General features: G+C 38.7%; 5 protein-coding genes across 16 annotated transcripts in view; 3 read left to right on the top strand and 2 right to left on the bottom strand.

Moving 5' to 3' along the window:
* LOC127442571 (nuclear factor of activated T-cells, cytoplasmic 4-like) overlaps nt 1-31397 on the top strand; it is a 38999-nt gene extending 7602 nt beyond the window's left edge. The window contains exons 4-13 of one of the 2 annotated variants that reach the window (XM_051700705.1): nt 1579-1754; nt 8409-8571; nt 9156-9256; nt 10814-10915; nt 11002-11189; nt 15363-15503; nt 26973-27028; nt 27125-27251; nt 29002-29706; nt 30535-31397. In XM_051700705.1, the coding sequence (XP_051556665.1) occupies nt 1579-1754; nt 8409-8571; nt 9156-9256; nt 10814-10915; nt 11002-11189; nt 15363-15503; nt 26973-27028; nt 27125-27251; nt 29002-29706; nt 30535-30605 (1830 nt within the window). In that variant the 3' untranslated portion in view covers nt 30606-31397. The remainder of the gene's footprint in view (nt 1-1578; nt 1755-8408; nt 8572-9155; nt 9257-10813; nt 10916-11001; nt 11190-15362; nt 15504-26972; nt 27029-27124; nt 27252-29001; nt 29707-30534) is intronic. The other variant, XM_051700706.1, reaches the window with a different exon arrangement.
* Nucleotides 31398-31494: 97 nt separating this feature from the next.
* Nucleotides 31495-43557, bottom strand: LOC127442572 (E3 ubiquitin/ISG15 ligase TRIM25-like). Of its 2 annotated transcripts, XM_051700707.1 has the most exons (6): nt 42579-43557; nt 41474-41569; nt 40731-40952; nt 40157-40310; nt 39965-40024; nt 31495-35834 (listed from the first exon to the last, which is right to left on the bottom strand). In XM_051700707.1, the coding sequence occupies exons 1-6, from the start codon at nt 43182-43184 to the stop codon at nt 35305-35307; spliced, it is 1668 nt and encodes a 555-aa protein (XP_051556667.1). In that variant the 5' UTR covers nt 43185-43557; the 3' UTR covers nt 31495-35304. The 2 variants fall into 2 exon arrangements, with proteins under 2 accessions (XP_051556667.1, XP_051556668.1); XM_051700708.1 differs by lacking the exon at nt 40731-40952 and having other exon boundaries at nt 42579-43556.
* A 3511-nt stretch (nt 43558-47068) lies between these two features.
* LOC127441989 (myeloid-associated differentiation marker homolog) lies at nt 47069-59320 on the bottom strand. Of its 3 annotated transcripts, none has more exons than XM_051699608.1 (2): nt 59200-59320; nt 47069-49154 (listed from the first exon to the last, which is right to left on the bottom strand). In XM_051699608.1, the coding sequence occupies exon 2, from the start codon at nt 49033-49035 to the stop codon at nt 48154-48156; it is 882 nt and encodes a 293-aa protein (XP_051555568.1). In that variant the 5' UTR covers nt 49036-49154; nt 59200-59320; the 3' UTR covers nt 47069-48153. The 3 variants fall into 3 exon arrangements, with proteins under 3 accessions (XP_051555568.1, XP_051555570.1, XP_051555569.1); XM_051699610.1 differs by lacking the exon at nt 59200-59320 and adding an exon at nt 57931-57948; XM_051699609.1 differs by lacking the exon at nt 59200-59320 and adding an exon at nt 52135-52290.
* Nucleotides 59321-63397: 4077 nt separating this feature from the next.
* On the top strand, nt 63398-115160 carry LOC127441987 (unconventional myosin-IXb-like). Of its 6 annotated transcripts, XM_051699600.1 has the most exons (43): nt 63398-63679; nt 64096-64482; nt 64692-65529; nt 74325-74419; nt 74891-74953; nt 75263-75362; nt 75729-75829; nt 78100-78223; nt 79165-79254; nt 79478-79594; nt 79964-80098; nt 80188-80309; nt 80491-80632; nt 80764-80959; nt 84683-84758; nt 84898-84990; nt 85450-85557; nt 85745-85784; nt 87899-88021; nt 88247-88327; nt 88426-88536; nt 90334-90456; nt 90541-90690; nt 93039-93163; nt 93635-94096; nt 94925-95009; nt 95437-95607; nt 100478-100569; nt 102819-102910; nt 103078-103262; nt 103422-103529; nt 103678-103848; nt 106578-106619; nt 106722-106833; nt 106929-107002; nt 107535-107730; nt 108668-108796; nt 108887-108992; nt 109090-109221; nt 111130-111253; nt 111823-111905; nt 112641-112768; nt 113797-115160. In XM_051699600.1, the coding sequence occupies exons 3-43, from the start codon at nt 64693-64695 to the stop codon at nt 114051-114053; spliced, it is 5901 nt and encodes a 1966-aa protein (XP_051555560.1). In that variant the 5' UTR covers nt 63398-63679; nt 64096-64482; nt 64692; the 3' UTR covers nt 114054-115160. The 6 variants fall into 6 exon arrangements, with proteins under 6 accessions (XP_051555560.1, XP_051555561.1, XP_051555559.1 ...); XM_051699601.1 differs by lacking the exon at nt 64096-64482; XM_051699599.1 differs by having other exon boundaries at nt 64096-65529.
* Nucleotides 115161-115515: 355 nt separating this feature from the next.
* LOC127441988 (hippocampus abundant transcript 1 protein-like) lies at nt 115516-143594 on the top strand. 3 transcript variants are annotated; one of them, XM_051699606.1, is made up of 12 exons: nt 115516-115691; nt 117805-117894; nt 129384-129446; nt 131498-131625; nt 132189-132303; nt 133228-133446; nt 134667-134780; nt 136620-136691; nt 136867-136979; nt 137963-138060; nt 138649-138815; nt 141245-143594. In XM_051699606.1, exons 1-12 carry the CDS (start codon nt 115539-115541, stop codon nt 141455-141457), a joined length of 1545 nt encoding a protein of 514 aa, XP_051555566.1. In that variant the 5' UTR covers nt 115516-115538; the 3' UTR covers nt 141458-143594. The 3 variants fall into 3 exon arrangements, with proteins under 3 accessions (XP_051555566.1, XP_051555565.1, XP_051555567.1); XM_051699605.1 differs by having other exon boundaries at nt 117799-117894; XM_051699607.1 differs by having other exon boundaries at nt 117799-117894; nt 141119-141249.
* The last annotated feature ends 585 nt before the right edge of the window (nt 143595-144179 follow it).

Raw genomic sequence — 144179 nt, 5'->3', positions numbered from 1 at the left:
TGGTTGTTCTTCTGGAAGGTTCTCTTCTCTCCACAGAGAAACGCTGGAGCTCTGTCAGAGTGACCATCAGGTTCTTGGTCACCTCCCTGACTAAGGCCCTTCTCCCCCGATCGCTCAGTTTGGCCAGGCAGCCAGCCCTAGTAAGAGTCCTGGTGGTTCCAAACTTCTTCCATTTACAGATGATGGAGGCCACTGTGCTCATTGGGACCTTCAATGCTGCAGAAATTTTTCTGTACCCTTCCCTAGATCTGTGCCTCGATACAATCCTGTCTCGGAGGTCTACAGACAATTCCTTGGACTTCATGGCTTGGTTTGTGCTCTGACATGCACTGTTAACTGTGGGACCTTATATAGACAGGTGTGTGCCTTTCCAAATCATATCCAATCAACTGAATTTACCACAGGTGGACTCCAATCAAATTGTAGAAACATCTCAAGGATGATCAGTGGAAACAGGATGCACCTGAGCTCAATTTTGAGTGTCATGGCAAAGGCTGTGAATACTTATGTACATGTGATTTTTTTTGTTTTTTATTTTTAATAAATTTGCAAAGATTTCAAACAAACTTCTTTCACATTGTCATTATGGGGTATTGTTTGTAGAATTGAGGAAAATAATGAATTTAATCCATTCTGGAATAAGGCTGTAACATAACAAAATGTGGAAAAAGTGAAGCGCTGTGAATACTTTCTGTATGCACTGTATAGTTTGTACAGTATAAAATACATTATGGCTATTGAGAGTCCTCAGAAACCACAAATACCAACATGTGTGTGTGTGTGTGTGTGTGTGTGTGTGTGTGCTGCCTCATATTAAAAATTTTGCACATTGCAAATTTTTAATGTTCAGTTGGGTCAAGTTGCAACAAACCCTTACAGTTAAGAAATCCCTTAGTTGTAATCGTAAGGGGATTGTCACTAATGGTTTTCTTAACTTAAAGGGATAGTTCAACCAAAAATAAAAATTCTCTCATCATTTACTAACCCTCATGCCATCCCAGATGTGTATGATTTTCTTTCTTCAGCAGAACACAAACCAAGATTTTTAGAAGAATATCTCAGCTCTGTAGGTCCATACAATGCAAGTGAACGGTGGCCAGAACTTTGAAGCTCCAAAAATCACATAAAGACAGCACAAAAGTAATCCGTATGACTCCAGTGGTTAAATCTATGTATTCCAAAGCAATACGATAGGTGTGGGTGATTTTTGGAGCTATAAAGGTCTGGCCACCATTCACTTGCAATGTATGGACCTACAGAGCTGAAATGTTTTTTTTCTAAAAATCTTTGTTGTGTTCAGAAGAAGAAAGAAAGTCATACACATCTGGGATGGCATGAGGGTGGGTAAATGATGAGAATATGAAAATATTTGGGTGAACTATCCCTTAAAGGATTTTCTTGCAACCGTCCAAATAAATTTGAATTCTAACACTCATCTGATGCTGTATTAGTTGAATACTACTACATGTATATTTGTGTCTGGAATCAAATAAACAAATCATTATGTGATGTGAGGTTGTAATTGTCTATATTCTGTCTTATGCCTATTTTGGTGTGTTTCTTCTTGTGCCACTGCAGGTTTCATCCCGAGATATAGAGCCAGAGCCGACCCTTGTTCAAAACTCTCCCTGCCCCCTCCCAGAGGCTCCTCAGCTGAGAAGAGAGCCCTCCACAATAGGCATGGACTACCTATCCGTGCCTCCTGCTCTGGGATGGGGCAGAACCAGGGCCAGCGCTCACAGTCCTCTCTTTAGGTTAGCCCACATTCCTTCTCCCCTACTTTATTTTCATAGAATGTGTCTGATGGGCTATGATATTTATGGCACGCACACACTGCAACTAAATAAATACAGTTGTTAGTTACTCCTCTGACAACATTGCATTCTATGGGGCACAATGGGCCTCATTCATGAAACACAAGCAGAACTAATTTTTGTGTAAATCATTCGTAAAGCTGTTCTGACGTAAATTCTCAGATTCATGAAAGTATTTTCATAATGTTAGTTGGTACAAATAAAATTTACACCTGCTTCTGACCATATGTAAATCGTGCATAAGACATCCAAACATTTTGTGTTCTTTTTTTGATAGAAGTGATATTAACTAAATAATGAAAAAATTAACTAATAATTGAATGAATGAAATTAACTTAGTGCTGTCTGTCGATTAAAATTTCTAATTGCGATTAATCACTTAAATTGTTTTGTAGTTTATCGCAATTAATCGCAGATTTTGAAAGTGCTGAAATTTGACACTATATATACTTCTTTTCCTGTCAAAATGCATTTATTTCCATTTTAGGAAAGAAAACAAAACAATATGTAACAATGTAATGCTTTATTAACATTTATTAAATAAAGCCCCAGTATAAAGATAGTACTGCGCTAAAATAGCATCAATTCAATTAACATTGAACATTTTCCAAAGTCTAAGTGGGAGTTTGACTAATTGAAACAACTAGTCTCATAGGTTGCATGCAATGGGCATTAAATCGCTTAAACTCTCATCCTCCACAATATTAATCTGCCGGTAGACTGTGGCTCTCTGCTTTGTTGGAGCAGTCTTGAAACCGCGTTCATGATTCGCATCAGGGCGTCAGCGGCACTTTGAACTTCTCTTACAAAAAATCGAAACTAGCCGCAAACTTGCTGCAAATTTGCAGTTTTTTACCAGAAGTTTGCAGCTCTTCGCTGGTTGTGGTGAACCTCCGGCAAACCTTTGGCAACAATGGACAATTTGCCACAAGTTTGCCATGAACTCTCAATTTTCGTAAGGGTTCACATGAAGAGTGCTTGCAAACAAAAATGTCTCATTCTGCGTTTTGGTGATAGTTAGGACTTGACGTGCTTCTGTGGTAATTAAAATGCACCTTACATAGGCTGGTGGACTATGTAACTCCCAAGTCCCATCTGGGCTTGTTTTGTACATCAAATAGTGTTAAGAGGTCCTTTCTTCATAATTTTATCACAGAAGTGCTGTTGTGTGTGTGTGCAGAGATTATTTTATGTACTGAGATAACAACGTCCGTGGCTCTATCATTGGAGAGAGCGTAACGGTCAACTAGTGTGTTACGTCCATAGAATGTCTATGGGACCGCCGCATTATGCTGTTTTTTTTTACTAAGATTGTAGGCTTCCCTTGATAAAAGGGCTCTGGTGTGTGTCTGTCTGTGGCGTGTGCATCAGTGTAATTACTCCAGGCGGACACATTACAAAGGTTCCGCCCTTCCCAACATGTGTTTATGTTGTATTAACAGTAAATGCATTAATCGCGAATAAGAAAATTTAACGCGTTAAACTATTTTATCACATACGTTAACGCGTTAATTCTGACAGCTCTAACACACACACATATATATATATATATGTGTGTGTGTGTGTGTGTGTGTATGTATATATATATATATATATATATATACATACACTTAATTGAAAAAGTTTCTTCTAAGTACAGTTTATTCCCAACTCTGCTTCATAAATTTTATATAGTTTTTCCAGCAGAAGTGCTTGGCATGGGGCAAAACGATCATGGGAAGACGCAGTTTGTGTTTGATTTTCTCAAAAAAACAAATGCCCTCTAACATGACTGGTTGGACAGTTTCTTCATTTGATATGAGCTCTATAATTTAGGTTTCATAATTCAGTATAGGCATTGATAAATTGTGTTTATTTAATAATGTATGGTCAATACTAATGCTGTTAAACCCATAAATAAACACATCACAGGCAGGTGCGTACACAATACAATGGGAAAAAAATAGACAAAGCTGGCTGTCGTAGCTTGCAGATCTTTATTAGTTTCAGTCAAAGAACAGAACCAGAGAAGGTTAATGATGGTGGGCATCCTCCTGCAGGCATGAACTGAAATTGTTTTAAACCAAAGCTTCATGTCAAACCATTTTATTTGACCATTTTAGTGGCCTGCCACTTACCCCTCTCCCCCCATTTCTGGAGAGGAAGCTGCAACAACCATCTGCGACCCTGGCCTGTGGACCACCTTGAATTTAAAAGGCTGGAGAGCTATATACCAACGGGTGATCCATGTGTTGGTATCCTTCATGCGATGGAGCCACTAGAGTGGGGTGTGGTCCGAACAGAGGTTGAAAGCACAGCCCAACAGAGGGTGAAAGCACAACAGATAGTACTGGAGGGTGAGGACCGCTCACAGGCTGCAATTGCTGCGGTCTTATCTATTTGGGGCCGCACCTGCTCATGACCCAAGTGTAAGCCCAGATACCATACTTCCACCCATCCAATTGTGCACTTCTTTGAGTTTGCAGTGAGTCCCACCCATCTCAGCAACTTCAGGACAGTTCAGAATTGGTGTAATCCGAACGGTGTGGAAAATGCTGTCTTTTCACGGGACATTGGAGTTAAGGGGATCTGCCAATATCCCTTCGTTAAATCCAGTCTAATAAAAGCGAGCCACGCCTAACCGATCAAGTAGCTCATCAATCCGAGGCATCGGGTATGCATATAATTTAGACACCGCATTGACTTTTCTGTAATCCACACAGAACCGGACCGAGCCGTCGCTCTTAGGAACCAGAACTACTAGGCTGGCCCAGTCACTGTGGGATTCTTCTATTACCCCCACATCCAGCATGGCCTTTAATTCTTCCTGAACCACAACTTTTTTGTGCTTGGGTAATCGGTTGGGAGGAATGCGTACCACTACCCCTGGGGTCGTTTCGATGTGGTGCTCTATGAGATTCGTACAACCAGGAAAACCAAGAACATGTCAGAGAATTCTCCGTGCAACCTGGCAACCTATGTGACTTGGGATGGTGAGAGGTGGTCTCCACAAGTGACCGGGGTGACTTGAAGTTCACCTCCAGTCTGAACTCCTCCCTCTCCGGAATCGCCATCGCCAAAGTCACGGGGACTACCTCTCTCCAAGGTTTTAAGAGGTTGAGGTGGCAAATATGACATGCTCCGCCTCTACCTGTTCATTTCACCTCATAATCAATTTCCCCAACTTGTCTTGTGACCTCAAAGGGTCCTTGCCACTTCCCAAGTAATTTAGAGCTTGATGTGGAGAGCAATACAAGAACTTTATCTCCCGGTGTAAATTCCTGTAGTCGAGTACCCCTATTATACATCCGGCTTTGGCGTTCTTTAGCCTGGAGCAAATTCTCCTGTGTTAATTTCCCCAGTGTGTGGTGTTTTGCTCTCAGGTCAAGAACATATTGAATTTCGTTTTTGTTGTTTGAAGGTCCCTCCTCCCAATTTTCCCATAGGACGTTGAGCACACCGCGTGGTTGACGCCCTACAATAATTCAAATGAGGAGAACCCCGTGGAGGCTTGCGGGACCTCACGTAATACAATAATAGGGGCTTGAGCCACTTGTCTCAATTCGAGCATCTTCGTGCATTAAATTACTAATCATATTCTTTAGGGTCTGATTAAATCGTTCGACCAAGCCATCCATTTGGGGGTGGAAAACGGTTTAAATCGGTTTAATCGGTTTGTTCGAATCGGTTTAATCCCCAATAATTCGTACAGTTCGCGTAGTGAATGTGAAATAAAGGTAGTGCCCTAATCAGTGAGGATTTCTTTTGGAAACCCCACGCGGGAGATAATTCTGAAGAGTGCCTCCGCAACACTTCATGCTGAAATGTTGCGCAGAGGCACTGCTTCCGGATATCGAGTTGCATAGTCCACCAGAACCAACACAAAGCGATGCCTGCGTGCCGTCCATTCTAATGGCCTGACGAGGTCCATACTAATTCTTTCTAAGGGGACCTTGATCAACGGAGGATGGGGCAATGGAGCTCTTGGGGTGGCCGGTGGATTCACCAGCGATAGAAACGGGCCATTAGACAGTTCAGTGTTTTTTCCTGCCCTAAGTGACCCGCCATCGGATTATAATGAGCCGATAATAACAATAGGAATAACATTTCCCGATAGCACCACGGTATTAACAATTGGGTTGTATCCTCTTTTGTCTGAGTGTCCTGCTTCACTCGATACAGTCGATTCTTGATAATTGAAAAATACGTGCAACTGCAATATCTGGCTGGAGGCACTGACCATCAATCACTCTCACTTGGTCGAAGAGTCTCGTTTCGCATCTGCTCCAGAGGGAAATCCCCTGCAGGGAATCTTCTAAGGGTTGGGGAAGCAGAGACTTCCCTCTCCCTTACGTCCTCCTGACGTGGAGCTGACGCAGATGGCCCTGGCACCGCCTCCCCAGCAAGCGAATCACACAACACACACCGATACACTTTGTTGCAGGACCCATCCACACATATTCCCCTTAATAAAGTAGTAAATGCTGGCCAATTCGTACCCAAGATTAGTTGATGGGAGAGGCGGGGACTAATGGCTGCTTCAGCACTATGCTTTTGTCCCCAAAATTGAATAATGACCATCACTAAAGGGTAATTTTGAATATCCCAATGCACACACCTTACCTTCACCCGCCGACCTGTATCCAAAGCCTCGGATTGAACCAAGCTTTGGTGAATGGAGGTTTGATTACAACCTGAATCCACCAAGGCTTGGTATGTACCCCCCTTAATAATCACATGTATCCGGTATGCTCCAGCTCAATCGGGGGCGACCTGTGGCACGTCAGGGATCCAGAGCAATGTCTACACCTCCATCGCAGGGTATCGGTCCTGGAAGTGCCCAGGTTCCCCGCAGCTCCAGCAGACCGGCCCAGACTTCATGCCTACACCCACGGCAGCGGATTCACCAGCCTGTGGGGGAGAGCGGAGAGGGTTAGGGAAAACCAACAGGTTGAATGGTCCACAGGACCGGGGATTCGGTTTTGGGGACATGATTCCCCATTTCCAGGGAACCGGAACAGGATGGGGGGAAGGAGAGGGGGTTGTAGGAGAGAGAGAGAGGGAGAGAGAGAGAAAGAAGAGGAGGGCTCGCCGGCCCCTGAATATGCTGCCATATGGTCCTCAGCCAGCTGGACCTTTCTTTAGATCATCATACACCAGGAGGTTGGACGCAGGTAGTTGTTGGGCCATGAGTTGAGCTTCCCCGGACAACAGCGGCACGAGGCAGGCCGTCCATTGAGTGCTGAGCCAGTTGCATGCTTCCGCCATCCGATCGAAGAGCTCAAGGAACGCCTCCGGGTCGTCTTGAGGTCCCACCTTTGTCAGCGTGATGTGCGGTATGGCCATAAGTGGGTCTGGGGTCGCGGCTGAAGACCCCTCTTGGTGTACCAAGCTCCATAGCACCTGCCAGTCCTCCGCCTGGAAGAGCGCCTGGAACCGCTGCTCCTATTCCATACGCAGCTCAAGCAGAGACTGATGTTGGGCTCGGTGGATGCTGGCGAGGGTCTTGAATACTTCGGCCAGTGGTGAGGTCTCCATGACGATGTTTTCTTCCTCCTAAGTCCTGGGCTTCGGCACCACTGTGATAAGTCTCTTGCTATCTTTGTGAAGGAGGAAGCGGGATCCGGATAAACAATCCACGTGAGTCTTTATTGATCACACTTTTCAGTTTAACACACAAATGTTTTGCTTTTCAGCATAACAAAACACACACATAAATCCCGCTGCATGCGTCTCTCTCTCCCTCCTCCGGTGGTCTGGATTGCCCTTTTGACCCTCTCTACCTCTCACTGCAACACAAAACATTTCCCACAGGTGTCAATCCTTACCGCTCTTCCTCTCCCGGCCTCGCTCTCCACAGACGTCGCTCGGCTACACCCCCATCACCACACTATTCTATTCTTTCTACGAGGTAAATGCACTACATACATAAAAACTATTTCATTAGTGTTCCATAGATGTTAAAAGCCATTACAAGCGAGACTGGTGCCTTCCTTATGGCATTTTCATGGGAGTGGATTATGATAATTGTAAATGAACGTGCACACACCCCTATCTACGAATGTTTGTAATTCATTAACAAACACACATTTAAAGAACAAATCTGGGCAGTACACAGCGTTTTTGAATCCGGAGGAAAGTTTTCATTCTACGCATAAATTGCGATTTTTTGGAATTTGTGGAAGTTACATTAATGAGGCCCAAAGTTTGATTATTTAGGGGAGTGACAACCACATTCTAAAACCAAATTAACTTCTTAAAACATTTAGGCAGTGACAATCGAATTTTCATTAAATCAATTAATGATTAATTCATGAACAACTTGTTGTTAATGCAGTGATATTATTAAAAGTACAAGATATTATTAAAAGTGCAAGACAGAGAGTGCATGCTGTTAAAACCAGCAGACTAACAAGCATAATCAAGTTTAAATGGTTTATTAACATTTGGATAATACTTCTCCACTCTCCAATCACTAATGTTAGTTTGGTCAAAATTTGCTAATACTAAATGGGCTAAATTTTCATAAGTTTAGGGTTTTAGGAGTCTGATGGGATGAATAAGAAAGGTTGATCTGTAATCTTTGAACTCAGATCTTATCTGGTATTTTCTCAGGTCTAATGCACTACCGCCACTTGACTGGCCCCTACCTTCCCAATTTGACCAGTATGAATTGCACATTGAGGTGCAGCCGCGGCCACACCATCGTGCTCATTATGAAACGGAAGGGAGTCGAGGAGCAGTGAAGGCATCACCTAGAGGCCATCCAGTGGTGAAGGTAACACTCATTTAGTTATAGGTGGGCTCATATGCTGTAACCTCCTCTGTGAGGGTGCCAGGTGGGGGCAGTGGCCAGAGCCAACATTTTTTGTGTGTAAATAAAACATATAAAACTTGATTTATTATTTAAAATTATTTATTATTATTATTATAATTATGCGTATCTTGTTTTCTGTTGGCTGTGCATGGTAATCAACAATCAATTTCGTTCATGTGCAGTACTGGGTGTAGCTGATTACAAAGTAATTAGTTACTGTCATCTAATTACTTTTTAGTCAAACAAGTAATGTAATGCATTACATTTTAAATTCTTGTAATCAGGTTACAGTTATTGACTTTCAATTAAAGTAATTACGTCTTTACGCCTGTTAGCATTTCCATGACAGGTAAAGGGTGTGCGACAATGAATGAGGAATTATAGTCTTTTTAGATTTAAATATATTGATGCTGCCACTGTGCGTAAAATGTCTGTTAAATTATGATATGTAAATGTATGCACAAAACCACAAAAACTTTCTATGGAGCTCACTGAAAATATTATACATAATTATTTTCTATTTTCTCTCTTACACTGTCCCTCAGCTCGCAGGTTATGTTGAGAGACAGCCGCTCTCCTTACAGGTGTTTGTTGGAACGGCTGATGACAGATCAATACGGCCTCATCCTTTTTATCAAATACACAGGTAAAACTCTCAGATCAAGCAGTCCTGAACATAGACATTTGTGATAGATCCATGCCTTATAGGAAGTTCACCCAAAATTACAACTATGTTATTATTTACTCATACTGATGTTGTTCCAAACTTGTATGACTTTCCTTCTTCTGTGGAACACAAACGGTGAATTTGTGAACAATACGTGTTTCTCACGTAAAGCTATTGTATGGCTTCAGAAGACTTATAGCTAGGCTTGGGATTTATGCCATTTTCACACATCAGTAATCTGAAGATTTTCACAATGATTTTCAATAAATATCGGGCTTTTTTCAGATATAAATAGGGTTGCTCGTTGCACAATAGTCTTTGTCTTTCAAATATATTTCTTAACACAATTTTGGTAAAGCATGAGCAGCAGGGTAAATTAAAGTGGGTCGTGCACCAGACGCGTCTGGCAAACAACATGGCGCATTGTAAAATTCGAAACAATTATTTTTTATGAAGGTACATACACACACACATCTCAGGAGGTTGTTAAAAATTCTGCAGCACCACAGAGCTCAATCACACAAATCATTATCAGAGGACATAGATTATTTACTCTAGTTATTACTGTATGATATATTGTGTATAAGTATCTTTCATAGAGCCTACAAAATATATTTTCAGTTACAAGTATGTCCTTTTGTGGTTTGACAGCTTGAATGAAAAACCTATTCAAAGCTACATACAGGGAAATTGCATAATAAATCGTTCAGTTTGCATTATTACACCAGTTTCATGCACTAACCTGCAAACTCATCAACGTCACTTTGTTGGTGTTTCTCAATACTTAGAACGCATTTTTGTTCTTGCTTTCTTGAAAAAAAAAAAACAGTCATGCCGAACACCCTTGAAAGAGTGAATTCGGACGACATGAGGACATACAATGTGAGTTTTGAGATGTGCTGCGATATGTAGATTCAACAACCTCTTAACTATTTTCTTTTTTTGGAGGTGGGTGATGACTTCAAACAAGTCCACAAGAATGTAAGAACGCAAAAAGAACGAACATTTAGAAACGGCCTGTTAATTCTTTAAGAAAAACAAAAACCTTCGTAACTTTCGACTGCCATCAGCTCGTAATGTGTGTGTGATATGCGCGACATGCTTTAGTAAATGTTATGTCACCCCCTTGTGGTCTCCCAAAGCTATTACGTCAGACTACATTGAATGTATTGCAACTAGCAGTGAATTGAAAGCACACAAATTAGGCTTCTAATTTAAATAACAGCTGATGTTAATATATTAATGCCTCAAAAATGTATTGATAAAATAACGTGCTGATCATTAATCGATATATCAATATTTTATGACATCCCTACTTATAGCACGTGATGTTTTTGTAATTTTGGAGGTTGACAGCCCCAGTCATCATTCACTTTCATAATATGGAAAAGAATAGCTAGGATATTCTTCAGTCATTCACCTTTTATTTTCCATGGAGGAAAGAAAGTCAAACAGGTTTGGAACAACAAGAATGAGTAAATAATAATACAATGCCAGAATTATTCCTTAAAGTGAGATGTGCTTCTTTCCTCTCAGAGTGACAGGGAAGATGGTGGGCACAGCTAGTCAGGAGAGCATCCAGGCTGGCACCAAACTCCTGGACATCCCACTCAACCCAGAGAACAACATGACTGCCCTGTAAGATGCAAAGAGACATATAGCAGTCTGATTTTGTGTAATAGATCTCAAGTGATGGTATCTGAATCCCTGTATTTCTCTCACAGCATTGACTGTGCAGGTATTTTAAAGCTGAGAAACTCTGACATTGAGCTCAGGAAAGGAGAGACGGATGTGGGGAGAAAGAACACTCGAGTACGTTTGGTGTTTCGCACACACCTCCCTCTGTCCCCTCCCATCGTCCCGCTGGGGCGGGTCTTAGCCCTGCAGGTGGCCTCTTTACCTATTGAGTGCTGTGAGTGTGCAAATCAAATTTCTAGATGTAACTAACTGCCACTCTCTAGGGTTCCCATGGCCATAGAAAACCTGGAAATATCGGGGAAGAGTCATTTCCAGGCCTGGAAAAATAATGGAAATTACAGAAATAAAATATTTTTTCCATGAAAAAGTAATGGTAATTCATTGGTCAAAATACATGGATACATGGGAACCCTGGCTCTTACATTTTATTTAATTTCTACTATTTTATTTCATTTATTTCTATTATGCCTATTATTTCATTTAAATATTACTTCATTTCATTCTATTATTTAATTTACTATTTAAATGTTTTAATTGTAATAAGTGCTCATACATACAGGTATTGTTTTTTTCATCAACTCATACTAACTCACATACTAACAACTTCTCTCAATTATCAGCACCGTTTAGTCACTTTTCCTACTGCACATTCATTTGCAGCACTATTTTCACCTAATGTTATTGATATCACTGTTCATTCTATGTTAAGTACACAGGCACACTTATGGGTGCATTCAAAACACTGCTTCACGAAGTTTCAAAACCTTAAAAATTTTTTTGTTTCAACCAGTGCTTCGGAGCACGTATCAAACTGGCCAAGTCACGTGACTTCAGCAAACAAGGCTTTGTTACGTTAGTGTTTCTGTGATAGCTGAATGGTGTGCGACAAAGAATGAGGAAATGTAGACATTTTGAATTTGAAAAACTTTTCTAGGAAAAGTGATTTAGAAAGTAACTTAAAAGTATAATAATTAGTAATATGATTACTTTTTAGATTAAGTAATCAGTAAAGTATTCTGATTACATTTTTAGAGAAGTTGTCATACCAACCACTCAAGATGGCGCAGAGTATGGCTGCTGTGTTGCGAGCTCCGACAAAACATTGCAGCTTTTTGTTTGTTTTGTTTACAGTTCTTATGTTTTTTGTCTTGGATGTTGTCTGTCTTATTGTATACGATAGACAAACACTTTTGGACATTGGTTCTGCAATTGCACACCGAAAACCGGACTTCCAATTCCTGAATGCCGACCCGCTGTTTACAAATACGCCAGCGGAGCCCTTTGTCTGGGCTGCCCGGCCACGGAAACGCAGAAGGAAAAGGGGAAATAGAGCCGGTGTTCTCATCAGAGTAAAACATCCCGTAAATCGACCCCCGCTACCCAGTATTCTACTGGCAAATGTTCATTCTCTGGACAACAAGCTCTGCGAGCTGAAAGCGCGGATCTCTTTCCAATGAGAGACGAGGGCCTGCTGCATTATCTGCCTTACGGAAACTTGGATGTCTACTGAGATTCCAGATTCAGCCATCGAACCCACAGGGTTCTCCGTGCACCGAGTGGACAGAGCAAAAGACCTCTTAGGTAAAAGCAGAGGTGGTGGTGTATGTTTTATGGTCAACAAATCCTGGTGTGATCAGAGGAACGTACATTCTATCAAGTCTTTCTGCTTTCCTGATCTGGAATTTCTCATGCTTCTGTGTCGACCATTCTGGCTACCGAGGGAATTCACAGCGGTCATTATCACTGCTGTGTACATCCCACCACAAGCTGACACAGACCGGGTACTCAAGGAACTGTATGGGAGTATAAGTGAGCAGGAAACCACGCACCCTGAGGCCGCATTTATTGTGACCGGGGACTTTAACAAAGCCAATCTCAAATCAGTTGCACCAAAATACCACCGACATATCAGTTTCAACACACGATGGGATCGGGTTTTGCACCATTGCTACTGTCCCTTCCGGGATGGCTACAAATCCCTCCCCCGCCCACCATTTGGCAAATCAGACCACTCTTCCGTTCTCCTTCTGCCCGCTTACAGGCAGAAACTGAAACAGGAAGCACCCACCCTCAGAATGACCCATTGCTGGTCGGACCAGTCAGATTCTACGCTACAAGACTGTTTTGATCACACGGATTGGAAGATGTTCCGGTCCGCCTCTGTTGACGACATCGAGGTTTACCGGCTGTCTGGGCTGCCAGTCAGGCTGACTGGCATCCTGTTGCTCTGACCCCCATCATCAGCAAATGCTTTGAGAGGCTAATTTGCAGTTTGCTTACCACAACAACCGCTCCACTGATGATGCCATTGCATCTACACTACACACTGCTCTCTCCCACCTGGAAAAAGGAACACTTATGTGAGAATGCTGTTTGTAGACTACAGCTCAGCATTCAACACCATAGTGCCCTCCAAGCTTTATGTGAAACTCCGGGCTCTGCGCTTAAACAGCTCACTGTGCAGGTGGATCCTGGACTTCCTGTCAAGCAGACGCCAGGTGGTTAGAATGGGCTCATCACTAACCCTCAACACTGGAGCCCTACAGGGCTGTGTTCTCAGCCCACTCTTGTATTCCTTGTACATACATTACTGTGTGGCAACACACAGCTCCAATGCCATTATTAAGTTTGCTGATGATACGACGGTGGTAGGTCTGATCACTGACAATGATGAAACAGCCTACAGAGAGGAGGTGCATACTCTGACACGCTGGTGTCAGGAGCACAACCTCTCCCTCAACGTCAGCAAGACCAAGGAGCTTGTGGTGGACTTAAGGAGAAAAGACAGAGAACACAGCCCCATCACCATCAATGGAGTATCGGTGGAGAGAGTCAGCAGCTTCAAGTTCCTCGGTGTCCACATCACAGAGGAACTCACATGGTCCATCCACACTGAGGCTGTTGTGAAGAAGGCTCATCAGTGCCTCTTCTTCCTGAGATGGCTGAGGAAATTTGGAATGAACCACCACATCCTCACACGGTTCTACACCAGCACTGTAGAGAGCATGGCTGCATCACTGCCTGTTACGGCAACAGCACCGCCCACATCCGCAAAGCCCTGCAAAGGGTGGAGCGAACTGCCAGACACATCATCGGAGATGAGCTTCCCTCCCTCCAGGACATATATACAAGGCGGTGTGTGAAAAAAGCTCGGAGGATCATCAGAGACTCCAGCCACCCGAGCCATGGGCTGCTCTCACTGCTACCATCAGGCAGGCGGTATCGCAGCATCAGGACCCGCAACAGCCAACTCCATGACAGCTTCTTCCCCCAAGCAATCAGACTTTTGAAGTCTTGATCTCTCATGATCAATATACATCAGCACTGCACTTTATTAATCTTATATTTAACACCGGACTGTCATAAATTATATTCTCTCTTAACAACACACTGGCAACTGACTATCAACCGACAGCCTGAATGTCAATACAGTACAATACAACCTACTGTATGTTTTATATTTACTTTATATACTATTTTTTTATTGTATGTGTATTCTATATTATGTGTATGTGTATTCTATATTGTGTGTATTGTATACGGTACATTGTATATTATTAATGTGTTGTGTAATTATGTGTATATTAGATATGTAAATTGTGTTGTGTAAATCTGATGTTTATTGTAAATTGGTATATGTCTCATCACTGTCATGACTGCTATGTTGCTCGGAACTGTACCCAAGGCTTTCACCCACTGTTGCACTTGTGTATATGGTTGTGTGACAATAAAAGTGATTTGATCTGTAGTCATTTGTAGTGGATTACTTATTTGGGTAATTTACCCAATACTGCTAAGCTAAAAAAGGTTGAGAAAGAGACCAATGAGAGAGACATATGTACTGTATTTTGTGAGATTTATTAAGATTAATATATTACTTGGAACAAACTTTCCTAAATAAAAACAAAAAATAAATGTAAGCACTCTCAGATTGTGCGTTTACAGGAAAGCAGGGTAGTCTAGTGGTTAATGAACCGGGCACATGCTTAATTATGTACTTGAGTACTTCAATTAAATCAATTTAAAAAAGTAATCATCCTACAAAAGCCAATTTATATATGGTCTACATATTCTGAAAAGATTGTCCTTTAATGAAAAATGTATGTCAGTTAATCATTTTCAAAGCATTGTGTCATTGTAGCTGCTTTTGACTTGAGTCTTACCATTGCATTTACACGCATGTGACCAGCAGATGTCCTCTGCTTGAATTCAAAATAGTGAATCATTTTGTGAAGCAATTGGTACAAATGATTCGAAGTTTCGAAAAGCTTCGTTTTTCCCATCACGACACAGGCATACAATACATTATTGAACTGCTGTGTGTCAGCCCTTACTGCCATTTCTCAAGTTTATTTCTTGCATTTATTTACCCTACTTTTTCCTGCAGCACAGCGCTCTGCACAGGAGCTTCCTATAGTTGAGTCTGTCAGTCTCACTTCCTGTTCAGCTGAGGGAGGGGAGGAGCTTCTGTTGGGAGGGACCAACTTTCTGCCCACCTCCAGAGTTTTCTTTATGGAGAGAGGATCAGGTGAGTATTGCAGTACATTACTGCATATATTTAAGCAATATTATGAGACTGTCACAAGCATGAAGAAATAAGCATACTGTCTCCTTCATAACTTGCATAACATCACAGAATATCTCAGTAGAGTTTTGGTCTATTGGCATAAATTCGGGTCCACTTTACAACTTCTGACCAAGAACTGTCCCCTTTGACAGAAAAAAAAAAAGATTTGACCTACATTTAAAGCAACCATACGCAGTTCGTTTTGTTTTTATGATGTTTAAGGGTGGGTAACTCCTTCAACCTTGGCAAATCGAGTGATTATTTCTTCTCCAAAAGTCCTCATTGTAGCAGTCTGATACCGTGTGAGCACGACTTTAAAATGACTTTAAACACAACTTGTTAAACTGATAAAAACCTATGCACCCTGTCTCCCGAAAATTGTGTATAAGCCACCCAGTAAGATTTCAGCATGCTATTTATTGCAATTTTTGTGTCTGATATGCATTAGACAGTCAGTTAAGCCCTGTTCCCACTGCCACAATCCCATTCATTTTCAATGAGAGCACAACGACTTCCGGCGACACAAGCTGCCGTGGCCATTGACGACAGAGATCGCCGTGGAGAGCGACAAGACAAGTTGAAAAAATTTAATCATTATGCAAATGACTAGCAACAATCGTGAGCAACTACCAATGAGAGTGAAGACAGCGGAGCTCACATCATCTGTCTCTTGGCAGACTGGTGGAGATGAGTGCAGGTAAGATGGAGAAGTTTCAGTGTAGTGAGGGATTTTTTGTAACCATATGCATGGATATAAAAAAACAATGATGCGTGGAAAAGCGTGTCAGAAATGGTCTACATTCCGAGTGAGTTTGATTCATTCATTCATGATAGATTGATTGATCGTCTTGTTAATGATTTATGTTGACAGATTGATCCTCTTGTTAATGATTTAATGCAATAAACACTGCTGCACATTTTATAAAACACTCTACACTGCAGAATGTACATTTTTAGAGACAAAGAGAACGTCTCCGGTTACACATGTAACCTCCGATCCCTGAGATGAAGGGAATGAGACAATGCTGTAAGCGCTATGGGGAGAGTCCTTCTACACGACCTTGCTGAAACCCTTTTACAATCACGGCAATCCTCTGATTGGTGATGGTGTCTGAGCCCCGCTCCTTCAGGTGCACAGTAGGCCTATATAAATGGGCACTCAATCACCATTTCTTCAGAATTTTCTGACTGAGGGACAAGATTGAGTCACTCGTATTATGAAACTCTGAAGTAGAAGTGTGGCCAGCTTTCGCAATGTCTCATTCCCTTCATCTCAAGGATCCGAGATTACATGTGTAACCGGAGACGTTCCCTTTCGATTCAGTTCACTCGACATTGCTGTAAACACTATGGCATGGTTTCCACTAGTCCTTAAAAAGTCTTAAATTTACTTTTTAAAATTTAAGGCCATTAAAAGTCTTAAATATCTTAAATAAATTACAAGAAGTCTCAAATTTGTTTGCTGAGTTCTTAAATTTTAGGGCGTGAATAGAAGAGACACTTAAAACAGCAGAATCTGCATGTGTCAAAATCATCTCTCTCTCTCGCTTTCTCTCTCTCTCTCTCTCTCTCTCTGTCTCTCTCTCTCGTGCATCCATCATTTAGCAGCTGACGCTTGAGTTTAGTGTGAGCGTGCACAGGGAAGCGCATTTTTACTGAACTTACGATGTTACACATGTATAAACCTTCATAAACCCGTTAATCAGAAATGCAAATGCCGTTATTCAGCATCACTGTAAGCGAGCGATGCGCTAACACTGACGCTCCTGCTTATAATCAACAAAGCTGTCAACAGTATAGTTTGCAAGCACGCGAGGTCGGAGCGGTCTTTTGACGCCTTTCAAATCATTGCGCTTCCTTATTTTACATTACCTTTGACAATAATTGTAAAGCTAACTGAACTAATCAGAGTTACACCTGTTATATCTCTCATCTCCACCTCTCTTGAGCTCCATCTGACATATACAGGTATTTTCTCTGCCATCTGAATCAGTCAATTTAAAAACATTTGTAATAATTTACAAAACAATAATAATATAATTATATACAATTTTAATATTAATAATATACATAATATGAAAATATATTATCTATATTTAATATTTAGTGTACAGTCTGTTTTCAATATACATCATAACTAATTATGCAGCACAGTTCTCTTTCATAATTTAATCTGTTAACATTTTCAATACATATTGTCAACTTTAAATGGCCATTTTTAAGGTAACTGACGAGTTTTGACTTTTGCTTGAGATATTTCACACAAAAATTTAAATTGTCATCACTTACCTTCATGCTGTTGAAAACCTGTATGATTTTCTTATTTCAGTGGATATTAAAAGGAAATATTAGGGAGTTTCAGTCATCATTCACTTACATTGAATGAAAAACAAGATGCAGTGACAGTGAATGGTGACTGAGACTAAACATTTTGCTTAACATCTCCTTTTTTGTTCCATGGCAGAGAAAAATTCATACAGACTCAAGGGTGACCAGTGATGATAGAAAATTCATTTTTAAATGAACTGCCCTTTAACTACCTGTTAAAATATTTGGTAAAGGTATCTGCCAAGAAAAAATATATAAATGTTATTCAGCACATGCTAGACCTTATTCACAGCAGCGCCATATTAAATTTTTTACGAGAATGACAACGAGGCTGTGAGGGATAGATGTACAGTCTCTTCAATGGGCTGTACTGCAGTTTAAAGAGCACCTATTATGGTTTTTAAATGTGCCTAATTTTGTTTTAAAGGTCTCATACAATAGATTTACATGCATCCAAGGTCAAAAATACACTTTAATTTGCTCATAATTTAAATTGCAGCATTACCTACGAGTGTCAAAAATGACTCGTTCAATGATCCGTTCTAAAGGATTCATTCTAAACTCCTCCTTTCAGAGAGCCTACTCTGCTCTGATTGGTCAGATGTCCCAGTCTGTTGTGATTGGTCTACCGCTGTGTAGTGTAGTGTTTTAGGGCAGGTCAAAGCGGTTCGCGAGCAGCCAATGAAGACCAGAGGCGGGTTTTTTGTTACCAAATTACGTAGGTTAGTACAGGTATTCAGTAGTCCAGTATGTCTGGAATTACTAACGACTCATTTCAGGTGTTCAGAATCGGTTCTTTCTTTTGGAAGTCAATAACTCCATTTGTCGTGCACTTTGATTTTTGAAACTCTGCAGACTTTTTTACATTCACAAACAGCTATATAACACACTACATGAAAAACCATATTAGGTGCTCTTTAAAATGTTTTTGGATTGTTCCACAGACAAAACATTGGAAAAATCTCTTTTCAAGGACACTCAGTAGACAAAAAACTCCAGACAACATGAGTTGTGGAAAATCAGATGGGATCTAGGAGCTTTTTACAGATTTATACCATGCATGCCATTGAAGAGGTGGTAAGTCTATACCTCACAGCATCATTTCCATTCCCATTAAAAATCAAACATGGCGCTACTGTGAATAAGGTCTATAGACCAATCCTCTTGTTTACAAAAATGTCAGCGCATGCGCAGTAAGTGGTGGCAGAAAGCCCGCTGACTGTTGTTTTAGATTTGATAGATTAGATGATTAAATGAAAGTATGACACAAAACCATCATAAATACGAACATATTCTTAGCGATACAATTACTATAATAAATGAGTTAATAACAAACGTAATCATGTTCGTTATAAATTTTTGCTGCAAAGTTGTGAGTTTAAATGATCTCAGTCCAGCCAGCTCTGTTGATGGCTTGAAGCCACAGCAGTCAACTAGAGCCCTCGGAATAATTTTACAACAAACGTAATCTGATAAAAATTTACTTTTTACAGAAGGTTTTTGCCACCACTTCCATGTTTGACATAAGCGGTGACATTGCCAAAGCATTGGTCTATTGTGTCACATCTTGCTGGAAAGCAAGTGACTAAAGAGAAGGGTCACAATATAGGCTACATACTTTAGGCTATGTGCATTCTTAATGAATTAATTTAGATTTTTAATGTTGTATTAACTTATTTAAAAAAAGAAAACACATAAATGCACAATAAAATATAAAAAACATGTCCAGAGACATCCAGGTAGTCTCAGTGGTTTTGTATTTACCAGCTAATGAATTATTTAATGTTTTTTTTTTTTATTATTTTTGCAAAAGTGGGCTTACATTTTTCTTATATTTGGCCTTAAAAAGTCTTAAATTTCATTCCTTCGAACCTGCAGAAACCCTGTATGGGGAACGATATCCCATCACGCTGCACTACGTGACATCACACACCCAAAGTTATAACACTAAATAGAGATATTCATAAGGAGTCACAGGCCGATGACTTATAAGTCATATTTAAGTGTATATGAATAGTCCCAAGTAGTACTCTATACAGAGAGGACTTGTGAGGAGATGGACGCCACATCCAGGTTATAAAATCTTGCAAACGTGTTTTGTGAGGACCATCCTGCTGCCAAACATATGTCCTGTAAGGACACACCACTTGTCCACGCCCATGACAAGGCCATGCCTCTGGTTGAATGCGCTTTGACACTGTGGCGAGGGCGTGGTTGAGTGTCTGTCCAGAGAGAGGGGAAGCAGTAAGGATTCATCCCTGGGTGACAATTAGGTCTAACAGCTGTTTCTTGTTGCAGTAATCCAGGAAGAGCTATAAGAGGATCCCACGCCAGAGCCCAGGAAGAGAGAGAGAGTGATGCATAGCAGTGTGTAGTTAGTGTGTTTGAAGAAAGCTACCTATGAGTCATTATTGTGTGTGAATAAAGAGTTGAATTTACTTGAACCACGCTTCCTCCTTCCCATACTGACCAGTCCTACTACAGTGGTGCCGAAACCTGTCATGGAGTCCTCGCCGTTGGCCAAAGTAATCCAATCCCTCGCCAGCATGCATCAGGCACAACACCAGGCCCTGCTTGAGCTACATCAAGAGCAAGATCAACGTTTCCAGGCGATTCTCCGAGCTCAAGCGGAGGACCAGCAGGTGTTCCGGAGCTTGCTACACCAGGGAGAAGGCCCAACCATGACCCAGACCCAGCAATCTCCATGTCTCCGGCCACCATTATGAAAATGGGCCTGCAGGATGAATCACAGGCATTCCTCAAACTGTTTGAGCAGAGGACGGAGGTGTGGAAATGGCAGAAGTTTCAGTGGGCAGCATGTCTCCTTCCGCTGTTGTCCGGGGAAACACAGCTCATGGCCCAGCGCCTGCCGCGAACCTCCTGGTGTATGAGGACATAAAGAAAGCCATCATGCAACAGGTTGGCCACAGCCCCGAGCAACAATGACAACACTTCTGCTCACTAACACCAAGCGAGCGCAGCCGCTCATTTGCTTTCGTTGAACAGCTCCATGATGCCTGCCGGAAGTGGCTGCTGGTGGAGGAGCACGATGCCAAGGGAGTCGTTGATCTGGTGGTGCTGGAGCAGTTCATCCTTCGTCTGCCGACCGGAACAGCAGAGTGGGTCCAGTGCCACCGCCAGGCATCGCTGGAAGAGGACCATATGGAGATGTACCCAGGGGGTGGAGCAGCCCTCGGTTTCTCCCTCTCTTCTCTACCCCGCCCCCACGTCTCTGGCCCCCACCCCACTCCGTTTCCCCAGAAACGGGGGACGTTTACTCCCAAACCGGCTCCCCATTCATGTGGGTTTGTCTAGCCGGTGGTTCCCCCGTCTCTTCTTGCTCTTCCCCCCAGGTTGGTGAGTCCACTGCTCCGGGTCCCCGTTACCCCACGGGCCACCACCGATCGAGCTAGAATGTACCACATACCTGTGAGTATCAGGGGAAGTACATATCAAGCCTTGGTGGATACTGGGTGTAATCAAACCACTATCCATCAATGTTTGGTTCAAGATGAGGCTTTGGGCACGGGGCAGAAGGTGAAGGTGAGGTGTGTGCACAGGGATATTCAATGTTACCCTATAGTGACAGTCACTATTCAATTTCTGGGACAAAAACATAGTGTCGAGGCTGTGCTTAATTCCCACCTCACTTATCCACTAATTTTGGGAAAGAATTGGCTGGCATTTACTTCTTTATTGAGGGGAATGTGTGTGGATGTGTCCTGCGACAAAGCATGTCATGTGTGGTGTGTGACTCGCTGGCTGGGGAGGTGAAGCCAGGGCCATCTACATCAGCTCCATGTCAGGATGACATAAGGGAGGGGGAAGTCTTGGCTTTCCCAGCCTTAGAGGATTCCCTGCTGGGGATTTCCCTCTGGAGCAGTCACGAGACGAGACCCTTAGGCATGCCTTTGACCAAGTGAAAGTTATTGTTGGTCAGTGTCTCCGGCCAGACGTTGCACTCACACATCTGTATTTTCCAATTATTAAAGGTAGGTTGTATCGCGTGACGCAGGATGCTCAGACAAAAGAAGATACAACCCAGCCGTCGGGAAATGTAATTCCAGACAGCTCATCATAATCCAATGGCGGGTCACTTAGGGTGAGAAAAAAACACTAAACCATCTAATGGCCCATTTCTATTGGTCGGGCATTCACAGAAATGTTTGAAGGTGGTGTGCAGCATGCCGTGAATGTCAGTTGGTGAATCTACCTGCCACCCCAAAAGCATCATTGCACCCTCTGCTGTTAATTGAGGTCCCCTTCGAGAGAATTGGCATGGACCTCATCAGGCCATTAGAATGGACGGCATGCGGATATCGCTTTGTGTTAGTTGTGGTGGATTACGCAACACGATATCCGGAAGCAGTGCCTCTGCGCAACATCTCAGCACGCAGTGTTGTGGAGGCACTATTCAGAATGATCTCCCGAGTGGGGATTCCGAAAGGAATCCTCACTGATCAAGGCACTATTTTTATGTCACGTACACTACGCAAGCTGTACGAATTATTGGGTATTAAATCGATTTGCGCCAGTGTTTATCACCCACAAACAGGCGGGTTGGTGGAACGATTTAATAAAACCCTGAAAAATAGGATTTGTAAATTTGTGCACGAGGACACTAGAAATTGGGATAAGTGGCTCGAACCCCTGCTATTTGCAGTCTGAGAGGTCCCCCAATCCTTCACAGGGTTTCCCCCATTCGAGCTGCTGTATGGGCGTCGGCCGCGCAGCGTGTTCGACATCATATGGGAAGCTTGGGAGGAGGGACCTTCAAACAGTAAAAAGGAAATTCAGTATGTTCTTGATCTTAGAGCAAAACTTCACACTTTGGTTCGACTAAAACAGGAGAATTTGCTCCAAGCTCAAGAATGCCAAAGCCGGCTGTATGAAAGAGGAGCTTGGCTATGGGAATTTGCACTGGGAGACAAAGTGCTTGTATTACTCCCAACCTTCGAGCTCCAAATTACTCGCCAAGTGGCAAGGGCCCTTTGAGGTCACACGACGAGTAGGAGATCTCGATTATGAGGTAAAACGAACAGATAGAGGTGACGCGTGTCAAATATACCATCTCAACCTCCTGAAATTATGGAGGGAGGTGGTCCCGGTGACGTTGGTGATGGTGTTTCTGGAGAGGGCGGAGCTCAGGCCGGAGGTGAACTTAAAAGCCAATCATCTCACCCCGGTCACTTATGGAGACCAAATCTCACTGTCTCAACTCACAGACGTGGCTAAATTGCAGAAAGAATTTGCAGATGTGTTCTCACTTCTACCTGGTCGTACAAACCTCATACAGCACCACATCGAGACTACGCCCGGGGTAGTGGTACGTATTCGTCCCTACCGACTTACAGAGCACAAGAAAAAAGTTGTAAGAGAAGAATTGAATGCAATGCTTGAGATGGGAGTAATAGAAGAATCCCACATTGACTGGTCCAGCCTGGTAGTACTGGTTCATAAGAGCAACGGGTTGGTCAAGTTCTGTGTGGATTATCGAAAGGTAAATGCGGTGTCTAAATTTGATACATATCCAATGCCTCGTATTGATGAACTGCTCGATTGGTTAGGCACAGCTCGATTTTATTTTACACTGTATTTGACAAAGGGCTATTGGCAAATCCCCTTATCCCATGAGAAAACGGCCTTCTCCACACCGTTCGGCTTACACCAATTTGTGACGCTTCCATTTGGTTTGTTTGGGGCTCTGGCTACATTCCAGCAGCTCATGGACTGAGTCCTCAGACTGCATGCTGCTTACGCTGATTGGCAGTGGCACCTGCGACATCTGAGGGCTATCCTGAGGTCATTGAGGCGAGCGGGGCTCACAGCAAACCAGAAGAAGTACATTAGTTGGAAGCTCTCTTTGAGAGAGACCAAGTACAGCACCGTGGAGAAGGAATGCTTGGCCATCAAGTGGGCCATCCTCACTCTCCGTTACTACTAGAGTCATTATTGTTTTAGCAGAAATTCAGGGGCAAAGGTTGATTTTGGCTTATATTTATGCACCTAACGCTGATGCTCAGGGCTTTTTTATAGATCTTGATGGGATGTTGCAAGCCGCTGGCACCCCTCATGATATAATAGTGGGAGGAGACTTTAATCTGTTGATGGATTCAGTCCTTGATCACAGTGAAGCAAAAGTGTGCAAGCCCACTAGAGCAACATTGACGCTTCTCAGGATGCGTAAAATCTTGTTCTTACAGATATTTGGAGACTTTTAAATCTATCTGGTAGGGACTATAAATTTTTTTCATCAATCCTTAAGATTTATTCTAGAATATACACGTATATATTTTTTTTATATCTAAGTCCCTCATTTCATCTGTTGTTGATTGCTCAATTGGAAACATTTTAGTCTCAGATCATGCCCTGGTGAGTTTAGAGGTGTTGCCACATATGGAGAAAAAGAAATCATATAGTTGGCGCTTTACTGTATCCCTTTTGCAAAATCCTGATTTCAATTGGTACATGAAAGTACACGTCCTTTAGATCTATTGACGCAAACCAGTCCTGAGGATGGATGTGCGATAAGATCTGTTTCTAAGTTAACATTTTAACAAGTTAACAAGTGTCTCAGATCTAGAATGGGCCAAAGCCTGCCGTCTTTCTTTGGAACGAGAAAATAACGGCTGTAAACCCCGCTGTGTGAACAATTTTGAACAATGTCCCGTTCCTGGTGAACAGTATTGGGGAAGAGGGGAGAAACACTGTGTGACTTGAATCAAGCCTTCTTCAGCTCTGGGCCGTGAATAACGGTGAGCTCTGGGCTCCTCTTCACAGTGCTGGGCATGTCAGGATTGTTTCTGCTGCCTGGTATCGGTTTTTTCGCACTGAGACGACGGGTGCTTACGCTTGGGCCATGCTTTGCGTGGCTTCACAGACAGCTCAGTAGTAGTTTTCGGCTGTGCTGCAGCAGCAAGAGATGGATATTTTGCTGGGCGCTGACCGAAATTAGATCGGGAGTGTGCTCGGAAAGGAGAAGTGCTACTTCTCTTTGGCAGAAAGTGTTTCATTGCTTGAGACTGCTTTTGCGCTGCGATGAAGCACTCTGAAAAGCCTTCCACGGTGTTACCAAAGAGACTGTCGGTCAACAAGGTGGTGTCGAGGAGGGCGGCTTTCTCTGCATCACGCATCTCCGTGAGAGTTAGTCAAATATGCCGGTCCAGAACCACCAGGTTGCTCATCACTTTGCCGATGGCCTGAGTGGTAGTTTTTCATGGCTCGCAGTGCCAAATCTGTAGCAGTGCAGATCATCCATTTGTTTGAGAAGCTTAGCTTGAAAAACCTGGAGCACTGACATGCTGTGGAGTGCTGAACCAGCTTGGCCTGCTGTTGTATAAGCTCTTCCAGCCAGTGCAGACGTCAGTCAACATGGCTTGGAGGGGTGGGCAGGGCGGGATTTCCATCCCATGGCAGTAATTATGGCAGAGGTGAGCTGCGACCGCCTGTTCCACCAGGTGAAGCTTTGAGTAGACCTTTTCCTTGGTGTTGTCCACTTTAGTGAGGACAGCAGCACCTCCAACCTGAGTGCTTGAAGAGTAGGGTGCACACTATGTCTTTGTGAGCTCCGTGTGGACCTCAGGGAAGAATGGGGCACTCCTCCGGACCGTGGTCTGTTGACGATGGCTGGTTTTCAAAAACCATTCATACAGGTGAGAATTTTCTGGCTCTTCTGGAGGAGACCACTCAAGACCGAGCTCGTCAACTGCCCTCATGAGGACGCAAAGAAGCTCCTTGTCCGTAGCATGTGCACGTTCTTCACCCTTGATGGGGGAAGGGGCGGCAACATCCTCCGTGGACCACTCACCTGAAGCTGTGATTGACACAGCATCATCCCCATCATCATAGCCGCCAAATGTAATGAGGCCGTGCACTCCTCTAGAGGGCCAGAGCTCATCATGCGCATATTACACAGGCGAGGATATTAGACTGGAAGTTCGGGGGGCTCACAGGGCTTGTGCCAGCACGAGATCCTCCTCTAATTCTTCCAGCTCAACCTCACTGCCCTACCATGCCTCCTCATGTGGTCCCTTGGGACTTAACACAGAAGAGGCAGGTGGGAGGGTGTGAGAGGCTGGATCTTCCCTCAGAACAAGGCCAATCCTAGAGTGCAGCGTCCGGAGATTCATGCCGTTGCAGTGAGGGCAGTCTGTCTCCATGAGAGCTGCTTGTACATGGGCACGGCCCAGGCAGTGAACACAGCTCTCATGCTCATCAGGCAGCAGGATGTGCCGTTCGCATAGGGAACACTTGCGGAACGACATCTTTCAAAAGACGCGTATCACGCAAGCGGCTCTTAAGTCAATATTATATATATATATATATACAAAGGATACAGTAACTCCAGCCGGAGCGCTGTGGGAAGCAGGTAGGAATTTGCAACACGTTGATCAATGACGAGCATCTGAAGCGAAGAACCCATTCACAGAGAGTGTTTTTGACAGCGATGTGGAGAACTCTTCAACGGAACACAAAGGGGAGTGGTAAGTCTTTCGGTGCAGGCGCTGAGCACAAGCAACGAGTCATCCTGTTTGCGTCTTGCCGAGAAGTTCTGTCCATTGTAAGTGTATCTCATTGGTGAAGCAGAGAGAGTTCGAAGACGAAGTTTGCAGTCTTGAAGGACGAAAATTCTGAAGAAATGGTGACTGAGCGCCCGCTTATATAGGCCAACTGCACGCCTGAAGGGGCGGGCTCAGACACCATTGCCAATTAGAGGATTGGCATGATTGTATAAGGGTTTCAGCAAGGTCTTGTAGAAGGACACTCCCCATAGTGCTTACAGCAATGTCGAGTGAGCTGAATCGAAAGGAAACTGATTCCTTGTCAAATTGTAATGATATCTTAATTTTAATAGGTCTCATCTGTGATCAAATTTTCAAAAGCTATGGCCAGACATGCAGTCCTCCAATAACGTTACAGCGACAAACAGTAGGAATGGCCACTAGCGACACAAATAGCAGAGTCTAGCAACGCCAAGCTACAAAGTTGCTGGTGGTGTGAACAGGGTTTATTTGTCTGTAGGTGGTCCGTCTGAGGCTGAGACTGTCACAGAGAATATCAACAGTGTTGATGTTATGTTTGATAATGGTCTCTGCTGTCTAGATGGTAAAGTCCAGTGGGAGGACGAAGCACAAATGGACAGGGACAAAAGCAATGAGGTAAAATTTGTTTATTCTATGCCTATGGAAAGTGTTGTGGTCTGTGTGTATCTTTAAAGAAGATGGCCTAGTCTTGTGTGTATTTTTATGGTGCAGAATTTGCTGTGCGTACAAGTGCCGGCCTATAGTGACCTTTCACTGAGTCACCCAGTGTCTGTCTGCCTGTATGTGTCCAATGGGAAGAGGAAGAGGAGCAGCACACACTGCTTTAAATATCTGCCCAGTGAGTATTATGCTTGCAGCCGTTTGCTATGCTTATGCATAGGAGAATCCCTCTGCACACAGTTTTCATTTGTGCTGATGAGAGGAAATGCAAAATATCTTTTTGCATGCTGGGTAATAAAGAACGGATCCTCTTTTGTAACTCATACAGGCAGCAAAAATCTGATTTTTTTCCATGTTCGACTCCATTTAGGTGTTTGTAGTCTGAAAAGCAGAAGACCACAAGAAATCAAATTTTGACAAAGCTAATTTAAAACATATTAAATGTGGTTTTAAATCAGAATAAAATTCAGATTTTTGCAAATGAGTTTCATTTGGAACAGTCAGATCATATTTGAAAAACAGTAGTTTTTTCTGTCATTTGGGATGCAATTTGACTGTCATACACAAACATCTTACGCACATGTGAATTCAGTCATTTTCGGTCATATTTGACAGTTGCTTTGTAGGTAGGTGGATGGATGGACGGACGGACGGACGGACGGACAGATAGATAGATAGATAGACAGATGGATAGATAGATAGATAGATGTCAAGCCAACAATATTCTAATTATATACTACTATATACTATATATCCTTCTGAGACCTGAGCGTGACTGCTGTGTGCATTTTCCATTTTCCATTTTGATTGGTGTCTAGTAATAGCACCTAATAAACAAGCCAACATTTTTTAGGTTTCCTAAAAATTGATGGCAACATATGTGGACAGCAGGACTTAGTTGTGAAATTTTAAATAATACCAAGCTATAGAAAGTCATATTTGTTTTTTATCAAATTGTTTATTATGTTTCCAGGAGTGTTGGTTATTCATGTTTTTGAGTAGTTACAGACATTGCATAAAACATTTGCATAATTAATTCTGATTCAAAGTATTGGCCAGCATCATTACTGCCAACCATGTTAAAATAAAGTTATATATTATAAATTCTGAATCTATGTACTTGATACCATTGTCCCATGTCTGCCAAAAATGTTGAGTGGTCCAAACATCATCTGCTGCCTGAAACTGAACTTTAGGTTGTATTTTAGGAGTGAATGCACTTAGCTGCATAGAGAGCTATAGGATGCTCCCTTGCTCCCTATTTAGTGAATGACTTAACCTCCAGTGTGCTGTCAGTCTGCACTAGTCTCAGAGCCATTCAAAATGCACCTTATTTTCATCCTTACTCCACATAAAGCTTTTGAAAGCAAAATTTTTCAGCTTTTGGATGAACCCATTGATTTTCAGTGTGATAATGCACAGTAAATATAGGATTTCTAAGGAAAAAATTAGCTAAATTACACATTAGTGTACATTGTGTTTAGCAGCATGGTGTTTCAAATAAATTGCTCAAATTTTAAAAATGGCATATTGGATGAAACTAGAGAATCTAATATTTTGAATTAAATAGGTTTCAATGTAAAAACCTAATTAGGTTTCTTACCAGATGTAGTTTTGTTGGCGTTTCTCCTAAAGACAAACTCCGCTGTGATCGGCGGCATGTTTTTATCACATGACTCTGTTCATCAAAAGTTTAACCCTTTAATGACAGCCTAGAGTCTTCTGAACTGAGATCAGTTATTTAAATTAATTTAAATTATGCGTTGCATGATAGCGAAGCCAAAATACAACATCCATGCATGTGTACACAGTGTCGCACGAGGATATACTAATATCTAACTATATAGTATAACTTTATCCTAAAATAGAATTTTATTTGACTTTGACTTTCTCATTTTCTCTGTTTCTTTTTTTTTCTTATTTAATAGTCATGTTTAAAGAAGAAGATCCACTCCTGTCCCGGCCTTCTATCTTGCCCCTGGAAGGGGTGACGCTTTGCCCCATGTGGACCAGCAGCACAGCAGACAGGGGTATGCACATGAGACCAGACCTATCTTCAGATGACAGAGGCATGTCCTTCCACCTGCCTTCATATCCCAGTGAGTACTCCTACTCCTCACAAGGCTACCAGGATGAGTACTGCCGCAAACCAGAGGTTCTTGAGGACAGTGGAGGGCGAGGTGCCCTGACCGAAAGGCGTCCCAGCTTTGAGAGCCTGGATCTGGGCTTCACAGAGCTGCTTCCTCCCATGTACCCAAGAGCCTCACAACCTCTTTCCCCTTGCCCATCTCCCTCACCCTGGCTGGACTCCCCTTATCTGTCCTCCTCACCCTCTCCCTCACACTCTTGCTCTCTGAGTCCATTCCCAGCCAGCAGTCCCATCTCCACCTCTCCCCTTCCTCCCCACTCTCATTCCCCATTTCCCCACTATTCTTGCCCCCAAGAGATGTGCTCCTCGCCTCCTTCAAACACTAGCCACTATCATGACCTGTGCCCACCACCATACGGCCAATACGAGAGCTGGGAGCACCAGATGCACCCCTCTGAAAGAAACCTGGCCCCTGGTCTGAAGTTGGAGGCGCCCCCGGAATTTACTGGGCCCTCGCCGATGCAGCATATCACACTGGAGGAAGGTGAGTATGAATGAGTGCATGTGTGATACATACCGTGGCCCCAAAAAGTATTTGGACACCTAAGCCACACAAAATGTGACAAGCCAAGCAACATTTACAAACAAATTTTGCTGACCTTTTTTCAGAACTAACTTCATTTTGCCATTTTTGCTATTAGTTTTAATGGGATAGTACACCCAAAAAGGAAAATTCTGTCATCATATACTCACCTTTATGTGAGTCACGTATGACTTTCTTCCATGAAACTCAAAAAGAGATGATAGATTATTGCCTCAGTCATTATTCATTTCAGTAAAAAAAATATAATAATAAATGCCACATAGTTTGATATTTTATTATTTAATGCAATGCCATTCATACATTTCTATGATGGGCTTAAAGGTGCTGTAAGTATTTTTTTATGAAATGACATGCAGAAAATCTGTGGGCCACGGTTTGTTTAGCCAATTAGAAGACTTTCTGCCTGTCAATCATTGTGCGTGTTAAAAGGGCAGCCCATGTATGCTCGTATACTGTAAGTGCCGGATTGTCCTTCTCCCGTGAAACTCTCTCGGTCGGACAAAGAAATGCTTCACCCTCTATCTGCTCTAACACAACTTTTTCTAGTCTGTGTGTCCACATATGTCTTTGGAGTGCGAGGTTTGGAAAGCAGGGGCATGGCTAATACAACAGTTAGACTGGTGGAAGTTCCAGAGCGGCTAAAATCGCTTTCAGCACCTTTTAAGTGTCCAAATAATTTTTGGGGCCACTGTATGCTTGACTGGAATTGCTTTGTTGTGCTTTGTCAATCCATTGGTTTATATCTACCTTTATGTTTCTTTCATACAGTGAATGAATTCATTGGAGATGATATCAGATCTTTTCAGATGGCTTCATACATGGACAGTAGACCTGGATGACAACATCCTCCCCATAACAATCCAGTGATAATCAGTGTATAGTTCATATCATATCAGCGTTCCATGTATGATTTTATATCGGAAGTATGATACATTGCTTATTGTGGCAATAATATTGAGGACTGCGCTACTTCAGTGGTGGATCTGTGGTAAAATATAAGGCACGCACAGTTGTAAGTATGTTCATATGTAACTGTTACTGCATCCTGACTACATATTTGAATGGAACTAATGTTTCTAATCTATATGCAAAATAAATTATCATTATATAATTATATAATTTGATCCATTAGTATGTCAATTTATGTGGGTGATAAGTAATTTAGTGAGCAGGTATCTGATGTGGTTATGCCTGAGTGTGTTGGTAAACAGCATTAACTCCAAGATTTCCATTCATACTTTTTTCTTCTCATGACCAAAACTCTTTCTGTTTGTCAACGTAAATTAAAATGAAAAAACAGAGACCTCTTCCCTGTTGAATGCTAACTGCTTATTTGTGGGATCTCTGAACATGCGCCTTGTACGCAGAGTCTTGGAATCAGTATTGGGTTCCGGCCCCAACACAGGAAATATTAGAGCCTTTTCAAACATGTAAATATTTGTAAAGGCAGAAAGGAATCAGTGTTCATATAATCATTGAATATTGCTTATGATCACGTCCATGAACTGCCAGTGGACTAGCCAAAGTATTGTGGTTTCTAACTAATTTCTGTTCTGGTTAGTAGACATGAAGTGTAAATTTAACAGATGTAGATACTGGGGCAACAATAGGGATACTGCCCCCTGGTGGAATTTCTCTTGGCCATGGTAAAAAAAAAAATCAGTGTGTATATTTTCAGTTTACATTTCTATTAAATTCATACTTTTAAAACTTAGACCAACAAATACTCTTTGTAAACACTTGCTTGTTTTAATTTCACCCTTAAAAAAAGTACCATGGTACAATGATGGTACAGGGTTAAATCAGAGGACTTTTAGAAATTTCATCACAGTAGTTCTGTCGACCATTAGCATTCAGACTTGGGTCAGACCAAAGTTGAGTTACACTAGAAAGAGTTATGCTGACCAGATGACAGAGATAAACAATCTCAACTAAGGATTTTAGCAAAAGCAGAAGAGGCATTCAAATGGACCCTGGCCTTTGAAAACAATTCTGGATTTAATTGCCCCAAAATGTAGAGCTGAAAAACAAAAAGTTTAATCTCAGCTGTAAATCAGTGTAATGAATCTGGATCACCTCAGTTACGATGTGAAATTCTGTCTTTTGGGAATGTTATGTTATGTTATTTCCAAAACAAGCAGGTCTGCATCTTGGTGCACTGCCAGAGAAGCATATTTTAAGAGGTTACAGCCTCTGTGTATGGACCCAGATTTAATCCTGATTGTTCCTCATAAACTAGTTCCAGACATCCTTCAGCCTATCAGTGCCCTCTACTGAACTAAACTTCATGTTCTCCGCAGATGCTTCATTTAAAAATGTTTACTATCAAAATCCTCCATTCAGTCTCAACTATGAGTGTGCTCCCCTACTCAAAAAGTATTTGTTACTTGTGCAATTTAGTTAAAGAGCCCATACTATGCTCATTTACAGGTTCATACTTTTATTTTGAGGGTCTACTAGAATAGGTTTACATGCTTTAATGTTCAAAAAACACATTATTGTTCTCATACTGTACATTGCTGCAACACCTCTATTCACCCTCTGTCTGAAACGCTCTTTTGTAGCACCTGTCTCTTTTTAAGACCCCTTTCCGAAAAGCCCAGTCTGCTCTGATTGGTCAGCTGGACCAGTCTGTTGTGATAGGTCAACCACTTAGAGCATGTGTTGGAAATGTAACGCCCCTTACCATAACTGAGTTTCAGCTCCCGAGGCTTTCTGAGCAGCGCATTCCTGAGGTGGGCATTATGCAAATGTGTTACATAGTGACATAGCTAAGTAATGGCTGGACTGTAAACCAGGCGTGGGATAGATTAACTCTCTTTGGCATGGACTTTGTGCTTTGTAACTTTGCAGACCTTTTACATGCACAAACAGCTATATTACACACTAATGGAAAGGTAAAATCCCAAAAAGCATAATAGGGCCTCTTTCAAATCAAATTACTTAGTGCTCCTTTTATGTCATCTTGGATTTACACTGACACCTAGGGGCGTGGATGCTGCATCATTCAACGCAATAGTTTTTCGTCAAAGATGCCATTGTAAAAAAATTCACAGTCAACCATAATTAATTTAATCCATGAGTGAAAGTGTAAATTGAGTAGTATTCAGCTGGTCATGTGATCCCCCCATGAGGTGAAACTCTCCTTGTAGAAAAAAACAGCTTAAGTTTACTGATATGACTGGAGTCTTCATCTCATGTGAGTGCTCATGATTTTATACATATTTTTCAAAATTACTATTCATTTGTTTAGGAGTAAAACCTTTTACGTAAATGAGGAAAAATATTACTGAGCGCACCTTTAATTAAAATAAACTAAAGCAACACGAACATGTTGAACATGTTGCCACAACTTCATTTAATTTAATTGTGTGAAATTAACTTAAATTTGTAAGATGGACGTTTTCTTAATCCATTTGAGTTGGGAAATCAATAATTTTTGTTCGGGGATAGTTCACCCAAAAATGAACATTCTTTCATCATTTACTCACCCCCATGCCATCCCAGATGTGTATGACTTTATTTCTTCTGCAGAACACTTCAGCTCTGTAGGTCCATACAATCTAAATGAATGGTGAACAGGTACATCTCCAGTGGTTAAACCTGTCTTCAGAAGCGATATGATGAGGATGAGAAACAGATCAATATTTCAGTCCTTTTTTACTATAAACCTCTGCTTTCACTTTCACTTTCACATTCTTTAACATTGTGAAAGGGAAAGTGAAGATGTCTTGTAAAAAAGGATTGAAATATTGATCTGTTTCTCACCCAAAGCAATGGCATCACTTCAGAAGACAGGTTTAACCACTGGAGTCATATGGATTACTTTTATGCTGCCTTTATGTGATATTTGGAGCTTCAAAGGTCTGGTCACCATTCACTTACATTGTATGGACATACAGAGCTGAGATGTTCTTCTAAAAATCTTTTGTTTTTGTTCAGCAGAAGAAAGAAAGTCATACACATCTGGAATGGAATAGAAGTGAGAAAATGATGAGAGAATTGAATTTTCATTTTGGGGTGAACTATCCCTTTAACTACAACTGGGCAGGGGAAATCTATCAATAGTTATTTTCTGTGATTTTGTGAAAAATGAAACATATAGTGTTATGTTGAGATTTAGAAGAGTTTCTGAAATGTTGGAGTTTTGGGGGTCACCACTGTGGTAGAAAAGTGGAGCTTGAGCATAGAGTGAAGACTGGTATAATATTTGATTATTGTTTTGTTTAATTATTGATTTTTGTGTTCATTGCACCACAATTGTCAAATTCCACTTTGTTGTGCTTTGTGCAAATGCTATCCAGTAAGCATGCCAACATTCACTATAGCTATTTAATAGTTAGATGAAAAAGTTACTTTAGTATGTCTAATTTTATTGGAGTTTACTCCATACATGAAGTACGGGTAGTACCACTGTCCACAACTGAATTCAGTTCAGTTAATTAATTTACATACAGAGTACCAGTCAAAAGTTTGGAAAAACTTGCCTGAATGTTTCATTCTGAAATACATTTTATGCAAAAATATGCTTCCATTATATGCTTCCAAAATATTTAAATTTTTATTTTAATAAAAGCTTCTCTTTTTTTTTTTTTTTTTTTAAGTGGAAAAGTTGAGTACTGGATATTGAAGGAAAAACAGCCAACAAATACCCGGCATAAATGGGAAATCCAGTGATTTAGAAATAAATTGGGACTGTTGGAAAAGCATTTAAGGTGGCACCTCATGAAGTTAGTTGAGAGAACGCTAAGAGAGTGCTTATGAAGGCAAAGGATGGCTACATTAAAGAATCTAAAATATTAGATAGTTTTGATTTGTTCAACATTTTGGTCACTGCACAATTCTTGTTTTGATGATTTTACTATTATAAATAGAAAATAGTCATTATAAATAATGGGTGGATGTGCCCAAACTTTTTAATAATGTTGGCATAAAATATGTTAATAATAATAGTGTTTTATTGACCAAACTTCTGCAAACATCCCTTAACCGCTGGGGGACGCTGTTTACGTTCTTTTGTCCACAAGCCTAGATCATTTTCAGAGGTCCAAGTGTACATTTATGTTAGTGCTTGTACTGTTACAACACATCATTAGTCATCATCACACACCAGCGGAAACACTATAATGTTAAGAATGTTGCAAGGTAACTAAAGGTTGTCTTTGAAAGGCTAATCGGAAACTATAACAAACATAAATTACCATCATTTGAAAATTATCTGACAAAGAAGGCAGGAATGAGAGTGTAAAGGTGCTCAGACAATATTAACCTTGAGGGGAATTCCACAGACAGAAATAACAGCAATTGATTGAGCATGTATAGTTTAAATGGAAAGATATTATCATAGACATAGATGTGTCATGAATGTGTGAAAAAAACTTGTACTTAACATTATGTAAAAATGTGATATAATAATGCTTAATATATATATATATATATATATATGTATATAGATAGATATAGGTAGATAGATAGATTTTTTTTTTATTTTTTTTTTTATCAATTCATTAATTTCCAAGGCCAAATACCCCATTTCCCTTACTCCAACTGACACAACTTTATCAAGGCTCCATAACATGAAAACTCAAAGCCAGGGTAGAGAGGCTGTGTGAATCTGGTCTGAACTCTGTGGAGGAGGATCATTGTGTCACCAATGCTGTAAAAGGCCAGTGTCCCTGCCCTATGATCTACATACACGCCGACCTTTGATGAGCCAGGCTCAGAGATCTTACTGACAATCCCATTATGCCAGAAAGTATAACCTTTCCTATAGCAGAACAAACTCCAGGATTTGTCATTGTGACCGAAGTGAGCTTCACTACTTTCCCCTTTCCTGGCTACATTTTTGTATGCAACAGCAATGTTTGCTCCCATACCACTCCATTCCACTTCCCAATAACTGCAGCCTGTCAAGCCCTCAGTGCCCAGCACCTGGCACCAGTAATCAAAGCGCTCAGGGTGGTCGGGACAAGATCGCTCCCTGCTCCGAACGGTCACTTCTCTGTTCTCCTTTGACAAAATAAGGTCTTTATGGGCTGTGAGGGGATTGAGTTGCAGGAGACAGGAATCTGAAAAATGGAATGAGGATGGGAAACAGAGCAAAGGAGCATTATAAGGGAAGACAGGAGGAAAGTGGCCCCAAAATAATTTGGATACATAAAGGGATAGTTCAGTGTATATTATGTCATTATTTACTCACCTTTGTTGTATGATTTTCTTAATTACATGGAAATCACATAAAGATGTTAGGCAGAATGACAGCCCTCAGTCACCATTCACTTGCATTAAATTCTTTTTTTTTTTTTTTTTCTGTAGAATGAAAGTGAATGGTGACTGAGTCTAATGTTCTGCCTAATATCTCCTTTTGTGTTCAATGGAAGAAAGAAAGTCATATGTGTTTTGAACAATATGAGGGTGAGTAAATGATGACAGAATTTTCATTTTTGAGTGAACTATTCCTTTGTCACCCTTAAAAATGTCTGAATATCATTGCATTAGATAACAAAATATATTTTGCTTGAAAAGTGTGTTACTATCTTTATTTTAATACTTTGCTATCTACACTGAAAAAAAAAAATGTAAATATAGCAGAAAAGGTTTAGTACTTTCTACATTGAATAAGTTAGTGTGATGAGGAGGAGGGCAGGGCACACACGCCCGGCCCACAATCTGGCTAATAAAGGCAGCTGGATGCGGCAGTTCGAGAGAGTGTCACACACAGCTGCCGTGTGTGTGTTTATGTTTGTGTCTTTTTTGTTTAAGTTTTCATTAAATATTACTTTGATGGTTCGTCCGGTTCCTGCCTCCTCCTTGCCCATCCTTTATTTGTTACAATTAGTTTAAGGGTGAACTTGAAAATATTAAGTCAATACTAGCCTACATTTATAGAAACAAAAATGCAACAAGTGCCACTTGGGTATAAAGTCAATATCTGCTGGTGCTCTTTGGAAAAGGGATAATCTGTCTCATGAAAAAAGGATATACAGTGGCACGCAAAAGTTTGGACACCCCTGGTCAAAATTTCTGTTGCTGTGAATAGTTAAGTGAGTAGAAGATGAACTGATCTCCAAAAGGCATAAAGTTAAAGGTTAAATATTCTTTTCAACATTTTAAGCAATATTAGTGTATTATGTTTATTTTGTACAATTTTAGAGTGAAAAAAGGAAAGGAGCACCATGTAAAAGTTTGCGAACCCCAAGAGATTTGAGCTCTCAGATAACTTTTACCATGGTCTCAGACCTTAATTAGCTCGTTAGGGCTATGGCTTCTTCACAGTCATCATTTGGAAAGGCCAGGTGATGCAAATTTCAAAGCTTTATACATACTCTGACTCCTCAAATCTTGTCCCAACAATCAGCAGCCATGGGCTCCTTTAAGCAGCTGCCTAGCACTCTGAAATTAAAATAATTGATGCACACAAAGCAGGAGAAGTCTATAAGAAGATAGCAAAGCGTTTTCAGGAAGCTGTTTCCTCTGTTCGTAATATAATTAAGAAATGGCAGTTAACAGGAAATTGAGGTCTGGAAGACCAAGAAAACTTTCAGAGAGAACTGCTCATAGGATTGCTAGAAAGGCAAATCAAAACCCCTGTTTGACTGCAGAAGACCTTAAGGAAGATTTAGCAGACTCTGGAGGAGTGGTGCACTGTTCTACTGTGCAGCGACACCTGCACAAATATGACCTTCATGGAAGAGTCATGAGAAGAAAACCTTTCTTGCATCCTCATCACAAATTTCAGCATTGGAAGTTTGCAAATGAACATCTAAACAAGCCTGATGCATTTTGGAAAAAAGTCCTGCAGACTGATGAAGTTAAAATATGAGCAATGAGCAAAGGTATGTTTGGAGAAAAAAGGGTGCATAATTTCATGAAAAGAACATCTCTCCAACTGTTAAGCACGGGGGTGGATCGATCATGCTTTGGGCTTGTGTTGATGCCAGTGGCACAGGGGAACATATCACTGGTAGAGGAAAGAATGGATTAAATTAAATACCAGCAAATTCTGGAAGCAAACATCACACCATCTGTAAAAAAGCTGAAGATGAAAAGAGGATTGCTTCTACAACAGGATAATGATCCTAAACACACCTCAAAATCCACAATGGACTACCTCAAGAGGCGCAAGCTGAAGGTTTTGCCATGGCCCTTACAGTCCCCTGACCTAAACATCATTGAAAATCTATGGATAGACCTCAAAAGAGCAGTGCATGCAAGATGGCCCAAGAATCTCACAGAACTAGAAGCCTTTTGAAAGGAAGAATGGGCGAAAATTTCCCAAATAAAAGTTGAAGACACTTAGCTGGCTACAAAATGCTATGATACTTGCCAGGGGGTGTTACTAAGTACTGACCATGCAGGGTGCCCAAACTTTTGTGTTATTTGAAACTGTAAAAGATTCATATAAAAAAGTAAAATTGCTTAAAATATGAAAGAAATGTCATCTTTAACTTTAAGCCTTTTGGAAATTAGGCCATCTATTGTTCGCTTAGCTATTCACAGCAACAGAAATTTTGATCAGGGGTGCCCAAACTTTTGCATGCCACTGTATCCAAGGCACTCAGACTTAAGTTTAAAATTTAAAAAGCCTTTATTAAACCATGGCTAGAATAATTAGAAACCACAAACTGACACATTGCAAATAAAATCCTTCATCAGGGCGTGGGGGAAATAAACCACAGAGTCCTTGTGACTAATTTGAATTTAGTATCCTTCTTTCATGAAATACTACATTTGTTTTAAGGTCGGAATGAACTGAACCAGCTATATAAAATGAGGATATTATAATTTACTCTTTGACGTCTTGTGTTTAAAGAGATACACTGAAAAAAATATTTTGTGGTGAAGTAAATATAGCAGAAAAGATTATGTATTTTCTACTTTGAATAAGTTAAAGTGTGAACTTGAAAATATTAAGTAAATTCAAATGTAAAAATTAATGCTTTAACTTAAGTAAATATTATTTATGATTATTTGTTATTTTTACAATGTGTCATCATGTATTTATCCTAAAGTAGAAAACCTCGTCATATTTATTTGTTAATTTGAGTACATTTTTGTGGTTAATAAAAAAAGTACATTTTGTTTAACTTTTCGAAGCTGGGGTTCCCAGCATACACTGAGTTTGAATAATTAATGAGCTTTGTATAGTTTCACTGTTTGCAAGTTTATTTACACCATTTTAACTGTTGGTTTTGTTGTTACGTTTGGTAACTACTCAAAATGATCTGTTAATTGTTACCATCATCGTGTTTTGTGGTCAGGTCTGTGTGCACAACTTCATAATGTGATAATTTGCCAATAATGTAATATGATGTTTTTAAATAGATTGCATAGATGCATGAAGCTTTTCAGTGGAAAGCTTCCATATGTCATGTGGTATGCTATTTAATGTATTTATTATGAATGTTCTAGTAAAATATTCATTGAAGTTTTACTGAGCTTATTTAAATACCATGTACTTTGTATTTGTAAGTAAAGTTACTGAAATTTTTAAGTTAAATTTACTCAATTCAATTGATTAGCTCAGTGGTAAAGACGCTGGCTACCACCACTGGAGTTGCTAGTTCGAATCCCAGGGTGTGCTAAGTGACTCCAGCGAGGTCTCCTAAGCAACCAAATTGGCCTGGTTGCTAGGGAGGGTAGAGTCACATGGGGTAACCTCCTCCTGGTCGCTATAACGTGGTTCTTGCTCTCGGTGGGGCGTGCGGTGAGTTGTGCATATATGCTGCGGTGGCTACGTGACAAAATGTGCAGACTGATGGTCTCAGACACAGAGGCAACTGAGATTTGTCCTCCACCACCTGGATTGAGATAAGTCACTATGCCACCATGAGGACTTAGAGCACATTGGGAATTGGGCATTCCAAATTGGGAGAAAAATATTTTTTTTTTACTTAATTTATACCATTAAAATTTACTTAAAAAAATTAAAATTAAGTAAATCTTACTTGTCTTTTTTTTTGGGGTTTTTTTTCAGTGTAATGCAAAATTTTATTATCTAATGCAATGACAATCTATGATAATCATTTTTAAGTGTGACCAGACCTTTTGGGGGCCACTTATATGTCATTTCACTTGTAGGGCAATTAATAAATTAACTCACTTATTCATCTGTTTACAGGTTTAAACATCAGAAATCAACATCAGAAAATCTCAAAAAAAATTTATCACTCCCCATTAGTGCAGAAGGCTGACTTACGGTGCAGAAACTCTGATCTAATTTTGGGCACTGTGCAGTGGAGGATCTTTATAGACTTAGCTGGAGAGAAAATGAAAGGCATGCATACATCACAAAGAAGTCATTTAACAAGAGGGCAGAGTTTCATAACAATTTGGAAAACACCGAAACAGGAACTGTTCAGGCAGAAAGACCAGCTTTTTTGCCCCTCACCTGCTTGATAGATCCTGAGCCATTCTCCTTTGAAGACATCTACAAGCTTCATTCTGAATGCAGATATTGCATCGTTCACCTTCCCAAAATCTGAGAGTGATGCTAGTGTAAAAGGTGGATCATGGAGCCGAGAAGAGGAGAAGGAATGACAGTTCTGTAGGTATACATTAATTAGTTCAGGTCCTCTAACCTGATTGGGAAAATGGCTTTCCAAAAGTGTCAATATTTAGAACAACATCACTAGAAATTTTCATTGTTTGTATCACTCCGTTTCCCTTTGTTTGCAGCATCATCTTTCTTCCATGGAACACCAAAGGAGATGTTAGGCAGGATGTTAGCCATTTAATTTCATATCATAGTATGGAAAAAGATGTAATGAAAGTGAATGCTGACAATCATATTGCCTAACATCTCCTTTTGTGTTCCATGTAAGAAAGAAAGTATACGTGTTTGGAAAAATATGGAATAGTGAATGATGACAGAATTGTCATTATAAAAGTTTTGTATAAAAGCAATACCACTGTTGCACCATTGCTTGTGTGATAAATAGTTTTCACTCAGCAGTGTGGGTTACCTGGAGAACATGAACCTGATCCTCAGACTTCAGAAGCAACTCAAGCTCTTGATCTCTCTGTTTGAGCTCTGTGATGTCCTGCTCTAGAGTCTGCAGCATGCTCTCCGCTACTCTCTCTTGATTTCTGATCAGATCTCTAAATGTACACCTCCTCCTCTTAATAGACTGTATCATTTCAGTGAAGATCTGCTCACCATTTTCTAAAGCAGCCTGTGCAGAGATCTTTTTATGATACCAAAACATTTATGAGTTAATTTATATAAATATACATATATATATATATATTTACTATTAACATAAAAGTTAATTAACACTTTTTGTTCAGGTGAATTGTTTTTGCTTAAACTCTATGTTAGATCATCCATCCTAACCGACAACTTCAAGAATGTTAGATCATGTCTCCCAGTAGATCTTTCTCTCCGTCAGGGCGATATCCACATATCAGAGTTTTTTCTGATATCCAAAACCCAGTCAACATCAACAGCTTGTATTGTTATCTCTTCTACCAGCCCAAGAGCTAGGCCTGGGTTGCAGCGAGAAGCATTTACAGATGTTTCCATTGATCATGGTACAAATAATGGGGGGTTGTACTTGCTTGTTTTCATAATTGGGGGTATTTTCATTTTAAGTGAACTATCCCTTTAAGGCAGCTTAAAAAAATAAATAAAAAATACTGAAAATGTACTAGTTAATACATAAAACATCAGAACTGCACTATTGTAGACATTCTGTAGAGTTTGTACCTTCAGGGAGTCTGCAGCCTGTTTAAGCTCTAGTAATTCCATCTCCTTCGTGTGGATTTTTAGCTTGTATTTTAGTCTCGTCATCTCTAGGTCTTTCTGTGAAGAAACATAATCAAGTATTTTGATTGTAATCATCTTTTCTTCTCATTCATTGAAAGTAAATGGTGACATATGGCTTTGGAACAACATGAGGGTGACAGAAATGTAATTTTTGGGTGCACTATGCCTTTAAGGACAGACCATGATTTATGTAATCTTTGTCACAAGCAAACATTTTGTAGCTACTGTAGATGAGAATATTCAAAGTAGAGCACACAAAGCCAACAGATCGACTTTCTCTCTGACTGGTTAATGGTTGAAGAGTTTTATCTCTAATTGCAGAAACAGAGGAAGCTGTGCTGAATATATTTTGTTTACACAGGTCGAAATTTGAATGTGAAGCAGGAAGTTTGGCATATTCTCCTAACCTTACAACATACAGTTATTTACAGGATAATTATAGTTTCTGGAACACCTTGTTCGGTAAATACATTCTTTCCCCTCTAATATCCTATTTCTACAAACGTCTCTGTTGCATAAACTTTTCTGTACAATGAAACCCGTTCATATTGAGGTGGAGTGCACTTTGGAAAATGTGCATTGCCTCAGTGGAAATGATTTTGGTTAGTGAATGATTCTCTAGAAGGTCAGAATGAACTGAACAAACCATATAAAATGAGGATACTGTAATTTACTCTTTGCATCTTGTGTTTGAAGAGTTAGTTCACGCAAAAATGAAAATTCTGTAATCATTTAATCACACTCATGTTTCTCCAATCCCCACAACTTTCAGAATGCTAGCCTCCAGTCACCATTTACTTACATTGCTTAGAAAGAAAAGATGCAATGAAACTGAATGGTGACTGAGGCTAACATTTTGCCTAAAATCTACTTTTTTGGTTTTTGTTTCACAGAATAAAGAAAGTCATATGGGTTTGGAACAACATGAGGGTGTTTTGAACAACATTTTGGGTGAAGTATTCCTTCAAGAACAGCAAAAAAAGTCTCTTATTCAATAAAATATTGCATAAAAACAACCTAGATAATTAATGTATTTTCTTGTTACCTGTTTCTTTGCACTTTCTGAAGCAGCTGACACTGTATCGTGACCTTTGTGGTCATCCATTACACACAAAAGACAGATACACTGTTGATCAGTTCTACAGTACATTTCCAAATATTTGTCATGATTAGGACAAATCTTCTCCTGTAGGTTCACTGAGGCTTCAATCAGCTTGTGTTTCTTCATAGCTGGAGATTTGTAGTGTGGTTGCAGGTGATTTGGACAATAAGATGCCAAACATACCAAACAAGACTTTATAGCCTTTTGCTTGCTGCTTGTGCAGTAATCACATGCTACATCACCTGGCATGTAGTTGCTGTAAATTTGAGAGTCCCCTAACAGTTCCAGTTTCTTCATCTTCTCCACCATCTCTGCCAGTATGGTGTTTCTATTCAGAATCGGCCTGGGGCTAAATGTCTGTCCACACTGGGGACAGCCAATAACTTCTTTACTTTTGTTCCAGTAGTCATCAATACATCCCATGCAGTAACTGTGGCCACATGGACTCGCCACTGGATCTTTCAGCAAATCCAGGCAAATTGGACAACAAAACTCTTCTGTATTCAGGAGCCCTTCCATTTTGTGCTTTTGTCGTGTTGCAGAATGCATGAAATGACAAAGGCTCTGTAACTGAGCAGCAGTGCCTTCCTGGTCCACACCCCACAGTTCTTCCTATTTATGTGAGAGATATAGGCTAATGTATTGCCGTGTTTGAGTTTTCAGAATCTTGCCCTTCAGAAAGCAAAATACAAAATGAGATCTCTTTTATATCTCAATTGTTTCTCCCAGAAAGCAATCATTAAATTGAGAGCAAGCAAAGGGTGATTTTTGTTTAGGTCTCCTGATAATCAGATGTTTCTCCTTAAAATAGTTTCACATGTGTCTCTAGAGTTTCAGAGGAAACATCAACAATGTATGAAACTATACTTAGTTTTGTCAAGATACCAAAGTCTACCATCAAAAGTCAGAGATTTCAATATAAACTCATTTCTGTATTAATATGAAAATATTTCTAGTTAAATTCTTCCAAGAATTTTAGGCCTATGATAATTATTTTAAAACTCTCCACTCTTACTGTAGGGTTAATATAGTTAATGGTAGGATGCTTTCTTATTATTTGTAATTGCCGTTGTTTTAACACTTATGTTGTGTCCTGGTCATTTTTTTATTTTTTATTATTATTTTTATATTTTTTTAATTATTCCAGTTGGAATAAAATTCCTTGACTTTGTTCACATATGGTATCTGAAAATAAATAAATAAATTGGACCATTTCCTTTACATTGTTTTGGTTTTATTTCACTTTGTTACACCAGTCAAAAATGACCGGCCACTGGAAATTAATGGATTAGACTACAAAATACAGAAATATTGAAAAAAAGTGAATGGTGACATATGGCTTTGGAACAACATGAGGGTGACAGAAATGTAATTTTTGTGTGCACTATGCCTTTAAGGACAGAACATGATTTATGTAATCTTTGTCACAAGCAGACATTTTGTAGCTACTGTAGATAAGAATATTCAAAGTAGAGCACACAAAGCCAACAGATCAACTTTCTCTCTGATTGGTTAATGGTTGAAGAGTTTTATCTCTAATTGCAGAAACAGAGGAAGCTGTGCTAAATATATTTTGTTTACACACGTCAAAATTTGAATGTGAAGCAGGAAGTTTGGCATATTCTCCTAACCTTACAACATACAGTTATTTACAGGATAATTATAGTTTTTGGAACACCTTGTTCGGTAAATGCATTCTTTCACCTCCAATATCCTATTTCTACAAATGTCTCTGTTGCATAAACTTTTCTGTACAATGAAACCCGTTCATACTGAGGTGGAGTGCATTTCCATTTAGTGTTCAGGAGCATCCCAATCATTTAGAGGAGCACATATATGGATGTGTGTTCCCACACACAAAGTCCTCGGACATGTGCACATGCACACACACACACAAACACAAACACACACATACACATACACACTCATACACACAATGTGTGTTGAGCGTCCTTTTGTGCATCTTCTTTCCATGTACACTCTTTGAGGAATATTTCAAGATCTACTTATCATATTATGTTGTGTTTGGGCTCGTTTGAATCGGAATAGTCTGCTGTAATTTACAATATGTCATTGTCTATGTTATATGTATGTTTCAGGAAGTAATGAGGAAAAACGTGATAAAAAGACACTCCTGTTTATTATATTTATGTATGTCTGTGGGAATTTAATATATTAAAACTTATTGCCATTTGACCTCTGAGTGAAACAATTTGCTCATTACATTCTACAAATTGAGACCTTTCTGACAATATATAACACATGGCTTTATCGTCTTTTTTATGGTTTTACCAACTCTGAATATAATTGTTGTGATTACAAATTTGCAGATGATTAGAACGAAACAGTTATTATTTGCCAGCAAATTATAAAGCATTATTTACAAATTGGTAGGATCAGCTATATGCATTGTAAAGTCCATATTCTAAGCTTTAATATTACACCTATTTTGTTCAGATTGAGCAAGTGGTTATTAATTTATTATGCAATTATATATATATATATATATATATATATATATATATATATATATATATATATATATATATATATATATATATATATTACCGCAGGGAGTGCTCCCCACTAGCCCAATATGAGCTCAGTTCAATGAATCCTTCTATCAATAATACTATTTATATATAAATATTTTTTTAAATATGTTATAAAAGGAGTACTTGTCATAATTACTAAAAAAGAAGCTGATATGGATAGAAGCTTTAATGCAATTTTATGCAATATGAGAGATTTATAAACAATCTTAGTGGGCCGGTCATTTTTGACCAGGAACACAAAATGTGTTAGCACAAAAACGAACACAGCACAAGGGTTAAAATATGATGCCAAATGGCTTAGTCCCTCACACAATACTGTTTAAAATAATTCAATATTTTCACAACACTATATATAGGGGAAAAACGAAGAAATATTACATACAAAAACGTAATTGTCTCACTTCAACAGTTGCCGTGCTTTAATTCACTCTTTGTCAACAGCTGTCTTACACTTACAAATGTTGTAACCTGAAATTGTTATCTTAAGCAACTATTTCTACATTTAATTCTGTTGGTGTAACCTACTGATGTAACCTGTTGTATTCTGATTGATTCAGTGATGTTAAAGAATATTTTCAGAGTGACTATTTAAACTTGGTGTAAATAGCACCTGCCACACAGTTTGGCTATTTGCACTCATATAGTCTAGTAGAAACACACAAATTGAAGACAAATTGCAGTTTCAAGTGTTGCTGCAATGGTGTAGTGTGCATGTGCTTTTTTTATGCAAATTACCCAGGTTCTAATCCGCCTTTTGTCCCACTTAATAAAAATGAATATAAATATTAATTTCCTTGCAGTGATTTGGTCACAGTAAAGTTCTAGGAGTTGAGAGAAATTTTGATCCAGGTAAAATTAACCATGGTTTTACTGTAGTAACACTGTAGGAACCGTGTTTAATGTGGAAGCCGTATTAATAATGTTTCAATGCAGTTGGTGTTACTACAGTAATATAGTGTTAATTTAGTAACCATGTTTAATTTTGTGGTTTACTATGATTTTACCCCAAAATACCATGGTAATACTATGGTTAGTGTTGTAAAACCATGGTTAATTTTTATAAGTTAGGGTTAGGTTTAGGGGTAGGGATTGGTGTAGGGTGTCTGTGGGATTCTAAATAAACATAATAATGCCCAATATTGTATGTTAGTATTTAATTAGGGGTGTAAATATTATCTGCCACTATTAGCACCAGGGTTTAAATAACATACTGTATATTGCTATTTGCACTTTGCCTAATATTTTTTACTTGAATGAAACCAGTTTTGTTTTGTTTTTTTGTTTTTACAACATGAAGCACATTTCTAGGTTTAAATTGTTTCATTGCATTTTGTATATTTTTATTTTTCCAAGGATTTTAGGAGAAACATCTCCTAAGTTGGAGACAAAGTTGGCTTTTAAATGAAACATAACTTAGGAAAAACTCCATTAAGTCTTATGAGCTATGAAGGAGCAACCTCTAAGCAGTACATTTTTCCTCTAAGTTTGTGAGGACAAAGACTCCAAACCTGTCCTGTGTCTGAACCCGTTTTACAGTTTTGTAGCATGACCCAATCCTTTTGATGCCTGTGCTTGTGTGTGTTTGTGAGGAGTTTCAAAATCCTCCTGTTGAAGTGTTTATAGACATCCACAACTCAAACTCAGCCGTGTATGGTATCTGCTTGCAGTGTGTGCCATGATCCAACTGTACTCTGTAAGTGCATACTGCTCTAGAATGTAAATCATTAGATCTGGAACAGAGAGAGCCATAGTGAACAGATGTTCTGTATCTTTTCACACAGGCATAACTTTAAACAAAGAATGAATAAAGGGGAGGTACGTCTGAATCACACGTATTATGGTACATGAGTCAAGACTGCAGATGAACAGAGAACACACTTGTTTCCTTTTCATTACTTTTATTCAGAGCTAGATTACACATTCGCACAACTCTGCAGTGTGTGCTGAGCAGAGAGAGAGAAGGCAGATTGTCACACAAGCTCTCTCACTTTTTGATAACACAATGACAACATTCTCATTCAAGCATTGAGGACTGTAACAGTCTGTGACAGGCACATGTAGATCCCAGAGACGCAGGCAGCACAGCAAACATTTAATTTGCTTTTTTTTTTCTCATGAGGTGTTTATGTCTACAAAAGAACAGCAAAGGTTTCTATAAAGATTTGATGGGGAAATACATCTACAACATTTAAAGATTCTCGCATATACCATGTGCACACATAGCAACAGCATCTTCTAAATATGAATCCATAACAATATGTATAAGAATAACAATATATTAATGTCAGACAATGCCACAGATGGCTTGAATGTTCATTTATTTTGCTTCTCTGTTCAACTTAAATGTGTCTTATGTCAAAGAAGTTATATTTAAAAGAATGAATAAATGGAGAAAGGACAATTATGTTTAAAGAGCAGTGTATTGTACTGAAATATTTTAAGTATCATATTACAGATATTCAGTGCAAGCAAATGTTTTTTAACTAGCACTAGTTATCCTAAAATAATAGAAGGATGTTTTTGTGGAGATTGGAATTTGACATTAACACACACAAACTCAACACAGTTATAATAAATGAGTCCTTCATGCAAGCAACATTAAAAGCACAATGAAGCAAAAATAATATTAAAAAAATGCTTATAAATGAGTCAAATGTAACAAATAGGTAAAACATGAAAAAAACAACCAAAATGAACCATTTTGTCATGCATCTGATATGCAAATGAAAACTAAAATTCTCCCATTTTCTTTGGCATCTTAACAGGCATGACCATAAAAACAAAACCAAAAACCAAAAAACAAAGCTATTGCAAAATAACACTGAATATACAGTAGTTCATGAGTCATGACCTACCATTTGAACATCACCACTCTCCAAACCACACTTTCATGTCCCTCTTACCCCCTTATTTTTCAAATACACGCTCTTTCCTTTACCTTACTCCTTCTAAAAACCCCTTTCTTAAACAGTAACAAACACCAGCCTAGCTGAGTAGATTAGATCAGCCAGATACAGAATGAAATTAAGAGCACTGAGCACTGAGATGGCCAGTAGCTTGTCCCATGGGCACAGGCCAGCGATGGAGCCACAGATATTGGGTCTGCGGCTCTGGCCTCCATGATTACTATCAAACTTATATATGGGCCATATGATAGTGGCAGACAGATACATGCCCACAGCCAGCAGGGCATATGTGGACAGGAAACGGGCGAAGGAAAAGGGCAGGCAGCCTGTGCACTCGCCTACACACATCACAATGACGGCTGCCGAAAAGATGAAGCATATGCAGTAGACAGCCAGACACCACTTGGTTGCTCCATTCTGGTCATACGAAACCGGCTCACTGATGAAGACAAATATGATACAGGCAACAAAGGTCTCGCACACCTTCAGCAGCCCCGGTGCTGTGGCCATGTAACCGACCACCTCGCCCGGACGAGCCTTACTGAGACTTACTTCGCTTAAGTATGCAATGGTGGCCAGGCACGAAAAGACCGTAGACACAATACGGCAGTTGATCATTTCGCTACGACCTGTGTAGCCTTTAAGGAAGTACAGTGGAAATATGATGGAGGCAGAGAGGCAGAGGAGGGAGGCGTAGCAGGCAAATGTGATGGGAAAGTTCTTCCAGGAGACAGGGGCACGGGTCTGTAGGCCAAACATTTCCACTAAGACTATCAAAAGAGTTCCAACAAAACTGAAGCTCCAACAGAAGATACACCAGTCACCTGTGCCGTGGGTTAGTTCTGCTCCGTATAGAGCAACGCTGAATGCCACACAGGCGAAAACCATGGCGGCTACACGGGCCCACAGGAGCGGAGAGGTACGTAACACCACTGCCATGATGGACAAGAATTCCAGTTCACAAACTAAAGATTTATAGGACAATTAATGTCAGCTGTGAGTTACAGTAGTGGTGTGTACAATTGATTTCCTTTTGCCTTCTTGGGTTCCTTGGTTGTCTAGAAGCAAATAAAGGAAGAGTAATCAGTCACTGAGTACAAGAAAGAATTTTACTTAATTACACAAAAACTGGTAGAAACAAAACATCTCATAGATTAGCAAGGTCTCGTAATATTAAACGTGATGTGTGTAATTATTCCGATATTCGATGTAGATTGATTTCCCCCAAAAGTGTAAACCCTGTGGTTCTAACATGCCAAATAAATAAATATTTTTCATCCTTTCATTCTCAATCACCTTTTTGCCTATGTATTTTTAACCGCTTTCCACTCTTAATTAATCTATAAACAAATAGAGAAAAACAAAAAGCTTATCCAGTCAGAATTTATTCCTTGATGCTTACAAGCAAAGTGTGACAACTGTTTCACAAATCGCATGCCCGAAGCAGCGTGTGAGTTTGAGCTCCACCCCCTCAGACCTTCAGAATTTCTACAGAATCCCTCAACATTGTAAATGAATGAGCAACTAAAGTCAGATTGTCAGATTCATCAGCCAATCAGATTGATTTATTTGTTCTTGGTGGGTGTGATCTTTAGGAAATGTCCCGGTCGAGGCCTTCTAGCTGGCCTTAAGTGACGCAATCACGCTTTAAGTGATGTACGTAATTCGAAAGCGAAGAGCGCGAGATCTTGCCGATGAGTTGGCTGTCACTGCTGTTATCGCCATTGAGAAAGAGATCCTTATGGATTTAAAAACACGAGATGTTCTGCATGACCGTTTGATTGCTTCATTTATTAAACAGGAAAGGAGGACTGATTTTCACTTCAAGCAAATTGGTAAGTGCTTTTTGCGTTGTTATAGCAACATCAGGAGTTTTCTAAGTGTAAATTAGGCTGCTTGAGCATTCAGTGTCGGATCAAGTTTTGAAAAATAGTGCTGCGTTTCATTGAACTCGGAAAGTCCGATTTTACAACTTCCTACAAGGAAAAGTGCAATGTGCAAAGTGCATCTTGAAGTCAGAATTACAACTTGTAGGCTCGTGCAGAAATTCTCAACTCCGATTTCGCCGAGATGCAGGGGCATGATGTCACACAAACATGTCGACACTCAGGGAGATATACAAAGTAAGTGATAAACATTCACTTTAAGTAATATCGATAAATGAGTTCGTTTCCACATTACATGATATTAGAGCTTGTTTAACAAACGCCTGCTGCAGAAACAGATGTATAAAACATTATAATCTCTTTTGATAATCGTACACATGGAGCACAAATGCTAAGGTTGCAGCATTATTTATCAGTTGGGTTGCTAGGAGACATCCCTAATGAGAGTCAAACCCCTGCTAAGTTAACGGGAGTGTTGCAGTTTTGTTTTCTTAAAGGTCATCTTCCGAATATCGGGGAATGGATTGCATTTATGGTCGGAGATATCAAGTGGGAATATCCCACATCCAACTCTAATGGAACAGAGCATAACCGTGTACCCTGACGAAATGACATTTATTGCAAGCAACATTTAAATCGCAAATATTATTAGATAGATTTTTATATCTAATATATTATAGACCTCCTTGGTAGATTCATTCCTGTCTGTACAGGAGACTGCAGTTAAAATTAGGCTTGCTTGAGCATTAAGTGTCGTTTCAAGTTTTGTCTTTCGTGTGTGGACGTGTTTTTAAAATGTAAATTGGTATTACTAGTTAGCTGCGACATAATGTATGATGCCCAAAGGCATAAGGTGTCTTATTCATTGTGAAACTGTGTTTTCTTAATGGCATGATTCACACTGAAGGCCTAGACTTCAAATGCATGGCCCGTCACTGATTTCATAAAATATAAAAATCTGGGTGATTCTCATGAAACCTGTCAATAAAATATATTCTGTTCATATTTAAAGTCTACTTTTAGGACCATGACATAATTTTGGACACTGAAGACACTGGTATACTTTCCCTTACTAAAAAATCTAAAGTAGCCACAAACTTGCTGCACATTTGCTGTTTGTTATTTTCACATGCAAATGAACTTTTGATTCGCCACAAATGTTTGCCAGAAGTCTGCAGCTCTTCACCGGTATTGGTGAACTTGTGGAAAACCTTTGGCAACAATCGACAATTTGCTGCAAGTTTTCCACAAAGCTCATTTGCATGTGAAAATTTTCAGTGGTGAATTTGCGGCAAGTTTGCCGCATTTGCCATGAACTCTCAATTTTCGTAAGTACTTCTGCATTCCGGATTAACCTGTTGGACTACTCTTTTGACCATGAGCGAATATGAACCCATTCGACGCATGATCACTACCACTGCTTAGCAATACTCTTTTAGTACAGTCAACTGCAGGAGGATGCGCACAAACGAGGACTGTGTATAGAAAATCTGGGCCACACATGGACAGCTCGAGCAGACTGTGCTGATGACAAATTATGCATAACGCATGTGCAGATCGATCAGCAGCGCAGACAAACGAAGTATACTTTGACCTTTAAGCACATTTTACCCCTCTAATTCTCATTATCGTAAAGCGTCCGGACGTTTTATCTTTAATATTCACATTGTTTTCAATGCTGATTCTCATTACCGTAAAGGCCCGGGTGTATTTCGTTTTTCTGAATTCCGTATGGGATCACTCCCAAGTGTGTCTGTCTACATCCCACAAGACTATATGGAACACCGACTTCACGACAGTGAAGATCCCCCTGGATCATCAAGCGATTCTTTTGGCTTCAAGAACTTTTAAAATCCTATGCAAAAGCTGTATGATTCATTTCTCTTAACTCTTTAAAGGTGCACTCAGTACTTTTGTCTATAAATCAGATTTTATAAGGTTACAGATATAAATATAATACTGATATTTTAATGTGAGTGGTTACGATTTCCTACATATTTGGCAAAATTACAATTCATGTCTTTAGGAGTTCAACTTTTTTTAATGAGGAAAAAATACTGAGTGCACTGATAAATATGACAAAGAATACATTTTTAATTATGTCACATTTCATATTATTAAACCGAAGTTATAAATGGTAAACTGATCTTACTTGTTTAATGTGAAATTTTGTGGAAGTGCTCTTTACACTATTCCTGAAGGTGTTTGTTCAATTTCTGCTTGTTCAATAATAAAAAAAGATTTATCTGTTCTATTTTCTCCAGTTAGCTTACAAGCTAATCGGTTAGCCTATTAGCTTAGCATACCGTTAGTTTCTTCTCCTCTTCACTTTCCTTAAATTTCTTCTCACTGTCGCCACCTAGTGATATGGTATAATTTTGCTTTTGTTTTTATGTTATTAAAAGTTTTTATTGATTCCATATAATATATATATATATATATATATATATATATATATATATATATATATATATATATATATATATATAACAGAATATATGGAATCACATTGTATTATTTACAACCCTTCCTCCCGAACATTAACCACCCCACCCCACCACCCAACACAAACAGATACCCCAGTGGTCAAATACAACTGACAAAGAAACACAAACAAACAATAAAACAGAAGAAAATATTTAGAAATACATTTTTTAAAAAAGTATATGTTCAAAAACAAAAAGGCTACAACATACACATTTAAAACAACACGTCTCCCTCCACTGCCCCTCCCCGAGAGCCCTCCAAAAAGGGCCAAATAGCTGCCCCACCTCCTGATGAACATATCCATGTTGCCTAGCCTTCTATATGACAACTCTTCCCAAGCTGCCACCCTGCCCATCTCCTCGCAGCACTCACAAAACAAGGGGGCTCCAGCTGACTTCCATCCTCTAAGGGTAACCTGTCTGCCCACCATAACATCGGCCAGGATCCAATTCTTCATGTACTTATCTCCTACATCAATGACCGCCCCGTCACTCAAAAATACAGAGCCTGGGGCAAAAGGAGATCCGAGTACCCAATACATCGGCCATTAAATTCTGGACCCTCCACCAGAACTCCTGTATCTTACGACACCCCCAAAAAACATGGGTCATGTCTCCATCTTCTAAATGGCATCGCCAGCAGGTGGGTGTGTCCTTAAGACCAAGCCTATACAATTTAGAAGGGGTCCAATAAAATCTATGTAGAATCTTAAATCGCATAAGGCGCACCCTTGCATCTCTAGATGCAGACTTGATGTTTTTAAGAATCCTAACCCACACTCCCTCCTCCAAAAACAAATTTAAATCTTCCTCCCATAATCTTTTGAGGGAATTTAAAGCTCTGTCCCCCAGACTCTGAATTAGCAGGGAGTTATACACTGATGCCTCATGACCTTTTCCAAAAGCAGTAATCACCACTCCCAGAGTATCTGCCGCACTGGGGGGTGCATGGCACTCCCAAAAACAGTGCAGAGTAGGTGGCGCAGCTGTAAATACTTATAAAATTGAGATCTGGGAATCCCAAAATTTTGAACCAAATTTTCAAAAGGTCTCAATACTCCACTCTCATATAGGTCACCGAGTGTATTAACCCCCCTCCCAATCCACTCTGACCAGCAGAAAGGGGACTTATTAATGCATAGTTTAGGGTTCTGGCATATGCTCGAGGCTACGTTTAAAAAATATCCGAATTAAACACTCTGGACACTTTTGTCCATATCGAGTGTAAATGCAAAATAATGGGGTGTAACTTAACTTCTCCGATTAATTTGATCAAAAGGCTATGCAGAGGTGAGATAGGGGCAAGAGCTTCCTTTTCAATACATAACCAGGGAGGGGCTCTCTCAGGTGGAAGCAACCCATGATCTGAGGCCAAATGTCTGAGACCGAATGCATAATAATAAAACAAAATCTTGGGAAGGCCTAACCCATCTTTGTCAGTTGGCCTATGTAACTTAATGAAATTTAACATGGCACGCTTAACATTCCAAATGAAGGACTTCGCTATGCTATCAAATTGCTTGAAATAAGAGAGGGGAACATCTATAGGGAGAGATTGTAACAGGTAGTTGAATTTTGGAATACAATTCATTTTAATCACATTAACCTTCCCAATCATCAATAAGTGTAATGAAGCCCACCTGTCCACATCATTCAAAAACCTTTTTATTAAGGGATCAAAATTAACTATGACTAAATCAGACAAATTTGCTGGGAATAAAATTCCGAAATACTTAATGCCTTGTTTGGGCCACTGGAAGGCGCCCGGCTGGAAGGCCGTTACTGGACAGTACGTTGTCAAAGCCAAAGCTTCGGATTTAGACCAATTGACTTTGTATCCTGAGAACTTGGAAAAGGAATTAATAATTCTGTGGAGGCAAGGCATAGATCTAGTGGGGTCAGAGACGAATAATAAAATATCATCTGCGTAAAGCAGAAGCTTATGCGCCACACCTCCCGCAATCATCCCTGGAAAATCATCCTCCTTTCTTATCGCAGCTGCTAATGGTTCCAGGGCAAGACAGAACAATAATGAGGAAAGAGGGCAACCCTGCTGAGTGCCCCTATTCAGAGTAAAATAATCTGAAATTAATCCATTTGTTTGTACCGCTGCTACAGGGTGTCTATAAAGTAACTTAATCCAACCAATAAATGTTCTCCCGAACCCATACATTTCTAAAATCTTAAAAAGATAATCCCATTCTACCATATCAAACGCCTTTTCGGTGTCAAGAGAGATGGCAGCGACCGGAGACTGATCATTCGCTACTGACCACATGATATTGATGAGACGCCCGATGTTATCAGAAGAGCTTCGGCCCAGAATAAACCCCACCTGACCTATATGTATAAGAGATGTCATAACCTTACTTAATCGGTTAGCCAAAATTTTTGACAACATTTTTACATCTAGTTGGATCAGGAAGATTGGACGGTAACTTATACACTCGCTTGGATCTTTGTCCTTTTTAAGAATCAGACTGATCCAGGCTTGTGTCATGGTTGGAGGAAGCTTTCCATTCTTTAATGATTTAGTATAAACTTCTAACAAAAGTGGAGCCAGTTCTGTAGCATAGTATCTAAAAAATTCTGCGGCAAAACCATCTGGCCCCGGAGCCTTGCCAGTAGGTAGGGACTTAATTACCTCGTCAAGCTCCTCCAATGTTATCTCAGAATCAAGAGTGTTTTTTTTTTTGCTCAGTCTTCAGTTTAGGAAGATCTAATGGTTCCACAAAGTTTCTAATATCTTCATCAGTAGACGAAGATGTGGAACTATAAAGATCAAGAAAGAATTCTTTAAAAGCATTATTAATATCAATGGCTGAGGTAAAAATTTCACCACCAGCAGATTTCACTGAGGGAATGGTAGAAAAAGACACTCTCTGCTTTATATATCTAGCCAAAATCTTCCCTGCTTTGTCCCCTGACTCAAAGTATGACTGTCTTGCCCTGAATACCAAAACTCCACTTTCTGCGACGAAATAGTATTATGTCAATATTTCAATTGTGTCAATTCTCTGAGGCCATCAGATGACATACAGTGCTTCAGCTCTGCCTCTGCACTTTTAATATTTCCTTCCAACTCCACGAGTTCTCGTGCTTTGGATTTTTTGATGAATGAGGCATACTGTATGTATCCAGCCCCTAAGAACCACCTTAAGCGCCTCCCAAGCCACACCCACAGAGGATACCGAGGACCAGTTGGTCTCCATATAAACACTGATTTCAGTCTTTAACATTTGTTGGAAATCAGGATTTTGCAAAAGGGATACATTAAGGCGCCAACTATATGATTTTTTTTTTCTCTATATGTCTAAATGTTTCCAATTGAGCAATCAACAACAGATGAAATGAGGGATGTGGATATAAAAAAAAAATCTATTCTAGAATCTTTTTACAAACTTTTCATTTTTTAATCTTTGTGGTTATGGTTAGGTTTAGAGTTATGAATAGGTGTAGGTGTATGGTTGCTGCGGGACTCCAAATAAACACAACAAACAGTGTATGAATGTGGCATCCAACTGTTCCAAGACTTCAGGATGGCTGGTTATTTGGAGGGGGTGTAACTTGTAGTGGCTGTGCCTTGTAGTGGACCCCTCTCATCACACCCTGCATTGCTCGACTGCATTGCCTTTTCAAAATATACTCTTTTTGTTTTTTTTTTGTTTTGTTTTTTTCTCCCCTTTTCCTCCCCAATTTGGAATGCCCAATTCTCAGTGCGCTCAAAGTCCTCGTGGTGGCGTAGTGACTCGAATAGGAGGATGAATCTCAGTTGCCTCCGCGTCTGAGACCATCAATCCACGCATCTTATCACGTGGCTTGTTGAGCGCGTTACCGCAGATACATAGCGGCATCCATGCAAAACTCACCACGCGCCCCACCAAGAGCGAACCACATTATAGCGACCACGAGGAGGTTACCCCATGTGACTCTACCCTCCCTAGCAACCGTACCAATTTGGTTGCTTAGGAGACCTGGCTGGAGTCACTCAGCACGCCCTGGATTCGAACTCGTGATTCCAGGGGTGGTAGTCATCGTCTTTACTCGCTGAGATACCCAGGCCCCAAAGTATACTCTTTTGACCATGAGTGAATACGAATGCATTTGATGCACGTGCACTATGACAGCTTTGTGATACGCTTTTCATACAATCAATGGCAGGCGCATGTGCCGACACTGTGCTGATGACGAAATATGCATCACGCATACTGTGTGCAGAGCGATCATCAACACGAACAACAGAAGTATACTTTGGACTTAACACAGTCATTTTTAAAATGTATTACAGTAAAAAAATAAAGGTGGTACAATAACTTTACCTGATTTTTATTTTTTAAATATAAACTAAACAATTTCACTTTGCGGTAATGTGAATATCATAATGACCATCTTTTTCGCAATGTGATCATGAGAATTGAGAGGTAAAATGCGTGCAACTGTCATGAAAATAATATCAGGATTAATGTCAAAATCTTAAAAGGCCTAAAAATAGGCTTCATTTTCTATATGCAAAATATATTTTGTTTCTAATCATTTTGGAGTAAAATAGGACCACTACATTTTCTTGACAAGGTTTGTGAAAATCACCCATCTACACTGAGGGTGGTTGTTCACTGAGTAAGACCTTTGCTAATCTGTGAGGACAATAATGTTTCATTTTCAATCCATGGGTAGTTAAAATTCCACATAATGGGCAACTGAAGAGGGTTAATAATGGTCACATAATGCATAAATGCCAATAGCGCTCTATAACAAAAAGTCTCTGAGCGTCATTCGGGATTCCAGACTGGCAGTCAGTGAAATTCTCTCCCTAATGCATTCAAGCTATTTAGACAAACACGGCACAACCGAGACCTTTACTCAACCCTACAGTCCGTCTGTCATCAACCTCTGTGGGAGAAGCCAGATAGGCTAACAACTGGAGCTTTGAGATCCACCTTCCCAGCCTTCCCACACAGTTTTGTAACAGCCTGGAATCCCTCTTGTCGCCTGGCTTACACTGAGACTGTCAAGTAAACAATGGAAGCATGAGTGTTTGCAGTTTTAGATGAATTCTTTCTATTTATTGAACGGAATAGAATGAGAGAACATGAAAAGGAAATAATGGACAAAAAGTGTTACAAAGTGATGGCGTAAAAGCAAGAATGAAAGAGAGCTAGCCAGATGCATTCAGAACCACATATGGACCGACAGCAGAAGTGTTTGAATAAGCATGCCCTTTCACCCCACAAGGACTCATATTTTAAACACAGGCTGGAATAGCATAGCTGTGAGTCATTTATCCCTCACTCCCTTTCTGGTCGCTCATATTTCTCCTGCTCTGCTGCTCTCACACTCTCTCTCTCTGCAGAGTGTCAACTTTTCCAACTTGCTGATCTATTCCAGATGTTCTGTATCCCACCAAACTACAAAAATAAGAGGGAAGTGTCTGGAGTTTTCCACAACGTATTCCCCCAACTTACCAACCTCTCTGTCTCTCAATTTCACTGTGACTTTCTCTTCGGAACCCCGCCCACCTTTCTGTCTGGTTCTCTTTCACCAGTTTGCTTTTAATACATTTCTTAAGAACTTTTTTCAGAATTGGTTCCTAAGTCAAATAAAAGTAGAGGAAAATGCAACATGAGATGGAATATGATGTTGAATTAATTGCAATGCACTGTAATTAATCTTCTCTTTATGCAGAAACTGCACAGTAAGGGACAAAAATCTTAAAATAGATCCAAGTAAACATATGTATGAGAAAACAGGACATGACTGAGAGCTGGACACAGAGCAAAAGTCATGCGGTTGTCTTGAGACATGCCATAAATTTGCTCAATTTCACCCTTAATCAGGTTAAAGTACTATAATCCAAGACTGGACAGAAAAACAAGCTCTGTAATTAATTACCTGCTGCAGTGAAACAAGAGACAGAGAGAGAGAGGAGCCTTTTCTATTAGACTACAAATCCATGGTAATTAACTTAATCAGATTAATCAGATCCCCTTATTTGGTCTGTTGTAAATAAAATAAAAAATAAATAAAATAAAAAATAAGAGAGAGAGAGAGAGAGAGAGAGAGAGAGAGAGAGTCCGTATTACACTATTTTATGTAGCCTAGGCATGAAATCAGAATTATTTGTATCAAATTAATGGATTAATTTAATTAAAAATGCAAGGTGTAAAGAAACGACTGGCAAATAACATTTAGCCTATTCTTGCCTCAACATTATCACAGACATTAAAACATTATTTACAACATTATAACACACAAGAGCCCGCTGTGGTGGGCGTGTCTCTCCACGTGCCGCGCCCAGTACTACCTATTACTGTAATACAGCCTATATAGTGTATTTTAAAACTGAATGCATACTTAAAATTGCGTTCTACCAGTCTAGCGAAAAATTATGATTAGTGACTCGCTAAATAGCTGCCAGAGGCTAGATAACTGACAAACGGTATCATTTTCTCACGAGCGCAACACGTCATGGGCGCGAGCAAAAATTCCGGACATATTAAAAATCTTATTTGTCAGATTGATCACTACGACTTCTTTTGCGAGCGTGTGTGACCTTCTCATAAATAAAAGCACTTTTATCTCTATCTGAATCCAGAAAGCAGGTAAAACAATCTTTAGTGATTTTAAGAAAACATGATAGTGCGTCACCATACATAGATAAACATTAACTGTGTTTGACGCTTTAATGTGCACAAAAGATGAAAAAAGTACATGTCCATCAGCCTCTTTCTTACCGGCAGCGTGTCCCGTTATCTTTCTCTCGAAGTGTTCAATCTGAAACAAGTGGGCGCGGTGTTGAAGTCAACTTTTCAATCAGTGAGTACACCATAACCCAAGTTTCAGAGGAATCCCCTCCCACCCCCTCAATCCTCCCATTACATGCCAAATTAGGTCAAATGTTCTCTCTGAAATTTCTGACCAAAATACAAGATTTACGTCTCAAATGAATTCCACCGCTGGCCAGAGAAAAAGACCCAGAGAGTGTATTCAGAGATTACAATGTACTCTCTTTTATTGTTTACAGTGAATTCTTATACAGTAATTTGCCCTGCAGACCTGGTAAGATAAAATTAGTTTCCACTGCATATAATTGTATCTGCTTTCTGTTCATTATAATTAAATAATTTAAAGAATGTTTTATGAAATATGTATCCTAATATCTTAGACCGCCGAATTGGCACATTCTAGAAGTTATCGTTCGATCATTTCAAATCAGTTCGATATTTATTCTGTGACGCTAGGATACAGAGAATGTTGCTATGGAAACCAGATGTTTGTTTATGCTGTAACCTTAGAGTGACGCCCATGTCTGCTTACTGAGAACTGTTGCAAAAGGAGGAAGCACTGACGATTTCACTTCTCTCTCTCTCTCTCTCTCTCTCTCTCTCTCTCTCTCTTTTTTTTTAACCACTCCCAGCCTCACAAGCTGCTGCTATTCACACAAAAGAAAGAGAGAGCGAATGAGAGAGTTTGAGAAAGTAAGATTGTTGAGTAATACAAATGCTGACTCAGAAATCAGAAATCCTGTTGTTATGGTGACAATCTGTATGCTCTGAAAAATATTTTAGCCTGTTTATTCATTTCAATTTCATAACAAAATTCTATCATATTCATAACCACATGAAATGAATACAACTTTCTATATATATATATATGTACAGGACTCAAACCGACATTTCCGTCATGGGAGGCCGGTGCGCTAACAAGGAGGCTAAAGCCCCTAGGGTCAGTCACTAGTGCACCTCTTGAGGTCAGGAGAGTGAGGGTTATACATATCTATTAGCTGACCTACCTAACTCCCATCCGGGTCACGGCACCATTGTAACTGGTCCTACTTGACCCGCTATGAGCGGGATTCAAACTGGGGTCTGCGGCAAGGGAGGGGGATACGCTGACGACGAGGCTAAAGACTACAGCCTTCAGTCGCTAGTGCGTCTCCTGAGGCCAAGAGAGTGAGGTTTACACACTGCACAGCTATCTACCAGCTGGCTACCGATATATATATATATATATATATATATATATATATATATATATATATATATATATATATATATATATATATATTACTCAATTAAATTTGATATAATTTTGCTATGAAATGTAAATGTGAAAATGTGTATCAAACAGTAACACAAACTGATCAAATGTATACCTTGAATGTACAAAAAGTGTCTGCCAAATGCATAAAATGTAATGTAAACAGTAGTGTATTATGACAATTGATAGGCCTACTGCTAAAATACTATTGTTGAACATCATCCCTAGTTTGTTCACGAAACTGATAAAACTATACTAAATATAGTTAATTTTATGTTTCAATTTCATGACTGCACAAAAAAACACACAAAGTAAATATATTAATAAATATTTAAAAATAACAAAAAGTCAAAAAAGCTACTTTACCTTTTGAATGTGTGTGTTGAAGCTCTGATTTGCCTACTCTACATGCTTAACATCATTGACAATCACTGCAGCAGCTGCAACAATTTGAAGACATTTTAAGGGGACAGTGTTTTTACTCTGCATAAAATAAGCAAGTTTGCTGCTTCTTCACAAACAAAAGATGATCTGAGTATTTCCCATTTGGAAAATAACTTTTGATCATTTATTTCTTAAACTCTTTAATTCTAGGCATACATTTAATTTCCTTTTCTGTACATTAACTCATTTGAAATTGTATTAAGTGTCTTTAATTAAACTCCGTATAATGTAAGATTTCCCTTTGTTGACTTCAGTGCTGCAGAAGTAAGCGATTAATGATGCATGCTTCCGCCTACCGGTATTTTATGCCATCTACTGGCGAGAACAAAACACGCGCTTTTGCGTCATATTAGATTTTTTTATTTATTTATTTATTTATTTTATTCAAACATTAAAACAATTATATATAGGCTTTACAAAAATTACCATGTTATAGAAACAACGAAACTGAGAAGCAGCAACAAGAAATGTATTAATCATAACAAAAATAAGAGGTTAATATTCAAAGAAGATGATGCTGAAGGGCATTATTATTACGGCTACATTTTCACGGTTTATAAAACACCACCAACTGAAATGGCAACTAAACTGTATGTTTTTTTTGTTGTTTTTTTTTTAAACCTGCACGTATGTAGTATATAAGATTTTGCCAAAATCACAAAATTTTACCATAAATTCAACTCTATACCTTATAGAAAAAGTTAAAACTATATTTTATCCTTGTGTTGTCCAAGTCAGGTACTGTATATTTCAATAGTATCTAATCATTAATATCATCCCAATTTTTTATTTATTATTTATTTATTATTTTTTGAAAAAGTTAAATGAATAAAAGAAATGTTCCAATGATTTTTTACAAAATGTGCAGTCATTGCAGTCCATATTAAACCTGTGTCTCAAAAACTCATTACAAGTATAAATGTTTGTGTCATATAAGATTTCAATGACCTGTATCTGTACAAAGCGAGTTTTACAACATCAAAAATATATTTAGGATGCTCTTTGTTCATCTGCGTATTCAGCAGTATTGACTCTTTATTCTTCTGAAACCCAATACATTTTTTAAGTCTCATATTCTTGTGAAATCTCTCTATCCAGCTTTTCTGTGGTTATCCTATTACTCTGAGTCTCCATCATTCTTTTAAAGGAAAAGTTCACCCAAAAATGAAAATTCCCTCATCATTTACTCACCCTCATACCATCCCAAATGTGTATGACTTTCTTTCTTCTGCTGAACACAAACGATTTTTAGAAGAATATTTCAGCTCTGTAGGTCCATACATCGCAAGTGAATGGGTACCAAAATTTTGAAGCTCCAAAAAGCACATGAAGGCAGCATAAAAGTAATGCATGAGACTTCAGTGGTGTGACTTCAGAAGCGATATGATAGGTGCGGGCAGGTGAGAAACAGATCAATATTTAAGTCCATTTTTTACTATAAATTCTCTTTCCTAACCAGCAGGTGGCGATATGCACTTAAAATGAGAATAGCAAAAAAAAAAAAAAAAAGAAGAAGAAGAAGAAGAATGTGAAAATGAAAGTGGAGATTGATTGGAGAAAAAAATCTCACCTGCACCTATATTGCTTCTGAAGATATGGATTTAACCACTGGAGTTGTATGTATTACCTTTATGCTGCCTTTATGTGCTTTTGGAGCTTCAGAATTTTGGTACACATTCACTAGAATTGTAATGGCCTACAGAGCTGAAATATACTTTTAAAAATATTTGTTTGTGTTCAGCAGAAGAAATAAAGTCATACACATCTGGGATGGCATGAGGGTGAGTAAATAATGAGAGAATTTTTATTTTGGGTTGAACTATCCATTTGAGAATGTAAAAATGCTTTATTTTCCTGTGCTATTATCTTTTATGTCAAGCATAGGCCTACATTTCTCTCACAAATTCTGCTTTTATATCTTTGTGGTCACAATTTATTAATTTTTATTTTTTTGATTATTGGTCTATCTTTGCCATTATATATATATATATATATATATATATATATATATATATATATATATATATATATATATATATCAATATTTTAATTAATATAAAATATAAAAACATTAATTTATTTAAATTGCAAAACTTTCACTTATAATATTAATACTATAATATAAAATATAAATCAATATATAATATTAATAATTTTTCATATATACAAATTATAAAATATAAACGTAAAAATATTAGTGTAAAATAAATGTACAAATATTTATATTAAAATATAAATGGTCATAAACAATTATGGTTATGTTGTTTTGAACCTTTATGTAAGCTACGTATGTATGCATGTATTTTTATTCCAGGTGTGTACCTGCGCCATCGAGTCACAACTGCAATGGCAGTTTCAATGCAGGCGAGGGCAGCGTGTCATCGCGTCATCGCGCTCATCATCTGCAATTAAAGCGCTCTGCGATGTAAGGAAGTAACAAGGATCGAAAGTGCCATCAACATTCAGGAGACAACATTGAGGTCGTCCTTATTTTCTAGTTGATGATTTTGTCTGCTTCGGTTAAGCGCGGTGTGAACTGTGGAACGCTGTTTTTATAGTTTTACCTGTGCCGTACATATCGGTGTATCACGTTTTGGTCGCTATAATGCAGGTTAAGGAGTTTTATTAGTACTTCAACCGTTGAAAGTTCTGTGTTGAAAGCACGGGAGGATTTTTTTCCATGTTGGATATGACTCCGCTCTTGAACACTGCGAGAGTGTTTTAAAACAGGTAGATTTATTAGTATTATGTTATGTTATATTATATGTTATTTATTTAAACGTGTCTTGACGTTGATTACTGAGTACATGTTGTTTATTATGGTAGGCTACATCGGAAATAAAGTCGTTATGCTATATGAAGATGGTACTGATCAGTTATCAATTTGTTTTCGAAACATTTTATTTTCTCTGAATGCCAAAGAATATTCGAAATAACAAAAAGGCCAAATCTCGTTGTTCAATGTTCTGAACATTTGGGAGAATAGAACTTGTTTGCTATTTCTCAATCAATATATAGATGCAGGTGTGCCACCCAGTTTATGCTACTTTACAGGATTAGACTGGACAAGTGCGTACATGTATGCACTGATGGTCTGAATGTTGTTCCTCTCTCACCCTCACATTCTTTCTTCCTTTCTTCTCTAGATGTACTTTATCATGCTGTACTGTGCAGTGTGGTATGCTGGTGTACACTACCGGTCAAAAGTTTTGAAACACTTGACTGAAATGTTTCTCATGATCTTAAAAATCTTTTGATCTGAAGGCGTATGCTTAAATGTTTGAAATTAGTTTTGTAGACAAAAATATAATTGTGCCACCATATTCATTTGTTTCATTATAAAACTAAAATGTAATAATAAAAAAAAAGTTTTGAAATTGATGACTTGGACCAAAATAAAGAAAAGCAGCCAATAAGTGCCCAACATAGATGGGAACTCCTTCAATACTGTTTAAAAAGCATCCCAGGGTGATACCTCAAGAAGTTGGTTGAGAAAATGCCAAGAGTACATGTCTGCAAATTCTAGATAAAGGGTGACTACTTTAAAGATGCTAAATTATAACACAGTTTTGATTTATTTTGGATTTTGTTTAGTCACAACATAATTCCCATAGTTCCATTTATGTTATTCCATAGTTTTGATGACTTTACTATTATTTTAAAAGTGAAAAATAAATTATAATAAAGAATGAGTAAGTGTTTCAAAACTTCTGACCGGTAGTGTATGTCTGTTTTTTTGAAGAATGAATGTCATGTACGGCAAGGGGACAACCTGCCAGGATGAAATGGTCTGCACTTTACAAATCTACCCCAGGTTTTCCGTCAAACCTGAACAATGCTGCATCCTCAGGGTCCCAAAAGAGGCGACAGCAGCCACTGTCATCAAGACCGCTCTCTCCACACTTGGCTTGGACACATCCAAGCCTTACGTTCTCGTGGAGGTCCAGGAGTACGGTGGAGAGGAGTGGATCCTTCAAGGCAGCGATCTGCTCGTTCAAAGAGTCCTCCTCTGGCCCAGAAAGGCCCAAGACCAGCACCCTCAAAGTGATGGATACTTTTTTGCCCTTCAGGAGGGAAGCATTGATGGATCCATCCAGTATGACGTTATGACTTCTGTCCGGCGTGAAAAAGTACCTCAGGGACTTGTGACTCGGGGCTTTCTTGCGCCACAACCTCAGGAATATGATGATTTATGTAACCTTCCTGAGCTCACTGAGGAGAACATCTTGGAGACCCTACGGTATCGCTTCCACAAACAGAAGATCTACACCTATGCAAGCAACATTCTTATCGCCATCAATCCCTTCAAGTTTCTGCCTGTCTACAATCCCAAGTATGTCAAGATGTATGAGAACCATACACTGGGCAAGTTAGAACCTCACGTCTTTGCCATTGCCGATGCTGCCTTCCACGCTATGCTGAACAAACGGGTCAATCAGTGCATCGTCATATCTGGGGAGAGTGGTTCTGGCAAAACGCAAAGCACCAATTTCCTTATCCACTGCTTGACCGCCCTAAGTCAGAAGGGTTATACTAGTGGAGTGGAGAGAACCATCCTGGGGGCAGGCCCTGTTTTAGAGGTATGTTTCTACTGTGGGTTTGAGGTTTTTACACATTCACTTTATAGTCTGACACCTTGGTTGCGAAAGTAAACCAAGAAAGGATCTAAAATTGGTTGGTGGTAGTTGTTGTGATTATATAAAAGGATAGTTCACCCATCATCTCTCATCTCTCATCATTTACTCACTCTCATGCCATCCCAGGTATGTGTGACTTTCTTTCTTCTTCTGAACACAAACAAAGAATTTTAGAAGAATATCTCAGCTCTGTAGGTCCATGCAATGCGGCCAGTTGTTCAGAAGTAATCTGATCGTATTTTGGCTGTCGGATTGGATCAAATCTTGAAAATGGGTTGTTCAAAAGAAAAAAAGTATTCTGAAATCAGATTAGATCATGTAATCCAGTCTTGGTTTTGATCTGGATCAAACCTTCAGTATGTGTTGTTCAAAACTTTTTAGATTGGGATACCTTTGATCCAAAAAATCAGGATTATCCTGATCCCAGCAGAAGGGTGGATTCAGGGTGGATTGCAGGAACAAAATGTAATAAAACTTTAAAATTGGTCAAATAATACAACATTTGTATCATGTAGTATATATACATTTATTTATATCTTACAATTGATTTGTTTAACTGTTACAGTGATAAAATAGATAAAGTAGACATTAGGCTACCTATTAAGCCTTTTAGTACAGTAAAGTAAAAAAATATATATATATTTTGTCCCCATAAAATAATCCCCCAAACAGCTGTCAATATCAAACAAAAAATAATATATTTAATTTTAACTGTTATTTACCACAATATGTATGTGTGTGTGTATATATATATATATAATTTTATTTTCACCCAATTTGGAATGCCCAATTCCCATTGTGCTTTTAAGTCCTCGTGGTCGCGTAGTGATTCGCCTCAATCCGGGTGACGGAGGAAGAATCCCAGCTGCCTCCTCATCTGAGACTGCCAACCCGTGCATCTTATCACGTGGCTTGTTGAGCGCGTTGCCACGGAGACATATCACGTGTGGAGGCTTCATGCCATCCACCGCGGCATCCACGCTCAACTCGCCACGCGCCCCACCGAGAACGAACCACATTAGAGCGACCACGAGGAGGTTACCCCATGTGACTCTACGCTCCCTAGCAACCGGGCCAATTTGGTTACATAGGAGACCTGGCTGGAGTCACTCAGCACACCCTGGGATTTGAACTAGCGAACTAGCGAACTCCAGGGGTGGTAGTTAGCATCTTTATCACTGAGCTACCCAGGCCCCCTATTTATCACTGTATATTAATTACAATGATACAATCATCAGAGATGAACCAGTCAAAAGTAGTTTCTAACAATTGCATCCCTTATTGCACATCCAGTCAGTCCCTCATTCTGAGTAACATTACGCCTGGTAGTGATGTTGTGCAGGACAATACAGGCAATACTCTTACTCAACTACAGCAAACCAAAGCCAGACTTGATATCCGCCTTCTAAAAGCAGGGCTTCAAAAACTCTGAACGTTCTTTATTTTGTTAACTATTGGACATTTAGCTTTTTTATGATTTAAAACACTTGTTCAAAATATCCACAGTGTATTTGTGAATAATGTATATTTGATTGTTTTTATTTATTTGTTGTGGGTCAGATGAGGGGTCTGACTGTTTAAAAGAAACTGAAAATGGAAGGGGATGTTTGTATTGTTTTATTGTGCTGTTTCCTATCTCTTCAAATAAAAACACTTAAAGTGACCCCACGCTGGCTATTCTACCTGTTGTTCTTTACATAGCTAGTAGACTACATTGTGATGTGTAGTCCCATTTAGAGCACTGGTAACCCGGATTTGGTAATCTTCAATCTGGATCAGGGTGATCCAATCCAATGTTGCTTTGAAAAACAGGTACAAAAATAAGATGGGTCACCTGATCCTGGATAGCAAAACATGGGATTTCCAGATTAAACTTTTTGAAAAACTGGGCCCTCCAAAAGCTCCAAAAAGGAAATCAAGCTTGAAATCATGATTGCCAAGGAGACTGCTGTCAAGATGTAAAGTGAAAAAGGAGTTATATTTTGGTCTGTTCCCACTTAAAACCAACTTGATCACTTCAGAAGACGTTGATTAAACCACTGGAGTCTCATGGGTAATTTTTATGCTGACATTATCTCCTTTTTGGAGCTTTTGGAGTTCTGGTCACCGTTCACTTGCATTTAATGGACCTACAGAGCTGAGATATTTTTCTAAAAATCTTAATTTGTGGATTCACATCTGGGATGGCATGAGATGAGTAAATTATGAGAGAATTTCCGGCTGAAGTAACCCTTTAAGGCTTATGGCCCTTGAATCAGTTGCACTTGTAGTACTGCTTGGTCCTGACCAAAAATGGGTCAGAGGTTTGTTCTGATAGGGTTGTGAACAGCAGGAGAAAAACCATGCTGAATGTAAATAACCATATCATTGCAAATATAAAAAGATGTAAAAGATCACCATATCAACTTTTTAAATGGGAGGAGAAGAAGCTTGCCATGTATTTTGTTGTTGACGGCAAAGGCCACACATCCAATCAAACTCTGTGGTATTTTGGCGCAAATTCATGTCACTTGGTAGAAACCTGCCAAATTAGGTAGTTGAAAACATGGATAGGTTGAAAGATGTGCACTCATCATCGAAAACCATGAACAAAACTATGCAACGTAAAAAAGAGATTGTAGAGATTCAGCTCATCTCTGTATCTTGATTTATTGATAAGCAGGCCCTTTCAGAGCGGAAATGATGACCTCTCTGCAGGAAGCAGTAGTGGCTTGTCTCTCATCATATTTTGCATGTTTTTAGCTGTGCATGTTGAGGGCCATTAGCAGAGAAAGATTACAATGAAAGGTGTGAGACTGAAAAACTGTCAAATGTTTCAGAAAAAATCAGTTCTTTATGTTCTCGCCTCATTCTAACCATGAACTTGCCTGGCCCTATTGGCTGTGCTCTTGATGATTTTGTTCCAGAATAGTTATCCCTTTACTCCCTTAAAAAACATGTTTAAGGAGGATCTAGAAACTGTTCATTCCTGTCACACGACAGGGCATTTTCACACTGCTTCCTCTGCTTCTTCCATGGAAAAGGGGAATCCAGACAGACCTCCAGTCTCCACAAACATAATAAATAGAGACTATAGATCAAGAACTCACTGAGTCACTGTGAAACTGTTTTTCACTATAAAGATGAAGTAATCATAGTGGTAAGAGTTTTTAACACACTCTGACATTTTTAAGTGCTACCATTGTAAATACTTAAACAATGAGGTGAATGACAGATTGTAGGCTTGGGATCGATGCATTTTTCACACATTGATAATCAGAAGATTTTCATGATGATTATCCATATATATTGGGATTTTTTTCAGATATAAATAGGGCTACCCGTTACACAATAGTCTTTGTGTTTTCAAAGATATTTCTCAACACAACTTTGGTAAAGCGTGAGCAGCAGGGAAATTATATAAAATAAAATAAAAGGGGGTCACGCACCGGAAGCATTTGACAAAAGACATGGCCCGTTCTAAAATTCGAAACAGTTATTTTCTATGAAGGTCCGTACGCACACACTGCCATCTCTCGAGATTGCTCAGAAATCTGCAGCGTCACAAAGTGAAACTTTGTGTATTTTCAATTACAAGTATGTCTTTTTGTGGTTTGACAGCTTGAATGAAACCTCTTCAAAGATTCAAACATCTAAATCGTATAATAATTTCTCATCGTTTAGTTTGCGTTGTTAAACCAGTTTCATACACTAACCTGCAAACTCATGAAAGTCACTTTCATTCTTGATGTTCAAAAACCTTTGTAACTTCGGTCTGTATGCACACTGTGCAAGGAGCTCTAAAATACCTGTCCTTTGTTGTGATACCTGTGCTTTGCACTTGCTTCAGTAAATGTTATATCACCCCTTGTGGTCTCCCAACACTATTACGCCAGACATTCAACCGAAGCCCAACTGAGTGAATTGAAAAGCACGCAAATTAGGCTTCTGTGAAAGATCTAAGTTTGTGGGCAATGGAGGAGTCAGGAGACAGCGAACAGTTGAGGTGAGTATTTATTTCCTCCCACACAATCAGGTCAAACAGAAAAACGGCTCTCAATGGCCAACTCAAACAGGGCTCATGGAACTATAAAATGCAGTCTCTGCCTGCCAGTCCTTCAGACATCAGTTCCTTTGCCACTCTTCCTCCCACTCTGACACTCTGGTGCGCCTTATCAGGTCTCCCTCCGCCATCACTATAATGAGAGACAGGTGTTAAAGTAATTACAGCCCAGGTGACGAGCCTTACCGCTTTCCCTCTCCCACAGACAGACACATGACCACGCCCTCATGCCACAGCTTCCAATTTAAATGTCGGATAATGTTAATATATCGATAAAATATGCAGATCAATAATCGATATTTGACAACATGCCTAAAAGATTGGTAGTCTTACCTTGCGTGAGTTTTCCATACACTGTTATTTAAGTAACCAAAGTCAATGGCCATTTTTGTCGCTTTTCCACTGAATGAATTCTTTTGCTTTGGTAAGTTCATTTCCGAGGACTGGCACTACTTTAGTGTGGGCCTTGTCCTTTTTAACAGCTGTTGTTGTTAAAGCAACAAGCACACCTTTTAGTATTATTTCGCAATATTTAGTGCTGTAACCAAGAAATTCTCTTCTCTTTGGTCCAGGATATTTTCGTATTTCTAGTTTTATAAACGTTTTATAATTCTATAGAGTTGGACTTCCATCATTCTCCAATTTTCTGCACATCCCCTGCCTCTTACATGCTTATTTAATATTTTGACTTGTTTGTTTGTTTTAAGTAGTACTCTCAGCTCTGTTTAAATCCATTGCATAGAATTTCACAGATTTCCCCCCAAAATCAATACAGAAAATGTGAAAAAAGTGCATATTCCGTCTGGTCCAACTCGTAATTCTGAGGGTTACTCTCTGTAATCTGAAGTCCCTCCCCCCAGACTATTCTGTCACTCACTGCTTGTGGCACACTAACCTGCTGGGATTCTCAATCTGATCCTAAACAGGTTGAACAAGTTTCCTAACAGCCATTTTCTTTTATCAAAACTGTCCCAGCCCCTCTCAGTTCTGCAGCAATGCTTACAAAGAAAGTGAATGACAAAGAGGAACAAAGCGGCTTGCATTACGCCTCATTGATTAAAATAGAATTTCTTATGAAGTTATGGAAAAAATGTAGGTTATGAGTAGTTGTGTAGAAAATAAGCAGAACAAGCAACTAGAACGAGGATTGTTACAAGCATCACACCATATGGCTGCACACTGAGGATGTGACCATTAATATTTGATGTGTATTTTATTAAGTACATCAGATGTTTTATTGGTTATCATGTGTCACAGTGAACATAAAACCGGTTCTTAAAATTAACCACTTAAATCCTGTTGCTCCCAGATTGAGTTAAGAACTAGGCCTTATTGGTTACAACAAGCTTGGGAAATTGTGGCTTTAGTAATTCATCTCAATTATTTAGTACAGTGGTATATTGATGGTGTCAAACAGAAATAGAATTGTACTTTGATTTTCAGTTGGGTCCAGAAGTCTTAAAATGTTTCATTTGTGCCAATTATTACAAATTATATTATCAGCAATATAATTTGGTTGGTTTCAACCTTGCACTCAAATTATAATGCTGATAATTTGGTATTTACATGGCACTACAAATTAGTTCAAAGAAGTACCATGTCCAAATACTACATGGTAGTACAAATACACCTTTTGTAAAGTGTTACTTCATATATTTGGTTTCTATGTAATCTTTTTCTCTCTTTTAGTTTAAATGAATAAAAAAACACCTGTCCCTGTATCATGATCTCAAATAGACTTTTGTATATTGCTTAACTTGAACCCCCTGATAATGTGGACATTGTTTGTCTGGTAGTGTTATTTACACATGGTTTGTTATGCATCTTTACCAGAGACTCCACCCCCTCAATTATTGTTTCGATTTAGAGAGCATAGCTCTTGTACAGATAATGGAAGTGTACAGCTTTTCCCCAGAGTTCATCATTAGACATCTATTACCAGTCCATTTGTCCCATTTAGTCGTTTGTACTTATCTAGAAACTCTAAAAGCCTTGAAGTTCGTAACGGTCCTGGTAAGATATGATATTTACTGGTTAACCCTGTTATATCAGCCCCTTTGGATGACAAAATTAAAGTAGGTAGAATTTTGAAGTAGCCAGTGCTATTGTTTTAAAATCGTAATCCTAAGTCAGTGGTTCCCAACCCTTTTCCTGGATCCACGCACAACTCGCCATGCGCCCCACCGAGAGCAAGAACCACATTATAGCGACCACGAGGAGGTTACCCCATGTGACTCTACCCTCCCTAGCAACCGGGCCAATTTGGTTGCTTAGGAGACCAGGCACACGTGGCTGCTCTTAACGTTCATCCAAATATGACAGTTCTGTTATTTACTCTCCCTCATGTTGTTGCAAACCATATGGCTTTACTCCATAGAACACAAAAGGAGATGTTTAGCCTCAGTCAACGTACACTGTTATTGTTTGAGAAAAAAAGATGCCATGAAAGTGAATGATTACTGAAACTTATACAGTATACTGCCTAACATCATCTTTTGTGTTCCACGGAAGAAAGAATGTCATACATGTTTAAAACAGCATGAGGGTGAGTAAAACAATGAGAAATTTGGTTGAACTATCCTTTTAAGGAGTATAACATTATTGATTTGTGTTAGTTCTGTTCCAGGTCGGGTTGTGGAGCTGACAAGTCTGAGCTTCTCCGTTCCATTTGTAGAACCCCAGGGCATTGGCTTTGTCAGACTTCCAGAAAGAGATGATGTACGTCATGTTAAGACAGGCTCTGTCAGGCAGGCGATAACTCGACAACTGACAGATTCTAAGTAACATCTCGTTCAGCGTTCTCTCCCTCTCTTTCGTCAGTATTTATTTTCCTACATTGCAACATGGAAGTGAGACATGGAAACTATTTATTTAAAGCAAAGGTAAAAACATCAGGAAAAGTCCTGAATGTTGGCAAAAGTAGATTGTATTGAAAATCAATAGGGAGCAATGTGCAAGCCTGTTGTTACTTGTTCGCTTAGAGTCCTTCTGCAGAAATGACAGTTTGTAAACTAGCGTCACCTAACAGAATCGCAAAAACAGTGACAAATTGTTTCCTTAACACTCCCCCCAACTAAATGTTGTCATGCTGAACTGCTCAAAAAACCAGAGCAAAGTTTTGAAAGTGCTACAAAACTAAAGTGTTTTGGAGAAATTAACCAACAAAGGGGTTACTTATTGTTGTCTGTGCATATAAAAGGGATAGTTCACACAAAAAATAAAATTCTCTCATCATTTACTTACTCTCATATCACCCCAGATGTGTATGACTTTCTTCTGTTGAACACAAACATAGATTTTTAGGGGAATATTTTAGCTCTGTTGGCCTATTCAATGCAACTGAATGGTGACCAGAACTTTTAAGCTCCAAAAAGGACATAAAGGCAGTATAAAGGTAATCTATATGACTCCAGTGTTTTAATCCATGTCATCTGAAGCTAAATGATAGGTGAGGGTAAGAAACAAATCAATATTTAAGTACTTTTTTTTTACCATAAATTCTCCTCCCTGCCCAATAGGTGTTGATATGCAGAAAGAATGTGAATCGCCCAAAACAAAAGTAGAAGAATATGAAAGTGAAAGTGGAGATTTATAGGAAAAAAGGACTTAAATATTTATCTTTTTCTCACCCACACATATCAAATCGCTTCAGAAGACATGGATTAAACCATTGGAATCATATAGATTACTTTTAAGATGCCTTTATATGCTTTTTGGACCTTCAAAGTTCTGACCACCATTCACTTGCATTGAATGCACCTATAGAGCTGAAATATTCTTCTAAAAATCTTTGTGTTCTGCAGAAGAAAGAAAGTCACACGTCTGGGATGGCATGAGGGTGAGTAAATAATGAGAGAATTTTTATTTTTGGGTGAACTGTCCCTTCAAGCTAGCATATGAAAAAGTATGAAAATTATTTTTTTTTATCCCCTTTTCTCCCAATTTGGAATGCCCAATTCCCACTACTTAGTAGGTCCTCATGATGGCGCGATTACTCACCTCAGTCCGGGTGGTGGAGGACAAGTCTCAGTTACCTCCGCTTCCGAGACCGTCAATCCGCGCATTTTATCACGTGGCTTGTCGTGCATGACACCGCGGAGACTCTGCACGTGGAGCGCGAGAACCACTAATCGCGAACACGAGGAGGTTACCCCATTTGACTGTAACCTCCCTATCAACCAGGCCAATTTGGTTGCTTAGGAGACCTGGCTGGAGTCACTCAGCACACCCTGGATTCGAACTCGCGACTCCAGAAAGTATTTAATTTTGAAAACATTACACTTATCGGCTTTAACTAAATCATCAAATAAATCAAAATAGAGACCAAGGCCCTTATAGTTAGTATAGTGCAAGTATTAAAGGTGTTTTCCAAAAGTTTTTTTTTGCAACCAATCTATCAATGATGACCTACTTGCTGTGGTTTGAGCAACAAATATTAATGACTAAATGAATGCCTGTAACATCAGTAACATGAAACTGTGTTGGCTGTGGTTTGAGTTCCAGGCTGTTTGTGACAAGCTTCTAGTTTTTAAGACTATAGCTGACTTTGAGTTTTTAGCCATCCTTAAATCAGTTGCCTCCTCCAACTCTGTTGTCTGTTGGCATTCATGAACACCATATCTATGTTTTGTCTGAAATATTAAAATTTTTCCGTGACCTCAAAAGCAATGTGCATTCCTTTTCTTAATCTCCTCAGGCCTTTGGCAATGCTAAAACGGCCTACAACAACAACTCAAGCCGCTTTGGGAAGTTCATTCAAGTGAATTATCTGGAGAGTGGTGTTGTGAGAGGGTGAGTCATCTGTGCACTTCAGCACATTCTACGTCACACAGCAGAACTCTGTGACTGCCTTTAGCCACACAAGAGATGGGGATCTTTTTATAAACATCACACCAATGTAACACCCACGCATATCGTCTTCCAGGGCAATCGCTTATTTATTATTAAAAGAAATGTTTGCCATGTGCAGAGCATGGAGACTGGTCTCTTATCAAAGATATTGTTCAGACTTGAATTAAAAATGCTAAAAACTGGCGTGGCTTAGTGATGCACATTGATTTGTGGTGCAATAATGGGTGACACAGGTTAAAATCCACCTTGTGTCATTTCCTGATCCCTTCCCCCTCCCATTCTTTACATTGTTTCCTGTCCTCACATTATTCTCTTCTAAATATAATTGGCAGTTTAATTATTATTAAAGGTCTACATGTTAATAATTTAAAAAATTAAATGCCAGAACTTAATGTAATGTATGGTTCCCAGGGCTGTTGTTGAGAAGTACCTACTAGAGAAATGCCGTCTGGTGTCCAGAGGAAAAACTGAAAGGTAAAAAAAAAATAATACATCACACTGACCTCCACACCAACTTAACTGTTTTACATATATTTATTTTGCACCTGAATTGTTACTATACACACAGACATGTAACTTGTAGATGAAAATCTGTCTTTTGGTTAGTGGAGTATTTCTTTTTTCAAAGGATCTCAAAATTATAGAAGTTAGATTTGTTATGACAGTGCATCTCAGCGTTACAGTATGTGTTTCTTTGACACAGTTAAGCAAAACAAATAGCTAGTTTTATGAAAAATGAACCCCAATATACTTACTCACATTTGCTTTATGTCTGGCCCGCAGGAATTATCATGTTTTTTACTATCTTTTGATTGGCGCCCCAGAAGACGAGAGAGATGAATTCAAGCTACTGCGGCCTGAAGACTACCACTACCTCAAACAAGTACTGTTTGCATAACCTTCACAGAGAATTAACATTCCCTTATGAAGAAATTTCAGTTTTGATTTGTGTTCCTGGTACTCTCCAATTAACTAATAGCATTTTGTGCCTATATGCAATGCCAGATTGTCCTTATCTCAATTTAAATGGAGAGCAAATTACTTTTGCATGAGCTTCTTAGATGTTTGTCATGAGAAAAAGACCTAAGTATTTGGACTGTTCTATCCATGTAAATGTTATAGTTCTATTCTCTTTCTGTTATGTCAACAGTTGTCAAATTACTTCTGTTTTTAAGTTCTCTCCAAATTGTCTTTCACAATGTCACTACTGAGTTCTTCCACCATTTCTCCACCCTTCTGCCACTCACAGGAGAACCCATTTTTGGAGGATCAAGCAGAAATGAAACACGAGTTCAAGAGGCTTCATCAGGCCATGGAGATGGTCGGTTTTCTGCCTCCTACAAAAAAACAGTGAGTGCACTAAAGAAAAATGTTTGCACTGCATTTTTAAGTAAATTCTATTTAAAACATTATATCAAGTATCTGTGGCTGATGAGTGTAATTGTTTCTGTGTTTAATTTTTTTTCACGTACTCCAGCTTAATATACACTCACTGAGCAGTTTAGGAACACTATGTTCCTAATAAAGTGCCTGACATGGTGTTCTACTGTTGTAGCACATCCGCCTCAAGGTTTGACGTGTTGTGCATTCTGAGATGCTGTTCTTCTCACTACAATTGAACAGAGTGGTTATCTGAGTTACCATAGCCTTTGTCAGCTCAAACCAGTCTGACCATTCTCCGTTGACCTCTCTCATCAACAAGGCATTTCCTTCCGCAGAACTGCCGCTCACTGAATGTTTTTTGTTTTTGCACCATTCTAAGTAAACTCTAGAGACTGTTGTGCGTGAAAATCCCAGGAGATCAGCAGTTACAGATATACTCAAACCAGCCCGTCTGGCACCAACAATCATGCCACGGTCGAAATCACTGAAATTCTGATGGTTGATTTTAAACATTAAATGAAGCTCCTGACCCATAGCCATATCTGATTTTATGCACTGCACTGCTGCCAAACATTTGGCTCATTAGATAATCGCATGAATAATTAGGTGTACAGGTGTTCCTAATAAAGTGCTCAGTGAGTGTATATGGTCAACTATAAGTAAGCCATTTGTAGTGACTGTACCTAAAAGTATAACACGTTAGTTTTGTGGCGCTATCAAAATATTCCTCTGTTTGTTTAATCTAATACTGTTCATTAGCCCTGTTAAAACCACTGAATTGTACTTCAAGAATAAATGACCATGTATAGGAATTTAGTATACCTCAGAAATACTGAATACTTCAGTGTAAATTAGAGTTGCTATTGAGATTTATGATATCTAATTAGATATAATCTGAAGGGATGTACAGACACATTGCTGAAAATTAACCTACTGCATTCTAACAAGTGACTAACAAATGAAGAATTCTGCTCCTGTACAAGTCTGTACATGGCACGGAGGGAAAAATGCATCAAGACTTCCAATGTGCACTGCAATCTGTCAGAGTATTAAAATACAATATGGAAAATAAAGATGTCATGTCAAGTTGGAACTTGAACAGTTACTCAAGATGAATTCCAATATAAGTCAATTGACATTGCTACAGTTACAAAAAAGTACCCAAAAGTTACATGTAATAAATACCATGTTTTTGTGGTCATGTAACATGTATGTAACACAGTTCTAAATTCGTGAGCTATTCGAAGTCAGGAGACAGCGAACAGTCAAAAGTGAGTATTTTATTACTCTCTCTCAGGGTCTTACAAAACTAAAACAAAAAGGGCTCTTGGTGGCCAAACACACAAACAGGTCAGTAGTATTAAATACATCTACAGGAACAGGCTCTGGTCTCTCTCCCCCACTCTGACGCTCTGGCGTGCATTTTCAGGTCTCCCTGTGCCATCACAATAATTAGAGACAGGTGATGAGCCTTACCGCTCTCTCCCTCCCACAGACGGACACATGACCATGCCCCCCATGCCACAGTGTAATTCTTTGAAAAACCTTGGAGAACCATGTAATTTTTGAAGAATAATGGCTGATTTTATTGATATATTGGTTGTATATTTTCCAACCCTATGCCCTCTAAAAGCACTTATTCATTTATATTAGACTTAGTGTAGAAAATACAATATATACAGTACTGTGCAAAGGTTTAGGCAGTTGTGAAAATAGTGAGGATGTTTTCAAAAATAAGGCTATTAATAATTTTAATTTATCAATTAACTTCATACAAAGTGCAGTAAACATAAAAAAAACGTAATATTTGGTTTGACCACCATATACCTTTAAAACAGCACACATTCTCCTAGGTATACTTGCGCATCATTTTTCAAATTTGTTGGTAGATACGTTGTTCCAAACATCTTGCCACCGTTCTATTTATTTAGATGTCTCAATTGCTTCTGTCTTTTCATATAATCCCAGACTGACTCAATGATGTTTAGATCTAGACTCTGTGGGAGCCATGCCATCTGTTGCAGGGCTCCCTGTTCTATTTCTATTCTATTTTAATTGCAAAAGGAATGTTCGGAAATCCACAATTGATATTTGCTATTAACACACTAAAGCAGAACATATAAAATAACCATCTTAAGAGAAATGTTTTTGTGAAACATCTAATGTGCCTAAGACTTTTACACAGTACCATATATATTTGAATATATTGTGGTTCAATGGTTGATTGTGTTTTTCAGGATATTCTCTGTGCTCTCTGCCATCCTATACCTGGGGAATGTGACATATGAGCCAAAAGATGTTGGAGAGGGACTAAACGTGGGGCCAGATCATGTCCTCTCAGCTCTCTCTGATCTTCTCAAGGTACCACCAGATACTTTAAATTTCTAAACAACTTTACCATATAAAACCAAACTCCTGTTCCTCCAACTGGTTCATTTTATTTTCTGTAGACTCTCTTTCACTGTACTGCACCATATGCAGAAATACAAAATATTTGACATGCTTTTAATAGCTTAACACTTTACAGTAAACTTGACCCCTAATTCTTTTGAAATGTTGTTCAGTGATTTATTGGTTCACCACAATATGACACAAGAAAACCATCATTATTACTAACAACAGCCTTTTGTGTGAAATGAAGCAGAAAACCATGAATCATATCAGATTTTGTGGTAATATATTGTGAATCTTTGGATGATCAGATGCTAACCATAAACAAGTTGGCATATATGTTGGCAATCACATATTAGCAGCCTAATGAGCTAATTTACTTTTAAAGAAGGTGAATCACATATAATACAGTGCAACTCTAGTCAAAAATCCTGAAGGAATGTAAACTGGATTCCTATTGGAATTATTATCAAACTTTTGAAACAATCCTAAAGGATTCTAATGAGAATTTTCTTATAGCATTTCAATGTGAAAAACAGACCGTATAAAATGTGGTTCGCAAAAGAACTATCATGATTGCCAATAGGATAAAATGTCCAAGTAGGACATCAAATGGAATTTAAAGATAATATATCAAGATTTTAAAACTTAAATCGTTCCCCCCGATTTCCTTAACTGTCCATAAACAAGACATTACCTGAATACTAATACAAGTTTTAAGATTACACAATATCCAGTAGGACTCAGAATATAAATACAAATATTTCAGTTGACTAGTTATTATTTTGCTGTCATATAAAGGATCGTCTGGGTCAGTTTCATAACAGGTGACAGGATTAGATCATCATGTGATGAAATACTGTCTTTATTACTGTTGCATTTGTCATTTTATAATTGGTTGGCAATTTCAGGTTAAAGTGGAGCTGCTTGTGGAAGCACTGACTACAAGGAAAGCAATGACTGCTAACGACACACTGATCCTGCCTTACAGCCTCAGTGAGGTATCTTCATCTTTTATATGTTACATGGTGCATTTCTACTCTGTGCCATTCAGTAATTTATAAGTCAAGTGTAAAGTGCATCATCTGTGATACTTAACGTGTGAACTCTGCTGTTCAGCGACGTCCCTTGGAGCATGTTGCCTCCTTTTCTGCTCCATTGGTTTTTCAGATTTTTTTGTGCTCTGAGAATCTGCTGACTTTATGCTCAAACTCTTGTTTTAAGGCCATCACTGCCAGAGACTCTATGGCCAAATCTCTGTACAGTGCCTTGTTTGACTGGATTGTTCTGCGAATAAATCACGCTCTACTCAACAAGAGAGACTTGGAGGAGTCTGTCAAGGTATGAAGCTAATCAGCCAATTAGGAGTTAATAAACAAAGATTTAATATAATATTCTTGTTAAGGAATATTACACTTTTCTATACTGTTTAGTTCAAATACATATTCATAGGATACCATATATTTTTAAGAAGGTTGTAAGTATAAGTATGCAATAATTTCTCTGCAAAAATAAAAATAAAAAATGCAAGAAAATAAATTATGCCTGGAAAAAAGTGAGAAAATCTTCCAACTTGTTTAATGATTTTTATGTTTATACATTTTTACTTTCAAACAAGACAAACATACTTTTTAAGAAAAATTGTTTGTGGTTTTGGTGCAAAGTGGCAGACTAAAATAATTTTAATATAAAATATTGTCCTCCTCACAGTGCTTATCCATTGGTGTCCTGGACATTTTTGGATTTGAAGATTTCAAGACAAACAGCTTTGAACAGTTCTGCATTAATTATGCTAATGAGCAACTACAGTATTACTGCAATCAGCGCATATTTACTCTCGAACAAGTAAGTCATAGCATCTGAAGTGTACCTGAATCGATGTCTGCTGTGATCTTGAGTGATGATAATCTAATCAAGCATGCAACATGTTTTAGGAGGAGTACATGGCAGAGGGCATTACATGGCATACTGTTGACTATCCAGACAACATTGGCTGCATCAGTCTCTTCAGCAAGAAACCCACCGGGCTCTTTTATCTGCTTGATGAGGAGAGCAAGTAAGTGTCCATTTATTCAGACCTTACATTTCATTTGGCAGGTGCTTTTATCCAAAGTGACTTGCAGTGCATCATCATAAAATTATGTACTTTTACATTATTTTAATTATGTACACAGCCAATTTCTTATGTGGTTTTTAGTAGTCACTGGTAATAACATTCCGTGTTTTTTTCACTCTAGTTTCCCTCATGCCACAGATAGCACTCTACTGGAGAAGTTTAAGCAGCAGCATCGGGAAAACCCATTCTTTGTGCATACTCCAGTGCGGGAGCCTGCTTTTGTTATTCTGCATTTTGCTGGCAAGGTCAAATACCAGATAAAGGTAAAGGAACAGACCCTGAAACCTGAACTTTTTCCCTCTGTACAAATATTCTGAGTGCAGTTGTGAAGAGAAGAGAGCTGACATGTGGGAAAACAATATTGATCAGCTTTTGTGATGTTTCTGGTCTAAAGGACTTCAGGGAGAAGAACACAGACCACATGAGGCCGGATATCGTTGCGTTGCTGCGAAGTAGTGAGTGCAGTTACCTGAGGCAGCTTATCGGGGCTAATCCAGTGGCTGTGTTCAGATGGGGAATCCTCAGGGCCACTATACGCACTCTGGCTGTGTTCAACGAGGCTGGCCGACGTTGGGCGAAAAAACATCCAGGTAACATCCATACTATAAAAAATGAAAATTCTCTAATATAATTAATCACCCTCGTGTTGTTCCAAACTCCTATGCCCATATGTCTTTAGTCTGTGGAACAAAATCATATTCATGCAGGTCTTTTCCATACAATGGCAGTTGGTAGTGTTAAGCTCCATAAAAGTAGTACATATGACTTACATACTATATTCCAGGTCTTCTGAAACCATACAATGGCTTTTTGTGAGTAACAGACAGCAAATTAATAAATTATTCATTGATAAGCTTCCCCTCCAATGATTTATTAACCGTTGCTGCAACCGGATCAATTAGTCAGTGAGTTCCATATGGTCCAGTTCTTGAGTTAACAGCATGCAGAGGGGTATGCAGTGTTGGGACAGTTACTTTTCAAATGTATTCCACTAGAGATTACAGAATACATGCTGTAAAATTTTATTCGTAATTTAATATAAATTGAATATTATTACGCAATATAATAATTAGCAGAAAAATATTCCGCTAGATTACTCAAGGTCAGTAACATAATCTAAATGCTTTGGATTACTTCTTCAGCACTGGTAGATTTTTTCTCTTTATAGTTTTGACTTTAAACAATTTAATAACAAATGAAAAAATTATGCCAGTACAGTAAGACAAAATACACTTATATAAAAACAGTAGGGCTGGTAAATTTAATGTGTTAATTTCTGCGATTTAATAGTTAAACTGTTTAACATGTAAAAAAATAAAAAATAATAATTATGCAATTTATGCAGTATCCATTTTATTCACTTCCTAAAACATCACTAATGTTTGTCCCCACTTCCTGTGGCTAAAATTGGCATATATAATTGATAGAGTCTGAACGGCAGCAAGAGAAAATAATAGTTTTGAGATTTTAAACTTCAGCAAATTAAACTTCAACCTCCAGTTTGTTTAGTATCTGTATATACAGGTGCATCTCAATAAATTAGAATGTCGTGGAAAAGTTCATTTATTTCAGTAATTCAACTCAAATTGTGAAACTCGTGTATTAAATAAATTCAGTGCACACAGACTGAAGTAGTTTAAGTCTTTGGTTCTTTTAATTGTGATGATTTTGGCTCACATTTAACAAAAACCCACCAATTCACTCTCTCAAAAAATTAGAATACATCATAAGACCAATAAAAAAAAATGTTTTAGTGAATTGTTGGCCTTCTGGAAAGTATGTTCATTTACTGTATATGTACTCAATACTTGGTAGGGGCTCCTTTTGCTTTAATTACTGCCTCAATTCGGCGTGGCATGGAGGTGATCAGTTTGTGGCACTGCTGAGGTGGTATGGAAGCCCAGGTTTCTTTGACTGTGGCCTTCAGCTCATCTGCATTTTTTGGTCTCTCGTTTCTCATTTTCCTCTTGACAATACCCCATAGATTCTCTATGGGGTTCAGGTCTGGTGAGTTTGCTGGCCAGTCAAGCACACCAACACCATGGTCATTTAACCAACTTTTGGTGCTTTTGGCAGTGTGGGCAGGTGCCAAATTCTGCTGGAAAATGAAATCAGCATCTTTAAAAAGCTGGTCAGCAGAAGGAAGCATGAAGTGCTCCAAAATTTCTTGGTAAATGGTTGCAGTGACTTTGGTTTTCAAAAAACATAATGGACCAACACCAGCAGATGACATTGCACCCCAAATCATCACAGACTGTGGAAACTTAACACTGGACTTCAAGCAACTTGGGCTATGAGCTTCTCCACCCTTCCTCCAGACTCTAGGACCTTGGTTTCCAAATGAAATACAAAACTTGCTCTCATCTGAAAAGAGGACTTTGGACCACTGGGCAACAGTCCAGTTCTTCTTCTCCTTAGCCCAGGTAAGACGCCTCTGACGTTGTCTGTGGTTCAGGAGTGGCTTAACAAGAGGAATACGACAACTGTAGCCAAATTCCTTGACACGTCTGTGTGTGGTGGCTCTTGATGCCTTGACCCCAGCCTCAGTCCATTCCTTGTGAAGTTCACCCAAATTCTTGAATCGATTTTGCTTGACAATCTTCATAAGGCTGCAGTTCTCTCGGTTGGTTGTGCATCTTTTTCTTCCACACTTTTTCCTTCCACTCAACTTTCTGTTAACATGCTTGGATACAGCACTCTGTGAACAGCCAGCTTCTTTGGCAATGAATGTTTGTGGCTTACCCTCCTTGTGAAGGGTGTCAATGATTGTCTTCTGGACAACTGTCAGATCAGCAGTCTTCCCCATGATTGTGTAGCCTAGTGAACCAAACTGAGAGACCATTTTGAAGGCTCAGGAAACCTTTGCAGGTGTTTTGAGTTGATTAGCTGATTGGCATGTCACCATATTCTAATTTTTTGAGTAGTGAATTGGTGGGTTTTTGTTAAATGTGAGCCAAAATCATCACAATTAAAAGAACCAAAGACTTAAACTACTTCAGTCTGTGTGCACTGAATTTATTTAATACACGAGTTTCACAATTTGAGTTGAATTAGTGAAATAAATGAACTTCCACGACATTCTAATTTATTGAGATGCACCTGTATATGCATTGGCAATTTACACTTAAGTTTATCTTGCCAATAAAGCTTGATATATATTGAATCTGCCCATTTGATCCAATTATTAAAAAGGTCCACTGGAAAAACTTTTACAGCATTTTATGGCATGTATACATATACTTGTATTAAAGATGTAAAAATTTGTCTAATTAACTCTATCCACAAAAAACTAAACATTTAACATGTACATATTTAAATAATTAAAATAAATGATGACTAACCAATTTCTTACAAGTTCTTTGAGACAAAGTATAAAGTTTATATATTTATGATTATATTTTAATGTTTGTTTTAATGTATCATGATTAATTGCGGTATACTTAACTAAGAATAATTCGTTCATTTTTTTCAATTCACAGCCCTATTAAAAACAAATTTTCTGTAAAAAGCCTAAATATCTATATAAAACAAGATAAAGCAAACTGATCTTGTTTAAGGATTTTTAGATATTTTTACAGAAAAACAATACAAAAATCTCAACAAGAATACGATTTTTGCAGTACATCTTTGCCCTAATATCAAAGGTTTTACTAGAGAAAAAAATATTGTGATCTAACTTGGATTTTCTTGATAAAAAATATAAAAAAAATATATGATTGTGCCTGCTAACAAGTTAATGTAAAAGGGCTAGAAGTAGTATTTTAGCTTAGCATAAATCTAAATGTTCACATGACAATTTACACAAGGTTAACCATTCTGCTGCTTCAAACTTACTTCTCTGTCTGCTCGTATAAATGTAACGTATCATTAGAAAGTATTTGACCGCCCTTCGAACACTCTTCGGATCTTATTATATGGATACATGTTATTCAACTGAATAGACTAAATATTAAATTAAACAAATGACAATAAAAATGTTGATTTAAATTGTAACTAGTGGAACACTGTTACTAATATTTCTAATTTTAAATGCGTAATCCCTTTACTTGGATTCTGTTACTCCCCAACCCTGGTAGTATTGATTAGTTTGATGGTGCTTATTTTTTGTCCTTTTTGGAGCTTAACAAACATGGTCACTATGAATGTGAAGATTTACAGCATACGGGTTTAGAATGACATGAGGGTAATTAAATAATGGCAGAATTTTCATTTATCGGTGAACTATTCCTTTAAAGCTTGCCAAGGTGGATAATCGCTGATTTTGAAGTGTATAATCACTGATTGTTTTTTTTGTTTTTGTTTTTTCATATCAGATCAGGTCAGGCGTTACTCCAGATCCTCTTTGGGGGAAATGAGGAGAACCAGCACTGTGGTAGAGTTGCTAAAGTGGTAAGTGGACTGGATCAGTTCCACAAGAAGTATGGCTTCTTGATAGAACTATGGATTTATGCCTAATTAAAGCATTGTTTTAAATTTGATCCTCAGAAAATGGCCATAGCTGCTTATATTTACTTTTTGGTCTCCACAGCCAGAAACCTTTGATTGATTTTTCCTTTGATCGGTTTGAAGAGGGTCCACTTGAAGCATTTGAGGACATCTTTGCTTCGTTTGAAAACAAGAAGTTAGTTCACCTCGATTGTCAAACGGATGATCAAGGACATTTGTGTGCACCACATAAATTGTATCTTTGGGTTCTTCTCCATTTGATGATGATTTCCTCCTGTGAATTAACAGACTAACTGGTTACTTCTTTATCTGTGAAATGGGTTAGTGGGCTGATTACCCTGTTGAAAAGACCTGCTTTAACCAGCCTAATGTAATTTGCTGGTTTTAGCTGGTATAGATGTTCTCCCCGCCTGGCCAAATGACAAGTGCCCAAAACCGACCAGCTTAAACAACTTTACTAGATTGGGAGACCAGCTAACCACCTTAGGCTGGTTTAAAGGGATAGTTCACTCAAAAATTAAAATGATGTCATAAATTTTTCACCCTCATTTAATCACCCTCTTTATTTTAATATGTTTATAGTATATTGATTTCCTCTCTAAACTTTTCTGCATTTGGGGTTGGGGTGAATCAGGGAATTGCATGCCAAAGTCCTACACACCATTAAGCAGTATGGTGGTGAAGTTCCTCACAAGCTGCGTCTGTCCACAGTTTCTATGAGGAAGTCCCGTCTCTTCTCTCAGTGAGTGGGCCACATGTTCTGTCAGCATCTCTCTGTGGCTACACCACTGTATTCTGTTTAGCTTGTGATTGTTATGTGTCATTGAATTTGAAAAAATCTAATGGAAAATTCTGGTCTTTGTTATTCTTCTCAGATTAACCAAGTGTTTTTTTTTTTATCATCTCATTTTTATTTTGCCACTTTCTAGGAAGAACAGGCCAAACAGACACAAGCAGCTAATTCCTAAGGTAAATCAATCAAGCATTAATCCTTGTTGTTTTATTGCTCATAATTAGTATTAATCTTTGGCATAACTTGCACCATTTTGTGCTTTAAACATGAATGATAACTCAAATTGTGCTGCTTTTTGAGAAGAGGTGTGCTCTTACTTTAAGATAAATCTTAAAGAGAACCTACTTATTATGTATTGTTACTTTTTTCTACATTTCAGAATAATTCTAAAGTGATCAGATTATGAAATAAAACAAATGGAACTGGGAATTATGTAGTGACCAAAAAATGTTAAAATTGTTTACAAATGTAACAAATGAAAGTATTTTATATTTTAGCTCAAACTGACCGTCCTTTGCCTAGATTACAAATCTGGGCATTCTCTCAGCCAATATCATGAAGTGCCACCTGGGATGCTTGTAAAGAACTTCATACCTAGGCACAAATTATGTTTGCATACAAAATTAATTCCAAGCATTTAAGAACAAGTTTTTAGATCAAACGGTTGTTTGAGTGTGTATACATTTAAAAGGCTCCCAACATATCTAGGGACCAGACTATCATAGAGACTTGGGGTGCCCCCTTTTGACTTGTGTCAGTCAGGTCAAGCAACCTAGCAATTCCCTAGCAACCAGGGCGTGACATTAACAATCGCCCACCTGCCAAATGTGGGTAGAAATGGGCAGTTGTGGGTAACACCGTCACTCTTACTTGCCACTTTGGCAGGTAACATTTTCATGGATTTTCCTGCATTTAAAATTGTGAATCTCGGGCGGCCAAAGCAAATGAATACATCATGCGTTCAGTGCTTTATAAGCACTAAATATTCTTCTCATTTGAAATCCATATACGTCTTTTGCGCAGTGTGATTGATGTCTGTGAGCCATCACAGACCCACTTATGTGAGTGAATCACTTTGTGCTTTCCTATATCTGGAGCGCGTGCATCAACCGGGCTTCACTCATTATCCATGCTATATTATTACGCATGCTCCAGAGATAGGGTAGTGCAGAGCTGATCACATGTTAAATTCAAGCAGGCTTGCCTCGATATTGCGCCTCAGATCACAAAACGTATGCAACCCGTTAGAAATGATACACAGATTGTTCTACATTACAGCGCTTTGAAGGAAGTCAAACATCTCGAACGGTTAGACAGCCTCGACATTATAAACAGCACTGATGAGGAAAAGGGGGAAACAGTACTGTGGCATGTACCAACATAATATATGAGACTTTACAATCTACACATCATCACCCTTACTAAAATGTATCACTTTTTTTACTATAGTAATAACACTTACAGTATTGGTATTATGGAATACATTTTACAGATTCAATTTAAATATATTAGGATGAATCTTTTAGATTAATAAAAAAATAATTTTTATTTCAACTGTGAAAGTTGTAGTTAAAGTTTCTAAATGTGTTTAGGCTATTAATATTTTTCTTTTATTACAAATACTACAGTTTATTTTTTAGGAAGACTATTTAATGTACATTGACCTAACCACAGTAATGAGGTGCCATCAATGGTCTTACTTGTGCTTATGGCCTTATCATCACAAATGTCACTGTTAAACAATGGAAGAACAATTGTAAACTTTCATAAGGGCAAGTCTTGTAAAATTTGGAATTAAGGGGTATAAAGACTGCACTTCCATGAATTATGGCCAAATTATTGACAGTTCTATCCTGCTTCTCTTCCGACTGGTCATGTTTGCTTTCAAAAGCTCCAAGAGATGATTAAAATCATTAAGCCTGTGTTCTGCTAAACTCGTATCATTCTCTTTCAAATAAAATGTTCAAACAAATGCATGCAGCTACAGTCTCCAGTTACCTTTATCACTCTTTGTGGTGCAAGGGGATATTAGCTGGTGAAAATGACGAGTGGCTTATGACTTTGGGACACATCTAACCACAGTGTCCGGTGAACCAAAAAATGTAATGTCAAGCCTGTTAGCAACCACTCAGAACAAGCTAGGTAATGGCATACCAAGGCACTGGCATCTACCCAGAAACCTACCAACATGGTGGCGAGTTGTACACTAGCAAGCACCACTCAGAATCGATAGTTTTTTTTTAATGCGAGTCATTGTACTACATGTGATTCTCTGTTACTATCTGTGCAGAACCTCATAGATTCACGATCTCTGAAACTCATCATGGGCCTGACGCAGCACAACCGTGTGACAAGGTCCCTGCTCCACCTGCACACTAAGAAGAAACCTCCAAGCATCAGTGCTCAGTTCCAGGTTCAAATGAATTTTCTTAGTGTTGAAAACATAAGCTCCTCTATCAGCAGTTCAGGGATCTGTTGTTCCATCTCTGCATGAAAGCCTGTTTTGTGGTAGCTGTAAATGAGATAAAAGGCTCGGACCCCTAAGCTGTGGGGAGGTTTTGATATAATTTGCAGGGGTTTAATGGATGCTGATAGACAGATCAATGAGTCACATGCTTTCATATCTTATTTGGTCCAGGCATCTCTAAGTAAGCTGCTGGAAACCCTGAGGAAGGCAGAACCTTTCTTTGTTCGCTGCATCAGATCTAATGGAGATAAGGTATAGTGTAGGGAAGCTTTGTAATTTTATTCATTATCCTTATTAGGTGAAGAACAAGTGAAGAATCTTTGTTTTTGTTTGTTTGTATGTGTTTACAGAGGGAAATGCACTTTGATGATGGCATTGTGCTTCAGCAGCTGAGGTACACAGGCATGTTACAAACAGTTCGGATAAGGAGGTCTGGGTATGGAGCCAAATTCACTTTCAAGGTTTGTTTTTTTCTAAATTAATAATTATTAATTAGGGCTGTCATTTTAACACATTAATTTAGTACAATTACTTATTTAAAAAATGACGCAATATAAATTAAAGCATTTAATGAAGCTCCCTGACTTGCCTAATTAATTTAATTTTAATTTTGATGGGAACTTCCCTCTAAGTCAACCTCAGTTAGATTGACAAACTCGATTGCAAAATAAATCATTGTGGACTGTAGGCCAGTGATAGATAGGCTTATGTTCAATGATATGGAAATAAAACAAACAATATATTGCCTTCTGAAGCCACTTTGTGTCTGTTCAATGACTTATTTCTCTGCCACAATAATGACTTTGAATTATACTCATTTGGGGGCATTTCTTAGAAAATATTGATATGTGGATTTATTTAATTTGATTAATTAGTGTATCATGCAATAATTTTATTACATTTTTAATTGGTTGACAGCCCTATTATTAATATTAATAAATATGAATTAATATGTATTGTGGACCATAGATGCAAATGTCTTTCATGCACCAATCAGCCACAACATTAAAACCACCTGCCTAATCAGGTAGGTACCCCTCGTGCCGCCAAAACAGCTCTGACCTGTCAAGGCATGAACTCCACAAGACCTCTGAAGGTGTCCCATGGTTTCTGGCACCAAGACGTTAGCAGCAGGTCCTTTAAGTCCTGTAAGTTGCGAGGTGGGGCCTCCATGGATCGGACTTGTTGGTCCAGCACATCCCATAGATGCTCAATCGGATTGAGATCTGAGGAATTTGGAGGCCAAGTCAACACCTTGAACTTTTTGGCATGTTCCTCAAACCATTCCTGAACAATTTTTGCAGTGTGGCAGGGCGCATTATCCTGCTTAAAGAGGCCACTGCCATCAGGGAATACCGTTGCCATGAAGGGGTGTACGTGGTCTGCAACAATCTGTAGGTAGTTGGTACGTGTCACAGTAACATCCACATGAATGCCAGGACCCAAGTTTTCCCAGCAGAACATTTCCCAGAGCATCACACTGCCTCCGCTGGCCTGCCTTCTTCCCATAGTGCATCCTGCTGCCATCTCTTCCCCAGGTAAACGACGTACACACACCCGGCCGTCCACATAATCTAAAAGAAAACGTGATTCATCAGACCAGGTTACCTTCTTCCATTTCCCCATGGTCCAGTTCACTTGCCCGTTGTAGTCGCTTTCGGCAGTGGACAGGGGTGAGCATGGCACTCTGACCGGTCTGCGGCTACGCAGCCCCATACGCAGCAACTTGCGATGCACTGCACTGTGTGTTCTGACACCTTTCTATCATGGCCAGCATTAAGTTTTTCAGCAATTTGTGCTACAGTAGCTCTTCTGTGAGATCGGATCAGATGGGCTAGCCTTCGCTTCCCATGCGCATCAATGAGCCTTGGGTGCCCAAGACCCTGTTGCCGGTTCACCGGTTGTCCTTAGACCACTTTTGGTAGGTACTAACCACTGCATACCGGGAACACCCCACAAGACCTGCCATTTTGGAGATAATCTGACCCAGTCATCTGGCCATCACAATTTGGCCCTTGTCAAAGTCGATCAGATCCTTACGCTTGCCCATTTTTCCTGCTTCCAACACATGAAATTTAAGAACTGACTGTTGACTTGCTGCCTAATATATCCCACCCCTTGACAGGTGCCATTGTAATAAGATAATAAATGTTATTCACTTCACCTGTCAGTGGTTTTAATGTTGTGGCTGATCAGTGTATGTTGCTTTTTAAGACATGTCTAATGGTTTTGGCTTACAATGTTACTTGTACGTGAAGGAGTTTACAGATCAGTTCAGAGTGCTGCTGCCTAAGGAAATATCAACACCTCAAGAGGAAATCGCTAACTTACTGAGGAAAATGGTATTACACAGCTCCAGTTTTCAGATTGGCCGAACCAAGGTTTGTCTAATTTACACTCTTCACTAAAAGACTCGGAATCAGAATTTTGTAATTTAGTATTCAGCTTTCCAATTGTTTTTCTAGGTGTTCTTGAAAGAGGCAGAGAGGCAAAAACTCCAGGAAACCCTACATAAGGAAGTGATGCAGCGCATCATCACCCTGCAGAGATGGTTCCGTGCATGTTTGACTAGGAAGCACTATTTGTGCAAGAGGGAAGGAATTATAACCATACAGGTACTATTTTTGTGGTTGCACTGGGGTTGGTGAGGGACTTTACTTGACCTCATGTAACCTCCTCTGAAAGACAATAAATCAAACTAATAGTGTATCATAAAGGAATAGTAAAAATTCTGTCATCATTTACTCAGCCTCATGTCATTACAAACTCCTTTGACTTTCTTTCGTGAAACACAAGGGGTAAAATGTTAAAGAATATACTGACTATGGGGCCTGGGTAGCTCAGTGGTAAAAGACGCTGGCTACCACCCCTGGAGTTTGCTAGTTCGAATCGCAGGGCGTGCTGAGTGACTCCAGCCAGGTCTCTAAGCAACCAAATTGGTCCGGTTGCTAGGGAGGGTAGATTCACATGGGGTAACCTCCTCGTGGTCACTATAATGTGGTTCGTTCTCGTTGGGGCACGTAGTGAGTTGAGCGTGGATGCCGCGGTGGGTGGCGTGAAGCCTCCACACGCGCTATGTCTCCATAGAAACCCACTCAACAAGCCACGTGATAAGATGCGTGGGTTGATGGTCTCAGACGCGGAGGCAACTGGGATTCGTCCTCCGCCACCCGGATTAAGGCGAATCACTACGTGACCACGAGGACTTAAAAGCACATTGGGAATTGGGCATTCCAAATTGGGAGAAAAAAAATCAATAATAATAATGTACTGACTAGAGGTGTACCGATACCAAATTTTGAAGGCCAATACAAGTAACAAGTACCTAGTTTTGGGTATCGACCGAGTCGAGTTTTGTGTTTGTAAACATATGCCATTCTATATGAATTTAATATCTTAATATTGCCAATATTAGCATTTTCAGTAATTAAAAATGGCAATTCAGGACTGTTTTAATAGGGTGTAGCTTACCTTTAAAAGTATCCCAGGTAACACGTACATGTTATTTATGCTTTATCATTGTTATTTTATCCATAATGTTCTGTACATTCACGGAGTGGAGAGTGCAGCTTTAGTATTGATTGAGTGTTCTCGATTTGTTGTGTTGAGCCTGACTGAGTTCGACGTCTGTTCAATTGCTTTATACTGTGTTGTTATTGGGCTGAAGTAAAGTGACAGACAGTAACTCTCATCACTTTTTCCAGCTTTGTCTTTATACGTAACATGATTTTTGGAGTTGCAGTGTTTATGGCAACAGTGACCATCTGGCGCAAGCAGAGCTTTTCTGAAAGTTGAGCTTTCAAGATTAGCATAGAATAGCGTAATGCGGCGGTCCCATAGACATTCTATGGGCGTACACTGGCGAGGAGACAAGAGGCCGTTCTTTTGAATGGATGTCTATGGAGAAGATGCTTCACGACGTTGAATGAGCTATTTTTGTGAGGAAACAGTTCATCACTTAATGAATTGTCTGCCTGTCCGCTAATCTTAAACATTATTTACACTAAATAATCTGGTGTAAACTATGAGTTTCATATGATAAAATTGCGATATATTGAGAGATTTTATGACATGTAGGTATCAGATTACAGCTCTCCCCATTCGTTTGTATGGTATCCGTAAACGGTGACTTACTGTCGTAACACGCTAGTTGACCATTACTAGCCATTACGCTCTTTTGTATGATATAACTGTGGTGGTTGGTAACTATATAATAGAAGATCTCTGGCACGAGTCTTTTTTCCTCCTTCAAACAGAAAAATGTGCAGAGAGAGAGAAGGCGGATAAAATGAAAACTCACGTATTAGTTTCAAACAATTTCTATCTTAAATTTCTTGCTGTCTTTTATCTGGTAAATTTATCAGGTAAAGATGGATAAAATACAATAAAAACTGATGTTCTAGATTTAAATGCTTTAAACACATTAAAATGTTTCTCATGTTTTCAAACTGGTCTTAGAAGTACTATCGAATAGTATCGGTGCATCTCTAGTACTGACCAATCTTTTCAATATACTGTAATGAAAGTGAATCGGAATTCAGGCTGTCAAGCTTGAATGACAAAACAGCAACATAAAATGATTCATAAAAGTAGTCCATACAACTTGTGTGCTTTATTCCTAGTCTTAGGAAGCCACACTATAGTTTTATGTGAAGAATAAACCAAAATTTCAGTCGTTGTTCACTAAAAAATCTTGGCCATTCACTTTCATTAAATTGAAATTAGTTGCTGGTACATTCTACAACATCTGTCCATATGTGTTCCACAGAAGAAAGAAATTCATACGTGTTTGGAAATACATGAGGGTGAAAGTAAAGTAATTGACAGTATTTTTCATTTTAGGGTGAATTATTAATTCTGATTATAATTTCATATATTTTAGATTGGTTTTAAGCCTACAGTTGGGAAACCCTGTATTAAAAGATAATGTACCTGAGCAGATTTTTACCCTCTCATCCCTCAGCGATCGTGGCGTAGTTTCCGTGTGTTGAACCGATACAGGGCAGCTGCTGTGATCCAGATGGCATGGCGAAGGTCCAAGGAGAGAGAGGTCTACCTGAAGCAGAGAGAAAAACTAAAAGAGCAGATGTACGTCCAAGTTACTGCACATTTGTTTGGGTAACACTTTACAATAAAGTTCTATTCGTTAACATGGTAGTTAACATGAACTACAGCATTTATTAATCTTGGTAAATGTTAATTTCTACATATACTAAAACATTTTTTTACATTAATGTTAATGCATAGAACTTTTAATGCATTATGAACTATATAAAATAACAATGAAAAGTATATATATATATATATATGTTAACTTTAACCAAGATTAATAATGCTGTAAAAAAATAATTGTTCACTATAATGTTAACAAATATAACCTTATTGTAATGTTACCTGTTTTAAAATATGGAAAATAAGGGGGTATAACATGGTATAATATATAGCATACACAATATATTTGAATAAACATAATTTTGCATTCTTTTAAACGTTGGAATTATTGTGTAGAACTTCCACTTCTAGATAAAGCGAATTCATTTATTTTAATCATTCTTTCAGAGGTCAGTTAGAAAAGGGCCATTTGAACAAGGAGGAAAGGACTGAGAAGAAGATGGAGCCAAAGCCAAGTCCCTTGTTAAGACAGACAAAGCCACTGCCTCCATTGCCTGAATTTCGACCAGCAGAAGGACAGAAGGCCAAGGAACTGATCGCACAGTTAAACACGGATACCAAGTCTAAAGTCACAATACAGCCTACTCCTGTTATCAAACCCAAAGTCAATGGTGAGGATGAAACCAAGCCGTCTCCTAGAGCCCTCCCTCGGCCTGACTCCCTTCCAGTGAACATGAGCAAGAGTGGCTCTGAGGTTCAAAATACTGTAAACCTACAGCGCGGCAACAAGACAATTAGGTTGAGGGAGAAGCCAGAGAAATGGAAAGAGAGAAGCAGTGAAGCGGCACTTATGGACCAAATCAGTCCTGAGCTAATGCAAATTCAAACCAAGAGGACAATGGGTTCACGGTAAGAGTTGTATTTTTCTTGAACCCTTTTTTTGGGTGGGGGGGTCCCGTCACTTCATGCGGATTTGCTAATTGAATAGCTAACTGATCATGAAAACACCAAGTGTGAATTCAATCCAAGATGCATTCGAGATGGATAGCAATCCAAAATTTCGCACATATCAGATGCGACTTGGCCAAGTGTAAATGCACTAGGTTTTATAGGCTACAGACATAAACGTTATTTGTCCCAAACTAAACAAAGTTAACATACAACAGCTGTTCCCTTTTGTAGTGCTTTTGTCAAAGCAATTTTAGCTGCCTGCTGTTCTTAGTGTAATGAGACATTTGAATAGGGTTCCCAAACAAAATAAGAAACAGAGGCACATTGTAGAAGAGACAACTTTCTTCAAAGCTGAAGCAAAACACTGACAAGCACACCTAGCAAGCCCTGAGGGGAAAATACACACACAGGGCAAAGTCCCATATAATCAAATAATAAACCTCATCTTGATAAACCACGTGATAGTTTATTACAATAGTTTTTAAGAGCCACAACCAGTGCAGCAAGATTTCACTGCACAGCATTAGCATCATTACACAATTGCTACATAACAATTTGCTTGTAGCGTGGGAATAGTAGTAGATGTGATTTATATATGTACATTAATCAGATATGCATATGTTGCCAAGTGTAAATGGAATGTGTATGCCTAATTGGATAACAATCAGATCTATCTAGATGCACGAAGTGACTACATGTAAATAGGCCCAAGATATTGTTGAAATATAAACTTTGTTGCTTGAATAGCCTTTTTATGTTGTTTTTCCTTGTTTAATTAAATCTTAGTAAATGTGGCATCTCTCAATCCCTGGATATTGTGTCCGGGTTGAGCTCTTCAGAGTCGGACAGCTCCTTATCATCTAAAAATGAGGTACAGTGTAATAATAACCCAGCTATAATCTGACTGTTTAGACAAATACAATTTCAGGAAAAAGTATGTGAATCCTTTGAATTTACTTGGCTTTCTGTGTAAATTGGCCATAAAATGTGATCTGATCTTCAGCTAAATATCAATAGACAAACATAGTCTTCTTAAACCTCACTCAGTTTTCCATTTTCCAAAGGGTTCAGATACTTTTTCCTACAACTTGGTTACAGTATGAAAGCTCAAAGTTGAACTCATTTTTTTGGTGCATTTTTTTAAATTTGTTTTTTATATAAATTTGTTGTCCCCTAAAACAAATGTATATATGAAGAGAACTTCATAGATACCTTACAGATATTGTAGTGTAATGGATAACTAGATCAGCATGTACAGGTTATTTTCTCTATCACCTAAACCAGTTCACATATCATAGGTTAATAGCACCCGTAAGCGAAACAGACACAAGCGCCGGCTTGCGCGTCCTCGCAGTGGGCTGAAGTTGGAGCACTTGGAACTCAGTGATGAATTCTGGACTTTTCCTTTACCTCCCATAAGTCCCTCCACTCCAATCCAGTCCCATATCAGCGTGGTATTGGAGCCTTTGGTAATAGACTGACCCAGTCACAAGCACAGGGAGCAAAATAGTTGCAATGGGCCTTGCTTTTGCACGTGGCAGCTAATGTACCTAATCAGAATCAGCTTTAGCTTAATGTGGAGCATTTCAAAGACCTCTCTTTGGAAACCAAGCTGATCCTGTTCTTGAATGTTTCTCTGGATGTCTCTGATTGGACGTGGGTGACTGACCTTTTTTGTTTACATTGTACATTTACAAGTTGTTTGACACCGCACACAAGTGCTGAGGTATTCGCTGGTGTTGCTAATGAGGGCAGAACATATGTAAATAGTGCAAAAAGAATAAAGTGCCTCACTTTCAAGCTTTAAAAAGGACCCAAAAGTATCATAAAAGCAGTTATTGTGGCTTGTGCATCATATTGCAGGCCTTCTGAATAGGTTATGGTGAGAAACTCAAATGCACAATTGTGAAGAAGAGAGAAGTGGGAATGAGACAAGTTAAGAGCACTGTTCAGAAATCTGCCTCCTAATGTCTTTATACAGTATATACATGTACAGTATATATGTGTGTGTGTGTGTGTGTGTGTGTGTGTGTGTGTGTATGCTGTATATATACACCAATCAGCCACAGCATTAAAACCAACTGCCTAATATTGTGTAGGTCCCCCTCATGCCGCCAAAACAGCGCCAACCCGCATCTCAGAATAGCATTCTGAGATACTATTCTTCTCAACACAATTGTACAGAGTGGTTATCTGAGTTACCGTAGACTTTGTCAGTTCGAACCAGTCTGGCAATTTTCTGTTGACCTCTCTCATCAACAAGTCGTTTCAGTCCGCTAAACTGCTGCTCACTGGATGGTTTTTGTTTTTGGCACCATTCGGAGTAAATTCTAGAGACTGTTGTATGTGAAAATCCCAGGAGATCAACAGTTACATAAATACTCAAACCAGCCCATCTGGCACCAACAATCATCCGTGCGATTAGCTAATCAGCCAATCGTGTGGCAGCAGTGCAGTGCATAAAATCATGCAGATACGGGTCAGGAGCTTCAGTTAATGTTCACATCAACCATCAGAATGGAGAAAAGTGGTTCATTGATTTGGAGTGTGGCATGATTGTTGGTGCCAGATGGGCTGGTTTAAGTATTTCTGTAACTGCTGATCTCCTGGGATTTTCTCTAGAATTTACTCCGAATGGTGCCAAAAACAAAACAACTTCCGGTGAGCAGCTGTTCTGTGAACAGAAATGCCTTGTTGATGAGAGATGTCAACATACACATGTCTGTTGACCTCTCTCATCAACAAGGCATTTCTGTCCACAGAACTGCCGCTCACTGGAATTTTTTTTGTTTTTGGCACCAGACTGGTTTGAACTGACAGAGTCTACGGTAACTCAAATAACTGCTCTGTACAATTGTGGTGAGAAGAATATCACATCAGAATGCTATTCTGAGATGCGGGTTGGCGCTGTTTTGGCAGCATGAGGGGGACCTACACAATATTAGGCAGGTGGTTTTAATGTTGTGGCTGATCTCTGTGTATTAGGGCTGCACTATTACGACAAAATCATAACTGACAATTATTTCAGTATATATGTCCTACTAAACAGTATATGCACATATATTCCATTACAAGTGACATCCACACAAATTGCAGAAACTAGTAATTACACATTTTGTTTGGTAACATTCCTTAACATTAATTAATGCATTAGGTATCATAAACAATTAACAATATATTATTTAAAGCATTTATTAATCTTTGTTAATGTTAGTTAATTAAAATACAATTGTTCATTGTTAGTTCATGTTAGTTTATAGTGCAATAACTAATGTTAACAAACACAGCTTTTTATTTAAAAAAATGTATTACTATATGTTGAAGTTAACATTAACTAATATTTTATTAATTGCACAGCCCTAATAAACAGTATATGCACATATATTCCACTACAAGTGACATCCACACAAATTGCAGAAACTAGTAATTACACATTATTTTATTTTGTAACATTCGTTAACATCAGTTTATGCATTAGGGATCATAAACAATTAACAATATATTATTTACAGCATTTATTCATCTTTGTTAATGTTAGTTCATTAAAATACAATTGTTTATTGTTAGTTCATGTTAGTTTATAGTGCAATAACTAATGTTAACAAACACAACTTTTTATTTTAAAAATGTATTACTATATGTACAAGTTAACATTAACTGAGATTAATAAATGCTGTAAAAGTATTGTTCATTGTTAGCTCATGTTAACTTATGTTGATAACCACTGTTAACAAATGGAACCGTATTGTAAAATGTTACCTTTTGTCTTCTTTCCTTAATAAGGAACTAAATGCAAAAACTACAAAAATGAAAGATTATAGAATATTCTGATTCAATATTTTAATTGACAGCCCTAACAATAATATAATTATTATCCTAATATTGTATAGAATTAAATAATCATAATCACGTCCTATTTTATATTAACATTGTAGTTTTGTCATAATTCTCACTGGCCACATACACACTGCAGAGTTTTCAGGGGGGGACTGTGAACATACATCTACTGATGCCTCTGGACACATCTTCAGTGATGTTCCTGGAATAATCAGGTGTTTCGGGTCTTTCAACGTCATATACCCTCCTCCAGGTGACCCAGCCGGGGCTGATCAGACCCCAGCTTGTGTCCGGATGGCTAGTTACTTAGGACTCCATGGCTTTCCTCTTTTGAGCCACAGCCATCTTGCGGCCCTCTCTGCCGGCTTTGGCTAACGAACGGGTTGCATATTCCCTGCATTCAGCCTCAACTGGGAGACACCTCGCTTCCTTTCAAAGGCCTCTTCCAAGTGATCTTCCCATGGGACTGTCAGCTCCAGCAGTACAGCTTGCTTGGTGGGCTCAGACACAAAGACAATGTCCGGTCGCAGGGTAGTGGCTGCAACATGGTTAGGGAACTTCAGCTGCCAGTCCCTTGCAGAGGTCAGAATGCCTGCACATGTTCCTTTTGCAGGAATTAGCTGCTCCCCTGCTCTGACAAAGGTGATGATCTGCCTGGAGGGTCAGCACCACTTTGCCCACTCAACTCCTGTGCTGATAGCTTCAGCGATGGTCTTCAGGACTTGATCATGCCTCCATCGGTACCGTCCTTTTCCAAGTGCCTTTGTGCTGCAGCTGAGGATGTGCTCTAGGGTTCCTCGCTTGTAGCACAGTGGACATGCTAGTGACTCTGCTTTGCTCCATATGTGCAGATTTTATGAGGTGTGGCTCGGCTTTCCAAAGTTCAACCCAGGTCACTTACCTCTCGACCGTATTCTCCCATCTTCTCCAAGATCCCTGTTGCTTCATTCCCACCGCCTTGTAGGTTCTTGTCTCCTTCACTGTTACTTTCACCTCCTCCTGGACTAGGCGGTGCCTTTCCTCTGCTGGTGTTCATTTGGGGAGTCAGAAAGGATCCTAGCCCAGCTTGGCCTCATGTGACCACTCCCATCAGCCTCCTGTGCCGCAGCCTTGCCTCTGCTTCCTGGATGGCCTCCTCAGCCATCCACTTCCTGCCAGTCCTCACTTGGATCCCTGCTTTAGCCACCTTCAGATCCCTTGAGTCCCTGTACTGTACCACTTCTCTGGCTCTTGTTTCCTCCTCCAAGGCTTTGAAGGGTAGTTGCAGTTTGTTGTGGTGTCCATAAAGTGTGATGCTGCTTAGGCTCTTTGGCAGCCCCAGTCATCTGCTGAGGTTGTTTCTGACCCTCCTCTCTAAGGCTTCGACTGTCGAGATCAGGACTGTATAAACGAGGAGGGGCCACAGCATTCTGGGAAGAATGGTATGCTGATATACCCAGGCTTTGAACTTCCCAGCTAGGCCAGACTTATCCATAGATTTCAGCCAGCCATCCAACTCTGTGCAGGTCGCCTTGATGGACGTCATGTCCCTTAGAGTGCTGTCAAAAACCTTGCCTAAGCTCTTGACTGGCTCACTGCCTCTCCAGTTGTCACCACACTTTCATAGTTGTCACCCAGTCTTTCCTGGCTGTCACCGATAAACTCAGGGTGTGAGCTGTGTACATACATCTACTGATGCCTCTGGACACATCTTCAGTGATGTTCCTGGAATCTTTGGGTATTTCGGGTCTTTCAACATCATACATCCTCCTCCGGGTGACCCAGCCAGGGCTGATTAGACCCAGCTTATGGGGACAACCTCATTTAATGCATGTTTGAATTCCTTAAATTACCATTCTAGCTCTAAAAAGGCAAGTGACAACCATATTTTGCTGCAGTGTGTACGTGGCCACTACTTAAAATTGGTTCCAGGCTTTAACAGCCCCAGTATCTATTTTTGGGAGGTTTTCGTTTCTTATTTTTTAAATCACATGATCTTACATTAATGGATACTGTGGCTCCGAAGAGCTGTGCCAACTACTTTAACAATGATTGTCATTAACAGAATTTAACATGACTTGTGCAATACATTTTGGATTGCAAAATTAAATATTGCTAAAATATCATTTCTTAGTAACCCATAGCAGAAAAGGTCAATAGGGATTTATGTATGCAGCATGGGAGATCTAATGCTGGTGGTGGCACTAATTTGAAAAAAAAAAAATACACGTACAATGAATCTGTCTTACTATGAATGAACATTTTGGTTATAAAAACACATCTAATCAGCTAAACTTTTTCACTTCTGCTCGATTGTGGTCTTGCTTCTTGTTTACTGATTTTAATGCATGGTGGGACTATGGGTAACAAACTGGTATATACTGTAGACTCATTGTTATGTGTAGTTTTGATTGAAGTAATCAGGTCAGAATTTGGCTTTCCGAGTTGATTATCATATTCACTTTCATTATGTTTTGTCCATTTGTGGTTGGTGTGACTCTCTAACATGTTTGGGTCTTTCAGATCCAATCACCTGTGGAAGCTGATGGGTCAATCAGTTGCATAAGAAGGAGAACAAGTGAGGAGATACCTGCACCATCAATTACACCAGAGAGGTGATCAGCACTTCTTCACCAGCATGATACCAGATACAATGGCTTTTATAGTTCTTATCTTGTAATATTAAAGGACACAGCTTAGAAAATGAAATGTTAAAATACATTTACAGTTGAAGTCAGAAGTTTACATACACCTTAGCCAAATACATTTAAACTCAGTTTTTCACAATTCCTGACATTTAATTGTAGAAACCATTCCCTGTCTTAGGTCAGTTAGGATCACTACTTTATTTTAAGAATGTGAAATGTCAGAATAATAAAAGAGAGAATTATTTATTTCAGATTTTATTTCTTTCATCACATTCTCAGTGGATCAGAAGTTTACATACACTTAATTAGTATTTGGTAGCATTGCCTTTAAATTGTTTAACTTGGGTCAAACGTTTTGGGTAGCCTTCCAAATGCTTCTCACAATAAGTTGCTGGAATTTTGGCCCATTGCTCCATACTGAGTCAGGCTTGTAGGCCTCCTTGCTCACCAACACGCTTTTTCAGTTCTGCCCACAAAAATCGGATTGAGGTCACAGCTTTTTATGGCTACTCCAGTTCCTTGACTTTGTTGTCCTGAAGCCATTTTGCCACAACTTTGAAGGTATGCTTGGGGTCATTGTCCATTTGGAAGACCCATTTGCAACCGAGCTTTAACTTCCTGGCTGATGTCTTGAGATGTTTCTTCAATATATCCACATAATTTTCCTTCCTCATGATGCCATCTATTTTGTGAAGTGCATCATTCCCTCCTGCAGCAAAGAATCCCCACAACATGATGCTTCCACCCCCATGCTTCACGGTTGGCATAGTGTTCTTCGGCTTGCAAGCCTTACCCTTTTTCCTCCAAACGTAACAATGGTCATTATGGCCAAAGTTACATTTTTGTTTCATTAGACCAGAGGACATTTCTCCAAAAAGTAAGATCTTTGTCCCCATGTGCACTTGCAAACTGTAGTCTGCCTTTTTTTATGGCAGTTTTGGAACAGTGGGTTCTTCCTTGCTGAGCAGCCTTTCAGGTTATGTCGATATAGGACTTGTTTTACTGTGGATATAGATACTTGTCTACCTGTTTCCTCCAGCATCTTCACAAGGCCCTTTGCTATTGTTCTGGGATTGATTTGCACTTTTCGCACCAAACTACGTTCATCTCTAGGAGACAGAATGCGTCTCCTTCCAGAGTGGTATGATGGCTGCGTGGTCCCATGGTGTTTACACTTGCGTACTATTGTTTGTACAGATGAACGTTGTACCTTCAGGAATTTGGAAATTGTTCCTAAGGATGAACCAGACTTTTGGAAGTCAACAATTGTTTTCTGAGGTCTTGGTTGATTTCTTTTTCCCACGATGTCAAGCAAAGAGGCACTGAGTTTGAAGGTAGGCCTTAAAATACATCTAAACATACTCCTCCAATTCAGTACACCTCCTATCAGAAGCTAATTGTCTAAAGGCTTGACATTTAAGCATAAGCTGCTTAAAGGCACAGCTAACTTAGTGTATGTAAACTTCTGACCCACTGGAATTGTGATTAGTCAATTAAAAGTGAAACAATCTGTCTGTAAACAATTTTTGGAAAAATTACTCGTGTCATGCACAAAGTAAATGTCCTAAACGACTTGCCAAAATTATAGTTTGCTAATATGAAATCTGTGGAGTGGTTAAAAAATTTGTTTTAATGACTTCAACCTAAGTGTATGTAAACTTCTGACTTCAACTGTACATTAATGCATCTGAAAGACGCTTTTATCCACATCGACTTACAGTGCATTCAAGGTATACGTTTTGTCATGCGTGTTCCCTGTAAATCAAACTCATTACTTTGGCATTTCTAGTGCCATGCTACTACCAGTTAATCTACAGCTACACTAACATATGTTTAAGTGTAAACACAATGGGCCTCATTCAGTAATAACATCTTTTATATAGGCCTAGACTACATGGCTGCATTTTCATCCAGAGCTTATACCATTTTGAGCTATAATGCAATAATTATTTTTGTAATTCGGAAATTATTAACACATTAACGCTTAATTATTCTGTTTCTTATAATAATATGTAAAATCAGTTTAAGGTTTTTCCAGATTCTTTCGTAACACTTTTTATAATTTTAAGTGCAAACTTATTGATTAATCAGGATTTCTGTGTTAATATGTTGCCATACAGGTTTTATGTGCAAATATGTGCGTATGCACAGTAAGTGAATGAGACCCGTTGCTTCCATTGTGATTTAATGACATTTTTTTCCTTTGTATGCTCTAGGCGGGGATTCCTAAATCTTTTTAAGAAGCGTCTGACGCCCCAGGATGGAAATATTACCATGGCAAAAACATTGGCAGATGGAAATGAGCTAGGTTATTTTTTTTTTTTTCTTTTTTTCTTCATACAGAACCAAGCACGCAATTCATTATAGACATAAAGGAATAGAACTTTAAAATGGGAAGAAATCCTTATATCTACTGTACATTTGGACTCTTTTAATTTTTCAATTGCATTCTCTCTCTGGTCTCTGGGCCAAAAGCCATTGGATCTCAGTCGTCTTCTTCACGTGCCAAAAGCTCAGACACGTTTTCTGGAGCCCGTTGCAACCCCACTATTAAAATCAGCCGAGCTACTCGCATCCAAGAGCAATGGAATTCATCACTGGACCGAGAGATCACTGATACTAATGAACTCCGCCACCTGGATGAGTTCTTAGGCAATCAGGTGTGTATTGTGCGTTTTCATATTCCTTAATCGTTTTTTGAGAGGCACTTTGCTTGTAAATGGATAGTTTACTAAAACATTAATATTCTGCTATTATTCTGTAGTTTCTGTTTCTTGAAAGTAGTATTACTTAATCTGTTGTTGTGATGTTGATTGCAGATGAATGATTTAAGCACCCGCACAAAGGAACTATCCGAGACTGAAAAAATCTTCTTCACAGCCACCACGCAGTTCAGAGACACAATCAAAAGCATGTACTCCATCTCAGTATGTGTATCTGGCCTGCTTATTTTTAACTTTACCCCACTATATTTCCATAGTGGATGGCAATAAAAAATCTGATGGAACAGTTTTGCAGGACCATATCAAATTGTTTTTGCAAACATTGACACAATCTGCTATCTGTGCCCAATAGAATCCCAATATCGGCTATAAGACCCTGATGACAGGCTACCAGACAAAGGTATTCAGTCTCGCAGGGCTGAAGAAAGTGTCTGAGGTGCCACTGGTGGTGAACCTTTTCCAGTCAGTTCTGGATGGATTTATCAGGGGAGAGCTCAAACGATTAGAGGCAGAGCCTTGTAAGGTAACTTAAAAAGCTATTAGGATTTCCTCAGAACTTTGAATGTTTTCAAATAAATTTTTGAGATGTAAGGATTAATGAAAGTTATCACCAGGCCCACATGGAATCTGCACCTGCAGAATTCCACAAAAAGCTTTCACAAAATACTACCAAATGGTCTCCTACCATTTGCATGTTTATTTATTTTTTTCTATCATAATTGTATTTTGAAAGCTACTGATAAGAGTGTACATGGTTCCCACTGTCATGGAATACAGTACCTGGAGATATCAGGGAATTTTAAAATTATGGGAAGGGATGGGAAGTGTTTTTTTCTCTTTGCCAAACTGATCTAGGAAATCAACAACAGTCCCTTAGAAAGTGCAGTTATCATGCTTTACACATAATCAACCACCGTTACTAAAATGCAATACAATTTGACAGTAGTAACATTAACAGTGGTATTTTGACAAAAATGTTAGTATCATATTGCTAACATATTGAAATGTATTATACTTTGTGTATTGAAACTGTGTTGTAATAAATAAAGATCACTACTATTGTATTCATAAATACTATAATTTATTTTTAGAAAGACTAGCTACATTGACCTAACCACAGAAATAAGTACCCATTAAGGTCTTATATGCTTATGGCTTTGCATTGTACATGGATATTAGGAAATAAACTGGCCTTGTTTTGTAAACTGGCACTTTTATATTAATTTAACAATGCATTTGGTGATTTGGTAACAATTCTCTGAAGTCCAATGAAGACGAATGAGAAACATTGAGTGAAATATTGCAATATATCGTAGTTTTGAATTGCAATACACCAAAAATAAAGAATCGCAATAATATCATATCATGACCTAAATATCGATATAATATTGTATCGCCAATTACCTTGTGATTCCCACCTCTAGTTCTGCGTGCCCTCGCAATAAGTTTTGTGTTCCCTCACAATAGTTTCCGTTCCCTCACAATAAGTTTTGCTTGCCCTCACAATAAATTTACCATGGTTTTACTACAGTAACCATATTTTAACCGTGACATTTGTTGTGAAACCATAGTGATTCAGGAAAACAAAAACAGATGGAGATAAAAATCATAATTTTGTGGTTATTACGGTTTTACTATATAAATAGTATAGTTTAACTGGTTTTACTATAGTAATATTGTAGACTGTAGTAACCATCGTTTTAGGCAGAAATCATGGTTTCCCTTATGACTCCGTACACTTGACATTGCGTTCTGCTTATGCATATGGGGAGTGTCCTTCCACACATCCTAGTTGAAACCTCTCTACAATAATGGCAATTTTCTAATATTGGCTATGGTGTTTGAGTCCTGCCCTTTAGGCGCGAAGCTGTCCGCTATAAAAGCAAGTGCGCAAACACCATTCCTCCGAATTTTGTTCCATCAAGACAGTGATTCATCTCTCATCTAGAAGCTCACTTTAGTCACTTTCACTATAAATAAACTTCCTTCTCGCCTGGGTTCGTGAAGTGGTTAATTCATACTATATGACTATAGTTCATATATCCATTCTGAGTGCTCCCCTCCTGTCCCAACATGAGGGTCACTCACTGCGGCATACTCATGTCAGTCGACGTCCCGCGAGACTGCAGCATCATGTTTCCTCTCTGGGAGGTTATGTAGTGTAGTGCGACGTGATGGGATTCTGTTCCCCATATGCGTTAGCAGAATGCAATGTCAAGTATACTGAGTCGTAAGGGAACATCTTGGTTATGTACGTAACCTCGGTTCCCTGAGACAAAGGAACAAGACATTGTGAATGCTGGCCGCACTACAAGACTCGGAGTTCTTTGAGGTGCGAGCGATGCGCTCTTTGTCCCTCAGTCAGAAAATTCTGAGGAATGGTGTTTGCACGCCTGCTTTTATAGCGGACAGCTTCGCGCCTAAAAGGGCAGGGCTCAAACACCATTGCCAATAATAGAATATTGGCATTATTGTAGAGAGGTTTCCACTAGGTCATGTAGGAGGACACTCCCCATATGCGTTAGCAGAATGCAATATCTCGTTCCCTTCTTCTCAGGGAACCGAGGTTACGTATGTAACCGAGACGTTTTCTATAGTAATATTGTTGTAACCATGACTGTTGTAGGCTAACCATGTTTTGTTTTTTTTGTTTTTGTTTTCTGGACGGAAACCATGGTTTTACTATAGTAAAATTGTGATAACTATGAAAAGTAAGTTAAGTAACAATTATTTTTTTTGGGCAGAAACCATGGTTTTACTATGGATTAACCATGGTAATTCTTATGGTAATTATAATTTTACTTCAAATACCATGGTACCATTGTTTTTGTTTTGCTGTATTATTACTGTGGTTTTACTATGAATGTCAAGGTTAAAATATGTTTACTAAAGTAAAACCAGGGTAAATTTATTGTGAGGGAATGCAAAATGTATTGCGAGGGAACACAAAACGCATTGTGAGGGAATGCAAAATGTATTGCTAAAACTATTTTAGAAAAAAAATCCCTATAAAACTGGAAAGTTCATGGAAAAGTAATGGGAATTCACTGATCTAAAGATGTGGGAACCCTGAGTGTAGTAGTCTCAGCTCCATGTAACACTACCATTTTAAATCAATTTCACATAAATCTGAAGAATTTTACACTCAAAATTACCGCAAAAAAAAAAAAAAAAAAAAAAAATCACTGTGCAGATTTCATGTGGCCCTAGTATCAACTTTCTTTGAGATTAATTTATTTGCCTCTCTTCCAGATTAAGGAAAGGAAACGAAGAAAATCTAAAAGAGATATATGTGTAAGTTATTTTGGTGACCTTGAAAAAACAAAAATTAGACAAGAATATTTATTGTACTATATTCAAAATAAAAATTGTTTTTTTACTTTGTCTCGTTGTAAGCCTGACAGTCCACGGGGTCACTTATTTAGCACATACCAGGTGACCATTATGCAATCATGTGACCAGTGCAACTCGTACATATGGGGCATGGAAAAGGCCTTCATGTGCAGCTGTAAGTATTCATCATTTTCCTCTTTGATCAGTGCAAATTGGCAAAGATTTAGTGCTACTTTATACTGTTTTTTGTTTGTTTTTTTTCTGTTTCAGCTTGTAAGATGGTGTGTCACAAGAAGTGTCTTAGCAAGATAATAATAAATTGTACTGCTTACTGTGCAAGGAAGGTAAGCACTACTGCCATATTACTGTACACTGTACATCCTCATTTCATTTAAAATATGTTTGATGTTATGTTATGTTATGTGATGTTATGAACACAACAGGAGTGAGTTAGTTAGTGGAATATCTAGGTTGCTCTTTTGCATATAACAGAAGTGGATGGGGACTAAATCTGTCCAGCTCAAAAAAAGGACAAAAAGCACCTTAAAGAGATTCACATTCTGTCATGTTTTTCCAAACCCATAAGACTTACTTTTTCCGTGGAACACAAAAGGAGATGTTAGTCAGATGTTAGGCAGTATGTTGGTCTTAGTCGCCATTCACTTTCATTGCACCTTGTTTCCATACCATGAAATTGAATGGAGACTAAGGCTAACATTCTGCCTAACATCTGACTAACATCTCCTTTTGTTTTCCATGGAAAAAATAACATCATATATGTTCAACATGAGGGTGAGCTAAGTTATGCTGTTGCATGCACACTGATGACAGCTGACAGACATAATTATTGTTTATTTGTATGTTTCCATTCATCAGAAAGAGGGTGAGCAACACCACACTCTTCACTTTGGTGTACCTGTATGCATCCTGGCCCGCACAGGTGACTCTGTGCCTTTTGTCATTGAGAAGATGCTAGTACATGTTGAAATGAATGGACTGTACACAGAGGGCATTTACCGCAAGTCAGGCTCAGCCTGCAGAGCCAAAGAGCTTCACCAAATACTAGAGAAAGGTAATTGTATGCCTCAGTAGATGCTTAACATCTCATTATCAGGGATGAAAGGACGGGAACGTCCTCGTAGTAAACAGTGGCCAAAAAATTATTTGGATTGTTTTGGACACTTAATTAATTTCATTGCATTAGATTGAAAATATCAAACCAAGTGGAATTTACAAATAGATTTGGACCTTTTCTCAGAATTTACTTCATGTTTCTTCACTATCTTTTTTTTTTATTTTAACCAGCTGGTTCAAAGGTCAATTTAGAACATGTGTGAAGTCAGTTCCCTTCAAGTTCACATAGGTATCCTTGCAGAATTACCATGAGTGTAGTTCATCACATTGTCCTCCTTAGACCCGAGTGTGACTGCGGTGTGCATTTTCCATTTCCCTTTTTGATTTGTAACTAGTAGCACCTAATAAAACAATTTCTTGAGCAAATAGTTTTCCTAAACATTAATGGCAACATATGCTTACATTTTAATTAATATCAAGCTACAGAAAGCTACAGAAACTATAATTATTTTTTTTTATTTATTTTTTTTTTTTTTTGTTGTCAAATTGTGTTATTCGAGACGTTACAGACAATACATCAAAATAAACATGGGGGAATAAATTAATAGTTACTTGATTAATCTAGATATGTTTATATGCTTTATAATATAGCAGCCTAATATCTATAGCCCAATATTTGTATCTTTCGGAAGGTTTGACAGTCAGAAAGTGTCTGGTAATATGTCTATTGTTTTTTTATTTGAAACCTAACAAACTTCATTTTGTGAGATGCTTTGCTTGAAAAGTGTGTTTGTGTTATACCTTGTTTTGATTTTGTAACATATTGCAAAGGCATTCGTATATTCAAGTGTGGCTTAAGTGTCCAAATACTTTTTGTGTCCAGTGTATGTAAAGTTCTTTGACTTTTTTTCATTAATGTTTTTTTTCCCCCACAGATCCCCAGACTGTCTGCCTTGACAATTATCCCATCCACACCATCACCGGCCTGGTCAAACAGTGGCTACGGGAGCTACCTGACCCACTTATGACATATAGCCTCTATAATGACTTCCTGTATGCTGCTGGTATGTTATTAGCAATATACAATTTTAAGCATAAAGGCTAAACATTTATACCACATATTTTAGAAAGAAATCTATGCTTTTTTCCTCCAGATTTGCCAGAAGAGTCTGAGCGGTTGCGTGCTATCTACCGAAAGTTAGATGAATTACCTCCCCCAAACTTCTCTACTCTTGAAAGGCTTATTTTTCATCTCGTGAAGTAAGGATCTCAAACAGGAATAGCATATGACTGGGCTGAATATTACACATCCTGTGCATTGCCTCACCACTTGCCTAATTTATGTATTTTTATTTAGAGTGGCAAAAGAGGAAGCTCAAAATCGGATGTCAGCTAATGGTCTGGCAATAGTGTTTGCACCCTGCATACTACGCTGCCCAGATTCTTCAGACCCTTTCCTCAGTCTGAAAGATATAAACAAGACCACTCTGTGAGAATCTTCTGTTTCTTTGATTTCCTCATTTATGGCTAGCTTGTTTGTCTGGTTTTGCTTGAAACTGGTGATTGATAGTAAAGATAGTAGTAGTAAAGATACTACAACACTGAAACTGTGAAAAATGGCTCCAACGTAACTTTGTGTTTACTGTGGATGCAGTTTTAAAATTAGGTTTTCTCTGAATCTGAGCTTAGTTGAGCCAAACCCATTTGTCACTAGACAGATTTTGGTTTTGACAAAATGCAGTGTTTCCCCTAGGATTTTTTTCAGCAGAGGTGCTGTTGTGAGCGCGTCCACAAGCCTGCATCGCCGGACTCGTATTAACACGTGTTGGTCAAAGAATAGATTAAAACAGGGGTGTCAAACTCAAATTCAGCCTGGGCCACATCAGGGTTTATTTGTGCCCTCAAAGTGCCCTTTGAAAATGTGGCAGCAGCACCTGCTTTGATAGCACCCATGCAATTACCAATCATTTTACATGTTATGTGCACTGAAATGCATGTTTGACAGTACAGCATTGATGCAGATGAAAATTGATATTGACAACAGTAACATCTGTGGAAAAATGAACAGCTAATTTTTACATGGCTAAATTGAAATATTCTGACAGTGTGAATAAGCTGGATCTTCTTTACAGATTCCTCTCATCAGGCTCCTACTGATTAAACTACAGTCATGTCTTGGAATTTCTGAAGGCAAACAAAACAACTTACATTTTCCTACAATCAGAGAGCATTACAAGAGTACAGATTTTACACTGATGGAAAACTGATTGCTTGGTCCATAATTAGGAAAATGCACCATAGTCCTTCCATAGTATCCATAGTTTTAACAATGATATTTGTAATAGGTCATGGTAACCATAGGAAAAACCACGCATGGCTCCTCACTACCATGGGTATTAACTATGGTTTCTATATAAAGAACTATGGCATTTTTGTATTGAAAAAAACAGCAGTCTAAATACATTTAGAAAGTTTTTCTGCCACATCTGCCATAGGTAACACAGTACAGTTAGTATTACTGCAGTAAATCCATGGTAAAGTTTTGTAAGCGTTGTGATCTGTGAATTGAAAAGCCTTCTAATTTATGTCTTCTCATTTTTTCTTTGTCAGTGCTGTTTAGAATGTGTGGGCTGTTTGTTTTAAACTAGTTTCATCACCAAGACATAAGAGTTTTGCAACAGACAATTCTGTACAGCACTCAAACGGGTTTCGCAATCCCCGCCGCGCATCTCACTGTATCACAAGCACATTTAAAATAGTCTGTGCAGTTGAGACCAGTCCGCACTTGTGCTGCTATAATTAAGCCGTGTTGATAATAGACCCGTGCAGAGCTTTCATTCCGCTTTTGAAGCGAGCAAAACATACAGATGACAGGAGAAGTCTCATTTATATTCACGAGGAAAGCGCTAACTGATTGTTCAGTGAAACATTGCGATCCCCTGCCGTAAGTTTCAGAAATAAGCTCGCGGGCCACTTGAAATAAAGCGAGTTTAACACATGTTGTTATGCAGTGACGTCGCTGTAAGTGCTTGTATTTGTGGGGTGTCTTTCACAGCTGACTGGGGCTGGCAAGTGTTATGTTGCGTCAAGAATTTTAAATTAAAAGTGTGAAATCCCAACAGCGGCGCTCATAATTCAACAGTAGCCCAGCTTTGCTGCAAAATGCATATAGGGGAAACACTGAAATGTATAGCTACAGATTTTTGCCACTATATTATAATATAGTGAAGATGGTGGAAATAGAAGTAAAGATGGCAATACTTTTTCTTTAATGTTTTTCATAAACGTATGATTTCATGAAAGAAGCTAAATCAGTGTTGATGACAAACACGATGGCAATTTCATTCAGTTGCACCGCCTTAAATTTGGACTTCATGGCTATTGTTTATTTGTGCAGCTGTGTGGAGATTCTGATTAATGAGCAAACAAGGCGTTACAATCAGAAAATGGCAGAAATTCAGCATTTGGAAAATGCAGAGGCTATAGCCATTAAACAACTCAAGCTCAGGAGAGAGAACACGGTAAGAAAAGCTTCACATTCTGAGTTGTAATATACATGAAGTATAATTACAGTTTAAAAACTGCTGTAAAAATAGCATTATACAATAAATAGTTCAGTTCCTGGTTGCTAATGGGTCAATACAGTGTCATTGTGCAGCCAGCAAAAGTTAATGTTATTTAACAGATCCTAGTCTCACCTTTAGTTTATATGTCAGGGACTTCATCTACTAGCGGAAGTATGGTGCTTAACTAGAAATAAATGAATGTTATATAAATGTGTGGCCTTAATATTTTCATAATTTAATAACAGTTTCATAAAAGCAATCAAGGCCATGCTATATTGTGAATATAGTCATGGCTGAAGGGATTGCAGTGACCTTGCTGTGCATCATGCCTAACAACAGCATTTAACAGCTGTGAATGAATTCATATTATAGCACAGCCACCTGTTTGCTTAAATGTTTGCCTATTTCTAGTCTAATATTTTGTCATGTGGTCTCACTGGTTAAAAGCTGGGACCTGTTCCAGTTTGCTAAAGGCATCTCATGGCTCTCATTTTTTAACATGATTTCATCTCATTTTCCATTAGATATTTGAGCAGCCGAAATTAGATTCTGATGCCTCTTCAATGGAGACCCTGATTGAGCGGATCAAGTCTATTAAGAAGGAAAAGTGAGTTGTAGCATCTAACATTTACTTTTTCATTAATGTATTGGGTTCCCTTTCTTCAGAATATATTCAGTGGGGCTCAAGAGTCCAACTGTGAATTTTTTTGCATTGTTCTAATACATCGTTTCCTTATATAATATTATCAGCATAACAATTTGAGTGAAGAGTTGAATTGAAAAATTAACAGGAATTTCTTATTTGGTAGCAAGGACTCCATACAAGCTTGCACAAAACCTGATGATCCATGTTATCCCAGCATGATTTTGGGAATGTTTCAAAGAGCATCTTGTGTTCTTCAATAGCAAGGAAATCTGTTCGTACTGATTAATCATTACTGATTAATTTGAGTTAACATAGTCAAGTCAGATATTTGCTTGATATTTGATAAATGACCTAGAAATAGTGCAGACTATTAAATATTTCTTTATCAATTTGTCATAATGTTTAATTTTTTGTTTATATTAAGGTTCAAAGTTAATTTTGAATCCCAGATTTTTTATGTGGTCTTAGACCCCACTGTAATTTATAAAAAATACATTATTGTCATTGTCTTCTTGCACAAACACTCAAAACAATTAGCTTCATTTACATTAAAATAGTATCTTTATTCAACATTTTCATGTTGATTTTATCTCTTCCAACCTTCTTCTGTCCAAGTGCACAGAGCTCGTTTATGTCTAAATGTTAAAATGATCAATGACTCTGTTGTCCAGTTCAAACCTTCTGTTTGTGGTTTAGGAATGATTTGGCCTACAGTCTGTCTGAGCTTGACCAGGATAGCTCTGATGCTGAGAACATGGACTCTGATTCATTTATCAGCTCTGAGAGTCTCCTAGAAGATCATTTTGTGAGTTTGGACTCAGAAGGTCAGTACTGAGGTACAGAACATTTTAAAAACTTTGGACATCTCGCATGCTCTGCATTGAAAAGGGCTTGGATTTGCTGCTGTTGTGGTGAGCTGCTTATTGCGCTGGGGTAGTTATGTAACTTTCTGTCACTCTCTAACCTGGGGTGTCATTTTCCTATTTTTAAGGGGGCAGCACTGGCATTCCTGGTTTACTTGTTAACAGAAGTTAAATAATTATCAAAGAAAAAACAAAAACATTTCTACAAATCAGTAGTTTTATTATTTAAGCGCAAGACGTGTTAATCTAGATGTAAAGTTTTTGTTTGACCCAGGTTCAAATTCTGAAATATATATACTGTATGTGTGTGTGTGTGTGTGTGTGTGTGTGTGTGTGTGTGTGTGTGTGTGTGTGTGTGATGTATGTATATATATATATATATATATATATATATATATATATATATATATATATATATATAATATTATAATAATAATTTTATTATAATATATAATTATATATGTATTAGGTATGTCATAAAATATATATACATACTGTTTTATATATATTATAATAATGATTATTTAAAATATAATAACAATAATAATAATAATTAATATTATATATATATATGTATGAAAAAATGCAGATTTGGCATTTGCAAAATAACATATTTGACAGAATTTTCAGTTTAAAGCAAATTATTTGTGTAAGGTATGACTCGATTGGCTCAAAAGATCAAATGTAGATATTAATGGGTGAATTCTGCCAAAGAAAACACTTTTTTCTACCTACAATAATCATGTAACTTAATTATTAAATATATAAAAAAAAATTGGAAGTTGTTTTAAAATGCACCTCGGTCGAAAATCTTTTTGAATGGGCATTTGGGCACGATGCTTCTGTCTATAACCAGTAGTTTGATTTGCTGCTAGAAATAAGAAGAATGTTTGTCTGTTTAGTTAAGCTATCATTGGCAAACAGTAAAAAGCTTGGTTTGTCCATCTGTGTTGAGATCTCCACTGGCTAATCCAAAGCATCTATTTCAGTGAGCACTTCTTTAAAGAGCCCCAGACCAGCGGAACCTGCTAAACCCCCTGATCCAGCACTTCATACCAGAACAGGGAGCATACAGCATACTGAATACCAAAACCGTTCTGCCTCCCGTCAAGATGGAGTCCAGTCTATGTGTGTCATCCAGAGCCAAGCTATCCTCAAATCCCTCACCACCTCCACCTCTCCAAGCAACCAGGGCAAAAGACTCTTTTCTGACCTTGACATCCCTTTCATAGATGAAGACGTTTAACATTAAGTAGCACCAAAAAGAATTGTATTCTAAAGTCTATGCAGATATTTGTCTTTCCTATAACCTATATAGGAATAAATCAATTGCTGCATAAATTAATTCTGTTTTAGAATGAATGTTGCCCTGTTGTTTATAAAATATGTTTGTTTTAAAGTCATTGTTACTTTGTATGATGTTTTGCTTGGATTATTTAAAAATTATAATCTTGGCAACATTTTTGGATTTTAAAATATTTCAACCACTGCTTTTTTATGTGGCTAATGCAACATTTCTATGAACAATATGGAATCATCTGGACCCATATTATTATATATTCAGCATGTAGAGGAAGTGAGTTTGACAGATCTTTATTCTTTTCACAAAACAGAAACTTTAAAGATACAGTGCGTTCATAAAGTGTTCAGACCCCTTAATTTTTTCACATTTTGTTATGTTGCAAAATCTACACTCCATACCCCATAATGACCAAGCAAAAAGCAGATTTTATTTTATAACTTTGCAAATTTATTAAAAAGAAAATCTGGGTCTGAGTACTTTCTGAATGCACTGTATAAATGTGCTTATCCTCATCATTAAATCATTCCCTTCATAGTTTAGGTGAATTTAACAATGTAAATACGCCTTAAAGAAAACTGTGCTTTCTAAATCAAATCATATCTGATAAGTGTGTAGTATTCTCATAATGTGTGACCCTTTTATCTATATTTTATAATGTAAAAAATTAATTTAGATGATATAGGAGGTTGGAAATCATGTGATAGATGTTCTTGCATGCTTGTTTAAAGTGTACTATGAAGCTGCTGCATGCCGTTTATTATTTTCAATAATGTACAGATCTCCTAGTTCTTTAAAGCTTCTTTTCTGTTTTTAAGATAAATCAGTGGGAACATGTTAGTGTCATAAACACAGCTGTTTTACATATTAAGGGTGGTTTAGATATATTCCACTGGAGAGAGGAGAATTGGTTACAGGTGTTTTAAAAGTGACAACCCACATTTTTTGTAAAAATGTAAATCCTGTCTGTAATCTAATTGCAAATTTAAACCAAATTATTTCAGTTCTGCTGTCATCATTCAAGACGTCCAATATAAATTTCCAGCAAAGTGATTGTGAATTACTGTCATTTATTATCATTTTTATTCCTTATTCTCAAGCTGGCTTTTAGCAAAATAACACCGGACTTGTGTTGTCTGACAAAATCCAGACTATACACGTGGATAACACAATAAATAAAACAGTACACCACAGTTGTTTTACAAAACAAGAGGGATTCCTTGTTTTGTTTTTTTTTTTGTTTTTGTTTTTTGTACTGCTTTGAGGTAATGAGCACCGTCAGATTCGCTCGCACAGATGATGTTCTCAGCCAATCAAAGCACGCGGAAAGCCCTTAAGAAGATGACCAATCAGATGCCTGCTATGAAAAATAAGGGCGGAACTTATTTCACAGAGGGGGAGGAGGACAGGAAGTCGCGAAGCTTAGTGTGTATGCTAACATGTATGCTGCCACACCTTATAGGTCCATCGTCCACAAACAAGAATGGATGTAAGTTAACAATGACTGGAGAGAAGAAGAAGAAGAAGCGGATCAACCGCAGCATTCTTCTGGCTAAGAAAATCATTATTAAAGATGGAGGCACTGTGAGTACAACATTTCTCTGAGGCAGGTAGCCATGTGCTAGTGAGGGCTAGCAATCTAAGGCAGTGTTTTTAGTTGTTTTTAGTCAAGACAGCTTCTGATAATTGCATCCGTATCGTCATATAAACTCGCATCTCCTTACTATAATGAGAAATGAACAATAATTGGTGACAGGCAACAGTTCCATTAGACAGCCATCGGTAATAACAACAAGCCAACTGGCGCGAAAACCAGCAAGATCGATGATGGCTTGCATTTAGACATCGATTCAGCTTATTAACAGCACTGATAGAAATTAAACGGAAAGTTTTGAGCTGTTAAAGTAAATTCAAATCAGTCAAACAAGAAGTTGGCCACTTACAATCTCTGTGCTTCAGCACTTCTGTCATAGTCATTACCTAAACCAGGAGGAACTCTAATTATTGCCTTATCTAAATAGTGGACAGTCCTTACCAGTCCAAATGACTTGTTTTGCTAGACAGCAAGTTTCAATTGAAGGAAACCGTTTATTTGAATGATCTCTTTAATTTAAGGTCACTTACCTTATTTTTCTGCTCTAGATTTGTTATGCAACATCATAAGCTATTTAAAAACTTAAAAAAAAAAAAAAAAAAAAAACTTTAAATCAGAGGTTTCTTATCCCTGACTTATTGTACAGTTGATCATCTCAAGACACATTTGACACTGTTGAAATGAACACCATGGATGAAGGTTGCATTTTCAATGGGCCTCCTGTATTTACCTGCCTTGCTCTCCAGGCTATTTGTTGGACACAGCCACTCTGACACAGGCCAGAGATTTTACTCTTTTCCCCCCTTACTAATGATCCGTAGCATTGAGCTCAGTTTACAGACTGTTAATCACAAGAGTGCAGGCTTTTTCACTTCTGATGTTCAGGACACACTCTCAATCAGGTTTCACTCACTTAATCTATGGCAGAGTGAAGGTGTTCACTTAATGTGAAATAGTTATCTCAGTGTTTTTTCTAAACCATTTACTGCTCAACAGATGTAATGATGAGAAATAAGGCCTGTGAGCTAATGAGTCTGGCTGCATATAGGCATTTTGGACCCTATTGTTGCACAGAATAATATTGTTTATCTAATGCTAATGGTAATAAATGGCATTAAATTGTTGGTTATGTCTGTATATTGATGTTTGCTCTGCCTTATCTATAATGTGTATCATATCTACTCTTGTATGTAGGGCTGGGTATTGATACAGATTTTCCGATTCACAAGCTTTCGATTCATATGGGTATGTTTCCATTAAAATGTAGCTTTTGCTTACATATGAAATACATTTTCTCCCAGCTAATGCTATTAATTATACAGGGGACCTTCTAACTAGGTACAATATTAAAATATAAATTTTACTAATTATATTTTATTAGTTTTTCATCATTTTGGTCACATTTTTGGCTTTTTAAAAATGAACAAATCCATGTATTCAGTCAACAAATATGATAATATATTGCATATAATTTTGTTACATGTTTATTGTTTAATAACAGTTTGTACTATTTACAGGTTTTTACATGGATTTTGTTGAACACGTGTTAAACTAGTACTGTCTCTTTAAGAAAACAGGCATTTCTGTAAACAGGGTATGTAAATGAGTGCATGTTAACGAGCTCATTTAACATGCTTTATCTCATCTGTGCCATGCATGATTAGAATGAAATGTTTATTTTTGTTGTTTTTGATCAACAACTGTATGTAGAGAACAGAAAGGGTATTAAAAGAGACATTATTCAGTGACCAATGGGTCGCGTGGATCTCTTCTTTGGACACACATTACACGGAACAACTTTTACTCTCAACACACAGTGAAAGGATCTCATTGCTGAATTTCTAATGCAAGCAATTTTCTTCCCATTGTTGTAGAAGGTTGCGCATAGAGTAAAAAATCGATCTTGGGATATAAGAATCGATATCGAGATTTGTTCAAACAAAGATCGCGATGCATCGGAAAATCAATATTTTTACCCACCCCTACTTGTGTCTTCCAACCTTCCACTTTATTGCATCCATGTTGACACTTCCTGTAATTTGTTTGTTTGTAGTAACAGTTTGTAGGCTATTAGTAATGTAAATCCTCCATGTTTAGCCACAGGGGATTGGCGAACCCAGTGTCTACCATGCCGTGGTGGTTATCTTCCTGGAGTTCTTTGCCTGGGGACTGCTCACCACTCCCATGCTTACGGTAAACCAGTTTTGCATCATCACCCTCATTCACAGTGTCAAGTCAAAGCAAATTACAAAGAGGCTACATGAATGTTTGCATTCATACTCCCACTTTCTCTCTCTCTCTCTCTCTCTCTCTCTCTCACACACACTTCCTTTTGTATCCATAACAAGGAGTGGCATTTCCCATTGCCTGGACTCAAGCAACCTTGCACACATTTATGAATAAATGAATCCTGATCAAATGAAAAGGGCAGAATTATGCATTCAGTTTTATTTGATGAGGGATACATTGTGTCTGCAAATGCTTTGGAGATTGTAATGGACTCTGTTATATTAAAATGACATCAAACGGCGACTTGCTAATAATGACCTTTTAATTCAAAAGACTAACTGGAGGTTTGCCTGGCCACATGGTTGCAAATGAGGCTGAACCTGTGATTTACTTTGTAGCGTGGCGCCACTCTTTTTTTTTATTTTTTTTATATTCTAGATGGCACTATTGTTGACACTGTATTCAAGACGGTCTGAGCAAGCTATTCTCTAACTTCCAATACATTTTACCTCAAAGAGTGAAACCAGCATTTCCTTCAGATTTACACTGCCTGCAAAGGGGAATTGCTGTTTGTTTTGTTAAATAATGCATGAATTGAAGGCAGGGTGTTGGGTTTGGCTCTCACCGCAGGTCATCCAAAGAAAGAAATCGGGTCCATGTGTTTTTGGCCCTGGGAATTTTACAGACTGTATGTGTTCTTTTTAATCTCTGTACATAATGAAATATTTTTAATCTTACTGCTTTTTAATGCAATGTAGCAGTATATCATCTGTCTATTTCTCTCATTTCCAGGTTTGCTTTTAGGTGTTTTAGGTTGTTTCTAGGAATGCACTGTATATTGGTGACTTATTTCTGTATTGGCTAATAGCGTTGTTTGTTTTTTTTTTTTAAACGCTAATGTCTTTTTTTTTCTCTCTTATTCGTATCCCAGTTTAATCTACAGAATCAACTGTAAGTTATAAGTAAGCCATTTGTAGGTTGATTTCACCTAAAAGTGTAAACAGTGGCTCTGTTTGTTTGAGCAACCATCTAGCCCAACATTGGCTCAACCAGTAGTGAGTTTGTGGCAAGACAATCTGTTTTTCTGAGGAACGGCATTAGTTTAGGTCAGTTTTTACTAGTGGATGACTGACATATTGTAGAGGCTGATAAACTGGCCGATATGTGGTATTTTAAAATGATCAGCCTCAGCCAATTCACTTAGAAGCCATGAGTATGCCGAGAATGGCCTGCTTGCATCTAAAGGAGCTGTCTGAGACATGTTAATGACCAATCACAGTTTGTTTTGTTATGTGTCATTGTGTTACCACAATCATAGGCTGGTGTGCAACAAAGTGTTATTTAAACAGTACCACAGCTCAGCCGATGTGCATGAGCACATGTTTAAGTGCTCGTGCATTTCATTCTTCTCTTCCTAAACAGTTGTGTATGTATTAGGGATGTCATAAAATAATGATATATATCGATTATTGATCGGCATGTTATTTTATCGATATATTTGAGGGATCGATATATTAAAATTAGCTGACATTTAAATTAGAAGCCCAATTGTCATGCTTTCCAATTCACTCAGTTGGCCTTCTGTTTAATAGTCTGGTGTAATAGCGTTTGGAGACCATATATACCATTTACAAAAGCTGGTCGCGGTTACTATCACGCAAGCACGCACACACAGGACGAGCTGAAGCGGCACAGATGGCAGTCCAAAGTTACAAAAGTTTTTGTACTTCAAGAATGAACAAAGTGACGTTTGAGTTTGCAGGTTAGTGAAACTTGTGTAACTGCGCAAACCGAACAATTAGAAATGGTGACGTTTATTATGCAGTTCCTCTGTATGTAGCTATGAATAGGTCTTTCATTCAAGCTGTCAAACCACAAAAAGACACTTGTTACTGAAAATACATTGTGTAGGCTCTATGAAAGATACTTATACACAGTATATCATCCAGTTATACTAGAGTAAATAATCTTTGTCCTTTTGATAATGATTTGAGGTCAAATTTAATGGAACACTATGTGAGTTGCATAGTACATATAAAATAAATAGTTGTTTTAAATTTTAGAACACGCCATGTCATCATCAGATGTTTCTTTAATTTACCCTGCCTCTCAGTTTACAAAAGTTGTGTTGAGAAATGTTTGAAAAGACTGTTGTGCAACAAGCAACCCTATTTATATCTGAAAAAAATCTCGATATATCAATAATCGTGAATATATTGATGTGTAAAAAAAAAGGCATCAGTCCCAAACCTAGTATGTGTGTATGTATACACTCACTGAGCTCTTTATTAGGAACACTATGGTCCTAATAAAGTGCCTGACATGTTCTGCTGTTGTAGTCCATTTGCCTCCGGGTTTGACGTGTTGTGCATTCTGAGACGTTATTCTGCTCACTACAACTGTACAGAGTGGTTACCTGAGTTACCGTAGCCTTTCATATATATATTTCATATATATCATATATAGCAATATAATTGCAAACAAAGCCTTCCACAATACAGTATGAACACAGAAATGCTCTAAAATATCAACAATTCAAGTCACATCAAATGTTTCCCAAAGTGGGAGTTTGACTAATTGAAAGAACTAGTCCCCACATAGGTTACATATTCATTGCAAATGGCACTAAATCTCTGAAACTGTCATCCTCCACAATATTAATCTGCCAGTAGACTGTGGCTATCTGCTTTGTTACTGCAATCGTGAAGCTGCATTCAGCACTTATGAAGCACGTTTAATACAACCTTTTAAGTCGAGGCACAAGCTGAATAGTCGGTTAATGATAATTCATTGCAATAATTGACCGAATAGTCAAATAATTGTTCTAATAATCGTTAGATTAGTCGATAATCAAAATAATCGTTAGTTGCAGCCCTAGCCAGCAGATGCAGTGTGATGCTCTGGGCAGTGTTCTGCTGGGAAACCTTGGGTCCTGGCATTCATGTGGATGTTACTTTGACACGTACCACCTACCTAAAGATTGTTGCAGACCACATACACCCCTTCATGGCAACGGTATTCCCTGATGGCAGTGGCCTCTTTCAGCAGGATAATGCACCCTGCCACACTGCAAAAATTGCTTGGGTATGGTTTGAGGAACATGACAAAGAGTTCAAGGTGTTGACTTGGTCTCCAAATTCCCCAGATCTCAATCCGATTGAGCATCTATGGGATGTGCTGGACCAACTGATGCCAGATAGCACAGGACACCTTCAGAGGTCTTTTGGAGTCCATGCCTCTACGGGTCAAAGCTGTTTTGGCGGCACGAGGGGGACCTACATGATATTAGGCAGTTGGTTTTTAATGTTGCGGCTGATCTGTGTGTGTGTGTGTGTGTGTGTGTGTGTGTGTGTGTGTGTGTGTGTGTGTGTGTGTGTGTGTGTGTGTGTGTGTATATCAGAATCAGCTTTATTGCAAAGTATGCTTAGAGGAATTTGTCTTGGTGACAGGAGCTTCCAGTGCACAAAAATACAATACAGCAACAAGACAGAGAAAATTAAATACAATAAAAAAATTGAATATGGAAACGCTCATTCAGCATGCCAGCGACCCAACCCCCCCCCCCCCCCCCAAGGGACAGACAAGGGAACGTTGATGCCACGGTCCTAATAAGGTAAGCACGCAACCTGGCAAGGTGCCATGACCGTAACATCACTGGAGGGCACAAGGTGGCAAATCACCCTCACAGAACACGAAACAAGACAGACAGGGGACGATGATGTCATGGTCCTCATTGGACAAAACCCAACCTGACCGGTTGACAGAACCATGACATCCCTGGAGAGCACACGGCGGTGACGTGCACACGGTGGTCCAAACAACTGGACCCGTGCGCTCACACAAATGGGAAACACAAAGGCTGCCACGGTCCTGTCAGGTATAACCTAAACCTGACCGTGACATTAAAGGAATAGTTCACCCAAAAATGAAAATTTGCTGATAATTTGCTCACCCTCAGGCCATCCAAGATGTAGAGTTTCTTTCTTCATTTAAACAATGCAAGTGAATGGACTCCATTTTTTAACGGTCCAAAATGCATATTTAGGGTGCATCAAAATAATCCACACAACTCCAGTCGACAAATAAACAACTTCTGAACCCAAACGATTATTTTTAGAAACAAAATACTTAAATACTTTTTTAACTACAAATGTTCACTTCCATACATCTCTGTGACGCATGCTTATGAGAGGGATGACGTAAGCTCGTTGGTAAGGTCATGCGTCACGTGGAGGAGGCAGGAAGCACGTCACTGTTTACAAGAGAAGGAGAGCTGTACAAAAGTTTAATTGTCTTTGCTGTATATTTGTATTTGTATTGTTCAAAATGGTCATTTGGTGTTTGTATCCCGGATGCTTCAACCTTCAGAAACCTCAAAGAAAATGCACGCCGGGAAAAATATTAACTTTTCATCAGTTGCCTATACATGATCATGAGCGATTTGAAGCTCTGGCTTATTGCGCTGAACCTGGATATCAGTACACACCTACATTCTCTCAAATATTGGAGGTGTGCAGTGAATATTTTACCCCTGAGGATTTCAGACCATTGAAAGAAACAAAAGCTCGATATCTGAATTCTTCGGCTGTGCCCATGCTGTTTTTCCAGCGAACTCGGATATGTGTGAACTTTCTCATTGTCACGCCTCCCTCGGGCTCTGCACCTCCCTCAGTGCTCCGCTCCTCATCATCCGATTTCTATTTCACCACACCTGCACTCAATTCACTCGCTCATCACTGCCTGCATAAATAACTCGCCTTCACGCCACTTCACTGTCAAGTCTCACACAAACAAGTTTGACCGCGCTGCTCTCACGCAGTGTTTATTTACCTGTCTGTATTTGCTCTTGATCTTCATCGTTATCTGTTTAGTGGTTACTCTGCTGTTTTGCCTGTTACCTCTTCTTCGGTTTGTGAAGCTTCTCTTCTGTGTGATATCACCTGTACCAGTGATCTCACTGTGTAAACCCTGTGAATCTCAGTAAACGCTCTCGCACTTGGTTTCACTAACTACAACTTGCGTGGCTTGAATTCCTGACAGTCATATAGCCTATATATTTCTGCTAAATAAAAAGCACAAGTAAATAACGCAGTGGCATTGCTCCAAAATAAAGGATGGTTATTTACTGCAGTAATGTTTTTTTTATATTATTATTTGGAAATTATTTATTTTAATTAAATTTTGTATCGTTTTGAATTTGTTTTGGTTGGTGAACGGCACTTGGTCTGTGCAAGTTTCTCTTGTGAGCAATGGCACGCTTCCTGCCGCTGCCTCCACGTGACTCGTGACCTTACCAATGAGCTTACGTCATCCCTCTCATGATCGTGCGTCACAGAGGTGTACAGAAGCAAACATTTGTTTCTAGAAATAATCGTTTGGGTTCAGAAGAACTTTATTTGTCGACTGGAGTCATGTGGATTATTTTGATGCACCCTAAATATGCATTTTGGACCGTCAAATTTAGTACATTCACTTGAATTGTTTAAAGGAGGAGGCCTGAGATGAAATCATAAAAATCTTAAATTCTGTTTTGTTGAAGAAACTCAGATACATCTTGGATGGCCTGAGGGTGAGTAAATTATCAGCAAATTTTCATTTTTTTGGTGAACTATTCCTTTAACAAGTTGGAATGTAAAAAAAAAAAAAACATGCATTACAATTAAATGCTTGTATACTGAAATAGTTTTCTGAATGTGATCTGCAAGGTTCAGGTAAGGGATGTGCAAATTTGACTAGTCGGTGATAAGGAAGATGTATAATTAGGCTCCGTTATGTTCACGTGACCCCGATCAGAGGCGTTTCAGAGGGAAATGTGGATGCTAAACTTTTTGCAGAGGTTTTTGCCATGCTAGATGTTATTCACTGTTAAGCACAGCAGTTATCATCACACAAAAACGCTCCAAGAAGTTGCGTCTCTTTATTAATTTGAGAAATGCGTCTCCCATTTAAACCACCACCACTATAAATATTATTGTCAGTAATAGTGCTGCAACTAATGATTATTTTGACAATCGACTAATCTAACGATTATTAGAATGATTATTCGACTATTCAGGCGATTATTGCAATGATTATTCATTAGCTCTTAACCAACTGTTCAGCTCGTGCCTTGACTTAAAAGGTTGTATTAAACATGGTTACTAACAATAAAGAGGATAGTCATCTTTTAAAAATACCTCTAAATTACATTCACAAAAAAAAATCCCTGTTATCCCCGGTTTTCTTCATGATAAAATACACACTGCAACGCACACATTATTATATATATATATATATATATATATATATATATATATAAATATATATACACACACACACACACACTGTATTTTGCTTCAATATGTCGCGAGTCACGCGCGCCAGAGTGTGTATCAGCAGCGTGGTTTCAATATCTTCCCTCTTAGATCGGGTCACTTCACGCTACTCGTACACCCACACAGAGAAAAGCCAGTTTTGGAGTTTGTACTTATTTACATGACCTGCTTCCTTATTTGAACTTTAATAATGGAAGCATTAAAGATATAACACCGAGGCGTTTCCTTTGAAAACGCTCTGACGTGCAAGTTTTTCTTAAGCGGAACGGCTCCGCATTATTTAACAAAGAGAGTGCTTCTGTTTACACTTATTTTGTATTTTTGTATAATTCCTCATACTTTGCGATCTATATCACCTTAAGCTGTTTGGAAAGTTTGGAGTGCGTCTGTGAGCTGTGTAATTCTTCCTCTCCTCAATCAGGCGCAAGCTGCGGCGCTTCTCTCGCGCACCATCATTAGAGTTTAATGTGATCTCATGTTACTTTAAATAAGATCAAACGACTATTCGACAATGAAAATTTTTTTTTTTTTTTTACTGTCGACCTTGTCTATAACGTCGACTAATTGTTTCAGCCCTAGTTAGTAGTCTACCCAACTAATCGACTAGTAAGTTGTTGGACAATTAGTCGACCACCCTGGCACATCCCTAATATAATATGAGCTATCACTGTTTGAAATTACATATCAGCTACACATTTTAACACAAATTATTAACAAGTTGGAATGTAAAAAATAAAGCAGAATTACATGTATAACATTCAAACGCTTGTATCGTGAAAATTCATAGCTGCCTGAATGTGATATGCAAGGTCCAGTTTACCCCCGTGGTTGTTGGAAAACAAACAGTTACAGTGATGGCAAAACACCAAGCTTTTTCACATAAGCCCCTTTCACACAGAGATCCCGGGATTCAAAAAAAAGTCGTTCCGGCAACTGTTCTGGGACTGCAAAATGTATTCATTCACACTTTACTGTAATCTGTGCTCGCATTCACACACATCCTTGTACAATCCCGTAAATACAAAAGTGACATCATGGTGTGACGTCTAATGCACAGCATCTTGAGTTGACTGATAACCGCGTCTTTTTCTCTCAAGAAGCGTGCTCTTTCATCCTCTTGTTAACCAATAAGCTGCGTACGGTACAACTAAACTGATGGTTAATTTCATCGTCTGTGCAAATCTCATAGCCAATTTTATTAATTTATTGTGGGAGTTAGGCCTACTTTTATGAATAGCTCAAGATAATTTTTGTAAACTGAAATGCCTCCCAAGGACAATAAAAATTGAAAGTGATAATAGTTAACAAACAAACAAAATTCAAGTTATCAAGGTGCATTGCAATATTATTAATATTAAATAATCAAAAATTATGTAAACAAACATTTCAGTTATACTGCCGTGCAACAGTTAATTTGTGCATTCGATTCAGTAATCGCGTTTGTAATTTAGTTTGATTCTAAACGGGTCTACCTTCCTAAAAATAAAAACCAATTAGCTTACACCAAGGTAAAACTTTTTTTTTTTTGTTTTTTTCAAGACATTAGCATTTATTATAATCATAAATGATTAGGCTATTCACTCGCCATTTTATTTATTGGTGTTTTTCTTTTTTGCACTAGCATTGCCAATTTTTTTGTATTCCTTATGCATTTTTTAAATTTTACAAATAAAACATATTAGTAACATACACATTGTATGGTAACTGTTGCCCTGCGATTTAGCATTGAGAAGCATCGAGGCAAATCCTTTCGATCATGATTTCTACAAGCAGTAAAATTGAAAATAAAAGCTAGATTTGGTACAGAAATGTATTAATTGGAACCTAAAACATTTTCTGTATCGTAATGTTCTTGTCCTTTTAGGGTTAAGAATATAAATGTATGAACAAACAGTTGGACTGTCGTAAGGCTGCGAGTGCTGTGGCGAGTACTTGTAATGACCCAATATAGCATTTTAAAACCTGGTAAAAGTGTACTGTCTGGTTGTGTTTCTTATGTGTAATTAATTAGCCTCTACATATCGTATTTTCACTTGCATTCATCTTCACAAATTCCATGGGATTCTCACGGAGATTGTACTTCAGGTGTAGAATGTTCCCTGCATGACACGGCACTTTTTTTCATCATAATTTACAAACTGGGTAACTATCATCAACATTTTAAATACCCAAAGTATTCTTAAATCAGGGACTTAAAGAGGGGGAAATAAAGTTCAAGCCCCGAAATTTGGTGCGCTGCGCCCTGAATGAAAAACAAATGTATTTTATCACGTCAGGTTTGTGATGCTCTAAATGTAGCCGATTGTTTCTTCATTTAACTGATATTAACAATTGAAGTGTTAATTCCTTTACTTGGATTAAAAAAAAAAGAAAAAATCCTGACACTCTCAATGCCTTGAATGAAAAAAAAAAAATGGCAACGGCATTTGACAGCCATATGTTTTGTTTTTTTTAAAATAGCGGTACACAGTGAATCTGTTGAATCTCTGTTCTGCATACAAATTTTCTCCTTCGCATGATAAATATGCCATCTACGACACACCCTTCACGGTATTGGCTCTGCTTTTGTTCAAATAGACATGTTCCGGGATTGATCCTGGCAATGTAACCCTAACCTGGGATAAAACATTTTGGCATTCCGGCACAGGCATGCATTAACACAGAAGGCTCCCTGGCATTGATCCCGGCAATATCCCGAATCAGAGCTCAGTGTGAATGAGGTTATAGTTAATATAGCTGTGGCCTCACACCATCACTTCTGGGAGATAATACTTTCTGTGCTCTCACACGTAATCCATTTTGATCGACAATTCTCAGTTGCTTTAATACAAACAGGAAGTTAGATGACAAAAGCCGGAAGAGCGGAGAGCTAAAAAGAGGCTGGGCTGAATGAGGTCAATAAGTTGGTCACATTTCCTGTTGGACTTCAGTACTATATCTAATGTTGGTTTTTGAATCTGTTATGTTGCTGCATTATGTACAGTTGAAGTCAGAAGTTTACATACACTTAGGTTGAAGTCATTAAAACTCATTTTTGAACCACTCCACGGATTTCATATTGGCAAACTATAGCTTTAGTCATTTAAGACATTTACTTCGTGCATGACATGAGTAATTTTTCCAACAATTGTTTACAGACAGATTGTTTCACTTTTAATTGATTATATCACAATTCCAGTAGGTCAGAAGTTTACATACACTAAGTTAACTGTGCCTTTAAATGATGTCAAGCCTTTAGACAATTAGCTTCTGATAGGCTAACCGAAGTCAATTGGAGATGTACCTGTGGATGTATTTTAAGGCCTACCTTCAAACTCAGTGCCTCTTTGCTTGACATCATGGGAAAATCAAAAGAAATCAGCAAAGACCTCAGAACAAAAAAACTGTGGACCTCCACAAGTCTGGATTATCCTTGGGAGCGATTTCCAAACACCTGAAGGTACCACGATCATCTGTACAAACAATAGTACGCAAGTATAAACACCATGGGACCACACAGCCATCATACTTCTCGGGAAGTAGACGCATTCTGTCTCCTAGAGATGAGCGTAGTTTGGTGCAAAAAGTGTAAATCAATCTCAGAACAACAGCAAAGGACTTTGTGAAGATGCTAGAGGAAACAGATAGACTAGTATTTATATCAACATTAAAACAAGTCCTGTATCGATATAACCTGAAAGGCTGCTCAGCAAGGAAGAAGCCACTGCTCCAAAACCGCCATAAAAAAAGACAGACTACAGATTGCAAGTGCACATGGGGACAAAGATCTTACTTTTTGGAGAAATGTCCTCTGGTCTGATGAAACAAAAATGTAACTGTTTGGCCATAATGACCATCGTTATGTTTTGAGGAAAAAGGGTGAGGCTTGCAAGCCAAAGCACACCATCCTAACCATGAAGGATGGGGGTGGCAGCATCATGTTGTGGGGGTGCTTTGCTGCAGGAGGGACTGGTGCACTTCACAAAATAGATGGCATCATAAGGATTATGTGGATATATTGAAGCATCATCTCAAGACATCAGCTAGGAAGTTAAAGCTTAGTCGCAAGTGGGTCATCCAAATGGACAATGACCCCAAGCATACCTCCAAAGTTGTAGCAAATTGGCTAAAGGACAACAAAGTCGAGGTATTGGAGTGGCCATCACAAAGCCCTGCCCTCAATCCGATAGAAAATTTGTGGGCAGAACTGAAAAAGCTTGTGCAAGCAAGGAGGCCTACAAACCTGACTCTGTTACACCAGTTCTGTTTGAAGGAATGGGCCAAAATTCAAGCAACTTATTGTGAGAAGCTTGTGGAAGGCTACCCAAAAAGTTTGACCCATGTTAAACAATTTAAAGGCAATGCTACCAAATACTAACAAAGTGTATGTAAACTTCTTACCCACTTGGAATGTGATGAAAGAAATAAAAGCTGAAATAAATCATTCTCTCTATTTTAAAAATGTGAAATGTCAGGATAATAGTAAAGTAGTGATCCTAACTGACCTAAGACAGCGAATGTTTTCTACGATAAAATGTCAGGACTTGTGAAAAACTGAGTTTAAATTTATTTGGCTAAGGTGCATGTAAACTTCTGACTTCAGCTGTATTTGAGTTTGAATTGAGGTCAGTCGACTTTTTTCCCCAGTCAACAGGACAACAGATCTCGTTCACTCTTACACTTGTGTAAAACATTGCCTCTATTGTTTACAGTACATTTCATGATTAACCCAGCTGTGGAAATCATTGCTTCAGTTAAAGGCATGCACCTGACTTTGAGTAGCAATGCTGATTCTTAGCACAGCCTGAAAATGCGAAGCAGTCCGCCTCTCGGACAGAATACAGATGTTAAATGTCAATGGATAACATTTGCATATAGTCTTGCTGTGTACTGGATTATGGGATTATCGGATATAAATTATGATGGGTAGATAATTTCATTGTACAATGCAGACATTTTTCCACCCCTTTAATTAATTTTTAATGTAAAAATGCATTATAGTACCATGTTTCAGCCAGTAGCATGTATTTATGGAGGCTTCTTTTGATGAGCACTGTCAGAATAAAACTAGTGAAACATTAACCAGTGTCTATGGTTGTACTGTACCCAGTAGATGATTTGTTTACTGCATACATTTATGGTTAATGTGATTTGTCTCAGGTGTTACATCAGACATTTCCCCAGCACACATTCCTGATGAATGGGCTTATTCATGGTGTCAAGGTAAGACAATGATTCTTGCCCTTTCAGTTAGTCTCTCTCTTTCCCTCCCTTTCTGATGTGAGAAGAGATAAGACTGTGATTGTACGGTTGCCATGTTTATTCATGATAAACTCTGGTCACACAGTGATGCCACTAAATCACATGACCGTGGTACAGAATGTACCATTTGAACCAGGCCTGATTATTAGTCCCATACTACTGCATGGGCATTAACCTCTTCAACTCTGGGGCATTTTTGGGCTGCCGCATGCAATTTTTCACTCAAATTCACCATTCCCACATACTGTGGTCCAATTGCCAAAAATTGATGTAATTTTTTTTTCAGAACCTATATACACACACACACATACACACCGATCACCCACAATATTAAAACAACCTGCCTAATATTGTGTAGGTCCCCCTCATGCCGCCAAAACAGTGCCAACCCGCATCTCAGAATAGCATTCTGAGATGCTATTCTTCTCACCACAGTTGTACAGAGCAGTTATGAGTTACCGTAGACTTTGTCAGTACATACCGGTCTGGCCATTCTATGACCTCTCTCATCAACAAGGCATTTTCGTCCACAGGACTGCCACTCACTGTTTGAAAACTGGATGTTTTTTTTTTTTTTGGCACCATTCGGAGTAAATTCTAGAGACTGTTGTGTGAAAATCCCAGGAGATCAGCAGTTACAGAAATACTCAAACCAGCCCATATGGCACCAACAATCATCCATGCGATTTATATAATCGGCCAATTATGTGGCAGCAGTGCATAAAATCATTCAGATATTGGTCGGGAGCTTCAGTTAATGTTCACATCAACCATCAGAATGGGGAAAATATTTGATCTCAGTGATTTGGACTGTGGCATGATTGTTGGTGCCATATTGACCTGTGAGTATTTCTGTACTTGCTGATCTCCTGTGATTTTCATGCACAACAGTCTCTAGAATTTATGGCAGTTCTGTGGACTGAAATGCCTTGTTGATGAGAGAGATCAACAGAGAAATATTTCTCTCTAGCACTGAATGCTATTTATTCTGCTCCGCGTGTATACACGTATACTTACACAATCACTTAGCCAGGTCTCAGATAACTAGTGCAAAGATTCAGAGCTAGGTCCGGATTAAATTTTCCTTTGGTCCGGATCAGTACCGGAGTCCGCCTATTGAGTACTCCTGCACTAGATGGCAGCAAGTACTAGAAAAAAAATTTCCTCTGTCACCTTCCATCACAAAATGCCAGTCTGAAATGTAGGTGGCGCTCTAATGCATTTTAGCTCTCACAGATATGCTCATCCATAGACATTCAGTCTAATTTTCAGTTCATGCACCACCCCCATTGCTTTATCTAGGTGTCATTAGAAAACTGAGATCCTCTCCTTTGCAATGATATATAACATTTTATTATCAATATTCGATAATGTATATTTCCAATTATTTGTTTGGCATGCTATTCCTTATGGGTGACTTATTTGATCTGGACATCTAAGATATAACATTGAATTATTCACACAAGCAAGCTCGCAGACAAGTAAAAATGGCTCATTTTTAAGAAAACTAGATATAAAATACAGCAGCAGTGATCAGCGCATAAGAGATGTTTGTATTTGATAAAGAAATCATATTTCACTTTCTGATTCTTTTGAACATCTTTTAAACTGCGGTATTAGGGCAACAAAATAAACTGTACAGTCGCATTCCTGAGAATTAAAGCTTTCGTTTGATATTTGTCTAAGTGCTATTTGAAAGACTTTAATCATAATTAATATTTCTAACACATAGGTGACACTGATTTGCGACGCAAATGTTTTCAGGCCTTATTTTGTTATTTTATGTAACATAAATGCAGAAGTGATGGTTATCTATGAAAAGTTCAGATTAAATTTTTTCAGCAATGCCACATATGACTTTGGTATTCAGAGACTTGAACATTTTGAGCGTAAACTTTTTCTGCGACATAGCGCCCCCCTTTTGGACCTGCCAGCGGGTCTGCAGAGTTGAAGAGATTAACCATCTTTTGTCTCTTTATTCACTCCCTTTTCCTCCTTTCTCTATGTTCCAGGGCCTGCTGTCTTTCCTGAGTGCTCCATTAATCGGTGCTCTGTCAGATGTGTGGGGCCGGAAGTCTTTTCTGCTCCTCACAGTATTCTTCACCTGCGCTCCCATCCCTCTCATGAAGATCAGCCCATGGTTAGTTTCCTGCATGAAGACAAATGGAGACCAGATGCAGTGATGCACCTACTCTACATCACACATTTGCCTCACATTTAAAATAAAAAAAAAATTAAAATAAAAAGCCGTACATTAATGTGAATTTTGCACTTGATTTTAAGTCATTTTGGTAAGAAAGCATCTAAGAACATGAATATGCAATGGACTGATATTTGATGACATTTCCGCTTTAATTTAGCAGGATCATTTAATGTGTGTGTATACTGCAGTGGAGTTTCTAATACAGCTGTTTAGAGAATGACAGTTAATTTGGCACCTTCCTCACTTTTTGAGTGTCGTTATCCAGTTCTCACTTTTTTTTTACCTCTTAAGAAAAGTCATGGAAACGTAATAGTGGATTTTTATTTTCTTGTGCTGTTAGAGCAAATGGGAATGCTTCTATAACATTTTCTAATGACTCTCATTTAACTCTATAAGCCAGCTGTGCCGTCTAACCCTGTTATAATTAACTTCCATAAACTTCTAGTGATCTTTCCCTTTTTTTCGGGTTGGTGATCTCATCCATCTCTCTTATCCTGCAGGTGGTACTTTGCAGTGATCTCCATGTCCGGCGTCTTTGCGGTCACATTCTCCGTGATCTTTGCATATGTGGCCGATATTACCCAGGAGCATGAAAGGAGCACAGCGTATGGCCTGGTGAGCACAGGAACATGACTCATGACATCCGTTTGTGCTGTAACCTACTTCACAGCTACTGTAAAAGTAGTTGCACTTTTTGAACGTGTCAGTGGAGACTGGTTTCCTGTCATTTTGACAACCACTTGCGGTTTCCTTTTTGACCCTGCAAATATGAAATTAGGGTGTTAAATGCATTGACAAATTTGTCATGTTTTCCCATGTGGTCAACACAGCTGAATGATTCATTACAAGACTGCTACAGAAATTAAGACTTGTAATGATGCCGGGCCTGGGTAGCTCAGCGAGAACTGACTCTGACTACCACCCCTGGACTTGCGAGTTCAAATCCAGGGCATGCTGAGTGACTCCAGCCAGGTCTCCTAAGCAACCAAATTGGCCCGGTTGCAAGGGAGGGTAGAATCACATGGGGTATCCTCTTCGTGGTCGTGATTAGGGGTTCTCACTCTCAATGGGGCGCGTGGTAAATTGTGCGTGGATCACGGAGAGTAGCATGAGCCTCCACATGCTGTGAGTCTCCGGTGTCATGCACAGTGAGCCACGTGATAAGATGCGTGGATTGACTGTCTCAGACGCGGAGGCAACTGAGACTTGTCCTCCGCCACCTGGATTGAGGTGCGTAATCATGCCACCACAAGGACCTACTAAGTAGTGGGAATTGGGCATTCCAATTGGGAGAAAAAGGGGATAGATAAATAAAGACTTGTAATGATGCCAGTGGGGCCACATAGACCAAATGCGTTCTTAGCATCTTACAAACATGTCGCTCCTGCGTGCGATGCTGCAGTTACAACAGCTAGACGCAGCAAAACAGTCAGACATCCATCTACCGCATGTTTACTTAGATAAACAATTGAAAAAGACTGAGGATGGACACTCATTCATTCAGTGTGAACAGCCCTTAACCTCGGTTCTCTCCCAAAGGTGTCGGCCACTTTTGCAGCCAGTCTGGTGACGAGCCCAGCGATTGGTGCATACCTGTCTGTGGCGTATGGAGATACTTTGGTGGTGATCCTGGCCACAGCCATAGCCCTGCTGGACATCTGTTTTATCCTGGTGGCAGTTCCCGAGTCCCTGCCTGAGAAGATGAGACCGGCCTCCTGGGGAGCCCCCATTTCCTGGGAGCAGGCCGATCCCTTTGCAGTCAGTCACTAACACCCATTGTCTTATGATGATGTTGATGGAATCTGATTGGGGGTCTCATGACACTAACCCTTACTTTTAAGAGAGAAAAAAACTGCAGAGTGCACCTTAAGGCTACTTCCACATTAATCTGGATACATTTGAAAATTGCATTTTCATTTTTGTAATGCTCTTCATCCTAACTGCTGTTTTCAAGTGTTTTCCAAAAGGTGCTCGTCCACACACAAAAATGTTTGAAAATGCTTAAATCCCCTTACTGCGCATGCAAAAAAATTACCATTCCGTGTAAAGTCTGAATTTCAATTGTCCACGTGTTTTGTTGCCAGACAGCAATTCTGAGTAAACTTCCTGTCGCCTTTGAAAGAATGCAATGTGAAGGTTGTACAAAGTAACATTTATCTTTAACAATGCAATCAAAGTGATCATAAAACTGCCTCCAGAGGCTTGTACAGTGGGCAATATGCATGACTCCAGCCAGGTCTCCTAAGCAACCAAATTGGCCCGGTTGCTAGGGAGGGTAGAGTCACATGGGGTAACCTCCTCGTGGTCGCTATAATGTGTGGTTCTCACTCTCGGTGGGGTGCGTGGTGAGTTGTGCATGGATGCCGTGGCGTATAGCAAAATTCTTGAAAAAATAACCATCCAATAACCACAATATACATAATGATCTCTCGTGTATTTTATTTTATAAATATTACACCCATTGGGCACATAAAATGTCCTGGAAAATTGTGCCTTAAAGTGTGGGAACCCTGATTGGCCACCATCTTGATTTGTATTGTGTTGAATGGATCACATGACTGCGTCACATGACTACAAATGCGTCAATGTTTTCAGATATCTCCGTTTCCCTGTCCACACTGCAATATGAAGATGCGTTTTCAAATTGATCCACTTGAGTGTTTTCAAAAAGCTCAGTTTTTGCTGTCAAAAACTCTGTGTGGATGGAAGGCCAAAACGTAGAGAAAAAGATGCATTTTCATACAAAAACATATTCGTATGGATGTGGCCTAAGTTTGATAGTTGGTCATTGTGTATAACAAATTTTTTTTTGCAGAAATGGAAAACAGTAAGCTGGACAGTAGGAATTAGAAAAATAAAAGTTAGATGTCACTTATTAAATGAATAATTGTTTTGCTATACTGCTGCCCATTCTGTTTCTTCCCTTTTCTCTCTGTGTCATGTCTCACGCTTTCTCTGTCTCTCTTTCATACACACAGTCTTTGCGTAAGGTAGGTCAGGACTCCACGGTCCTCCTGATCTGCATCACAGTCTTCCTGTCCTACCTGCCTGAGGCTGGACAGTATTCCAGTTTCTTCCTTTATCTTAGACAGGTACAGTGCCTGCCTACAAATCGACACAGCATATAGACATACTAAAACACCAGACAAATTGACAAACTTGAACTCAGTTTACTGAAATGGCATGATATATCTCTGAGGTTGCTGCTACTCGCTGTAGGTAGCATGAAAATACGGTGACTTGATGTTTATGCAAACACAAAAACCTTGCTGTAGCTTAAGCATATATCCCAAAGTGAGTCATGTATACCTGAGTCATTCTTGACATAAAATAGGATCTGTTTCCTCACCCTTCTAGTAAACAGTTAGAAATACACATGGCTCTGCTTGAGATAGTTATATGACTTTCACGCACACATCTTCTGCTGTTAAATTTAAGCACAGCAGTCTTAGTCTTTTGGAAAGCAGTTTTACTGCTTTTCAAAGCATAGCATCGTATGGTTTTGTGAGGCACATGATCAAAATACAACTGGTCGGATTTACCTGAATCTGATTATTTGAGTTCTTAGAAACATGTAGTTCATGTCGGGCTTTTTTTTCTACTATCATATTGAAAATAACTGGAAATTACGCTGACCTAATATAGGTTACAGCATGAACAGGTGTGTGTCATTATCATTGCCAGGGGCAACGCTGGTTCCGGCATGGACGGCTTTCCACACTTTTTCAATGTCAAAATACGTTCTACTATCCCAGTTTGTTCATTGACAACCCTAAGTAAGCCATTAGTGGGTTTACCATCCCCAAAAGTATAAACACTGAGCCTTCCTGGCACTATGAAAAGATGTTAATATTTTGAGCGGCCCATTCAGCTCCACATATCCCATTCTAGCTCAATCTATAGCGTGTTTGGAGCGTAGCTACGTGATCAATCATGGCAGACATGTACAGAGGTAAATAAATTTAGCTTTGCCTACAGATGTTAAAGCCAAAATTTGAAGACTTGCTGAAAGACACAGATAGGAGTAAAACCAGAGTGAACATTGGCGTTGCATTTACAAGGTGGAGGATACACACACAAACACACCACCAGTGATAAGATCGCTTTGGCAAACAGGAGCGCCAATAACGAAATCGTCATGTAGGTAGCTAATACACCGCCACCTCCCCCATTAACAACAGCGATCTTGCCTAGGGCACCAAAATGGTCAGGAACGGCACTGTCGTTAAGCTTACTAGTTACCAGAAGAACCATCGCACACCCAGTTCAATCCAGAGATGTTACTGGACAACCTGATTCCTCTGCCATGCTTTGTCCGGTGTGTATATGATATAGTGGTCTTGTTCATTACGACGTTAAACGTTTATCACCTTTTAACTATGGCATATTTGTTCATTGGGAATCAGAAAGTGCGAAGGGAGTGATGAATCGAAGGGATGTTGGCAAAGGTTGTTGGAAAACACTATTTTTGTAATTCCATTTGGTGCCACTTGTAGCGCAGAAATTACATACTTCACCTTTAAACCATCCAATCAGATTAGAGCTTGCAATTTTGAGAAAGCTCTTGCTATTTTTGAATAAAATATGCATCAAAATTTATCTTTGCCCACCAGAAATGATGCAGCTTAACTAGTGATAAAATATGCATGTTGCATGTTACTAGACATACAGACTAGGTTAATATTCCATTGTCTGTGTTATAAAATGTATTGGTAAATCACACAAAAAACTTCAAACTGTGTCACTAGATAGGAGGAGGAGGAACTAGGGACAGTAAAAACGCTTATTGTTGATGCTGGTTAATGCCCTAGAAGCAGCAATATGTACTCTGATTTGTTCACCTTATCTGCCTGGGTGTCCTTGTTTTCCCAGGTAGACATTTACAGGACATTTTTAGTTTCACACTTTAAACTACTCATTTGTTTTGCCAGGTCATAGGATTTACATCAGAAACAGTTGCTGCCTTCATTGCAGTGGTGGGAATCCTCTCCATCTTGGCTCAGGTTTGTTTTCAGGCCTGGCTTATCCCTTTCATTGTAAGTTTGTACTGCCTGACTTTGAGTAGCACAGCGTGCATTTGTTTGTACTAATCAGCCCACTGTGTGATTGCGCTAGACGTAACGTTTTAAATAGACACACATGAAGATTTGTAGACTAATGGTTCATCTCTCCATGCAGACGGTTGTCCTGGGAATCCTGATGCGTTCCATTGGAAATAAGAACACTATCTTGTTAGGCCTCGGCTTTCAGATCCTACAGCTGGCCTGGTATGGCTTTGGTTCCCAGCCCTGGTGAGTTATAGCAACACATTGACTGGAAACTCAATAGAGGGCAGCAAACTCTTGATTACAAATCCCAGTTTACTGTTTGTTGTTATTTGGATCATTGAACTTTTACTTGAGTTCAATGCTTACTGTAGTGTATTGCAATGTTTTTAGCTTGTGTTATGAAAGGATAATTCACTGAAAAATTATATTCTGTCATTTATTCTCCCTCATGTTTTTCAAGGCCTGTATAACTTTGTTTCCTCCATGAATGGTTTAGACTCTGTCACCATGATTTTTTTCCTTAACATAAGTGTATGGTGACTGAGGTTAATATTCTGCAGATCATTTCATTTTGTGTCACTTAGAAGGAAGAAAGACATTGGTTTTAAATGTCGTGAGAGTCAATAAATGATGGAATGTTTCATTTTTGGTTGAAATATCCCTTAAAGCTCATCATTGACTGCTTTTGTGGTTGTATAGTAGATGTGTTGAAACATACTTAAGGAAAAGGGGAGTAAAGCAAGGAAATGAATGGATGTCACCAAAATATAAGCTGTTATATCCTGCTTGTGTAACTTGTTCATGCAATTGCATGCATTAAGTTATCTAATGCCTCTTGGCTAGAACTCATAAAGGCACGCAAACATGACCTCTGCCATGTGTATTTTGGATCAGTGTATGTTCCCGAAGCTATTGCATCAGTTACACATGTATGCAAACCAGTGCTGAGATTGAACAGCAGTTTTACATTTTGTTTACTGTGATTAAAAATGGAGGCTTTGGGTTCAGTCAGTAACAGTGTATCAGTTATTTTCCTGTAACCTCTTGCCTGAATGAGGGTGATGACACATGATGCCAAAGAGATATTAACATCACAAAAAACAAAAGCTGCCAAACAACCCTGAATCCATTAAAAACACTTGTTGACTCAAGACTTGAGTCAAACAGAGCCTTTCCATAGACAAGGCAACATGTGTGTGAGTTTTAATGGTTTCTCTGTCTTTAAGGATGATGTGGGCTGCTGGAGCTGTGGCTGCCATGTCCAGCATCACCTTCCCAGCGATCAGTGCCATTGTGTCCCGCAACGCTGACCCTGACCAACAGGGTGAGAAATGCAACCACAGCACAGCCACTCATTGATAACACTGTCCTTTATTTCTTGAAGGTGGTGTAAGGGTTGTATCTTGCCAAAACCATATGCCTTGGAATGTAATGCACAAGTTGCATGGACTACTTTTATGATGCTTCTGAATCCTTTTTTTAAGCTTTAAAATGAGGCACTATCCACTGCCATTGTATTGAAAAGACGGACCACAATATTCGTTAAGTAAATAGTTCACCCCAAAATTTTCTCATTTACTCACCCTCATGCCATCCCAGATGTGTATGACTTTATTTCTTCTGCAGAACACAAGTAAGATTTTTAGAAGTATATCTCAGCTCTGTAGGTCCATACAATGCAAGTGAATGGTGACCAGAACTTAAAAGGGCAGCATAAAAGTAATCCATATGACTTCACTGGTTAAATACATGTCTTCAGAAGTGATATGATAGGTGTGGTTGAAAAACGGATCAATAATTAAGTCCTTTGGTGAAAAGCTTACCAAAAAGTTACCTGTTCACTTAATGAATGGCAAGAATATATACTCTGTAATGGGTCTAATTTCATCTCACCTCTCTCTCTTTCTCTCAGGTGTGGTGCAGGGGATGATCACAGGTATCCGAGGACTATGTAATGGCCTGGGTCCAGCACTCTATGGTTTTGTCTTCTACCTGTTTCATGTTGAGCTCAGTGAAATGGATCCTGCTGAGAGCACAGAGAAGGGTGCCAAACCCAACATGGCCAACCCCACAGATGAGGTGAGTGATCTCTTCACTCTGCCCGATTCATGCCGCCACTCTCTGTATTGTGGTCACTAGTGGGAATCCTACTGCTGGTCACTCTAAACATTATTGGTGGACTGCACAACTGGCTAAATGTTATTTTATGTTATCAGTAATAGTGTAATATCCATGATGTACAAAAAAATTCAAAGATGAAGTTATGATGTTTATTCATCTACAAAAACAATACTGGGCCATATGAGCTGTGAAACTATTAGAACAGACTGTTAATTAGTAATTATAATAGTAACTTAAACATATAGGCCTAACTATAATTAATTGTTTACATGCATAATTTGTACTATTTACAAGTTTTAATGTAAAGCAGTCCCACTTTATATTAGTTGTCTTCAACTACTATGTACTTACATTAAAATACATACAATACAATGTACTTATTGTTTAACTACATGTTGTTCTGCAAAATTCTCACAAGATTCACATTTGCTGCAGCTGAGGTTGAGCTACGGGTGGGGTTAGGGTTTAGATTAGGGCAGGCGTACTTAATTAAACTTCCAAGAGGTCCAGTCTCTACATTTCCTTCCCAGCAAAGGTCTGGATAGTAATACATGGTGTCAGTTGTTATATGGCTATGAAATGATGTATCTTTTTTTAAATCGTGTTTTATAACTTGCCACGTAGGCAGCAATAGTACTTTGTAAAAAAAAAAAACAAAAAAAAAAAAAAACTAATATATATATATATATATATATTCCTAAACAGTCAAAATAGTCTCTTCAAAATTGGGCAGGGATAAGGACATTGGGGGGCCCAGAGACAGCCAAAGTAGTGGGGTCTGAGAGATCTTTTTTACCAAAAGATTCAATTATTTCATCAAGACTTCAGTCAAGGGCACATGGATGTGAATATTAAAAGATAAGATCAACAGTTCATTTTGAAGCTGAATGACAGCAGCACAGTTTTTGTGTTTAAATATTTATATATACATGTATGTATGGGACACAGGAGGCCTATTGACAGATAAAAAACACTGTATGTGGGTTCAGAGATATCCCCTGAGAGAACATTTATAAAAACGTAAAAGTCTGAATTGACCATTTTTATATTTTCTTTTAAAGTGGAAAATCTATTAACAACAAACAATTTACAAAACATTAAAATACTGTTTGCATAAGTATAAATAGATGTCATCATGGATGGCAAGGAAAGCCTAATTTTCCAAAAAATGTGAACACAGATCTGTTTGTTTATAATGAAAGGCTCCTAGAATGTGGATTAATACATTTAAATTTAGATGGGGAAAAAACTTTATATTCTAAAGGCGGCACATTAACATTTATGATGTAAATGATTTTGATGTTAAAGTAACCACACCTGGAACTTGTACGTACAGTAAATTAGGCTTCATGCAGCGCCTCATGTTTATAATGGAGAGAGAGGCAACACGCGTGGAGTGGGAATAAAGCGTGCCGCGCTGAACGTGCTTTATTCCCGCTCCAGAGAGAGAGAGAGAGATTTCTCTCCAGCGATGAACGCACTTTATTCCCGCTCCGCCCACATATACACTTATGAAACAATCACTTAGCCAGGTGTCAGATAACTAGCACAAAGATTTAGAGCTGGATTGAAATGTACAGATGTAATTAAAGGAATATTCCAGGTTCAGTACAATTAAGCTCAGTTGACAGCATTTCTGGCATAAGGTTGATTACTTCAAAAAATTAATTTCAACTCTTCCCTCGAGGTTACAGTGAGGCACTTACAATGGAAGTGAATGGGGCCAATTTTTGGTGGGTTTAAAAGCAGACGTTTGAAGCTTATAATTTTATAAAAGCACTTACATTAATTCTTCTGTTAAAACTCAAGTATTATTTGAGCTGTAAAGTTCTTTAAATCGTCATTTTTAAGTTTTTTTTTTTTTTTTTTTTTTTAGGGAATTGGGCATTCCAAGTTGGTGAGAAAAGGGGAGGAAAAAAAATTAAAAGTGGGTCCCTTTATAACAAGTGTTAAGTCGTTACTTTATCTTTAAGACTACCAGCAGTCCAGCATTTTGTTTTGGCTGAGCACATAGGATTCACACGGCTTCTTTATTATAATAAAAAATTTATTTTTGTTGTTTTTCAATAACTGACTGTAAAGAACAGAAAAGGGGTATTTAAAGAGACATTATCAGTGACATGAATCTCGTCACTAAATGGAATGAATCAAACCAAAGTTTTACCCAGCCCTAATCTGTATTATTTTATTTTAAGTCATTATTTATTTATTTTTTATAGGTTGAACAAAGCTAAATCCAGTTGTTTTTGTGTACCCCCTAGAACCTGCATGCCTGCTCCCGGTTGGGAACGACTGTTATAAAACACCTTTGAATTCTTACTCGTACTCATGCATACACCCAAAAATCTATTTGTATCTTTTTCCTCTGTCTCTCTGTGTGCTATCAGAGTTCCATCATACCTGGCCCTCCCTTCCTGTTTGGAGCATGCTCGGTGTTGCTCTCCCTGCTGGTTGCTCTCTTCATCCCAGAGCACAACGCCCTCAACCTGCGGCCCGGCAGCTACAAGAAGCACAACAACGGTGTGCAGAGCCACTTACACAGTTCACAGGGTGGCCCCTGCGAGGGCAAGGAGCCTCTGCTAGAGGATAGCAGCGTATAACCTCACTGACGAGGGGGTGGGCATAGACCCCAAACCCCCTCACACTCACCACCCCACCTCCCAGGTGCACATGAGCAGTGCACCTTTTGCAGAGTCTTAGGGATGATGTCACCACCCCCTTCTTGTTACCCCACAGCTTGGAGAAGGCCTGCCAGGTTGGCTGCTTTCCAGATGCTACAGAACATGGTACCTGTAGATGGGCTGTGGGTACGTGGGGGACTGGTGCACATATTACACGTGTGGGACTGGGCCAACAGGGAGCTGCCCTTTGCCTTGTGGAACAGGAAGTGAAGCTAAGGACATTTTGCCTTGCACAAGTGAGGGAAATGCAAGCTGACACAGCTCTGTGCTGAAAAGGACTTGAAGGTTTTCCTCATTTTAACTTTGTGTGTGTGTGTGTGTGTGTGTGTGTGTGTGTGTGTTTTCTCTTTCAGAATTTCAATGTAAATGTTCCTTGTCCAAAGAAACCTGGTAACTGAAACAGTAGGGAACTTGTCTGTTGTGACATGTTACAGACTAACTTTTGATGTGCTACTTTCTACTGGTTGATCTTGTTTTGTAATTAATAAGAGTGAAAGAGACGCTTCTAGAGAGAGTGTGTTTTCTTTTCACAGCTGTGGAGTGCCTCAAACTGCACCCTTAAAGGGATAGTTCATCCAAAAATTCTGTTATCGTTTAGTCACCCTCATGTCTATCCAAACACATTTGACTTTCTAGTGTGGAATACAGAAAGAGTTGGCTATCAGAGGGTCCAAGCTGTCCTGTCCTTGTTCACCATTCACTTTCATTGTATAATGATGGAAGAAAGTCATGGTTTAGAATGACATTAGGTTGAGTAAATTAAGAGTTCATTTTTGGGTGAAATATCCCTTAAAGGAAATGTAACGAAGAAAGAGGGTCGTCGAAATTATCATTAAACAAAATCATTGCTGTTGTATCATACTCCTTTAACCTATCATTCTTGTTCTTTTACATCAAATGAAATCATTTCATATGGCATATGTGAGGTGGCCAAGTTTTATGTGGAGGAAGTAAAAGTTGCCTCTAAGTGACTTTTTATTGCTATTACTATTCCCAAATGAAGTCCACGCTTTGAGAAGCGTAAGTAATTGTATTGCTCCTGTTGGAGCCTGTGAATATTAAGTTCTGGTTTATCGTCCGCCTCACCTTAAGCCCTCCCTGTGAAAGTCAGCACTGCCACGTTACAACAGGCTAGCAGGGTTCTGTTCTCATTACAAGCTTACAGACAGTCATCAAGTCATACCTAGTTTTCATATTAACGCAAGCACTGATGTAAGTGGAATAGCTAAAATGTGATTGGATGAGTGTCACTAGATTCAGTGAATTAATATCACACATGCTGCTATTTTAGGATTACAAGGTTACAAGTTCTGTGGTATTATACTAGATTCTAAATGTGGTATTTCAGTTAGATCCAAGCATTTTCAAGTATGTCGTTGTAATTTTAGACCCCTTAATTTTGTGGCTGGTTTCTGTTTGCGGTACGCTTTGAGGAAAAAAACGTTTAATACTTTATCAGATCTAAACATGACTGTTTGATTTTCCTGTGTAAAGCCTCAAGTGCATTCAGATCACAGTTGATTTAGATTTTTTTTTTTTTTTTAGGTGCCATACCTATGACTTTTATTTCTGTGTGTTTTTATTTGTTTGTGTGTTTCTCTCTTGTTTTTCTTTTTTAAACTGCAATCCACAAGGGTCTTCTAGAGAATCCACAGGCTTAGTCAAAATAATTTGTTTTTAAACTAACTTTTTGGACTATTTATGTTCCCTTGCAACATTGCAAACAATGTAAATGTTATTTAAAATGGACTGAAATGGTTTTCCTTCATGTTCCTTAACACTTCTCTACATTGATCCATATGGCCAAACTTTAATGGAGTTTTTTTGTAATATATCCTAGTGAGGAATGGAGAGAATGGTTATGATCCTGTTTTGTATATGCATAAATGTTCTGACTCTCACTAGCCACTAACTTGCGAAGAAAAAAAAGCCAATTAATTTGTGCCTAAAATGTGCTCTAAAAGAATAGAACCAGTATATGTGAATAGTAAACCGGCTGTAAATATTAGAAACTAATGAGAAACTATTTATTAAAAGTTTATTGATATTGAAGTCATTTTGTGTTTTTCCTCTCAAAAATCATTATATAATTTGGTGATGGCTTGTTTGTAATGTTGTCTGCTTATATTGAAAAAGATTCTCTTTTAAAGGGATAGTTCATCCAAAAATAAAAATTATCTCTTCATTTACTCACCCTAATGCCATCCCAGATATGTATGACTTTTTCTTCTGCTGAACTTAAACTAAGATTTTTAGAAGAATATTTCAGCTCTGAAGGTCCATGCAGTGCAAGTGAATGGTGACTAAAATGTTGAAGCTCCAAAAGGACAAAGTCAGCATAAAAGTAATCCATACGACTCCAGTGGTTAAATCTATATATTCAGAAGCGATATGATAGGTGTGGGTGAGAAAAAGATCAATATTTAAGTGCTTTTTTACCATAAATGTCCACTTTCATGTTCACATTATTCTTTTGATTGGTTTTTGGTGATTCACATTCTTTGCATATCGCCACCTACTGGGCAGGGAGGAGAATTTGTAGTAAAAAAAAAATACGCTTCTAAATACATGGATTTAACCACTGGAGTCATATGGATTACATTTATGCTGCTTTTATCTGCTTTTTGGAGCTTCAAAATGT

The sequence above is a fragment of the Myxocyprinus asiaticus genome, chromosome 6, assembly GCF_019703515.2.
Source record: "Myxocyprinus asiaticus isolate MX2 ecotype Aquarium Trade chromosome 6, UBuf_Myxa_2, whole genome shotgun sequence".
NCBI lineage: Eukaryota > Metazoa > Chordata > Actinopteri > Cypriniformes > Catostomidae > Myxocyprinus > Myxocyprinus asiaticus.
This window is presented reverse-complemented; position numbering and strand designations above follow the sequence as displayed.

Excerpts from the sequence above, each read along its gene's own strand:
- LOC127442572 (XM_051700707.1), bottom strand. The coding sequence starts at position 43,184 with ATGCATTCTGCAACACGACAAAAGCACAAAATGGAAGGGCTCCTGAAT. Across the intron at positions 40,311-40,730 it reads ATCAGGTTCATGTTCTCCAG|AACTGTCATTCCTTCTCCTC; the intron begins GTAACCCACACT and ends GTATACCTACAG. Across the intron at positions 40,025-40,156 it reads GCTCAGGATCTATCAAGCAG|CTAAGTCTATAAAGATCCTC; the intron begins GTGAGGGGCAAA and ends TTTTCTCTCCAG.
- LOC127441987 (XM_051699601.1), top strand. The coding sequence starts at position 64,693 with ATGAATGTCATGTACGGCAAGGGGACAACCTGCCAGGATGAAATGGTC. Across the intron at positions 90,691-93,038 it reads AAGGAATTATAACCATACAG|CGATCGTGGCGTAGTTTCCG; the intron begins GTACTATTTTTG and ends CTCATCCCTCAG. Across the intron at positions 106,620-106,721 it reads AATCTAAAAGAGATATATGT|CCTGACAGTCCACGGGGTCA; the intron begins GTAAGTTATTTT and ends TCTCGTTGTAAG.
- LOC127441988 (XM_051699605.1), top strand. The coding sequence starts at position 115,539 with ATGCTAACATGTATGCTGCCACACCTTATAGGTCCATCGTCCACAAAC. Across the intron at positions 136,692-136,866 it reads TCCTCTCCATCTTGGCTCAG|ACGGTTGTCCTGGGAATCCT; the intron begins GTTTGTTTTCAG and ends CTCTCCATGCAG. Across the intron at positions 138,816-141,244 it reads TGGCCAACCCCACAGATGAG|AGTTCCATCATACCTGGCCC; the intron begins GTGAGTGATCTC and ends GTGTGCTATCAG.
- LOC127441989 (XM_051699608.1), bottom strand. The coding sequence starts at position 49,035 with ATGGCAGTGGTGTTACGTACCTCTCCGCTCCTGTGGGCCCGTGTAGCC.